The sequence below is a fragment of the Prionailurus bengalensis genome, chromosome D4 (genome assembly GCF_016509475.1).
Source record: "Prionailurus bengalensis isolate Pbe53 chromosome D4, Fcat_Pben_1.1_paternal_pri, whole genome shotgun sequence".
Lineage (NCBI taxonomy): Eukaryota > Metazoa > Chordata > Mammalia > Carnivora > Felidae > Prionailurus > Prionailurus bengalensis.
The window spans coordinates 90,083,664-90,223,677 of record NC_057359.1 but is presented as its reverse complement, the minus strand read 5'-3'; the positions used below and the strand labels follow the sequence as shown (position 1 = coordinate 90,223,677).

At 54.6% G+C, this 140,014-nt stretch overlaps 2 protein-coding genes across 19 annotated transcripts in view; one reads left to right on the top strand and one right to left on the bottom strand.

Annotated features, from left to right (window-relative positions):
* The window catches only part of SETX (senataxin), a 65,402-nt gene extending 20,599 nt beyond the window's left edge, over window positions 1–44,803 (top strand). For 7 of the 9 annotated variants that reach the window (XM_043566220.1, XM_043566217.1, XM_043566218.1 and 4 more), the window contains 17 exons: window positions 1–3,239; window positions 4,948–5,047; window positions 11,945–12,118; window positions 14,227–14,459; window positions 15,492–15,659; window positions 16,142–16,298; window positions 20,365–20,466; window positions 20,669–20,784; window positions 22,277–22,348; window positions 24,513–24,662; window positions 25,722–25,829; window positions 28,629–28,816; window positions 31,026–31,118; window positions 32,772–32,936; window positions 36,442–36,540; window positions 37,822–37,909; window positions 41,657–44,803. The exon at window positions 1–3,239 is cut by the window's left edge and continues 913 nt beyond it. In XM_043566220.1, the coding sequence (XP_043422155.1) occupies window positions 1–3,239; window positions 4,948–5,047; window positions 11,945–12,118; window positions 14,227–14,459; window positions 15,492–15,659; window positions 16,142–16,298; window positions 20,365–20,466; window positions 20,669–20,784; window positions 22,277–22,348; window positions 24,513–24,662; window positions 25,722–25,829; window positions 28,629–28,816; window positions 31,026–31,118; window positions 32,772–32,936; window positions 36,442–36,540; window positions 37,822–37,909; window positions 41,657–42,403 (5,999 nt within the window). In that variant the 3' untranslated portion in view covers window positions 42,404–44,803. Of the gene's footprint in view, window positions 3,240–4,947; window positions 5,048–11,944; window positions 12,119–14,226; window positions 14,460–15,491; window positions 15,660–16,141; window positions 16,299–20,364; window positions 20,467–20,668; window positions 20,785–22,276; window positions 22,349–24,512; window positions 24,663–25,721; window positions 25,830–28,628; window positions 28,817–31,025; window positions 31,119–32,771; window positions 32,937–33,314; window positions 33,782–36,441; window positions 36,541–37,821; window positions 37,911–41,656 lie in introns of those variants that run through there. The other 2 variants (XR_006295038.1, XM_043566224.1) reach the window with 2 other exon arrangements.
* Window positions 44,804–55,364: 10,561 nt separating this feature from the next.
* On the bottom strand, window positions 55,365–122,515 carry NTNG2 (netrin G2). Of its 10 annotated transcripts, XM_043567222.1 has the most exons (13): window positions 122,392–122,504; window positions 119,558–119,642; window positions 118,534–118,664; window positions 117,596–118,295; window positions 93,393–94,036; window positions 69,341–69,513; window positions 66,325–66,351; window positions 65,311–65,448; window positions 62,011–62,085; window positions 60,482–60,583; window positions 58,830–58,997; window positions 56,941–57,075; window positions 55,365–56,326 (listed from the first exon to the last, which is right to left on the bottom strand). In XM_043567222.1, the coding sequence occupies exons 4-13, from the start codon at window positions 117,806–117,808 to the stop codon at window positions 56,091–56,093; spliced, it is 1,911 nt and encodes a 636-aa protein (XP_043423157.1). In that variant the 5' UTR covers window positions 117,809–118,295; window positions 118,534–118,664; window positions 119,558–119,642; window positions 122,392–122,504; the 3' UTR covers window positions 55,365–56,090. The 10 variants fall into 10 exon arrangements, with proteins under 10 accessions (XP_043423157.1, XP_043423156.1, XP_043423158.1 ...); XM_043567221.1 differs by lacking the exon at window positions 119,558–119,642 and having other exon boundaries at window positions 122,392–122,515; XM_043567223.1 differs by lacking the exons at window positions 119,558–119,642; window positions 122,392–122,504 and adding an exon at window positions 121,637–121,746.
* Window positions 122,516–140,014: the final 17,499 nt, after the last annotated feature.

The window sequence follows — 140,014 nt, the reverse complement described above, 5'->3', positions numbered from 1 at the left end:
AGGATAGTGAGCACAATTACATAAAAGATTTGAAACTAGAAGGCCGTCTCTCAGCAGAGTCATGCATAAAGCAGGGTAGCAAAAGGCTTGTCCCGGAAGGAGCTCAAGATGCAGTCAAAACAAGTAAAGGGAAGCAGAAGTCTGTGAAGGAGGATCCTACGGATTCCAGAAATGGTCCGGAAAGGGGATGTGACAGAGGGGTGATAATAGCCGCACGTTCGTTGACTGATTCTGGCACCGACTCCCTGGAGAAGGCGTCCACGTCAACTGAGGATTTCTCTTTGAAGGGTGATGTTCTTGGCAAAACCTCAAAAGGAAAACCTAAGGGACAGAAAGCTGAAATCTGTGCTAAGTTATCACATGTAATAAAGAAGCAACACAGGAAAAGTACTTTGATCGATGATGGCAATTTAGAGGAAAAGCTGACTGTGTCTACCATTGACAGTTTCTTTTCAAGGAAAGATTCAGGAGGTCAGAAAGGGGATGGCTTCATAAACCATCTCTCTTTAGACCCTGATGACGTTCCCGATGATAAAAACGGGGAGCGAAAATCTCAAAACAGTTTATTGCTGAAGAAGAAACAATTCAAGAGCAAAGAGTTAGATATTTTCTCTTCCCGTGAAAATAGCTGTCAAATACAGGAATGCCAAGCAGAAGGTAAAGATTTGGTCTCGTTTACGGAAGTGACCGATACTTGTGTGAAGAAAACGTCTCCCTTCAAAGACCCCGTGACTCTTCTTGAATCGAGAGATAAGGAAGTTGGCAAGAGTACCACCAGTCAGGTGTCTTCTCACTTGAGGGAACAGGTTCCTAGCCTCAGTCCACAGTCCAGCACCTTGACAGATTCCCAGATAGACCGAGACCTCCACAACTTATCTTTGATAGCCCAAGCCAGTGTTATTAAGTTTCCATCAGAGTCAACTCAAAAAAGCTCATCCCAGCTACAAAGAAAAGTAAAAGATAAAAGATGTTTCACGGCTAACCTGAGTAATGCTGGAGAAGCCTGCCGGGGCCAGGTGATTGTTATTTCAGATTCTGATGATGATGATGGTGATGAAGGGATTCTGGGTTTTGAGAAACACATTAAACGAGATAAAATAGGCATCAAGAAAGAATATCCTGAGGAGCATACTTCAGTAGCTAGTACAAGTGTGGAACAGAAGCTAATAAAGGAAGAAGAGGCAAAGTCCCTATTGGAGTTTGAGGAATCGGATTCTCAGTTTTTTGAGTTTGAAAGTCCACATGAGGTGTTTTCAGTTTGGCAAGATCAGGAACCAGACAACAAGAATTCAGTTCAAGAGGATGAAAACAATTCACGTCTGACTCACGTAAACGATGTCATGAGTGATTGGGGTTACGATACGGATTATGTATCTGAAGAGGTTATTAAGAAAGTAGCAGAGGGCATTGAAAAACACACAGAACCACAGAGTGGTAGTTCTGTCGGGGAATTTTGTGAAACTGAAGTGAAAAAACGTAAGAGAAAACGACATGAAAAACCTGCAGCTGAAGATCCTCTGAGGCCTTCACCTTCTGAGAGAAACGAGGACCAGTCTGATAATGAGAGAGGTCTGACTGAAAATGATCTTAAAAGTATAGAGCTGAGGTCAAGGTCCAGGTCGAATCTTCAAAGAGGCACTACAGATTCACTAAAGAAGTCTTCTCCAAAGCTTCGTACTTACTCCAAACCCGTTAGGAGAGTCCCGCATTCTAAAACTAAGAAAACACATTCAGATACCAAAAAAGGGCAGAATAAAAGTTCGAATTACATAAGTTGTAGGACGACTCCTGCTATAGTCCCACCAAAGATACTTCGCCAGTGCCCTGAACCAACTTCAACCGTTGAAAAACTTGGTCTGAAAAAGGCTCCTCGTAGGGCATTCGATTTATCTCAGCGATCTCTAGGGTATTTAGTTCAGTTACGGGACCATGGCAAAACCGTGGGAGTGGTTGATACCAGAAAAAAGACTAAATTAATTTCTCCTCAGACTCTCTCTGTCAGAAATAATAAGAAACTGTTGACAAGTCAAGATCTTCAGTCGCGAAGGCAGGCGAAACACAAATCAAAGCAGAAGAGGCAAGGCTCTCTGGGTTCTGAAAGCAGAGCTCCTACAAGAGCAGGGCTGCGTTCAGCACAGAATCCTGACACTCTCGTCCCAGAATCCGATAGCTCAGATTGTCGTGCTAAAGGAGGCGCCGAGGTGGGTGCTAACAATACTGGAAAGCCATCAATAAAACGCGCGTCTTCTGAACCAGAACCCGTGAAAACGAAACGTGTTTCTCAGGTGGCTGATGATCCTTGCCTTTCGAGCCAGTGCGCTTCTGTTGTGTTAAATGGAAGAAAAGCAACACATGAAGCCATTGTCTCTACGTCAGCTGACCCTTTAGGTGGAGGCGACCTAACAGAACATCGTTTAGAGTTGACCGCTCTGAAAGAGGGAGAGCCCAGATCCAACAGTGACTCGGAAGATGAGAATATATTTCTAACCCAGCACGATCCCGCAGATATGGATTTATGTTCACAAATGGAAAATGGGAACCAGAAACTCATTGAAATAGTTCATGGAAAAGATACAGCTCTGATGGAAGAAGAATCTTGGAGCAGCACAAAATGTAAGTACAAGGATTGTGTCGAAGCCGCGCAAAACCAGGGTGAATACTGCTCCAAACACTGCGAAGCTAAAGCAGTGGATGAAGATGTGTTTCGTAAACCGGGCTTGCCCCCCTCTGCGTCCAAGAGACCCTCCACTGCCAAGGTCTTTAGCTCAAGTAGTACTTCACGAATTGCTAATCTTTCGAAGTCTTTGGAAAGTACCTCCGCACCGCCACCGGCCCTCAAACAGAAGTCAAACGGGGTACCAGCTGTTTTGAAAGTCCCACAGCCAGCCTCTGTGTTGTCTCCAAAGCCAGTGGGTGAGGTGAAGAGTTTGTCTGATGTTCTCCGTCCTCAGACTCTGAATAATTCCAACAGGCAAGGTTACAAGCTTACCTTTGGCGAAAGCAGATCTTTTTCGGCTTCCTCTGCGGTAAACGTTCTCTTGTCCTCACAGTCTATCTCGGACACCTTTGTTAAAGAGGTCTTAAAGTGGAAGTATGAAATGTTTGTGAACTTTGATCAGTGTGGGCCCCCCACCAGCCTTTGTCAGTCCATCTCAAGACCGGTGCCTGTCAGATTTCAAGATTGTGGAGATTATTTCAATGTTTTTTTCCCTTTGATGATACTGAATACTTTTGAAACGGTAAGTATGTTTTAATTGTATACCTGCCCGGACTTTGAAGTTGCCGCTTTTTTTTTTTTTTTTTTTTAATGTCGGTAGTAATTAGAGTACAGTTAAAATAACTGATCTCATTTTGATTTAGATGTAGCTCTTAGATTGTAATGTTGAACGGCTGTTTGTGCCGGACGCTGTTCTAGATGCTGATGAGACAGAGGAAGCACTTTCTTAATCACTGCCCTTCTGGAGCTTACAGACACCCTTCGGAGTGCTAATGAACCAACTCCAGAGGTAGCACAGGAGTAAGTGTTTTTTGATACAGAGATAAGGGAATCCTTCTCAGAGGAGATAGTCTCCCTTCTGCATTTATTTTTAAATTAACATAGACCATTAATGAAGTTTTCTTGAGTCGGCACAGGGTGTATTACATTGAACAGCATGAAGCAGTAAATTCTGTTTTTCTCTCTATATATCTGTCTTCCGGTTTCTCGCTCGTCCTGGTAGTTGCTCTGTCCCTTTAGCTGCCTCCCTTACCTCCCTCAACGCAGCCCATTCGGTTCTTCTGCCTTCCTTGCTCCCCCCCTGACCGGGATCGCCCGATAAAATACAAGGTTCCTGTTAGAGAATCCGCCCTTCAGCTTTGGCAGGTTCTAGCACCAGATCCTGAAACTCAGCGATTCTTTTTTCCAGCCGTGTCCAGTCTACCACTGAGCCCACCAGAGGCATCCTTCATCCCGTCAGTGTTTCTGATCTCTAGCGTTTCTTTTTGATTCTTGGAATTTGCAGGCTCTGCTTTTCCCATTAAACTCTTAGCGTAGTAATTATGGGGTTTTCGTTTTGTTTTGTTTTGTTTTAATTCCTTGTCTGGTCATTCCCGCTTTCCGGCCACATCTGCCTCTGGTTCTGGTGCTTATTCAGTCTCTTCAGACTGTGGCCTGTGAGTATACCTTATAATTTTTGTTGTAGGGTGGACATGATGTGCTAGGTGAAGGGAACGGCCAGCAGTAAGTGGGCCCTTGAGTAATGTGGCGGTAAGTTGAGGAGGGGGGATCGTCCCGTAAGCCTGCTTCTGCCTGTGGACTGTGAAGCACACACATGCTTCTCCGTTCCCTGCACGTCCTCAGGTGGGACAGGAGGGCCAGAAGGGGCTGCAGTTGGTTATTGCTCTTCCCTTCAGTAGTTCAACCCTGGTAATGAAAGAGTTTCTGCAGGATCGAGCCTTTGCAAGGTCAGAACGTTCTAGTATATTTCAAAGTGGTGTCTTTCTTCCTCCCTATGCTGGGAGCATGAGGGATGTTCTCCAGTGCTCACTGCGAGGGCCTGGAAGGCCTCCTAGAGGTAAAACTCCGCGAAGCGCGGGGTGCCCCTTATGGCCGGGTGCCCCTAGAGTCCTCGTCACTGAGCTGTCCACCCTGAGCCCCTGAGCGGCTTGTCGGTTCCAGTTCAGGGTTTCCTCTCCTGGCGTTAAGGTTTGTGCTCCCGTCATTTGTGATGATGTGAAGGGTTGTCGATTTCCCAGCTTGCTTTTTGTTGATAGGATGAAGTGGTGACTTCCGAGTTCCTCGCGTGCCGAACTGGAAACCAGAAGCCACACGTTGATTTTTCATGTTTCTGTCGCTTGGGATTTTAGGTTCCACATTTCACTGTTGCTGGTTTGGGGGAAATTTTGCTGTTTAGCATTGGCTTTCCGGAATGTTTTTGCTTTCTTCATGCGCTTTTTTGTTGTGTATAGGTGGCACAGGAGTGGATCAGCTCTCCAAACAAAGAGAAGTTCTATCAGTTGCATGTACGGAAATTTCCTGCTGATTATAAAAAGTACTGGGAGTTTGTGGGTAAGTTCTTTCTTCTGTAACTTGGAATATATAATAATTGGAGCTTTCTATTTGGGGAAACCTCATTGTCATTTGAAAAATTTGAGACCTAGGTTTCCTAAGCTGAATTCGTAACTTCTTCCAAGCATGTTTAAAGGCTTCGTTAACGAGGTTAGTTACTGGGACAGTTATGAATATAAAGTTCGCGGTTCTAACCATTCTGTAACTAAGCACAGGCCAAGGTGGAAGCCGGACATGGAAGAGAGGGTGAGTGAAGGGGGCTTGACAACGTTGGGGCGGGGAGGGGAGGGTGTTGTAAACAACGGGAGTGTTGTTTATAGTTGCTCAGCATTACGAGCACTCAGAGTAAATCTCTATGCCAGGTCAAAACAGTTGCACGTGTTAAGACTTTTGGTCCGTATTTGCCTTTGCCTACTGAAAGGAGCATCATTTTGACTCCTGCCATGAAGCGTAAAGATAGACCTCTCCCTCATGTTGCGAGTTGAAACTTCTTTTCCCCAGTTTTATGTATGAAAAATGTATCTCATTTGAGTTTATAGGGTTTGTCCCAAATCTTTTCTGATCATCTGTATTCTTCGAGGGGGTGTGGGGATAAGTGTCTTTTCATGCCCCTTGTCCTTCTTTCTGTTAGGGATGTTGTTTTCTTCTTAATCTGCAAGCATTCTTGTGAATTGCTTTTTTCAGTTTCTTCATTTGTGGTTCAATTTCAGATGCAGTTTTTGAGGCATAGATAATTGCTACATATATTCAAAACTACCATATTTATGTCTTCATGGTTTTGACTTTGGTCTTAGAAAGTGGGTAAATACTTCCATATTTTCTTGTAGTAGTTTTATATTTTTAATATTTAAATGGCAAATTTATCCGGCATTTATTTTGGTCACATGATAGAGTCACATAGTATTTACTCAATCTGGCTTCTGTAACACGTCTGTAAAATTCATCAATTTTATGTGTGTCTTCACTGGTTTTTCATCATTATGGTAGTATTTCATTATGTGACTATGTCATGATTTTACTGTGGGGTGTTTGGGGTTTTTGGGTTTTTTTTAATTATGATTCTACTGTTAGACATTTTTTTCAGTAGTTTTAGCCTGTGTGTCGGGTCCCCAAGACCGTCCCCAGGTTCAGTGTTTCGCTAGCATGACCCACAGGAATTAACATACACCCACGCTCGTGGCTGTGACTCTGATGGTGAGAGCGTACAGAGCAGACTCAGCAAAGGGGAGCACGTGGGGTGAAGTGTGGACGACGCCAGGATCAAGCCTCTGAGAGTCCTCTCCCGGTAGAGTCACACAGGGTCTATTTAACTCTCCCAGCAATGAATCGTAACAACACGTGGCATGTGAAATGTTACGTACTGGGGAAGCTGTTTTGTTTTGTTTTTTAGTGAAAAGAAATTTTTAATGTTTATTTTTGAGGGAGAGGGAGAGTGCACAGTGGGGGAGGGGCAGAGAGAGAGGGAGACACAGAATCTGAAGCAGGCTCCCGGCTCTGAACTGCCGGCACAGAGCCTGATGCAGGGCTTGAACTCACCGACCGCAAGATCATGACCTGAGCCAAAGTCAGGCACTTAACGGACCAAGCCACCCAGGCACCCCTCAAACTCTTAAACTGTGAGATCGTGACCTGAGCCAAAGTTAGTTGCTGAACCGACTGAGCCACCCAGGCGCCCCCCCTACTAGGGAAGCTTGTTAGAGACTCAGCGCCCCAAACACCCTCTGCCTAGCCTAAATTCGTGACTTCCAGAAGGAAAGCAGGTGTTTGGCATAAACCGTATTCTTTTTGCAAACAGTTTAGGCGCAGTTTAGGCTGACAGTGTAGGCTGACATTTCGTCAGCAAATGACAGTCCCAGAACCTGGGGTCACAGGTGCCAAGGGCCACCCTGGTAAGCAGACCTAAGGATAGCAGCCTCGGGCATGCCACGTTAACTCTTAGACCGCATCTTATGAGCTGTGTCACTCTGATGTTTCCTCTGTGTTTCTGTGAGGTCATTTTTGTTGAGTCCCATATCCAGAAGTGGGTTGCGGCGTCTCGGTATGTGTGTGTTCAGGTTGCATAGGTAGTACCCAGCCTGTTGTATGGCACTGGCCCCCCCCCCCCCCCCCCCCACCGCCAAGAGTGTGGGAGAGTAGGTCTTTGCCAGTACGTTTGTACTGATTGTCGTTTACTTTTAGCCATCGTGCCCCGTTTCGATTGACGGCCTTGTGTGGTTTTATTTTGCCCTCTCCTTGTTACCAGTGAGAGGTTGAGCACCTTTTTAATATATTTAGCAGCTGCTTCAATCATCTGTTTTGGGAAGTGCCTATTCAAGTTTCCTGTTAATTTTCTGTTCTCTTTTTCTTATTGATTTGTAGGAGTTCATTACGTAATTTGGATCCATGCCATTCTCTCAGTTTGGCTTGTGTTTGGACTCCACAGATGTCTTTGAAAGTCATAGTTTATTCTTCTCGAGAGTTTCTTTTATGTACGTCTGGACGTATGTAATCTTTACACCCACCGTGGGGCTTGAACTCACGACTCCAAGATCAAGAGCCACATGCTCTTCTAAACAAGCCACCCTGGCGCCCCTAGAATTTATTTTTAACGTAGCAAATGCATCTTTTTTTTTTTTAAGTTAGCGTTCTGTGCCTCATTTAAGAAACCTTTCCCTGCTATAGGGCATAAACATGTTATCTTAACATCTAGAACAGGTGTCACCAGATTGCAGCTTGCAGATCTACCCCATATCCTGTTTTTGTACTGCTCTGGAGTAACTTTTGCATTTTAAAAGTCTTTGAATCGAAGATGGTGAATATGCAACAGACACTTAGGTGTGGCTTGGAAAGAAAAAGTTTGCAACCCCTTTTCTAGATGGCTCATTGTTTTATCAACCTGGAATTTATTTTCATGCATGAATGAGAACATAAGGGCCATATATTGTTTGTTTGTTTTTCCAAATGGAGATGTGGTTATCCCAGTGTTACTTATTTGAAAGGACCACCCTCTTCATGCCCTGCAGCGCCGTATTAGCCATAAATCTAGTGTCCGTTTAACTCATGGGTTTTTTTCTGGATTCATTTCTTCTTCATCGGATCATCTTCCTACCCTGTTGCCTATATCACATTGTCTGATTACTCAGTCCAGCTTTATAATAAATTTTTTTTAACTTTATTTATTTTGAGAGAACCTGTGCAAGCAGGGGAGGGGCAGAGAGATGGGGAGACAGAGATCCCAGGCAGGCTCTGTGCTGTGAGCGCCGAGCCTGACACGGGGCTCGATATCGGCAACTGTGAAATCGTGACCTGAGCGGAAATCAAGAGTCAGAGGCTTAACTGACTGAGCCCCCCAGGTGCCCCTGTAATGATCCCATAATGCCCGGTGAACAGGTCCTTCTACCTTGTTTTGCCTTAGGAGTGCTTTAGCTGTTCTCGTCCTTTTGTGTTCCCGTATAAATTATTTGGCTTATTTTCAGTAATGTTTTTATAGTTTATGGAGAGATTTTGTAGATTTGTCTTTGCTTTGATTTTTTTGCAGGGAGGGGTCATTTGTAATTAAATTCAGGGAATACCTCTAAAAGATACAGACCTAAAAATTTATAATAAAGTAACATTTTATTGCTTAAAATAGTAACAGTAATTCTTTAATATCGGGTAGCTAGTCAGTGTTCAAATTTCCAGTTTCTTCACATAACAATTTTTTTCAGCCAGCTTGAAATAAGATCCAAACTGGGGCCACACTTGGACACCAGTTGAAATGTATTAACTATAATTTTCTCGTTTTTTTTTCCACTTTGTAATTTATTTGTTGAAGAAGTTGAGTTGTTGATCCTTTAGAATTACTGTTACTGTCTTGTTGATTATGTCTCCCTGGTGTTGGTTAAGCGTGTTTGCCATTTGTGTTTCCTGTAAGTCAATAGTTGTATCTACAGGCACAATCAGATTCGAGTTTGATTTATTATTTTTGGCAAAACTGTTTCATAGGTGGTGGCGTGTTCCTTTTTCAGGAGGTGCATGAATCTCTGATTTCTTTCCGTAATACTTACAGCTGTTGATGCGTATTGCCTAGATGAATTTATTAAAGGTACAGAATGCTGTTGTTTTTATTTGATCATTTCTTCATTTATTAGCTGGAATAGTTCTTTTTTAATTTTTTTTTTTTAATGTTTATTTTTTGAGAGAGGGAGAGAGACAGAGCGCAAGCAGGGGAGGGGCAGAGAGAGAGGGAGACACAGAATCCGAAGCAGGCTCCGGGCTCTGAGCCGTCAGCACAGCTGAGCCACCCAGGCTCCCCTGGAATAGTTATGTAAAGACAAATTTCTCTCTATTATTCAGTTACTCTGTGGTATACTTCATAAAGAAAGGTAGAAAAGTTCTTGACTCTTGATCAGTTTTCAAAATAATGAGTTAATTCACTACAAGCACTGGTGTTGACCATTGTGCTTTTTAAAAAATTTCATAAATACATGAATTTAAGTATACTTGTGTTTCTAACCATTGTAATTCAAGCCCTTTAGATAGGACCCTACAAGTCTTTCAGAGTTGGCCTGCTATCTGATAGGACCAGTATCATCTCTGTTCTTTTATCCCGTCTCTGAACTTGCAGTTGCCTGAGTTAGCCTTAGCATCTTGTACAAGAAAATAGTATTTCGGCGCTAATATAACATGAGGAGCATTTGGCTGGCTCAGTCGGTTGAGCGTCTGTCTGACTCTTGGTTTCAGCTCAGGTCATGATCCCATGGTCGTTGAGATCAAGCTCTGCATCATCGGGCTCTGCGCTGGGTGTGGAGAGCCTGCTGAAGATTCCCTCACTCCCTCTCCCTCTGCTCCTCCCCTGCTGGTGCGTGCGCACACACGTGCTCTCTCTCTCAAAGAAAAGAATAATATAATACGACATGATAACGCACTGTATGTATGAACAAGTAACACAGGTAAACAGAACAAAAGGTTGAAAAAAAGATTGGAGAAGGATACTCCTGCAAATTCAACTAAAAGAAGACTTGTTTAGCTCTGTTAATATCAGACTAAATACACTGTAAGACAAAAAAGCATTATACGAAAAGGGAATCTTTCATGATGAGTTTTGTTCAACCGAAGATACAACAGCTCACAACACATATATATTTGAAAATATATTTAAAGAAAAAACTGATGGAAGGAGATTATACTTTTGACACACATTGGAGACTTTGAACCATTAAATCAGAGGTGAATTAAAAAACACACACCATGAAATGAAATAGAAGTAAATGGACCTAATTATATATTAAGTTTATTAGCTTTTGTTTTGGTTAAATACTTTTACTTTTTTCCCATTTTAACATTTCTTTTCATTTTTTCTTCCTGTTACTTTGGAAAGTATACCTCAATTTATACTTCTTATGCTGTTTTAGAATAGTTAGGTAAAACTTACAACATGTACCTTTGATTTATCAGAGTCTACAGTTTTAATAGATATTTTAAGCGTCTCCATTGATAAGGCAAAACCTTTACAAGACTCTAATGTATCCCCATGCCACTTTGTATGCTCTTGTTGTCGTGTATTTTTAATTGTGTTTTTTTTTTTTTTAACTTTATTTATTTACTTTGAGAGAGAGTGCAAGCGGGGAAGGTGCAGAGAGAGAGGGAGACAGAAACCCAAGCAGGCTCTGTGCCGTCAGCACAGAGCCCTGCGCGGTGCTCAGACTCAAGGGACCGTGAGAGCATGACCTGAGCCGAAATCTAGAGTGGATGCTTAACCACCTGCGACACCCAGGCACCCCTTGCTTGTGTTCTAAACTGCGTGAAATTTAATCTGTAGCCCCCAGGACAGTCCTTTTTTGCTTATTGATTCTACCAGTTTTTATATTTCTTCTTTCCTTGTGCTTTGCTTATCTCTGGTGTGTGTCATTATGTCGGGAAAGTTATTTATAAAAATAATTGGAGGCCTGGGATGATACTGCCTTCTTCCAGAGAGGGTTTCCTTTTGCCTCTACCAGGCTTCTGGGGGCACCTACGTTACGGGATCATCTTAATCCAGTTTTAAGGGATTGTGCTTTTCTGAAGCATCCAGGTGTTTGGAAGCCGCAGCCCAGGTCAAGACGGGTTTGGTTCTGCTTCATCCTTGGGTGTGGTCCTTAGTCTCTCAGGGTCCCTATTCTGTGCAGGCTCTGGATGCCAGTTCTTGTCTTTTAAGTCCACCAAGGCCGTCCCAGGTACGGCCTGGCCCGTTGGCTGCCACTCCAAGAATAGTTCAGATGTTTCTAGGGGAAATACAGGGCTGACTCCAGTGGGTTTCCAGATTCTTCTGGATCTCTCAGCACAGTAACTCTTCACTGTCGTATTTGGTCGCTGATGCTTTCAAACAGGTGTTTCTTATCTCACACATATTAAAATCTTGTTTTGCTTCAGTGGTTCAGCCTACCGGATCCCAGTGCCTCGTATTTTAGTTCAGTATATTATTGCTGGATCTGGCGGTTGCTACTGAACTTCTTTATTCTAGTGCTTGCTCTGTTTTCCCAGCCCCAGATAGTTTACAGCTGTCCTTTCCCCCTTGTTTGAAATGCCAGCAGTAGGCTCAAAACTCTTACATATCCTTGGATCTGTTTTTTAGAGTTTCTCCTAGGATTTTGAAAACGAGGAACAAAAGAGAAAATTTCTTGGTTAAAAACGAAAACTACAAGGAAAGGAAAGCTATTAACTGCTTTGGAATATTACAATTTTATTTATTTTGGCTTTTTAGCCATTGTTAAGAAACATAACCCTGTATAATCACTATTTGAACATGTTGACTGGCTTAGACCTATTATTTTAAAGTATGTTACAGTTTACTGGTGCTGTAACTTGCTAGAACTTAGTACAAGGGTTTAACACCCTTTTAGTTAATCTTATGTAAAATAATTCTGTTAGAGTAAGTGCCGACTTCTTCTTCTTTGATAGTTCTTCTTGAGGAATGTGAACTAACTAAACAGCTGCATCCAAAGGAAAATGATTTGGTGTTTTTGGTTCTTGAAAAACAAAATGGAGAGAAGAAGAACACAGAGAGAAATCGCATGCCGGATCTCCACGAATATCACTGCGGTTATGTTCATAAATTTCGCCGCACTTCAGTCAGTAAGTAAATAATGAGACAGTAAAGAGAAATCTGTCAGAAGTTCATGTTTTAATTTCCCTCTGAGACGTACTCTCCTGGCCACGTTTGTTACGCATATACCAGACATGCATTTGCTAGCTTGATTATTTGTCATTCGGAGGTTTTTTTTAGTTTTTCTAGATTCATCTGGGAAAGGCCCGGCACTTAACTGCTCTAGACTTATGATTTAAAAGCTTTCTTTTGTAACGTCCTCTCTTTCTGGTACATTCCTTCATCTGTCATTGCGATTATTATTAAACAATGTGCAGACCATCTGTCTTCTATATCTTAAATCACATTCCAGCCTTGGTTTTGTGGCTAATTGTCAATGAGAAGACCAAACATGTAAGTCGTTGCAAGGCGACTTGAAGAGTTTGCTGTTTCCGTCGCTCGCATCCCTTGTGTCATAGGGACTTTTCTCGCGGGAGGAGCAGAACAGGAGTAATGTCAGGTTGATCTAGCAAGGACCTACTGCGTGCTGGACCCCGTGCCTTGTCCTTCCTGCACACGTTCAGCGTCTTCCCCAAGGCCTTGCAAAGCAGAACTCTGTCTTCCCACCTGTCAGGACATCAGGGCTCAGGGATGTCCTGTAACTTCTCTAAGGTCATTCTCAGTATTAAATGGTAGGCCCAGAACAGAAACCTGCGTTTGTTTGACTGCAGGGTCGTCCACGTTCTAGATCGCCTGGCAAGCGGCCTTTTTAACATTGCCGCTTTGTTAGTCTCAGTTATGTGAAGAGAACACGATTTCATTATTCCTTCATTCACCTTCTTCCATCAAATCTTAAGAACTCCTCAGAGTTCAGCGTTCTGCTGCACCTGTGCTGGGCATGCCGCATTTATGTCCTCACTGTGGTCCGGCTCAGTCCTTCCTGTAGATGCATTTAGGGGAGCGGCGGGAGGGGGACGTGGCTTAATCTGTGCTTTTGACTCTCACAGTAGTGACATTAGCCAAATTTATATTTCTAAGATCGTCTCCCTCCAGACTCCTCGAGCGTCCCAACTATGTGACCTCTCTGTGTGCAGAGCTGTTAGACAAAAAGATCCAAAGAAACGCTCCATTTTCTGCCTGACCTCTACTCCTCTGTTTTTCCATCTCAGTAAGTGGGATGCCTTTTTTTTTTTTTTAGTTGCTCAGGCCCGAAACCTCAGTCATCCTGGATCCTTTCTTTCTCTCACACCCTCCATGCACACTCCGTCAGCAAATCCTGTTGACTCTCCCTTTACAAGTATTTAAAATCCACGCCCCACCTCTGGCTGCTGCATCCTGGTCCACACGACCGCTAGCTTTAACCTAGATGACCGCAGCGGCCACCGGAGCGGCCTTTTTGCTTCTGTGCTTTTCCCGTGGCAGTGTATTCGTCATCCTGCAGTAAGAGCGATGCTTCTAAGGTGTAAGTTTGAGCACCTCGCTTGCCAGCACAGAACTGCCCTGTGGCTTTGCGCCTGACTCGGAACAGGGTTCAGAGCCAGTGCTGTGATCTGCGGAGCCGTGTAAAACGGAGCCCCGTTTTACTCTGTGACTCTGGCGGCACGCGTCTCCCTGCTTCTCCTCCCAGCGGCGCTAGGCTTCTCCCCGTGCCTGAGATACTCCAGGCGTAGCTCTGCTTCTTGGGCCTCACAGCTGCTGATTCTTTGCCACTGGCTCCCTCTCCCCAGATAGGGGGAACTGGCGGAACCGTCTGAGTGCGCCCAGCTGCGCGGCGTGCTCCTTTCTTTCAAGTTGCTGCTCAGATACCGTCTTATCAGGAAGACCCTCCCGACTCTCCTGTCTACAGTGTCCCCTCCCTGACATCCCCCGTCAGTCACTTGTTCATCCGCTTTCTCTGCTTCCTTCATAGTGCTTGTCACTGCCTGACAGGTTTGTTTGGTTATCTGTGTCCCTCTTCTAGAAAATAAGCCTCTTGAGGACAGGAACACTGCCTGAGTCTCAGGAGGCTGTCGGTACACTTGTGAGTGAATAACTTGAATATTCTATCGTACAAAAAACATAGGTTATAAAATACATCACTCTGAATACACCATTCTTTGTAGCTGCCCGGCATTATTCACTGACAACTGAAACTGCTTTTTCTCCTTCTTGATAATAGTGCGTAATGGGAAATCTGAGTGTTCCCTTTCCATCCAGACTCAAGATAATTTGCCACTCAGTTTAAATGAACTCGTGAAATGCACTGTAATCAGTTCTCTGGTAACTACACAAAGGAAGTTGAAAGCCATGTCTTTGTTGAGTGGACGGAACCAACTAGCCAGAGCTGTTCTGAACCCAAACCCCATGGACTTCTGTACGAAAGATTTACTGACTACGACGTCTGAGAGAATCGTGAGTGATGGTTTAATAAGAACAGAGAGTCAGAGAATTGCATGTCAGTGTCAGAGCTTCGCGTTTTTATCTGCTGTATATTCCTGTTGTTGTGACAAAGACGTCCCGCTGTGCATGCACAGTGACATTGTTTCGTGCTTAATTGTCTTTAATACGGCAAAGTATGTGCTGTGTTACTCAGCTCACCTCGAGGAAAAAGGCGTAGTACAATAAAGAAACGAAGTTGTGTCCAAAGACCAGCATTCAAACGTTACAGGAGCATCCTACTTAAATGCTCGTCAGCTGATTGCAGTTGAGAAGTAGGAGCAGATTAATAGAGCTGATTTGGCACGTGAATGATGGGGAGTTGGCGGGTGTTGTTGCAGGTACACGGATGGAGTTGCCACTTGGCATCAACGCGGATTTTCTCCCCGTGAGAGCTGTATGTTGGTTCCAGGAAATCAACGCGGACAAAGGCCAGGGAAAGGTGGCGGTGTTAGGGCCGCTGCTTTGTGCTGGGGCCTTCCTGTGCAGTGTGCATTCCCTGATCGCCCTCCAGGGGACCCCGGATGTCACGGATGGCCCAGGTGGAGGCTCAGGGAGCTTAGAGCTTTGGAGACCTAGCCTGTGAGCGAAACTGGCTTTGAGACTTAGATCTGACCCAAAATCCATGCTCTTTCACTGTACCGCTTGGGTTAGGAAAGTCTGGGAATGTTTTTTTACTAAGGAAAGAATGAACTAAAATGGGAAAGACCAAAGAATAAATAGAAGGAAAGTGTAGAACAGTTTATTGCGATCATCTTTGTAAGAATCACGAATAAAAATACTGTTGCAGTATTTGTAGATGGGCTGAAGCCTGTAGACACTGCTGAGTAACTTCCTTTACGGTAGTGAAAGTGGTTCTTTAGATTAAAGGTGACTTTGGGGTCTTGGCCGATCATAACCGAAGCTTCTGTCTGATAAAGGTTGGAAGACATTCCAGTGGAGGTTTGTCTTCCTCTCCCGTGCCACTCCAGGAAGAGCAACTCATTCCCACTCCTGTCTTTTGCATAGATCGCCTACTTGAAAGATTTCAACGAAGACCAAAAGAAAGCGATAGAAACTGCATACGCCATGGTCAAACACTCCCCATCAGTTGCCAAGATCTGTTTGATTCATGGACCACCTGGAACAGGAAAATCAAAAACTATCGTTGGCCTCCTGTACCGCCTGCTGACAGAGGTAGAGTACGTGAGGGCCGCCAGTGCTGTTAGCCGAGCGCGTCATTGCCCTTGAATTAACTGACACGTGCAAATAACTGCCAGGGGTCTTTTCCCTGCACTTTTGTGGGTCTTTTCAGCGACCTGTCCTGTGTGACACTAATCTGAAGGGCTGGGACGGTGGCCTTCTGGCTTTATTGTGGGTCACGTCTAATGCAGAGAAACTGTGTGGAATGCATTCCTGGGCTACGCTTGGGTTGGATTGAATACACAGTAACATAAGCGGATAGTGAGGAGAGGCTCAGAGAAGCTATGATAAAATGTTACGTTTAGAGGCAATACTAACGTCAGTGTAAGATGTAGGTGCTGTTATGTATTTTTAACTGCTTATGAGGAGAACTTTGGAATATGCGTGGAAGTAGAGAAAAACTGGAGAATTCTGTGCCCCAGCTCATTAGTATTTCTTGTTGTCTGTCTTTTCGGCGTGTGTGTGTCCAATTGTAGAACCAGAGGAAGGGGCGTTCAGATGAAAACTCCAATGCCAAAATCAAACAAAACCGTGTCCTTGTGTGTGCGCCTTCCAACGCGGCTGTTGATGAACTTATGAAAAAAATCATCCTCGAATTTAAAGAGAAGTGTAAAGACAAGAAGAATCCTTTGGGTATGATCCTTCTGTGGGCGTTTCATTTGTTTTCGGTTTTGTTTTCATTGTTTAGTGTGGGCCGTTTTGAATGCGAGCCACTTCTGGTAATAACTTCTGCTTGGGGCTGTGGCCCGTACATGCTCATTGATTCAGTGAGCACATTTTGTTGAGCACTTACTTACTGTGTGCCAAGGCACTGTGCTCAGTGCTGAGGTTTCAACAGGGAGGCCTTCCAAGAGACAGTAACGAGGAAGTGGATCAGTGGACAGTTAGAAACAAAGCCGTATGTTCTGTAAGCGGTAAAATGTGGATACTTGGCAAACATCTTAGAGCGGCCCTTGGTTTAGTCTCGGGGTGGGGGGCCGGTTAGGGAAGACTTCTGGGGGACGTGCCGTCTGAGATGAAACCTGCAGAGCAATCACGAGTTAGCCGTGGGAAAGGGTTGGGGGCCTGTGGGGAGCTCCTGAAGTTACTATCCATAAAAATGACCAGAGGCGAGAGAACATTGCCATGCAGTAGAGCTAGACCGAAGTTAGCTCCGCCAAGGTGCGGTTTGGGGATTTGTTTACTGTCCTATTTCCAGTGTGATCTAGCAGCGAGGGGAAGTACTGGTTCGTGAAACCTGTTTCGTTGGGCAGGTGCGTGGGTTGTACTGGGTCTCGAGATCAAGCATACTTCATAGGATCGGTCAAGGTCAAGGGTTTATAAAAGCGCTGCTCTAAGCGTAGGAACACCGTGCAGTGAATACGTTGGGTCGAAGGACTTGTGCATCTTCAGTTTTGTAGATAGTACCAGATTCTTCCCGAAAGTGGTTGTAGCAGTTGACACGCCCAGGAGCAGCTCCCACGCACATGCAGTGGTGTGGTTTTAACTCGCCTGTCCCTTCCCTGACCAGCCACGTGAGGGCGGCACTCGGGCCTGTGTGGACAGGGCAGCAGGGCCGGGGCCCGGCGAGGCCAGCCAGCAGCCAGGGTGCAGTTTGAGCTTCCTTCCACAGGAGAGAACCGTGTTCTTACCCATTGCCTTCATGTTCCGCTCCTGTTACTCCTGCCAGCCGCCCCGAGCCTCCTGAAAGAAAGGCCTGGGACACCTTTGCCGTTCAGTATGGTGTCGGTTTCTGGGTTTTAGTCTTCACCCTTTATCGGGTTAAAGCAGTTTCCTTTTTCGTTAGTTTTTCTTGTGAAGGGCTTTTGGGGTTCATTGCATGCATTTTTCTAGTTGCATCTGTTGAAATGATGATGAAACTTTTCTTCAGTGTGTTGTTGTGGCAAATTACAGTGTTTATCTAACGTTAAAATGTCTTGGGTTCCTAGAGTAAGGCCAACTTGGTCACGTATTATTATTTTTTAACATGTTGCTAGATTGCTAATGTTTTATTTAGGATTTTAAAATTAGTACTCCTAAATGAGGCTGGCCTGCGATTTTTCTTTGTCATATCTTTGGTTTTAGTTACACTGACCTTAAAAATGGAATTGGGGAGAATTTTTGTGTTTATTCTTTGGAATGTTTTATATACGAAAGAGATTATTCCTTGAAGATTGATTTGTTTATAGTGTTTGTTTATTTATTTATTTATTTATTTATTTTTTGACAGAAGGGTAAGTTTCAATATGTTGTCTAAACGTCCTTAACTGTTACATGTCTATTTAGGGTTTCTATATATATGTATATTTTTAATGTTTGTTTATTTTTGGGAGAGAAACCAGAGTGTGAGTGAGGAGGGGCAGAGAGAGAGGGAGACACAGAATTCAAAACAGGCTCCAGGCTCTGAGCTGTCAGCGCGGAGCCCGATGTGGGGCTCGAACTCACGATCCCTGAGACTATGCATGACCTGAGCCAAAGTCGGACGCTTAACCGACTGAGCCACCCAGGCACCCCAGGGTTTCTGTAATTTTACTGAATTTGGCTAATTCATGTTAGCCACTTCCTCAGAAAGTGGCTAATATCCATGAAAAATTTACACTTCCTCTTAGGTATTTTAAAATATATTGGCAAAAAGTTGCTCATTGTAGTCAAATTTAAAAAATCGCCACTGTATTTTGATTGGGTCACCTTTGTCATTCCCTGTTTTATGTATTTAGTCTCTGAGTCCACACGTGACATGGGCGGGCCTATGGTTGGAAAGTCCTGGGAAAGAATTTAGTTTTTCCCAGCTAAGCCCATTCACTTCTTCCTCCCATCTCTTCCAGGCCCTTTTCCTTTCTAGCGGGCTTTAAAATTCAGGCCTCCGTGATAAAATTTCTGTACCTTCACTGGAATGGTAGTTTTGCCAACGTAGACATTTGGCAAACTCTCGGTAGAACTAAAGATTTTTAGGGGCACCTGGGTGGCTCAGTTGGTTGGGCGTCCGACTTCAGCTCAGGTCATGATCTCACAGTCCGTGAGTTCGAGCCCCACGTCGGTCAGCTCAGGTCATGATCTCACAGTCCGTGAGTTCGAGCCCCACGTCGGACTCTGTGCTGACAGCCCAGAGCCTGGAGCCCGCTTCAGATTCTGTGTCTCCCTCTCTCTCTGCCCCTCCTCTGCTCATGCTCTCTCTCTGTCTCAAAAAAAAAAAAAAAAAAAAAACAAACCTAAAACATTTAAAGATTTTGAAATCTCTATTTATTTTTAGTGTTTATTTTTGAGACCGAGAGACAGAGCATGAGCAGGGGAGGGGCAGAGAAGGGAGGGAGGGGCAGGGAGGGGAAGACACAGAATCGGAAGCAGGCTTCAGGCTCTGAGCCGTCAGCACAGAGCCCAACGCGGGGCTTGAACCCACGGACTGTGAGACAATGACCTGAGCTGAAGTCGGATGCCTAAACCGACTGAGCCACCCAGGCGCCCCATAAATCTCTGTATTTTATTGAACGTAAAGTAAAAAATTCTGAGCACCCAGACGGTGCCAGCCCCAACGTATCCTGTCCCTCAGGGAAGCCACAGCAGCTTGGGGTCTTGTAGCTCTGGTTTTGAGCTTTCTCTTTGTGTCTGGCCTCTAGGAATTTTTCTCCCATCTCTAGGAGCTCACCCTGCAGTTTAAAGGACGTCTGTTAGAGTTTTAGTTTATGGAGCATTTCTAGATGTTTATCATGGGTGAGTTTCCAGGTAATTCCATCCACCTTTCTCATGGAAACAAGAAAATTGGCAGTTTTGAAACCTTCAAGCAAATGTTAGCCAGAGAAGAGGGCTTCACGTTTAGAAGAATGAGCTGAACTGGGAACAAAAATATGTCGTAGATAACTGTTTAATAAGTCCTTCATTCATTCAACCTATACTTCCTGTACTTAACCTGCTGGCCACTGTTGGAGCCAGTGACCAAAACAAAACCTCGTTCACAGGCAGGAGATTAACAATAAACAAATGTGTCACATTCAGATAAGTGCTAATAAACTCTGCGTGATCGCTATAATTTAGCCCAATGATGGAGCGGGTGATGTTTAGATGAAATAATAATATATAAACTGCGGTAACCTAAAATGAAAGTGTGGTTAATAACAAGCCGTTTAAATGATGCTTACAGCTTTTGGAATTACCTACTCCACAGAATTTCCAGCATCTTTGTATCCCTTAGATTCTGGAGTTAGCAGTGTGATGTTGTGATGTGGAGGAGAGCTTCAGAAACATCGTTCTGAGTATTCTGCCGACCGAGAAGGATCTGATAGTAAAATATGGTTCTGTCTTGGAAGTTCAAATATGTGTTAACATCTGAAAGTCTTTGTCCATCTGAAATATCCTGAGGTTAAGAAATCTTATTTTAACTCACCTTTCCCCAAATGTATTTTACTGTGGAATGGACGGAACACAGCTTGAGAAATGCTGGTATAATTGAATCTCAGTTTGTAACGTACTGCTTATGCAGCCTCTGAAGCTTTTATTGGGTAGAAATGTAGCGATGGCAAGTACTCGCTTTGAGAGTGGTTGTGAAGCGTATCTAATGTGTATGAATCCTGTAGTGTACTTTCAGGCGTCTAGTTGATTGATGATTAATCTTAGCTCCCTTCTCTGATTGTTGGTATGCTTGCCTAGAAATAGATATTATGAGATAGTATGAACAGAGACTGGCAGTGTTGTTATTATTCTCTAAGTACGATTTTTTTATCAACAGGAAACTGTGGAGATATAAATTTAGTACGTCTGGGTCCAGAAAAGTCTATTAATAATGAGGTCCTAAGATTTAGTTTGGACAGCCAAGTTAACCACAGAATGAGTAAGTACTAATTGAGGCACATACTAATGTTACTTCTATTTCCTTTTATATGATAGGTAATATCTTGGGCATTAAACGTAATTTGGAGACATTTGAAATAGAGTAGCTTTGAGAACTAGTTTTTTTCCTCCTTGTGTACACATATGTGTATATATTTGTCAGAATTAGCTTATTCTTTTTTTTTTTTTTTTTTTTTTTTTAGAAAAAGACTTACCTTCTCATGTTCAGGAGATGCATAGAAGAAAGGAATTTCTGGATCATCAGCTAGATGAACTTTCCCGCCAGCGTGCTTTATGCCGAGGTGGAAAGGAAACACAGGTATCTCAACATTTCTTGATTGATGTTTTCTAATAGCTGATAGGTACGTAAGTTAGCATGGAGTATGTGATATCATTTGTTTATCGCGGAATAGTTGAATCCGTGTATGAAGATGTATACAAAAGCGGTATGCCTTATATCAGGGATTAATGAACTTCTTCTGGAAAGTAAAGGTCGTACATAATTTAGACTTTGCAGGCCATATGGTCTCTGTGTCAGCTACTCAACTCTGCTGTTGTAGCCCAAAAGCAGTGATAGAGAATTCACAAACAAATGGATGTGACTCTATTCCAATAAAACTTTATTTACAAAAACAGATGGTGAGTTGAATTTGGCCCACAGGCTGTAGTTTGCCGTCGCCTGCCGTATATTAAAGCTGTAGTGAATGGATTAGGTATCTTTCAGTTGCAAGTTAAAGAAATCCAAATTAGACAAAAAGGGGAATTCATTGACTCAACATGCCCAGGAACTCTGGGAGTAAGTTCAGCAAGGCTGGGTCCAGGGGCTCAGGTGATGGCATTTCTCCACCTTCCCCTTGATTTGGTTTTCTGTGTGTCAGACTTTTCTTCTCTCGGGGAAGGTAAGTGCCAGCATCTCTGGGCACCACCGCCCCGGCTTAGAAAACCCATAGGAAGAGAGGGGGCAGTTCTCCCGCTATCCATGCATCAATGCCACGGAAGGCGTCTGGTTGGTCCCTGGATGTGCAAGCAGATCTCCTCCCTGTTTTTAAGGGAATGGGGGCCGTGGTTCACCAGGCCTGTGTTCTGTGCCCATCACTGTAGCCAGAGGGATGACTGGGATGCAAACCACCCAGAGATGAGGGGAGGAAAGAGCCCCAGGAGTTCCACTGCCCAGCAGACAGAGACAGCACACGGGACACACCAGACAGAACAGAATCTTGTGCATCGTTAAGGGTTTGTCAGATTAACACTGCGTGGAGCTCCGGGGGCCATACCACAGAGAAATTGAAGCAGCGACATTGACTACGCACAGGTCCCGGAGGAAGTACACGTCGTGGCCTTGAGGGGCCACACAAGAGGTCAAGGCGGAGTGCAGACAGGCAGGACCTGGGCACGTGCCTCTGTTAGGGTCCGTGGGTGGGGTGCTTCGGGGGTCCTGGGCTAGGGCCGGATCGTTCCGCTCAGACCAGAAGAGCGGGGAGAAGCCGCGCGGGCGCTGGTCACGAGGGCGGCCGGACGTCCTGTCAGAGCCGCCGCCTGCCGTCGCTCTGGCTGCTCCTCTCCTCCCCGGGGCCTGCGTGTGAGGACTCGTATCAGGGGAAGGTCTCTGCAGGCTGTTGGGTGGGACGGAGCGGCCGTGAGGCCCCGGTCCCGAGGGCCGGCTCAGCGCAGCACGGGGGTCAGGACTCTGCTGGTAAAGGGAGAGCAGGTGGGGTGAATGGGCAGTGTCGTCTGCAAGGTAAGGCAGCCAACCGGAAAGTATTTTAGAATGCTCAGGTTAATCTTAAAGATTGCATTCTCATTTTTTCCAGAGGCAAGAATTAGATGAAAAAATTGCAAAAGTTTCAAAAGAGAGGCAGGAACTAGCTTCTAAAATTAAAGAGGTAAGTGGTTCACCTATAGGATTTTCCAGGTTTTTCCTTCTTTCTTTCTCTGTTTTTATGATGAATTATTTCACACAACTGATGGACTTCTCTCAGTTACATTTAAAACTTTGCTTATTATGAAAACTTTTTTTGAATATGAAAGTAGAGAAAATGGTGCAATTACGTACATTTGCTTTTTTTTTTCCTTTTTTTTTTTTGCCTGAATTTCTTATTGTCACCTGAGATCTAAGAAAGGTGATGATATATTGTCTTCTCCTTTTCTAGGTCTGGGTAGGTATTAAAAAAAACTCATTAGGTGCTCTTCTCCTTCCCCCCACTGCAAAGTCGCTTATGATAATTATCATCAGATGAATAGTCAAAGTAGACGCGAGGGTGTTTTCCTTACTAAAGAAAATTTGTGCCCACCCAGGGATGCTAAAAAAAAGAAGAGGAAGAGACACCTTCTGTCCGGCTTCAAGTAGAGTGATGGCGGCTGGGGGTTTAGCTAAGAAAGTACAAGCACGTGTTTGGCAGCTCTTGGCTGAAAGCTACACTCGCCGTATTTGTTTTTGATCATAAGAATCCTCTGTAGCGTGTAACTTTTTCCCCAGTATTCTTTTGGATATAAAGATATCAGGGGGCGCCTGGCTGTCTCCGCCAGTGGAGCGTGTGACTCTTGATCTCGAGGTCATGAGTTTGAGCCCCACACTGGGTGTAGAGATGACTTAAAAATAAAATCTTTTTTTTTTTTTTAATTTTTTTTTTCAACGTTTTTTATTTATTTTTGGGACAGAGCGAGACAGAGCATGAACGGGGAAGGGGCAGAGAGAGAGGGAGACACAGAATCGGAAACAGGCTCCAGGCTCTGAGCCATCAGCCCAGAGCCTGACGCGGGGCTCGAACTCCCGGACCACGAGATCGTGACCTGGCTGAAGTCGGACGCTTAACCGACTGCGCCACCCAGGCACCCCAAAAATAAAATCTTTTTAAAATCAACAATATTTAGATTTCTCAGAGCAAGGGATGAGCCAGATCTGTATCCTCGTCCTCAGATTTCAGCCCTAATAAACCGGTGGGGGTCGGGGAGAGCAGGTCATGGCAACTGGTAACGTTACTCATGTTTTTAAGCTGAGATTTTTCCCTTGAATGTATTGTTACCCTTCCCTCCATTGCTAAACAAATACAGTTGCACTTAGTGCATATTTCCATTAGCTGTTTGTTCACTTCGGCACAAAATGCCGTGGAAAGCTTTTTATTAAAATTGTAAACCGAGCCCCAAGTTAGTCCTCCTGAATCTACGGATGAAGTCTGTATTTGCACGTATTGTGGGGTTTGCTGCTCCCCACTTGGTTCTGTGGGCCATGGAATTAATTTCACTTGGCTGTGTTCCTCCATGGGAGGCTGAGAGGAGAGGTGTGTGAAGGTGACAGTGCCTTCACGTGTGCCCCGCGGGCCACAGCTGCCACCCCCTGAAGCTCACACACACACACACACACACACACACACACACACACACGCCTTGGGAGTCCAAGTCCGTGGCTGAGCAAGTCATGTGTCCAGAGATGAGCCACTTTATAGGAGCAGCACCAGGCTCAGCGAATCAATGATAAGAACCCTGGCTTATTAGCTTGAACGCTAAATGGTACGTGTGAGGTGTCACTCACAGTCCGGCTCCGCCCCGGTCTCTGTGCGACCGTGGAAGCAGAGTGCTCCTCATTTTCATGGGCATCACTGTGGCTACAAGCCTTTGTGAAAGGCAGAACGGACACTATATGTGCTTAACGACCAGCAGAAAAATGTATCTTCTAGCTGAGTTGTGACCCCAGTTTAACTCAGATAATTGCTTCACAACTATCTCTGTGCATTCTGATACCTGCCCACATACATCTGCTGTAAGAATTGTAGTTTGCTTTGACCAAATCAAGCCTGAATAAATTTTTCCTAATGTGCTTATATCATGTTCTGAGCTTAGACTCACTGCACAGCACAGCGTTCTCTCTCTGGTGGTTTCCGATGATCTGGAACGTTCTTGCTGTTTTCTAGATCTGTAGTTCCCCCTCAGGACTCGCCGAATGTCGTTGTCACGTGATAAATGGTGGATGTTTTACAGTGAAAGTAGGCCTACTGTCATCAAGGGTTTATAGACGGCTGAATACTGATTCACCTGTGTCTGTTGTCTTAGGTTCAAGGACGCCCACAAAAAACACAGAGCATCATCATCTTAGAGTCCCACGTCATCTGCTGCACACTGAGCACGAGTGGCGGTTTACTGCTCGAGTCTGCTTTTCGTGGGCAAGGGGGTGTCCCCTTCAGTTGTGTCATCGTCGATGAGGTCAGTGGGCAGTCGGCCGAACGGCCGTATGGCTTATGCTGGCGCTGTGCGGGCCGAGCCGGGGCGGGCGGGGAGCCGCGCTGCTTCGAGGACCCGGAGGAGACGGTCTCGGAGCATCTGGTTTTTACCTGCCGTCGCGTGTGTGCGCGGTCTCTTATGTTGAAATGTGCTGCTGACGGCCCCCCACAGCCGAACTGGCTTTTCCGGAATTGGGATGATAGTCTTAAGGATGCCTGACTGGTCCCTGCCCGAGGAGTGTCTCCTCTCTGCTCGGAATAGCTCTGGTTCCCTTTCGAGGCAGTTGGCATATAACTTTGGACAGCTCTGAGCCACAGTGTTTCCAGCTCATACCCGTGACTTGTCGTTCATTCACGGAGCAGACATTTGTCGGGCACCTGCTGTTTGCCAGAAAGTAGAGCCAGAAGACCGAAGACGTGGAAAACGAGCTACGAGAGGGTTGGTCCAAGATCTGGCTTCACCAAAACGAGAGGATGGAAACGGGGGAAGTGATGACACGCTTGAAGAAGGTGTCCTCGAAGAGAAGCTTGAGTCTTGCAGATGACAAGGCCAGCTAGGAGCAAGGGAGAAGGGGGGTGGCAGGGAGAGGGGGACGCACCGCCACGCACTTCCCTCAGGCACGTGCCCGGCGAGAACAAAGAGCACAGAACTGGGGCATCACACGGCTCTGGCTCGCGCTGGCTCCCCGGTGGTCGTGGCACCTGAGCCGTGCCGGCCTCACGACGCGTGTGCGGCGGTTCTTTCACTCGATGGTTTAGAGCGTTTGTGTCCATTGTTACGGTTTTACTTTGTAACTATAGAAAAATCCTTGTCTGTTTTTCTCCGTTTATAGTATTCTTTTATTTTAATCAAAAAAAAAAAAAAAGTCGGTGCTCATCACAAGCGTCCACTCAAAAATCCTGGCTGGTATTCAGTGCAGAAGGAGAAAGTGTGATACTTTTCTGAATGTTAGAACTTTTGTGAATTTGAGAAACCGCACGGGGGTAAAGAAACAGCAGAGATGATGAAGAATACCTTTTCATTCTGTACTTTCTTACCCAGGCTGGGCAGTCTTGTGAAGTGGAGACTCTTACCCCGCTCATCCATCGTTGTAACAAGCTGATCCTCGTCGGAGACCCAAAACAGCTCCCTCCCACGGTCATTTCCATGGTGCGTTTGTTTCACGTTCGTAATACTTTAAAGGGCGGGGGGGGGGCTTTTTGTTTTTGTGTTTGGAGGGGGGCTTTCTTGGATCATCATCTCCTGTTTGGAGGGAAAAGTAGGGAATGGCTAAGAAGAGAGAAGCACCGTTTGGATTTTAATAGGTAAAAGTCTGTGAAAATGTCCCTCTGTTCCTAATTGTGCTTACGTACATACGTGACCCATGCAGTGGGAGCGTCAAAGACCAGAAGACGAGAAAGACCCGTGTTCCGTGTGCATTGGGCTTTTTCTTTGGGAAACAGCGCGCAGCTATCTTAAGGGCTGTATCTGATCCAGTTTAGTACATAAACACCAAAACTATAATACAAGGAAAATTTTAAAAGGAGAAGTTTCCCAACCTCCTGATTTATATTTAAATGTATGCAGATTTGAGGAAAACATTACACAGAGTACTTTAAATGTACTTTTAGAGTACACTTCCAGTTTTAGAATTCTGTGTCCTATCGGGGGGATAAAAAATGTGCTTCTCACGTCCTCTGAAAGTGCAGCGTCAGGAAGAGAGGAAGGGGGCTCTGAACCCCGCCTGCGGGAAGGACCAGCGCTTTGGCAGTGGCCTGTCTCTCCTGTTCCCTCACCAGAGAGGGCTCCTAGAAATAAATGGCCACCAGAGTTGGGATTTAATAAATGTTTTGGGTAATCTGAATAGGTGTAGCCCATGGCGTTGAATTTAATAAGGTTTGTGTATTTCACTAATACATAGCTGATTTGTACAAATCTAGAGTACTGGCTGCATAAACAACCCCAGGGAACAGATCCTTCCCAAGCGTGCGTGTGCACTTGTGGAATGAAAGCGTGTGGTTTTTGTTGTCCTCATGGTGTTTTGACTTTGGAATCATTCAGAACGACAGTGCGGCTCTTTCACACCTGAGCACACTGCGCGATCACACCTGCTCTGAGTGAAGACCTGTGTCCATAGGGAAAAGCTGCTGGTGATCTTGTTCAGGGGGAGTAAGGAAGAGCCAACTCTGTACCGTGTTTCTTTTCATTTAAAGTTTATTTATGTTGAAAGCGCGAGAGGGCACGGGACGGGGAGGGGAAGAGGGAGAGAGTGAGAGGATCCCAAGCAGGCTCTGCACCGTCAGCACAGAGCCCGATGCGCAGCTCCAACTCAAGAACTGTGAGATCGTGACCTGAGCTGGAGTCAAGAGTCGGTTCTGGGTGAGCCACCCAGGTGCCCCCGTTGTACTGCATTTGTCTTGAATGACACGTCATCTCACAAAGTTACTGATTAAATTCTTGATGGGCCCCAACTTTATTACCTCCTTTGGTGATTGATAAAAGCGACAGAAATGAGAAAAATCTGGCCTTTTTGTTATTGTTGCCGAAACAAGGCAGCCTTCTTGAAAACAATTTAGAAAACAATTACAAAGTTAGTTTTCTCAACTTGCCTTTCTGTCCACCTCTATTTAAGGAGAATCGTTGTGAGTATTTTAACAGATTTTGTGGCCTATTCTCATTTGTGTCTTTCCATCAGCGTTTACTGAGTGCCAGCCTGATTCGGGCACTGTTCTAGGTGCTGGCCTTAAGACAGTGAAGAAAAGACACAGAAATCCCTGCTTGCGGTACGGAGCTGGCATCCGGGGGGTCAGTAACTCAGTCCCTAAAAGATGGCTTGTGTGTGGTTGTATACATGTAGGGTTTGCCTTAAAGGGCCAGAAGCATTCTGTGCCGGATTGTCTTTTTTCCAGTCCAGAAAGAGATCAGGATTATCCTTCCACGTCAGAGCGTAGAAATCCACGTCATTCTGTAGGATGGACTGGGTTTTTTTTCGCAGGTATGGAAGTGGTACCTTTTTCTTTTTCCCCAGAAAGAAGATTCAAAATGAGGTTTTGGCCAGCTTGTGAAGAGAGCAACTTCTGGGGATGTGGATAAGATTGTTGAATGTCTACTAATACTAAGTTACATAAACCTATTTAAAATCACATACAGAAGTAACCTATGATTTAGGAAGTAACGCCTTTTTTCCGCCACTCTCCTGATTCGTGAACTTTGCACGCACGTCTTCAGTGCCGTGTCTGAGGCATCGCGTGCGAAGCTCCCATCTCCGTTGTGCTCGTGCATCCCGCGGAGTACATTTGCACCTAGGTTACTTAAGACACGGTACTTATCTGTGTGATGTTGACATTAAAAAGTGGATCCCACTGGATCCCGTTGAAAAATCCCACTGATTTTCCAGGTTGTAACCCACTAACGGGTTTATGAAATCATCTTAGTAATTACTGTCAGTTGTCGGTCTTCTCCATGGGAACATCTGTTCTGTGATGCTTGAGCTAAGTCACCTTAGCAGTCTCAGCACCCCAAACTATAGTGGCTCCGTGTATGTTGGATGGACGGACGGACAGATGGATGGAGAAATTGGTCTTTAAAAGGCTTGTACGATGACAGTGTTTCCATTTGTGGGAGGGTCCCCTAGAAATAATTGTTAAAATCTGTGTTACAGTTCTTTGTTTCTTTTCTTACTGATTCTTTCCGGCGACCTCTGTTTACATCAAAATAGTTTCAGTTTGTGGCCACTTACAAGACCACATCTTTTTCATAAGCCGTATGTAGATTTTCTAAATGAACTTTTTTATAGTCAAGCTACATGGCTTTTCAAGGGCCGGAGTCAGAAACCTCTTCCTCTGAATTTTTGCTTGTTGGTCATCTCAACGCCACCTAAACCTTGCCATTTCCATGTTACCACTCAGTGTTTTGATGATAGTGGGAAAAGTATAAATGAATTCTTGGAAATTGGTTCCTCCCTTTCAGAAAGCACAGGAGTATGGCTATGACCAGTCAATGATGGCTCGCTTCTGCAAGCTGCTGGAAGACAGCGTAGAGCACAATGTGATCGGCAGGCTGCCTGTTTTACAGCTTACTGTTCAGTACAGGATGCACCCAGACATATGTCTCTTCCCCTCTAATTACGTTTATAACAGAAGCTTGAAAACAAATAGGTGAGTTCATTCCTTTTTTTTTTTTTTAAGTTTATTTGGGGGGGGGTAGGGGGAGAGGAGAGAGGGAGGGAGGGAGGAAGGGAGGGAGGGAGAGAGAGAGAGAGAGAGAGAAAGAGAGAGAGAGAGAGAATATCCCCCACAGGCTCCACACTCAGCACAGAGCCCTACAGGGGGCTTGAACTCACAAACCGTGAGATCATGACTTGAGCTGAAATCAAGAGTCAGACACTTAACTGACTGAGCCACCCCAGGTGCCCTCCGTTTATTCCTTATTGGCTTATTTTATTTGTAGGGTTAGCTGCTTAAGAAGAATAGGTATTTTGGTATGTTCTTAAGTCCTGTCATAAAAAGTGTAAAACAAAGGTTTAGTAATTTTTTTTCTAATTACAAGAGCCATGTTGATTTTAGCAAATGTATATAAACAAAAAAGAAGGGGGGAAAGATTGCCCTTATTTATGCTACCCAGAAATAATCACTCATAGCATCTTGCTGTATCTATTTCCAATCTTTGTATTATGCCTATCTTTTTAAAAAATTTTTTCACTTTAAAATTATTTTATAGGGGCGCCTGGGTGGCACAGTCGGTTAAGCGTCCGACTTCAGCCAGGTCACGATCTCGCGGTCCGGGAGTTCGAGCCCCGCGTCGGGCTCTGGGCTGATGGCTCGGAGCCTGGAGCCTGTTTCCGATCCTGTGTCTCCCTCTCTCTCTGCCCCTCCCCCGTTCATGCTCTGTCTCTCTCTGTCCCAAAAATAAATAAACGTTGAAAAAAAATTTTTTTTTTTTTTTAAATAAAATTATTTTATAATATTTATTTTAAGAGCGAGCGCAGATGAGGGGCACAGAGAGAGGGAGAGAGGGAATCCCAAGCAGGCTCAGCGCCGTGAGCATCGAGCGCAGCATGGGGCTCAATCCCATGAACCGTGAGATCACGACTGAGCCAAAACCAAGAGCCAGACGTGCAACTGACAGAGCCACCTGGGCACCCCACTTTTTGAATTCTTTTTTTTTTTTTTTTAAATTTTTTTTTCAACGTTTTTTATTTATTTTTGGGACAGAGCGAGACAGAGCATGAACGGGGGAGGGGCAGAGAGACAGAGAGAGAGGGAGACACAGAATCGGAAACAGGCTCCAGGCTCCGAGCCATCAGCCCAGAGCCCGACGCGGGCCTCGAACTCACGGACCGTGAGATCGTGACCTGGCTGAAGTCGGCCGCCTAACCGACTGCGCCACCCAGGCGCCCCTTGAATTCTTTTTTAAAAACTTTTTTTTTTTTTTAAGTTTATTTATTTCACGAGAGCATCGGCGGGCAGGGGCAGAGGGAGAGAGAGCATCCCAAGCAGGCTCCATGTTCAGCACAGAGCCCCACGTGGGCTTGATCTCGTAAACTGAGACCATGACCTGAGCTGAAATCAGGAGTTGGACACTTAACCGACTGAGCCACCCAGGCCCCCCCCCCGCCTTTTTTAATCTTGGGGGGGAAAAAATCATACCATACTGTACATAGTACAGATTTTCCTTGACTTATGACGGAGTTATGTTCCTATAAACATAAGTCAAAAACGCATGTAATATACCTAACCTACCCTCCCAAGCATCCTAGCTTAGCCCAGCCTGCTGACATGTGCTCAGAACCCCTACGTTAGTCTACAGCTGGGCGAAGTCGTTTAAGGCGAAGCCTATTCTGTGATAAAGTGCTGGATGTCCCGTGTGATGCACTGAATACGGTACCGAAAGTGACAAGTGGAGTAGTTGTCAGTGTAGGGGAGGTCACCCTCGTGATCGCGGAGCTGCCTGGGAGCTGCGGCTCGCTGCTCTCGTGAGAGGAGCATACAGCGCGTGGCTAGCCCGGGACAGGATTCCAGTTTACAATTCCCAGTGCGATTTCCACTGAAACGTATTGCTTTTGCACCACCGCAAAGTCGAAAAATTGTAAGTGGGACCATCGTAAGTCGGAGACCGTCTGTGTTCTGCGGCTTACAATGTTTTCGCTCGTTGCCTCGTGAGTGCTGTTTAGTCGTGGTTATCTGTAAGTGCATAGACCACTCGCCCTCGCCGAGAACAGAAATAAAATCTGTGTTTTACCTGTTGCTAAAACACATTCTGAGAAGATATCTTATCCCCAGCTTCTTCCCTGACAAAAAAATACTAATTATAATGAGAATTTTTTTCTTATAACTTGTATTCTGAATGGTGGCTGCTTTTTTGTAGACTGACTGAAACCAATCGGTGTTCATCAGACTGGCCATTTCAACCTTACCTCGTGTTTGATGTCGGAGACGGTTCAGAAAGACGGGATAATGAGTATGTTTTCCTCCCTTGAATCCCCAGTGATGGTCCCAGAGTTGTTCTATTATTTTTGTTCATATTTATATTGAAAACATTTTCTGTGCCTCTCTCTGCCTAGGATCAGGGCACAGTCATTCTTAGGGAGCTAGGCTACTAGCTTCTCCTTTTTATCATAGATTATTAATATCTCTGTCTATATGTTTCGGCCTTGTAGTTCTTCTTAAGTCTGTAATGGGGATCGTAATCCCTACCATGATAAGCTCTTGAGCAAATACATGCTAAGGTCACAGCTGTGAGTAGGACAGACATGGCCCCAGTGCATGGCTGTTGTGATCGAAGACAAGAGGCAGTATAGATCCCTTGGATGAAGGTGGGAGACAGAGGGTGAACGACCCCTCACGTGTGGGATTGTGAGTAAGGGAGCACGTTCCAGGCAGTCTGTGAGTGACAGAAAGGATTGGTGGCTGGTAAGCAGTAAAAACTTCAAAGGAGTCAGGGCTTACGAGAAAATAAGAGAGTAATAGTCTAAAGGCTGCGTTTGTCAGCACAGGGCCTATCTAGAAGTAAGGAGAAATAGAAATGCCACCTCTGTGTCACCGAGAGCGCCGTAGAGAAGGTGACATCCTCAGTAAGAACGAGGCAGTAAGCCACCGAGGAGGGTGGAGGGGACATTCAGCGAAGAAGTTAAGAGAGACAGAGAAGCAGTTGGCCACAACTAATGTGGAGGTGAAAGTCACAGAGGAACGTTGGCCTGAGAGGTGAATGACGAAAATAAGGACTTCAGAGATGGAAGAGAAGGCTGGCTGACTGGGTTTTCTGTCAAGTGAGCCTAGAAGTTAAGAACATGGGGATTAAAGGCCCTTAAACTGAGACCTTCAGGCAGCTTCAGGTGCAGTGCGGTTGTCCTGGAATGGGAGTGAAGGGGTGCATGTCTTTTGGGAAGTGAGCTGGGAGTGCGGGGGGAGGCCAGTGCGGACGCGCCCCCAGGCTGCGTCCTGTTCAGTCCGCGTGGACGGCGGCCCCTGGCCGTGGGTGCGAGCTCCGCACAGCCAGTGCTGGGGAGTGAAGGAAGGCGATCCCGTCTAGAGCGCTGGTCTCAGTGTGTGCAAATTCTTTTTTTTTTCTTTCTTTTAAGTTTATTTATCTTGAGGGAGACGGGGAGAGGGGCAGAGAGAGGGGGAGAATCGCAAGCAGGCTCCGTGCTGTCAGGGCAGAGCTCAGCTCGGGACAGAACCCACGACCCTGGGATCATGACCGGAGCCAAAACCAAGAGTCAGACGCCCAACCGACCTAGCGACCCAGGCGCCCCCAGACAGTAGATGCTTAGTGCTAGCTCTTTCCTGTTCCTGTCTTGGTTACTGTCAATACTTCTTACTGTTGCTATCCCTGTTTTGACAGATGAAGAGATCGGTGAGTAAGCTTCAGGTGACATCACACTCTTCGTCCTCATAACTTCCTGTTTCACTGGGTGGTTGTATGTCTTTAAGGGTACCATATTGATGGTCATTGTAACAGCCTCTTTGAGCCACTGATGACTGAGCAAAGGCCAAAGCTACCTTCCTGCCCTTCACTCTAGCAGAAAACAAAGTGGGACTGAAGCTAGCAGTTGGACTGCTATTAGTTTTGATGTGTTTTGTTTTGTTTTGTTTTGTTTTTCATCTTATTTAGCTCATATATAAATGTTCAAGAAATAAAACTGGTAATGGAAATAATTAAACTTATTAAAGACAAAAGAAGGGATGTTACTTTCCGGAACATTGGCATAATAACCCATTACAAGGCTCAGAAGACGATGATTCAGAAGGATTTGGACAAAGAGTTTGATAGAAAAGGGTGAGGCATCTATATTTTTACAGATATTTCCAGGTTTTCGGTTGAATTAAAAAGAAGAAAGAGGGGATAAAAGGAAACCTAACTCTAGGGAATGGTCTCAGGCTGTGGTAAGATAGCAGGAGGAGACTCACGGGCTGGCTTGGGTCACGCTGGGTCGGGAACGCTCACCCTCCCAGCCCCGCAGACCAGTCAGTACCTCCTGCTGCTGGCAGTGACCTCCCCACCACAACTGGCAGTGGAACCGACTGAGAAACCCTCCAGGCCTTTTCCTTTAGTTCCCGGGACTTGTTGACCTGAATTGTAATTCTAGTAGGATTCATGAAGTAACACTTGCACTTGGGATAAAGTATTTAACCCTTTTCATGCCTTTATGTACAGGGTGAAGATCGTGTTTTTTGTCTCATTGGAAAGCCATTAACTCAAACATTTCTTAACCTAGAAACACACAAGCTTACCAAAATTGGCTCTAGAAAAAATAGAAAATTTGAACAGACCTGTAAAAAGAGATGGAATTAGTGGTCAGACTCTTTCCAACAAAGAAAAACCCAGGACCAGGCTTCACTGGTGAATTCTGCCAGACATTAAGATAAGAATTAACACCAATCCTTCTCAGACTCTTCCAAAAAATAGAAGAGGAGGGAAGACTTTCTAACTCATTTTATGAGGCCAATATTACCATAATACCAGAGCCACGGAAAACATCACAAGAAGAGAGAAACTACAGGCCAGTATCCCTTATGAATATGGATGTAAAAATCCTCAACAAAATAATGGGAACTGAATTCAGCCGCATATTAAAAGGAGCATACACCAAGACCATAGTGGGATTATCTCAGGAATGCAAGGTTGGTTCAACATACAAAAGTCAATCTGTGTGATCAACCATACTAATAGAATAAAGGGAGAAAACCTACACGATCATCAGAATAGATGTAGAAGGAGCATTTGACTTTTCGTGATAAAAGCACTCAGCAAACTAGGAATAGAAAGGAACTTCTGCGACCTAATAGAAGGTATCTATGACATGCTTGATGGTCAGACTGAGTGCTGTGCCGCTAGGATCAGGAAGGGTGCCTGCTCTTGCTACGTTTGTGCAGCATGGTTTTAGAGGTCCTAAGCAGGGTAATTGAGCAAGAAAAAGAAATTAAAGGTGTTTGTATTATACGAGAACTAAAACTATCCCTTTTCATAGTTGGCCGGACCTACTGTGTAGAAAACCCTAAAAATCCACATAAGCTCTCCATTCTAACAGGTGAGTTCAGCCAAGTTGTAGATGCAGGATCAGCATACAAAAATCCATTGCGTGTGTGCGCAGTAGCAACTAGCCATCTGAAAAGGAAATTTAAAAAACAATTCAGTTTATAATGGAGTCAAAAAGGACAAAATATTTAGGAATAAAAGAAAAGTACAAAATGGTGAAAGCAGTTAACACCTAGGTAAGTGGAGAGACATTCTCTGTCTGTGGATCAGAAGACTTCGTGTTGTGAAGGGGGCAGCGCTCCCCAGAGTGATCTACAAACTCACCCTCAATTCTGCCGTCTCTGCCAGAATTCCAGCTGCCCATTGTGTAGAAATGGACAAGCTGAACCTAAAATTCACGTGGAAATGCAAGACGCCGCAATTATATTGAAAAAGAATACTGTTAGGGGCTCATGCTTTCCTATTTCAAGACTTACTACAAAGTTAGTTATCAGAACTGGTACGGTCCTAAGGATAGACCTGTAAACCGGTAGACTAGAATTGGGAGTTCAGAAATAAACCCGTGCATTTATGGCCAGTGGGTTTTCAGCAAGGGGGCCCAGGCCATTCATTGGGGAAACAAAATGGTGCTGGACCAACTGGATCTCCACCTGCAAGAGAATGAGTTTCGAACCTTGTCTCCCACCCCATAATGAACTCAAAGTGGAGTAGAGCAGGAAACCTAAGAGATAAAATTTTAAAACTTGGAACAAAGGTATAAATCTGTATGACCTCAGATTAGACAATTTTCTGGTATGATACCCAAGCACAAGTTACCAAAGAAAGAATAGATAAATTAGACTTGATAAAAATTAGAAACTTCTGTGTGTCAAAGTACACTACCAAAAAAGGGAAAAGACAGCCCACAGAGTGGGAGAAGATACGGATGGTTCTGACTTACCATGGTTTGACTTAGAATTTTTCAGCTTTCTGATGGTGTGATAGCAGCACACATTCAGTAGAAGCTGTACTTCAGGTTTTGAATTTGGCTTTTTCTCCCCCGGGGACTGGTGTGCGGTATGATCCTGCCTCGTGATGCTGGGGAGCGGCGAGCCGCAGCACCCGCTCAGCCCCACGGTCCCGGGGGTAAACCATGACACAACCGTTCTGTACCTATCGCAGTGCAGTGGTCAATAAATTACGTAAGATAACCTAGCACTTCATCAGGAAGTGGGCTTTGCCCAACTGTAGGCAAACGTGAGTGTCCTGAGCCTGTTTGAGGCTGTCCAGGCTAAGCTCCGGTGTTCAGTAGGTTAGGTGTAACAAATGCATTCTCAGCCTAAGGTATTTTTAACCTCTGATGGGTGTATTGGGATGTGACCCCATCCTAAGTCAAGGAAAGTCTACGTGCACATCCTGTATCCGATGGGTCTCCTAACCGGAGTATAGAAAGAACTCCCACAACTCGGTAACAAACGGTTGAGTCATCGGATTTTTTTTTTAACGAGCGAAGGCTTTGAATAGCGTTTCTCAGAAGAAGATTGTGACCGAATGGTCAACCGGCACAGGAAAGATGTCGCACCTCGTTTGTCACTAAGGGAAATGCACATCGAAACCACAGTGAGATACCCTTTCACCCACCTAAGCGATGACGATGATGATAATAGATAATAACAGAGTTTGAATAAGGACGTTGAGAAATTGGAGCCCTTATGCTTTGCTGGGAAGAGTGTAAAATGGTAGATCACTGTGGAAAAACAGTTTGGCGAGTCCTCAAAAAGTTAAGCATAGAATTACCAAGCGACCGAGCAGCTCCCCTGCTAGGTATGTGCCCAAAAGAACGGAGAAGACGTTAGCACGAAAGCTGGTACGTGAATGTTCACAGCAACGTTACTCGTAACGGTCAAAAAGAGCAAACAAGCCAAACGTCCCTCAGTTGTAAATGGATCGATGGCGGTGAAAGAAGCCAAGCGGGAAGGGCCACGCGTGTTATGATTCCCTTTGTGTGAAATTACCAGACAGAAAGTAGGTTGGTGGTTGCCAGGCCTGGAGAGCGGGAGAGATCGCGAGGGACTGACTGCCGACGGGCACGAGGGGTGGAAGTGTCGTCGCGGAGGCAGACGGAGGTGGCGGTTGTACAGCATGGCGGGTGCTGAGCGCCACGGGATGCCGTACTTTAGAACGGGGAATTTTACGCTCCGTGAATCCTGTTTCGGTAAAAAAAGAGAACCGTGAGAAAAGCTTTTGCAGAACGCTGCCGTGTAAACGGGTGCGTTTCGCGATGAGCTTCCTTTTTCCAACGAGCCTGTTTCTCTTTTGCAAATAGGCCAGCAGAAGTAGATACCGTGGACGCGTTCCAGGGCCGCCAGAAAGATTGTGTTATCGTCACGTGTGTCAGAGCAAATGCCCTGCAAGGCTCCATTGGGTGAGTAACTCTCGTCACTGCCTTTTCACTGGTCTGTAGTCTCGAGCCAGATCTGTTTCCGACCACCGTCGGAGAATACCGTCATTTGCTCGCTCGGCCTTTATAAAGCCGTGCGTAACGTCGTGAAGGTTTCCCTCCTTCGGTTGCGTGAAGTCGATCTGCTGTCTGGTGTGCTGCTCTTCGTACCTCGTGTGTTAACCTGTGTCCCGCTGGCAGTCTGTCCTTTCCCTCCGAAGGGTGCCCTCCATCTTGGACCGGGGGCAGTTTGCAGGGGGCTTGCTCCTCTCCAGGATGGGTCATGGAGTGGTTTTTCGTCTTCGCTGTGTTTTCGTGCTTTGGCCAAGTTTGTCAGCCTTAACTCCTGTGGGTTTACTCACTAAAGAGGCCCAGGACACTGTGACGGTTGACAGAAAACTCCCCCGAGTCTTGGAGCCCTGAGACTCCTGTGTGGTTACTTTTTTCCTTCTTTTGAGGAGGTGAAAGTTCCAGATTGTACAGATATGTTGACTTGGTCTGAAAGAAAACAGTAACGTAAGGAATGGTGACGTACGCTCTCCCTGCCCCGTTTGGAGAGGGTCTGCACGCACACACGGAGGCCTGGTGTCTCCAGACCATCCTGTTAGCGGTCCGCTCTCTCCCAGCTCACTGGAAAGTTCACCTTGTTCGCATGGCAGTTCTGTTCCTTCTGAGCTCCCCTAGATCTGTTGCTACATTTGTCTGAGACTTGTGTGTTTGTGTACTGGCTCCACGACATTTGAGTGATTTCAGATACATTTAAATGAAGAGTCACTGGTCACGGCTCCCCCGGGTGGCTGTCTGTTAAGCGTCCGACTCTTCAGCTCAGCTCACATCTTGATCTCAGGGTCATGAGTTCAAGCCCCGTGTTGGGCTCCACACGGGGCACGAAGCCTACTAAAAAATGGTTTTTTTTTTAATTTTTAAAAATAATAACTGATCTAGTATTGTATTTTTAGGATGTTTCTAAGGCTTAAGAATGACGCTGTTAACACTGCCAGTGTCTCCTCCAAGTGAGACTAGGAGATTGACCGATGCACCACTTGGGAGGGAAAGCTCCAGATATTTTGTTTATTGTTTTTGATGGAAGTTTCTTATTTGCCGGGGACCCTATGTTGGGAAAAGGGAGAAAACCACGTCACGTTAAAGGAGGAGAAGGAGCCCGGGAAAAGCTGTCTGATGTGTGTGTCTGTGACTCACCTACACTCACATGCTAAGTCATTCTGCAGAAAGAAGTAACTTTTTTTTTTTTTTTTTACCACTTAGATTTCTGGCAAGTTTGCAAAGATTGAATGTCACCATTACACGAGCCAAGTACAGCCTCTTCATCCTCGGACATTTAAGGACCTTGATGGTAGGTGCATTCCTGGGACCAGAGGACTCCAGAGTCCGCCCATGGTTAACTGAGGCTGGCTCGAGGTTTCGTTTTTATTTTCCATCAAAAATGCAAGTGATCGCAGGGTTACAGAATAATGAGCCTCTTCCCCCTGGTGGTTCTGCGCTCCGGCAGCTTCTGCCTGGGTGCTGACCGCTCACCCTGCCCCGGTCCAAGGCCCAGGTACCCATGGTCTGTTTTCAAGATGACCTTTTTCAAAAAGAAGAAAGAAGTCTCCCATCCGGGGACTGTTGAGATAGTAAATCCATACTATGAAGTGAAGTGCTTGGACAGCTGTGGGCACTTAGCAGACACTCAGCTCACCTGGTTGTTACTGGCCCAGCTTAAGGCCAGCGGGAGGGAGCTGGCGAGCGCGCGCGGGTCCTGCCTCCTGTGTGCCGCGCGCTCCGTGTCCCCCGGGTGGGGGCCGTGGCAGAGCCCCTCTAGGAGAGGCGGCAGGTTTGCGTCCGTCCGTGGTGGACGGAGCGCGGCCTCATTCGGTGATGTCACGGCCCGGGAAAGCAGATGCTTGCTGCCTGTCTCCTTAGGGGTAATAGCTTCGGACTTGTCCAATTTCAGCGTCTAACACGGTCGTTGGTTATCGTAGGAGTGGAGCCAACTCATTCGGGTTTTTTTTCCCCGGTTTTCCCCCTACTTTCCGGCTTAGTGCCACCAGAGGGCATTCCGACCCTGTCTTGCCCGTGTACTTCTTCCCTGCGTCTGTGCTTTTCAGGTTTTCTTGTTTGGGTGCCCCGTTGGAAGAATTTTTGAAAGCTGCCGGTACCACCTGTTTTTAAGTCGCTGTGAAAAACTTGTTAGAAGTTTAACTAAAGATTTTGTTTCTAGCATGTTCTAAATCCCGACATGGTGAAATAACTATTAAAAATAAATCTTTACGTTGCTCTTAAAAGCGTCCAGCAGAACAGATAGCCGTAGGACTCTCTTTGCTTTTGAAATTGAATTTCCACTTGTACTTGTTTAGGATAAGATTCAGTGGGGCATATATTTTTGTAATTGTCTCACTATTATATCTCTCTGCCACGAACGTTTATACATCAGCTGGAAGTTTGAAAAACATTTTCATAACTGAGGAGACTGTGTGAAGCGTGAACTTCTCTGTACTTTGTTCGCAACTTCCTGTGAATCTACAGTCACCTCAAAATAAAAGGTTTTTTGTAGAATTATTTTTCCTGGGACCGTAAGGATCTAAGTGTGAAAACGGGATTTCTTATCAGTTGGTTGACCTATTACTATTTTTAGTAATAAAATTTTTGAATGTTGGCGGTGTTTAAACCTGGAAGGTAACACGGCACTTGTGTTGTGTCTGCCCTGATTAAAGGAGCCTCTGTGGGCTCCCCCGTTCCCACCGCCCCCTTCTGTTTGGCACCCAGGAGTTTGTGCCCTGGCAGTGCGGCCTGCGGTCGGATGACCGGGCAGGACAGAGTGCGGGCGGGAGGGCCCCGAGAGCGCGTGGGGGAGGTCTTCACTCTGGGAAGCCAGCGCCGTAAAAAGATGGAGAAAGAATACAGTAAAAAAAGTCCCAGTTTATCACTTGGGTTTTTCCAACTTAACTTCCGCGGTCCTTGGAGCCTTTTTCCTATGTTTTTGTTTCTGTTTTTGTTTTTTATGCTTACCCCAGTTTTCCTTCCGGAAACAGAACCAATGACGAAGGCACTTGGTTTTCTCTGAGAAACCAAGAGTGATAGCCCTTACTCAGAACCGTTTTTGTGCTCTCAGAATCCGATTAAACACCACCGTTAGGTGCCGTAGACGTGGCAGAGACAGCAAGACCATCTGCTTCGTGTCACACCTGTGTTTCGGCCACAGGGTGAGCATCTCTGGGAGCTCTCCGGAGCGAGAAAGAGATCCGAGCCGCGGAGCCTGGCTCGCGGGCCTGCGTGGTGCGCGCCGGCCCTGGCCTTCCGTGTTACTGACGCGGCCCTTCGAGCGTAACGAGATGCTGTGAGGTCAGCATCGATACTGCGGTTCGTGAAGTCCAAGAAGCCATTATGACATAAGTCACTAGCTCATGTGCTACTCTTAGGCTGTGACGCTTTATTTCCACTTAGAACTTTTATTTTATATTTATTAAAAGAATTCTTCTAGTCTTGTTTAGACAGACGTAGGTCACTCTTGTTTGTGCACAAAAGAGAAAAAATACAGACAAGATGAACAGGTTGAGAGATCCCTAAAAGTATTTCACTTTCCGAGTCTGGCGCTACGTCACCATTTCCCGGGTCACAGTCACGTGGCCTCGTTGACGCACAGGCCGTGCCCCTGTGCCCTGTGCCATCAGAAGGCGTTCCCTAAGAGTACCCCCCACGGTCTCCGGGGTTCTCCTCCAGCCCCTGGTCTCCGTTCTCCAGGAGTTCATGCTGGTACTTTTTTGTCTCATCAGAACATTTCTGTGGGCAGGTTTTCAGGCAAGAGCTGGGAGTCCTTCTTCCTTCAGGTGGTTTATTGACTGAAAGTCGAGGGGTCGTGGTTGCCTAGCCAGGAATTCCTCTAGGATTAGTTACTCGGAGACTGCGCCCTGGCTGGTAGGCACCCCAGATTCAGAAATGGTAAAATGTGAACACGGTGTGCGTTTCAGAATCAGTTAAATAAAACATCGTTCCTATTTTACAGATGAGGAAACAGGCCCAGAGAGGCCCGCTTGACCCAGGTCATGCAGCCAGTTAAAATTGCTGCCCTCCCCCACCTTTATGAATAGGACGGGAGCCCCCGCGAGGACAGCGGACAGTGGACAGCTGTGCTCTTTGCCCTCCTCCTCTCGCTCCTTCTCTTCTCCCTCCCCCCTCCCCCTCCTTCCTCATCGTCCTCCTCTTCCTCCTTTTCCTCCTCTCCTTCCCCTCCCCCTCTTCCCCCCCTCCTCCCCCTCCTCTTCCCTCCAGGCTTTGTGTTTTTTTCCTCTCATGCACGCTCCTCTTTCTAAGGATGCCCACATTCTAATAACTGTAAAGCAGCAATTTATTGCCAAGCCAGGTCTAACAGGAAGTGAGGAGAATGCATGCTAGTGGGTTTTCTTCTCCTTAGGTGTGCCTCTCCTAACGTGAGCTCCTCCAGGAAGGTGGGAAAAATCTGTGGAATAGTTGTCTCAGTGTATGAAGATGGTTTAGCCCCTTTGGAGTCTAGGAGGCCTTTGACAGTTCAGTGGCAGCTATGGGCCTCTTTCTAGAATAGTCACATGCACCCAGAAGTTAGGGCTTTCTGGCACCAAGCTTTCCTGCTCCAGCGTATGAGCCTTTCGAGAAGCAGGCAAGACTCTAGATCAACAGTGTCCGAGGAACTTTCCGGGATGACAGAGCCGTTCGGTGCCCGCACCATCCAGTCACTCACCACGAGGCACATGTAGCCGCTGAGCACTTGAAATGCGGCTGCTGCAACTGAGGAAGTGCATTTCTTATTTAATTTAATTTAATTAATTGAAATTTAAATAGCTCCTTGTGGCTGCTGGCAGCTGGTACGGTCTGTGTAACAGCCAGTGACCCCACGGCACCAGTAACGTGGTAAAATGGGGGAGGTCCTTTCTTATAGGCAGCGACCAGGGCTCTTTCCTGATAACATGGCCTCTTTCTGTGTCTGGACTTCTCTTTCCTTTAGTGGATTCTTGAGAGCCTAGTCATGAAGTGAATTTATTGTTCAGAAATGAAAGAAATCTCATGCTTCCCAAGCATATGAGAGTTTTGGGGGGGGTGTAATTGTCTCTCCCTTGTCTGTTTCTAGGAAAATCAGCACTGGAATCACCTGATTCAGGACGCACAGAAGCGGGGTGCCATCGTCAAGACGTGCGACAAAAACTACAGGCACGACGCAGCCAAGATTCTGAAACTCAAGCCCGTCCTGCAGAGAAGTCTGACTCACCCGCCCACCGTGGCCCCGGAGGTGGCCAGACCCCAGGGTGGCTTGCCCGGCAGCAAGCCAGACGGTGAATTTGCCAAGACGTCTTTCCCTTCCTCCCTGTATCACGTGCCTTCTGGCTGTAAGGAATCCACTGGTGCTGTTACCACCAAGGACCCTGAAAGACCTCCTATTCAGGACCGGCTTCGGGACCCACGACTGCTTAGGAGGCTGGGCATAGACCCCGAAGCCAAAGGGACGTGCCCGAGGGATCCGCAGCCCCTGAGCCCCCAGCATCCTGGGGCCACGCCTCCCTCGGGGGAGCCAGGCTTCCCTCTGAGTCACCAGGACCTGGGTGGTGCCCAGCTGTCCACCGCCAGAGGGACCACGCTGAGCACCCAGAACCCTCCCGTGCAGTGGGAGCCTCCAGCTGCCGGTACAGATGTCTCCGCGAGTAAAAGAGCATGTGACTGGGAAGGAGGGCTCAGCCGCAGGAGAGAGACCAGGGCTTTCAGCGAAGGGGACCGGGAGACGCAGAGCCCTGAGAGCCGTCACCCGAAGAGGCGCTCCGGCTGGGACAACAGGAGACTGGAAGAGGAAGACAGTGGTTCCAAGAGAAGAAAGTTTTTATAGTAAAGCCAAGTGACAGAGATGGTCAGCCCCAGCATCACCGCAGACTTAAGATGACCACTAATGGGACTGTCCAGATCCGATTATTTTTGTCCTTAAAGGAGTTTGTGTGCTGTTGGAAAACACGGAAAACGTATCCTAACACCTGAACCTCTCGGTGTCTTCGATATCTTTTGTCAGCCGCAAAAGCTGTCGAGGGCGTTTGTGTGTCCGTTATATTGTCCTTGAAGACTTCAAATGTTGATCTCTTGTTGTTGTATAGTGAGGGAGACTGGAGTGGATGGTGTAAAAGTTGAAGTGTACATTTGTATAGCAAATAACAAAATCCTTTTAAAATGTAATCTAGTAGACCGTTTTTCTTTCCCCTGCTTAAAATGTTGCTCATTTCCAACAGAACAAACTTTATATCTAAAAAAAATAAAAAGGGGCAGGAGGAGGAGGAGGACAGGCCCTTTCAAACATTGTTATGGCAAGACAGACCTCTTCAGCCCGGGTAGTCTGCAGTAAGCTCAGTTAATGCTGGTGGGTCAGATGTCTCTAGTTCTATTTAAAAAAAAAACAAGTGGAGTCTCCTGGGGGAACCTTCAGGAAGCAGAGCTACGTTAGGTGAAGTTCTGCTGATGTTGGGTGTTTTTAGATGAGGCTCCTTGGCACAGAATATTACGTTTCTCTGATGAGTTCATCTACCTATTTCAGGGAGCACATGGGTTTCGAGCTGAAATTCTGATTTCCCCTTGAGATAGAAAAATACCAAGTGAAAGAATCATTCTTGAGATACCATTCAGATGCCCCCCCAGCGTATTGTGAGCATCCCGGAACCGGTGGGTTACAAGTCCAGTGGTCGTCAGCTGCCGGATCAGTGCAGGGGGGACCCTGGAAGAGCCACCGAGGCTTGGGTGTGAAAGCTTGCCGGTTGCCGGGAGAATCCGACCAGTTTGTTTTGGGGAGAGCGTGGGGAACTGCCTGTTACTCCCCCCCCCCCCAGGGGATTCTGGTCACTAACCGGGCAGCCTGGGACCCGAGAGGGCAGGCCAGATAGAATATTGTGGGCAGGAAATCCCTCTCTTTGAAAAGAGAAGGAGAAGAGTGCAGACGTGTGAGGTTGAGACCCAGGAAGAGAGCGGACAGGTTTCCTGTGAGCTCTGGGGCCCGCGTTACCTGCTGCCGGTACATGAGTGCGGCAGGATCATCTGATCGGAGGGGATGGTGCTGTTGTGGAGGGGGGTGCCATGGCGAGCGGACGTTTGTCTGGACAAGGGAGGCCTGTCTGACCGCAGGGCCAGACGTGAGGGTGCACGGTAGCCAGTGACACTCGTCAGAACCAGTGGTTTGTAGCGACTGCTAGGCAGCCCGTTAGCTACTTTGGGGAGGAGACCAGACCCTTGGAGATCCACATGCACCGTTTAAAATGCTGTCCTCTGCTTTTTAAGCTAAGGGGGCTTTGTGTCAGAACTTCTACCGAAACTGGTTGTTTAAGAGCTTTAAAACATTTGCCAGAAGTTTTAAACCTACCTTCTGTGACCCACGTCCCGCCCAGCGGGGTCCAGACGGCTGCTGGTGTTGGGCCAACACTCCTGGCCCTGGGCATGTGCTCCGTCCCCCGTTGGTGGGCAGGACACTTGTCCTTGGCCACGCGGTGTCAGAAAGCGCAGGGTGTGGGGTGCAGGGCGAGCCCCACCCCGTCTGAGTCAGGGGCTCTGTAAGCTTCCCGCGTGTGCCTTTGGCACGAAACCTCATTGTTAGTTTGAGTTCACTTTGCTGCTATCTTGTAAGATGCCTCGTTGAGCGGATACTTGGTGGCGACGATTTAAAGGGTCGAAGAACTCCATCGGCTCCTAAAAGGCGTGACAGTGACAGGCAGAGCTGGGGTCAGGAAGTGCTCCCAGGCCAAACCCGGACGGTGCTCTCTCCGGGGGCCCAGTGTTAACACCCGTCCTGGCGCTGTGCTCTTCTGTTGGTTCGCCACCCACCCGGCCTGTGTCCTGACAGCCCCTCCCTGGGAACACAGTCCCGCCTGATCCCGCATTTGAAACTGTTTGTTGTTCTGGTTGGTGAAAATGTTGGCACAAATCATTTCATACGGGCGCCTCTCTGGTGGTGGCGGTCAGAACGGTGTCGTTCTCGCAGAGTGAAAAATACGGCTGTTTTCTTCGCCCTTGCCGTGGCGTTGGAAGGAAGTGCCCCGTTTTCTTTCCGTGTTCGTTCTCTCACCACGAATACATCCTACTCAAACGCTTGTTTTGCCTCTTTGTATACAATCTTCCTTGGCTTTACTGTGCATGGTTTATTTGGTGAATATATTTTCATGTATTATTACCAGGAGCAGATTTGATAAGTACATGTGAATAACCTCCTGTAAATGAATTTTATAACAAAAATGCACTAAACTATTTTCTAAAATTAGCCGTGTAGACGATAATTTTTGGCTGCAGCTTTGATAATTCTTTCTAACGCTCTGAATTCATAGCTGGGGTTCGGTGAACAGTAACCCTCTGGTCTTTGTGAAAACACACCTTTGAAGAGAAAAGGGTGAAATTAAACGTGGAAATAAAACTGGCCTGAGTTAGGAGCTACATATGACGGGGTCAGGTGCAGTGTCCTAACCAGCGTGCTTTGGGTCACTTGATTTGTCTTAGGCGGAAATTACTGCCGGGGGGGGGGGGGGGCGGGATTTGCTTTACGCAGCCCTGTTCTCCAGCCCCCTTCCCCCACCCCCACCCCGGCTCTCTGTGAAATCCCAGCCGTGAGGTCACAAAGTGTTCATGACCATCCATGGTGGCCGGTCCTATTTTGAGGCTTGGTTCGACAAAAGAGCACACTCACCTTTAGGCTGAGACCGGGGAGAGCGGAGCTCCCAGAGTCACGATGGGGGACAGGGTGCAGACGTCCGAGGCGGGCTGACTGCCGATGGCAGCAGCCGTGGGGCGCCTTCATAAAAGCGGTAGCTTCGGGGAGTGTCATCAGGCTTGGCCACACCGCCTGTTCGAGGGCACGGGCTCATTCCGGATGCGCGCACCCGGGGAGGGTGAAATGGCGAATGGGGACTTAGGGGGCATCCTGAATCTGCCGGGTGACCCGGTGAGTGCTCTGACGGCCCTCTGGCTTGTGGGGCTCATTACTGCAACATCTGTAGCGGTCGTTTTTAAAGTCACTTCTGACCGAGTCACCCACGCAGTCCCTGCCACCTCCTGGGTGTCCCCATTCATTCTTCGAGGAATAAATAATTCAGGGAGGAACCTAAAATGTAGCCTCAGCTCCTGTGGAATTTATGTGTCGTGCAGGACCACAGCAGCAGTTTCTGTTCACCAGGGATCGCTCCATAACCTTTAAAGGACCTGAGTTGCCGTCCCCCTGTCCTGGACAGAGGCGTGTGCCACATCAAGTGGCATAAACGGTGTCCGTAGACGGATGGGGTGTTCGGAGCCCCAGGAGGCTGTCCGGTGTGCCCTGTGCCCCGCGGCGCAAGCCCGGCCGTGCTGGCAGACGGATGCACTTGCCTTTGTTTCTCAGCAGCCCCGCTGCACACAGGATCCTTAACGTGTGGATTTCAACCTGGGGCCCGCGCCTTGGAGTCACCTGGGGAGCTCTTGAAAATACCACTCCCGGGCTCCACCCTAGAATTTTCTTTTAATTAAAAAAAAATTATTTTTTGTGATGTTTATTTTTGAGAGCGAGAGGGAGGAAGCGAGCAGGAGCGGGGGAGGAGCAGAGAGAGAGGGAGACACAGAATCCGAAGCAGGCTCCAGGCTCCGAGCTGTCGGCACAGAGCCCCACGCGGGGCTCGAACCCACGAGCCGTGAGATCGTGACCTGAGCCGAAGGAGGACGCTCAACCGACGGAGCCACCCAGGTGCTCCTTTTTTATTTTTTTATTTTTTTTTAATTTTTTAAATGTTTGTTTGAGAGAGAGCGCTCGCACATGGGGGAGGGGCAGAGAGAGGGAGACTGAGCCAGCCAGGTGCCCCCTCTGGGGACTCTTTTATGAGGGCACTAAGGCCACTCTTGAGCTTCCATCGTCATGACCTAGTCGACTGCCAAAGGCCCCACCTTTGCGGGGGGGAGGATGTCAACATACGAAGGCAGGGGAGGGGGACGCGAGCATCCAGGCAGTTGTAGTTTATCAGTTGTCACCTTGGGTAGGCAGAGCTCCCTGGACGTTCTCTTTAGGATGGGCCACGAGACACTGCGTGTGACTTGAGGCCAGAAAAGATACACGGGCTCTGAAGGTCGGGGTAGAAGCTTCGGGCGCTGTCGTAACCCACGCCTCTTGTCACTTACCGCTGGCTGGCTGGCGTGGAGCCTGCACCTGCTGGGTCCTCCTTCCCGGGTCCTCGTGGCGCTTCTCCAGTCCCTGAGCCAGGCTGGCTGTTGGCTCCGTGACCGAGGGCCCCAGCTTCTCCTGAGGGACGCCCCCATCTCCGGAACCGCGGGCCGACCGACACGGGCTCCCGTCCACCTTGCGGATTCCAGCCTGCCCTCGGCCCCCGACTTCACGTCCACCCTCTTTCCTGACCGCCCGCCCGTAGACTTCCAGCTCCTGCGTGAGGCATGAAGGCTGTGTGAGCTGAATGTGGCCCAAGTCCCCCCAAGTCAGTGCTTTCCTGCCAGGAAGAATGAGATAGAAAGAGGATGCCCAGTGCACATATGTTACAAGTCCCCAGCATGGCGTTGCAACCAACAGCAGGAGAGTGGCGAACGCTGGCACCCCTCTAGGGCAATGACAGACCCCCCCCCCATATGGTTTTCCATTGTTTTTATCAACACGGAAAAGGTTCACAATATGGCGGTAAGCGGTGGTTCTGTTTTTGTTCTCTATGTGCGTATACGCAGTAGATTGATTTTTTAATAGGAAAAAAAAATACCTAAAAGGACCAACATGTTTAACAAGGGGTAGGTAGGTAGGTAGGTAAACTTTTTTTCCCAAAGTTTATTTTGAGAGAGAAGGCGCATGAGCAGAGAGGGGGCAGAGAGAGCGGAGAGAGAGAATCCCAAGCAGACTCCACGTGGTCAGCGCAGAGCCCGACCAGGGTCTCCGACCAGGTCATGAACGGTGAGATCACGACCTGAGCCGAAAGCAAGAGTCGGGTGCTCAACCCACTGAGGCCCCCCCCCCCGGGCGCCCCAGTTGTTGGTTCCTTTTTAATGGATTTTATTTCTGGGGCGCCCGGGGGGCTCAGTCGTTGGGCATCCGACTTCGGCTCAGGTCACGATCTCACCGTTTGTGAGTTCGAGCCCCGCATCGCGCTGTCCGCACAGAGCCTGCTTTGGATCCTCTGTTCCCGTCTCTCTGTGCCCCTCTCCCCCCTTCTCAAAAGTGAATAAACATTAAAAAAATTTTTTTTAAGGAAAAGAAAAAAGGTTTTATTTCTGAGAGCACTTTTAGGTTCACATCAAGAGGAGAGGAAGGTGCAGAGAATTCTCCAGAGAGCCCCCTCCCCACACACATCCACAGCCAACCCGACAGCAGCCCTCCTCTCCAGAGTGCTCGTGGGTCTCAGCCACTGAATCCACACCAAGTCATTATCACCCGAAGTCCAGGGTTTACATTGGGGTTCGCTCGCCTACATCCCATGGGTTCGGGGGGACGTGCGATAACATACATAGGCCACTCCGGGACATGGACGTACAGGACAGTTTCACCACCCTAAAATCCTCTGTGCCCTGCCCATTCTAGGGAGTATTTGGAAGTTTGTTCTGTATTTTTCATTTTTCCATTGGTTGTATAGTGAGTGTGAATTATTTTTGTAATAAAAATGTTCTTTTTGTTAAAAAACTTTGTTTAGTTTTTGAAAGAGAGTGGGGGGGGAGGGGCAGAGAGAGTGGGCGACCCAGAATCCCAAGCGGGCTCCAGGCTCCGAGCTGTCAGCACAGAGCCCGACGTGGGGCTCGAACTCACGCTCTGTGAGATCATGACCTGAGCCGAAGTCCAACGCTTAACCAACGGAGCTCCCCACCCCCCCCGGGGCGTCCCCCAAACGATATTTTATTTTATTTTATTTTTTTTTAATTTTTTTTTTCAACGTTTATTTATTTTTGGGACAGAGACAGAGCATGAATGGGGGAGGGGCAGAGAGAGAGGGAGACACAGAATCAGAAACAGGCTCCAGGCTCTGAGCCACCCAGAGCCTGACGCGGGGCTCGAACTCCCGGACCGTGAGATCGTGACCTGGCTGAAGTCGGACGCTTAACCGACTGCGCCACCCAGGCGCCCCCCAAACGATATTTTAAAGGAAACCCCAGTTCTTCTGGTCATTCTCTCTTACAAACGGCGCTGCCCTGGAGCCTGCGGGGAAATGCTGTGTTAGCAATTCCTCCCGCGTGGGGGGCTCTGGGGCTGGGGCCGCCCTGTGCAGGTGTTCACTGGCCCCTGGGCTCGGCGGACCGCTGTTCCTCCCGGGCACCCCGACCCCAGCAGCCACCAGGCCTCCTGGCCTTCCCATGCCAGACCCCCCGCCCCGGAGAGGGAGTGGGGAGGTGTGCGGCACACAGCGGGGGCTCGAGGAACTAAAGGCCAGAGGGGCGGCTGCACGGCAGGGGGCACCCAGCCGCCCTCCCCCGCCCAGGGTCTAACCCACCTGGGCGCTGCGCAGGGGGCTCCCGCGGCGCCCGCAGTGCCGGGTGCCCGCCAGCCGCCCAGGTGCGCTGCAAGTCGCCACCGGCAGGGCGGCGCTCTCGGGCTGCTCCCTGCTCCCCCAGCCCGCGGAGGGGGCCTGCCCGGACCTGCCTCCCTGCTCGGCTCCGGCTCCGGGTGGGCGGCGGGGACGGCGCTCAAAGAGCAGACCAGGGCAGAGCCAGCCGACAGGGGCTCGCAGACAGGGGGCAGGGTTCCTTTCGGGTACAGGCCCTGCGCAACGGGGCGCAATGGCACCTGTGTACCTCGGACTCCGGGGGAAGGGCGGAAAGGCGCCCGTCTACATCGGTTACTCTCAAAGCTGGTTTGACCTGGGGCCGAGTCCCCACAAGTCCCCGGGGAGGGGCCGAGGGGGAGACAAAATTAAAAGGCGTCCAGCGCCCTTTGTGCTAGCAGTGGATGCATTGAATCAGAGAAGATGCGCCAGCGTGCGCGGAAGAAAAAATATATATATATAAACTTAGGGACTAACTTATTTGAATGGCCCAAACGTTCCAGGAAGAGCACTTCCGGCCCCATTCTGACCCTAGCAAGTCGCCCCACCTCTCTGAGCCTCCTCTGGAAAATGGAGACGCATTTATTTTGTATGCTTTAGCCTTTTTATGAAGGATAGCCTGCTTCCTGCACCTCTCCTTCTGTGATTTGAATTTGCCACTCTGTGTTTTAAGATTTATCCACGGTGATGCACATAGCTCTAATTTAGTGGTTCTCGGGTGGAGGGGGTACCGTCGTTACAACTGGGGTGTCTATCACAAGCCAAGGGTGCTGCCTAACGTTCCAGTGTCCGAGGACAGTCCCCCCCCACAGGAACGATGCCCCCCCAAAACGTCAGTAGCGCCGAGGCTGAGAGACGCTCTCCAGTTCACCCGCTGTAACTGCTCTGGGCCACACGGCAGTTCCCCCATCCGGCCTCTGGTTGAGGGGTTTGGTTTATTTTCATCATCACTCCCCATTCAATACTTCCCCGATCACTCTTGTATACATGTTCCCGCTCCTCATGCTGGATTTTCTCCAGGAGGCTTACCTAGGAGTGGAACTGCCGGGACTCGGGGGGGGGAAAGCACATTATACGAAATCATATACTGATTTATATCCGCATGTTTTTCTTTTGTAAAGAAATTCTTACCGGGCGCCTGGGTGGCTCAGTCGGTTCCACGTCTGAAGTCGGCTCAGGTCATGATCTCATGGCTGGTGGGTTTGAACCCCGCATGGGGCTCACGGCCTGGAGCCTGCTTCAGATTCTGTGTCTCCCGCTCTGCCCTTCCCCCTGCTCACGGTCTGTCTCTCTCTCTCAAAAATAAATTTTTAAGAAATTCCTAATATATTGTCCATGTTATTTTTTTATCTGTTACATGCATTTCCCGTATCCTGTCTCAGTCATGGCTTGTGCTGTTTCCCTGGTGTCTTTTGTGGTATACAAGATTTTTATTTTAATGTAGTTGACTGTATCAGCCTCCCAAAGGTTTCAACGCGTTCCTTTTGCCTTTTTAACCTCCTGAATTTTTTTGTTTTAATTTTTTAATGTTTATTTTTGAGAGAGTGAGACAGAGCATGAGCGGGGGAGGAGCAGAGAGAGAGGGAGACACAGAATCCGAAGCAGGCTCCGGGCTCCGAGCTGTCAGCACAGAGCGGGGCTTGAACCCCATGATCATGAGATCATGACCTGAGCCGAAGTTGGACGCTCAACCAACTAAGCCACCCAGGTGCCGCACTCTTGAATTTATTTTTATGCACAGCATGAGGAAGGGATAATAATTGTATTATCTACTTCTCATAAATACAACCACATTATGTTAGCGCTATTAATATTTTCAAATTTTTATTTTTGTCCAGCATTTTGTTTTGAAAATTTTAAATGTAAAGAAACGTTAAAATAGGGCGATGAATACCTCAATGCCTTCTGCCTGGATTCACCAGTTCTCAGCATCTTACCATGTTACACTTTTTCTACGCATCTATCTAAGTTTTGGTTTTCACTGAACAATTTCAATATTATGATACCCCACTCCTAAATACTGGAGTACTTATTTCCAAGGAATAAGGACTTTTCAAAACAGAACAACAATCCTGTCACCTACATTTGCTATGATTATCTAATTTGTCAAATTTCTGCAATCATCCTAAAATTCCTGTCGTTTTTAAACAGATTTTAACTCTGGGACCAATCTAGGATCACACCTTACATTTGGTTGTCCTGTCTCTTCAGCTTCCTGTATGTAAAATATTACACTATTTATTTGAGAGAGAGAGCGAGAGCAGGGAAAGGGTAGAGAGGGAGAGAGAGAATCCTAAGCAGGCTCTGGGCCATAGCGCAGAGCCTGACGCGGGGCTCGATCTCAGGAACAGTGAGATCATGACCTGAGCCAAATCGAGAGTCGGACACTTCCCCGACTGAGCCACCCAGGCTTGGCGTAGGGTAGGCCTTGGCGTATCCCTCCCGCAGCACGGGATCAGGAAGCACGAAGTATTCATTCGCCTCGTCGTTGGTGATGCTGAGTTTGGTCACTTGGTTAAGGTGGTGCTGGCCAGCTGCCTTCGTTGTCGTTAGCCCGTAATTTAGGGGACTCAAGTACACGCTGAGGGTGGGGGGGAGAGCTGAGTTCCACCAGGAACACAGTCACAGGGACTCTGGGGGCCTGGTCGGCCCGTCGTGTAGGAGGAGCACTTGGGCCAGGCAGTGGGGACTCCCTGCGAGGAGCTGGGTTCTCGCCCTGGAGCCCTGGTTCTGTGCCCCGGGAAGAGGGCTCCAGGAGGAAGCAGGAATGAAAGAACGGGGTTTTGCGTTTCTTTTTCAACTGCAAAAGACCCCCCTTCGGTATTCAGGACACATCGCTCAATTTTCATAAAGCAGGTTGTAAGGGAGGGTGTATACGAGATGAGGCCTTTATTATTTTAAGAAATAAAACAGAGGGAAAAGGCAGCAGCCAGCAGTTCAGTGGTGGAAGCTTGGTTCTGCACTGGAGAGACTGGATTTGCACCCTGGACTCTGCCTCTTCCTGGCTGTGTGACTCTGGGCAGCTCGCCCACCCTCTCTGTGCTGGATAGCCATTGTTTCTTTGTGCCTTTCCTCTGGCTGGGGAAGAGAGACCATCTCCCTTGGTAGGGGGGGACATGCTGGACACAAGGCAGGGCCCGCCTGGTGAGGACCCAGCAGGAGGCAGGCCTGGGACAAGGGCAGTGCCCCTGGCAGCATCTGGGCCCTCAGGGACAGCGGCGAGGGCCTCTGGCCACCGAGGGCGGGATACTGCCTTGCCTTCGAACATCTCGCTCCCCTGACACGTGCCTTCGAATAATCTTTTCTGCTCAGGTCACCCGGAGTTGGGTTTTGTGCTGTGCCTGAGCTCTCTGACCAGGACACCTTTGGAGCCTCAGTGTTCTCGGCTGTAAAATGGCTTTGTTAATAAGGCCCACTTCCCGGCTGCATTGCCAGGATCCTCGAAATAAGGATGGTCAAGCCTGACCACGGTGCTTATGACTGGGTTTAACAAATGCTGGCAAAAACTGCGTGGGTTTGCTCTATGGAAAAGTACTAGAAATGTATATCAGAAAATATTAACTGTTATTAGCTCCGAATGGAGGATTGTGGGTGGTTTTAATTTTAAAATTATTATTATTTCGCTCTTCTGTATTTTCTAACTTGCCTGCAGTCTGATTTGTGTTTTAAAAAGGAAAAATAAACAAGCTTCCCCTCCCTGGGCCTTTGCCCTTAACTCTTCTGGCCTGAGATGTGCCGGGGTCCTTCTGGGACTGGGGGAGGCTGGCCTAGCCAGGAGTGCAGCGCCCAGGCCAGGGGTGCAGGCAGGGGGTGAGCCCCCTCCGAGCCCTGCCCACCCCGGTCTGCCGGGAGATGCTGAGGGCTGATCCCGAGGCGCCCATAAATGTCTCATAACTGTGACGCATGGCAGGGGAGGCAGAAACCGCTAACACGGCAGTCCTGTTTATTTAGAGGGGGCAGGTGGGGGCAGGGGGCAAGGCGAGGCTGCCTGCCGAGGGGCGGGTGGGAGGCATTTCCCAGACAGCAGAGCTATTCGGATGAAGCCAGGCTCCCCAGGGCTCCTTGCTCTGCCCGCCTTAGAGCTCACTGCAGGGGCTCAGGGAGGAGGGAGAGGCAGGCAGGAACAGAAGTGACTGCAGGCCCCACCCTGGGCCCCCCGGGCAGATGCCCCCTGCCTGGGGTTTCCAAGGCTGCCGTGGCCCTGGGTTAGACACTGGGCTCTGAAGTCAGGCTGACTGGACTCAACTCCTACCCCTGGGCTTAGCTAGTGTGCTTTCAGGACAGTTACTTCTCTCCTAGCCTCCCTTGGTGGACCTCCACTTCCCCTTCCCAGAAATGGGTATGACAGCCCCTTCTGCAGAGGACAGTGGTCCCCTCACCCTGGGGCAATTTTGCCCCCGATCTGCAATGCCTACATCCACTGTGGGTTATCACACCAGAGAAGGGGGTGCTAGGATGCCGCTAAACATCATAGGGTGCAGAGGACCACCTCCCGCCACCCTCCTCCCAGAAGCATCCAGCCCTGAGGTCAAAGGCACTGAGGTGGAGAAGCCTGTCCTGGGTGAAGATGAGCATTTAGTGCCACAAAGCGTGCACGGCGCCCGCAGATGGCGGCTCACATCCAAGCCGGGGCACGGGGACCTTGGCCTCTTGACCTCTCGGAAGCAGGTGTCGAACCTGAGCTGGTGGACGGGGCGCACTGTTTCAGAGAGGCTGGGCTACGACTCTGGGCCCCGCTAACCTTGTTTCCTCCTTCCTCCCAGCTGCCTGGAAAATGTCAGAGGTTTCCAAATGGCCGCTGGCAACTTTCCCTGCACTCTCCTGCTGAGGTCGGGGCCCGAGTGGCCTCCGCAGGGACCCAGGCTGCCGCTCTGATTTACGATGAACTTCACCTTCCGGCCCTCGCTCAGACCAGTCCCAGGGAAGCTGACACAGCGCTGGTCCAGCTGAGAGAGGTCGGAGAGGACAGAGAGCTGCCCACAGAGGCCCCTTTCCTTCTGGACCCCTCAGGAGCTTTCCAGGGACACACCCAGGGCAACACAATAGAGAGTGTGTGTGGGGCCAGATGGCCCCTCCCTCACTTCTGCTGACTGAGCACCAGGGGGAGGGGTAAGAGAGCAGGGCCAGAGCCCTAAACTGGGCCACTAAAGCTGGGGGGGGGGGGGGGGGGAAGGGGAGGGGCCTTTAAGGAACTTTCTAGAAGCCCTACCCATTGCTCCTGCTTCCATTTCATTGGCCAGAACTGTGTCACGTGCCCATTCCTATACACACGGAGCCCCAGAGATGTCTTATTTTCACTGGGAGAAGCTCTGTCAGTAAGGAAGAAGGTGAAACCACGGGGGGCCTACAGAAGACACTTCCTTTGGGAGCTGCCCCTGCAACCTGGTGTTGGGGATGGGAGCTGAGAGACGCCAGCAGAGTAGGCCTTTGGCCTTGAATCCTATTTCATAACCAGTTGTATCTCCCCCTTCCTGTGCTGCATTACAGTCTGGTTGCCCTCGAGGCCAAGTTTTCTTGAACTGGGTTTTAGCCTTGCTTTGGGGGCGAGAGCGGGGGAGGCAGGTCTAAACTTCCCAGCCTGGAAAAGAGTGGCTGCAGGTGCAGGCCGTAGAAGCAACTGGGAACCAGAACCGATCCGTGAGGTTGGGAATCTTCTGGAAGGGAGCCGGACCTTCTTGAGAGCAAGCAGTGGGAAGTACAACCACCCAAGGGCAGGACAGACCCAGGGGACCCTCCCATGGCAAAGGGCCTCAGTTGATGGGCCCCATTCTTCAGAGTGTCCTGTCACAACTCCCAGGCTGCCGCTGGGTCCCCTTGGCCACCCCATGTGTGATCCTTGGGAGGGAAAGGGGAAGCAGAGGGGGGTCCGCTGTGGATTTCGTCTACGGATTCCAGCTCGGGGCACTGGAAGGAGGCTGACACTGGGCCTGAGACACGGGTCTGAGAGACAGACCCATCCTGATACATAAATCGGAGCATGGGAGTCAAGCTCGTAGAATGTACCACGTCACTTCACTTTGACTTCTCAGGACATCAATGTCCACCACGTGCTTTTGAATTCAAGGACAGCTGGGGAAAAGTGCCAATAAACTTTGGCCTTTTTCTTTTTTTAAGGGAAAGGAGGAAGACAACCATCTGGGGGAGCCCCTAACACGTGGGTCGCTCCTGGCCAATGGAGCTCCGCTATCCACACCCACAGGGAGCAGGGCTGACCGTTGTCATTCACGGAAGGGCCCGGAAGCTGGGGGAAGAGTTTCGCCACGGCTATTTTGGGCTCCTCTTTAAACTCGGAACCCTGCTGAGCGGACACGAACACAGAAAGAAAACAGCTCCCGGAGGCAGCAGTGAGCAGACTCTTTACTCTGGCGGATTATACACCATCAACCACCTGTTCCGGCTCGTGTCCTCCTGAGAGGGGCCGGTGAATACAAACAAAAATAGTTCTCTACAAAACCAAGTTTCCAGCCTTCCCAACCCTCCTTCCTAACTCCCTCCCCCAGACGGTGAGTTCCTTGGTCACCAGGCCTCACGGAGTCTGGTGGGTTGCAAAGGAAAACAAAGAAAGAAGAGTTGTAGGCAACAGGAGTTCGGGGTCCGCTGGCCTATGGTAAGCCAGGGACAGGCGCAGGGGGTGTCTGCAACAGTCGCATATGTGTGTGTGTGTGTGTGTGTGTGCGCGCGTGTGTGTGTGTTGGGAGGCAGACCTGGAGGTGTTGAGGTGAGAATTTCTCCCCACCCGCTGTCTCACCACCAGCCAAAAAAAAAAAAAAAAAAAAAAAAAAAGGGTGGGGGGCGGCGGGTGATACAAAAGAAAACCTAAGACCCAAATCGCAGGCGGCTGGGGCCAGAGCCCCCACAGCGCCCCCTGCGGCGGCGGAGGGCAGTGCCGGGCCGGGGGCAGGTGCCACTGACCGCGGCGGGAGCAGGCGGGAGGGCTCTGCTGTGTAGCACCTGGGAGCAGCTCGGGCCGCACCCTTCTCGCCGCCCGGCCTCGGGCGCCGGCCCCCGGGGCCCTCGAGCCCCCCAGGGCCGCCCCCCGGGCGCAGGGTCCCCTCCGGGCCGGGCTCAGCAGCCCAGGCGGGCGGCCAGCCCCAGCAGCAGCAGGCAGCCGAGCAGGGTGGCGGGGCGCGGGGCGGTCCCGGGCGCGCGGTCGCAGTCCAGGCCGCCGTCCTCCGCGGCGGGGTCGCAGCGGGGCTGCTCGCAGCGCACGCCGGTGTAGCCGCGCGGGCAGGCGCAGCGCTGGTTCTGCAGGCAGGTGCCGCCGTTCTGGCAGAGCAGCTGGTCATCGTCACACACGTTGGCTGCAGGGCGGAGGGGCGGTTAACGCGGGCGGTGGCCCGGTCCACCCCCGCCCCCCTCGGTGGAGCTTCTGCGACTGGGACGGGCCGGGGGGGTGTTGGAGGCCCAGGGCGCCCTTGGTGAGAAACGCCCCAGCGTGGATGGTGACGGGGGCCAGGCGAGAGCTGGCCCCCGTCTCCTTCCCGCCACTGCCCTCGGCTCTCCCCGCCTACTGGCCTTGCGACGCACCTGCTCTCTCTCCTCCAGAGCTTTGCCCCTGCCTTTCCCTGTGCCAGGAGCGCCCTTGCATCATCCTTCCCAGGCTAGCGCCCACTGTCCTTTCGGTCTCGCCAGGCCACCGCTTGCTCGGACAGCTTCCCGCCCTCCCGCTCCGCAAACCCGTCCTCGTCAGCCAAGTCCCACCAACCGCCAACTCCGCCTCTGCCTCCGACTCCCCGCTCAACCGGCCCCCAGATCGGCCGCCTCCCGGTTCCCACCTGGCACCGGCTCCATTCCCCGGTCGCCTCAGGCCTCGGCCTCCGCCCCGGGCCCCGCCCCGCCCCCAGCCCAAGCCCCGCCCCGACGCCCGTGGCCCCGCCCCCCGACCGCAAGCCCCGCCCGCCGGGCGCACACTCACGGTAGCAGCCCTGGCGCCAATAGTGCGTCGGGAGGCAGTCGTCGCACTTGGGTCCCGCTGCGCCCTCGCGGCACTCGCAGAAGCCGGTCTCGTTGCACCGGTCGTGCACGGAGCCGATCTGGTTGCAGTTACACTCTGGACGGACACGGGCACGGCGTGCGGTCAGGGCGAGCTGTGGGCGTCCTCCGCACCGACCCCCACCCCGCCCGGCCCCGCATCCCTCCAGCCTGCCCCCGGCCCTTCCCCGGTGATGCACCCCACACCGTGTCCACGTGCGCCCACGGCTGCCCGACGGGCCAGATCTCGAGGGAAGGCGGTAGCATCCATTAGCCACTCCCTCCCCCTGGCCCCGGGGGCAGCCCCAACCCCTCTCTGGGCCTCTGTGTAATTGGAGGGAGCGCCGAACCTTCCCAGATCCAAAGGGCTTTAAGATCCATGACAGGTGGGAGGAGCCTCATCAGGACAGGGCATCCGGGTCGAGGGGCTACTGGGGGAGCAGGGAGCACACAGGGTGGGCGGAGGCCTCCAGCCTCCCTCAGCCCCTTCCCTGTTGGTTGCTTGGCGGGCCTCTGCTCTGTGGGAGGGGGCAAAGGTCCCCACTCTGGGAATCCTTGAAGCAGAGGAGGCAGAGAGAGGCAAGGAGAGAGGAATGTATCTGGGAGGCAGGGAATGCCTCGACTAGGATCGGGAAGCCCCACCCTGTCCCTACAGCTGGCCAGTGTGCCATCAGCAGCACGATTCCATTTGGGTCACTTTAGAGTCGATGGAATTATCTGAAGGCCAATGCCGTAATTCAGACTGACCGCTCCAGCCCTGCGGGCAGCCCCTCCTCTGTGAAGCCAGAGCTGACCCGGTGGGCGGAGGATGGGCAGCGGGATGCCAAGGGGGCTGGGCCCCCGAGGACCGAGCACCGGCCTCCAGTGGAGACAGAGGCAGGGGTGGTGGGCAGCCCTTCCAGGCTGCTGGGCGCTGGCTGGGGCCTTGGGTCTGGCCTTTTGGGATGGCCTGCCTGTGCCCGGGCCCAGGGCCCCCACAGATTGCTTCTCTACCGCCAAACCAGTCCTGGAGCAGAGTGTGAAGAGAGCAGATGGAGTGCCCCCTGGGTCTTAAAAGCTGGGCCTCTGCTTATGAAGCACTGGGGGGCGCCTGGGTGGCGCAGTCGGTTAAGCGTCCGACTTCAGCTCAGGTCATGATCTCACGGCCTGTGAGTCCGAGCCCCGCGTCAGACTCTGTGCTGACAGCCTCAGAGCCTGGAGACACAGATTCTGTGTCTCCCCCTCTCCTGCTCATGCTCTGTCTCTCTCTGTCTCAAAAATAAATAAAAACATTAAAAAAATTACAAAAAATAAATAAATAAAAGCACCAGAAGGACTTCGTTGGAAGAAAAGCTTCAGCCACGAAAAATGGGTTGAAAACCTTTGATCTGGAGGCTCCTGGGTGGCTCAGTGGGTTAAGCGTCTGACTCTTGATTTTGGGCTCAGGTCATGATCTCACAGGTTTGTGAGTTTGAGCCCTGCATCGGGCTCTGCCCTGATGGTGCAGAGCCTGCTTGGGACTCTCTCTCTCTCTCCAAATAAATGGACTTAATAATAAAAAAAAAACCCTTTGACCTAATCCACTTCTCCGTTTTACAAGCAGGGAAACTGAGGCCCATAGCAAGCTCTAGAACCAGTCTTTGTAACTAGTGGTTCTGCAACTCCAGTGCCTGTGGGAGGTTCCTCATAGAGCGGATTCTGGAGCCTTCTGTCTTTGGAGACGCCCAGCTGACGTGGGCCCCCCCCCCCCTTCCCGGGGGATTTGGACACAGGGGTCTCGGGACCCCGCCCGGCCTGCCCCTCCCCACCAGCAGCACCCACGCCGCGCCCCGCGGCCCGGCCCGAGCGGCTCACCGATGCACACGTTCTCGTCGTCCAGCTCGGCAGAGCCGTTGCGATAGTAGCCCAGACGGCAGTGCTGGCAGTGCTGGCCTCGCGTGTTGTGTTTGCAGCTGACACACGTCACCACGTTCAGGAAGTCGATGTAGCTGCAGCGGTTGGAGTGGCCGTAACACTCACAGTCTGGGCCGGCCGAGCGTGAGAAACACCACGGGTCAGTGGGCCAAGGGAGACCGGGCCTTCCTGCCACCCCCTGCACCGTGTATTGGGGGAAACTGAGGCACGGGGCGAGGACAGACCAGCCCGGGGCATGCAGGGAGCAGGAAGGTGCCGCGGGCCGCCAACGCTTCCCTGTCCCAACGCGGGAGGAGACAGGAGGTGTGTTCGCCCAGCCCACGGGTTCCCACCTGGCCCCGGGGGGCAGGGATTCAGGGAGGGCCAGCGGCTCGGAAGGATGCCCGTGTGATGCCTGGGCGACTGGGAATGATTCATGCAGGGAGGGTGGGTCGCGCAGCCAGCGTGAGCGCAGGAAGGACAGTGCCTGGGGGCGCGGCGCTCAGCGCGGCAACCCCCCGGGTGACTCGGCAAAGGGAAGATGCGTGCATGGGTTCCGGGGCGAGATGGAATGGGCCAGGAGCTTCCTCCACATGCTGCTTTGGAAGATCACTGGACGGAAAACGCCCACCTGCCGGACCTTTTATTATTAGCCTGAGCTGTTCTGCAAACGTGATTGGCATCAGAGGGCCTCCTCTCGCACAGCCCCCTGAGAATGGGTACATCTTAGGGTATGTTCCCCGGGCGTCTCTTTCCGCCCCCCTGATAGTCTTGGCCTGGCTTTGGACTCTTACTGCAGGTACACGGTCCCACCCACACCGAGGACAGCCACCTCTGTGCCATCCTGCTGTTTCTCCCAGTCCTCCCCCTGCTCCAGGGACTGGGCGAGTCCCAAGACTGCCGGGCAAGGCATCCCGAAGGCATGGGAATCGGAGATGGCTCCCCGTCCCAAGAAGGCAGCTATCCCTTGGTGTCCCTCCTAAGGGGCTCAGCACCCCCTCGAACAGGAAAGCCAGTGTGACTGCCCTTGAACGGGCAAGACGCTGGCCGCCCTCCTGAAACACCATCTGTGCATCTCTGGAGGACCGAACCTCCCTTTCGTGATGGGAGAGGAAGGAACTGACGAGGTCTTGGTGGTCAAGGGCATGGGAGACCTTGGGGAAGCGAGCCTCAGAGCTGTGCCCAGGAGGAGGCGGTGGGCCTGCCACACCTTTGGCCTCCTGGACCTGCCCCCTCCGCCTGTCCCCCCGGGAGTAATGAGAAGGTGAGCCATCTCCCAAGCGTCTCAAGGAGTGGCACCGGTGACCCCTGTGTTCCAGCTCTTGCTTCGACCAAGACGGGCCCCTGGGCTACACCTCCCAGGGGAGCCAGGACAGGCTATTTCTGGAAGCTCCGGTGCCTGCCCTGTGCCTGCCCACTGTGCTTCTGACTCATACCTGCTCCCAGCTCCCTTGGGGAGGGAGGACTGAGGGAAGAGAGGCTCGGTTTCACCTTGACCCAGCTACTCCGGGAGGGGTTTCGGAGCCAGCCATGGGTCCTCCGTCTTGTATCACCGTTTTCCAGTGCAGGTTGGGGGAGAGGTGGCTGAATCCAGCCCGGGGCCATCCTCTTACCTTGGAATTCTTCAATGGGCACCACTTCAGCAGATTTGGGCTTGAGCTGGAAAGGTCTGGAGGCCGGGGCAGGGGCGGGGGCAGCAGCAAAGGTGCCCACAACTTGGAGAGACGAGAAACACGCTCTTTCGTCGCCACGGTCCAGCTGCCGAGGGCAGGCTGTCCGAGCCCAGGGAAAGCGCAACGGAGGGTCCCACGGGGCCCTGGGCACGTTCACCTGCTCAGATCTGAGGGGGCACAGCACATCCGGGAGCCACGCAGAAGCAGCCCTCTGCCTCCGGTGCCCCTTCGGAGACCACTTACACACTCGGCTGGATTAATTCTCCCAAATTACTTCTCTAGCCCCGGCATCCCCCGACAGCATGCTAAGTGCTTTGCTGACGCTGAATGATTTTCTGACTGCGAATATCGCTTAGCTCTCTCCTCTCCTCTCCAAACTCCCGTGGGCATCAAACCCAGAGTGTGCACCTGGCATACGAGGCTCTGGCATCTCCCTTTCTGAAGCAATCCCCACCCCCCGCTCCAGCCACAGCGAGTCCTTTCCTATCCACGGACCCCCCCTGCCTGCAGGTGTATCGAGCCATGAACCCAGACAGCACCTGCCTTCCGCATCACAACTCCCTGGGGCCCAGCCCCATCTTTGTGAGTGAGCACGACACTATCCCGGCAGCAAAGTCGGCTCCGCTTCCCTCTGGGAGTCTGCGGTGCCCTCGTCGGTCCCGTCCGGGGCAGGGTAGCGAGGGCTCCAGAGGCCCCATCACCAGGGAGGGACCCTCACTGGTTGCGGCTCTAGCTCCAGAACTGCCTGCCAGCAGAGGGCGCTCAGAGCCCCGCTCACGGCTCCTGGAGGGGCCCGGGTTGCTGTCCAGACAGGCTTTCAGACCTAACGTCCAGGGAGCAGGTGAGCTGGGCTGGGAACGGCCTCCCGACTTGGAGGGTCGGGCAGGGCCCCCGTGTGCTTCAAGTGAACGTCCATCGAGGCTACAAACGAGCCTGTGCGTGTCTCCTCCCCCTGCTGTGGGACACTGAGGCTCTGGGCTTGGTATCCACACCATCGACGGCGCCCCCTGCCCCGTTGGCGGGATCCCACCGCCAAGCCTTTGCCCCGGCTGGTCCCGCCGCCACCTGGGATGCGCTCTCTTCCTTCATCCACCGGTAGTCAGCCCCTGGGTCTGAGGCCGCCACCCCATTCCTGCAGGAGGGCCTGACCCTCTCCGAACTCCCCTCCCTGCCCTGGGGGGTCCTGTAGCTGACAGTGGCAGGGCAGGATTCCCGTGGTCAGGGCAGAGTCCCCACTTAGCCCCGAAGCCCATGGGGGGAGTGTAGGATTAACAGGGGTTGCATCACACTGGATCCCTCTAAGAAGGTGAACGCCGGGGTGTGAGCAGATGGCTCTCCGAGGCCCCTCCCCTCAGCTCCCGAGGGCCGCCCCCGCCTCCCCCCCCCCACCTGCCTCCCGGCACCTACACCTGCTAACTCCGCTACATAGGGAGGGGCCTGCGGTCTAAGGAACTTTCCCGCCCCCATACCTTCTGCACTGGAGGGCATCTGGGGCCCGGGGGAGCTCTCCCCGAGGGGGGCAGCTGTAGATGGCCTGATCCACTCTTGGGGGGAAGAAAAGGAGAAGCCCAGTTATGCGACAGGGTGGGGCTGGGGGATTTGGGGGGCACCCGGAGTCATCACACACCCATAGGACCCTTAGCAGAAGCAGCACGGTCTACACTGGCCAAGTGGAACTGGGTCCAGGTCTACGGGAGAGGCAGCGTCTACACCTACTACAGCCTGTGACCTGAAGCCAGAGAAGAGGGGGGCGGGGCTGAGCCCGAGAACCTGCACACTTTGGGCCGTCCTTTCTTCGGCGGGACACCTGATTATACGACCCTTCTGCCCTCCCTGTGTTCTCTACCCGAACCTACTGAGGGTAGAGAGGGATCCAGTCCCGTATTTGGGCGCAGACCTTTCTGTGCCAAAGTCCCTGGCTGATGGCTGTAAAGGGGAGCAGGGGTCATCAAACGCGTCCAGAACGGTCTTTGAAGGCTGCCTGTCCGACACCAACGCGGGGACCGGAGCCCCTCCACCATCTGACCCGCCCTCCCCAGCCCACAGCGTGGGCCCATTTTCGCCAGGGACCGCGATGCGAGTCAACCCCCAGGGTCGCCGTGCCTGTCCCCAAGACTAAGCGGCCCCAAAGCGGGGGGAAGCGGGCAGGGCTGGCGAAGGCAAGGCATGGCTCTGCACTGAATTTCAAAAGACAAACCCAGAGGGACAGGGGAGAAATCGGATTCTTTCCACTTCTTAAAGGGATTACGCACGATGCCGGCTGGTGGGGAGAGACAGAAAATCTACCAGCTAAAAAGTGCAGGAGACTTTCCAGCTGGGCGCTGGGAGCCTTTGGGCATCGAATTGACATTAATACGGGGCTCAGTGAGGAGAGAAGGCTGCAGGACCCAAATTGGCAAGGGCTTAATTAGAGCCGAAACAAAAGCAGCCCCGGAGCCTTTTTGCTTTAGAGCCTTTCTCCCACCACCCTCTGCGGCCGAGGATTAGTGGTCCTGAGCAGCTCTTCCTGCCCCACAGCCTCTGCCCTCCAGACAGCTAGACATCGGCAAGACGGAGCCACATCTGGGCCAGAAGGTCACGGGCCCAGCCGGACTCCGGTCAAAGAGTCTGAAGCACCTGTCGGGAGGCACGTGGGGGGACTCAGGACCTTTCTGGGGGCTGGGAGCCGGGGGCAAGAAAGACCCCTGGCTGGGCTCCCCGGGACACGCTCAGGTGCGCGGGAAGAACAGTCTCACCACGGCCTGTGTCGTGTGCCAAGGCCAGATGGAGGTCCCTTCTGTTCCTTGGGAATCAGGCAGTGGCTCCAGCTGGGGGGGGTTTGGGGTGGTGCTGGGTGGCCGTGGAGGCAGCTATCTCTCCTCTGGAGTCGGTGAGCCCCGAGTTCGAATCCTCCCTGCGCGTCTCTGTAATCCTATTTATTACCTTGAGCGGCTGCCTCTTTCTTTCTTCTCAAACAGCTTTATTGAAGTATAGTTTACGTGCCATGAACTCCACCTGCTTCTTCCCAAGCCTTAACATCCTCACCTGTGGGACCAGGAACTAACGGTCCTATCCCCTCGGAACTGTGGGCCCAGAAGTCCACACTCCGCCGACTGGAGGGACCATCATTATTAGTGGGGGTCCACGTACATGGGGCCCAGGGAGGGCACAGGCTTCAGCTGCTAGGAGGAGCGATGACCTCCGAGACACGGGCTGCTGGGGTCACTGACTGTCACGCTGGAGCCACCTCCTGCCCCAAAGCGCCCTGCCGCCCTCACTGGGGTCACCACGCAAAGCTGACCACGACCCACTGAATGTTTGAGGAGTGCGCCTTCTCACTACCTGGGTCCCGGGGACCCTCGTGATTCACACCCACCTCGCCTGGCTCGCCGCCCTGATCTGAGCCTCTCTTTACCTCCCAGCCGTGCAGCTTGCCCTGAACCGCGTGCACCAAATCCGAAGCAGCTCAGAAAATGGGTTCAAGGTTACTCCGTGTGTGTGTGTGTGTGTGTGTGTGTCCGGTCCCCACCCAGACAGACCACTGTTTGCAGGCAGACACAGCACCCACTATAGCGAATTTTGCTCCGTATCCCCATCACAGACGTTGCAAAATCAAGCACAAGCCTCAGGCGGCCAGCTTATGTCCTGGCATTCCCAGCATGGACCCGGCCTTCACCCCAAAGAGGACCCCTGGGCCAGGAGGCTCCCCTGTAACTCCTGAATCTCCTGACCAGCCCCTGCCTCCTGCAAATACCGCCCTCCCCGTGGAGAAGGGCAGAAATCAAGAGTGGGGGGGTGTCACCCTCTGGGTCCCACGGAGGAGCTAAGCCAGATGGCCCAAGAACAAGGGGGACTTTTCCTCTGCAGGTCCGTGCGCAGAGGAAGGAAGGGTCACGGCACCGTCCAAGGAGCGAGGCGCCCCTGCCATCTCCTCTCTGCTGGGGCTCACTGCCGAGCTCCCCTTCCCAGCCGGGACCAGGGAGAATTCCCTCGGCTACGTCCTCCTGGCACCCTCCGGGAAGGATGGATCGTTTCGGACTCCTGGCATTTGCAGTGGGCGGGGACAGGACATTTCCAGCACCCCAGGCCTCGAATACACACCAATCCCGACTTCGGAGGGGAATTCGAACCAGAGAGCGGGTGTCTCCGAGCCTGTCCGTCGCTGCGGACCCCTAAGAGTGGCTGCTCCGGTTGACGCGGTGTGGGATGCTCGCCCTGGCCTAGCCCTGCCCCCCGCCCCTCCCCCCGCCGCCCAGAAAAGCCCAGCAGTCCCTACACTAAAAACCCGGGCCCAGAGGTGCCCTCCTGCCTCGCTGATCAGAGAAGCTCGTCCTCTTGGCTCAGTCTGTGCTGTGCACTCCCAGGGGTCGGCTGCCGAGGTGCCGGGGGCACAACAGGGTGCGGGATGGCGGCGCCTGGGGCAGAGCACTGAGGCAGGAGCCCCCCTGGGAGACAGGCTTTGGGCGCACTTCGTGTGGCCTGGATGTCACTAGGCCCCTCCCCCGGTTCCTCGGTCACCCCGTTCTCTCGGCCATGCTGGTCTCGGGGATCCTCCTCAGCTGTGCTTTGGGGGGCAGGAGGTAGAAGGGTCCAGGCTAAAGTGAGCCCCAGATCCCCTGGCTGGGGCCCAGTAACAGATGGGCCCGGACGGCCTGGAGGCCCCTCAGCCCCACACTCTCGTGGCTCTAGGGTCTAGTGTTCTCTAGTCTAAGAGCCAAGCCCCTATAGCAGGTGCACATCACAGAGGTGGGGGAAAGGCCGGGACAGCTGGGCCGTAGCTGGGCACCCACCTGTGGGCTGTGGGGTGCTGGGGGCCCCGGGGCCCCGCGCAGCAGATGTGGAGAGGGCAAGAGTGCTGGGGGCCCCTCTCATGGCCACGGTGGCCACAGGGGCTTTGGGGATGGGGTCCTTCCGGGGCCTACCGATGCCTGGCAAGAGATGAGAAGGGGAAGAGAGGGTGGAGGTTGGCGGGGATGGGGGGTTGGCGGGCGTGGGGGGTTGGCGGGGATGGGGGGTTGGCGGGGGTGGGGGCAACGCAGCAACTTCCGGCTTCACTGAGCCGGCCAGCATCCCCTCCAGAACCCAGCTTCCTCTGGCACCTTCTCTGTGACAGGGAACGGCCCAGGGTGGGCTGTGGCCCCGCTCAAGCATGTCTGAGACGGGAGGTGTGCCAGTGGCTGACTCGACACCGGCCAGTCCTCTCCTGCTAACTCTAAAAGCAGACACGCCACCCACCTGGGGGGAGGGTGCCAGGATTCAATGAGGTCCTGGAAGGACCCTGCGTAGCTGGTGCCTGGTGCTGTGAGGGCTTGAGAGCCGGTGGCCTGATGATGGACGTGAGGACGACACTCACGCCCACCCCTCCCTTCCCCCCCTCCCCCTCGGGCCCGAGCTGGATCCCAGCTTACCTGTCCCAGCCTCACGGGGCTCGGGGGACTTCTGCCACTGGCCAAGATCAAGGGACCCCCCCCCCCACACCTGACTCTTGCCCGGCAGGAGAGGGAGACATGGGAGGGGGCGGTTCACCCAGGGGCTGCGGGGACCCTTTCCAAAGCAGCACTAACCAGGAAGCTCGAGGGAAGAAATGGGAGATGCGCTGGCTGCAGGCCACAGCACAGGGGACGGGAGAGAGCAGGTGGAGGTGAGAAGTGAACGGGGGGCGGGGGGGCAGTTAGAAGTGGGGAGAGGCCGGCAGCCACGGGCCGGGGAAGCCCCTTCTTTTCTCTCCCGTTCTTGCCAGGAGTCGCAAAGAGGCTCGGGCCCCAGGGGCCGTCCCCAGGGCAGCGGGCTCGGAGCGTACTTACTGCCAACAGCAGAGCCTGCGGCGGCACCTGCGGGGAGAGAAGGAGGGTCACCGGGCCTCTGGCCACCTCCTCCCTGCACAGGAGGGGATGGCGGGGCTGGGGGAAGGAAACCTGGAGGCCATGATCCCACTTCATCCTGAGCCCTGAGAGGGAGGGGCCGCCTTAGCCCATTTTGCAGATGCAGAAATGAAGTCTCAGAGCCGTGACTTAACCCCGGGGCGCCTGCTGGTAAGTGTCAAACGCTCCACTGGGGGCTTCACCCGCACCCTCTTCTTTGATTTTGGACTCTCAGGTCCTGCCGTGCAGGTGGGGGCCTTTCTTCGGGGGTGCCACCAGGCACAGGCCACCAGGGAGAAAGCACCGCGTGGGTTCCCGTCTGGGGACATGTGGACGTGGCCGAATGACTCATTGAAAAATAATCGTAGCAGCTGCTATGTGCTGAATGCTTGCTATGCGCCAGGCACGTGCCCAGCACGGCCCCCGTGGGGGCCTTTTAGTCCCCACACAACCCCACAGGGCTTTGGGATGGGCCTGATTCCACGGATCAGGAAACGGGGCTCCGGGTGAAACAGCCTGTCTGAGGCCACAGGGCTGTGAGTGGCAGAGGCCCTTCTGTCCGTGCGTGTCCACGCCCCGGGGGGGCGGGGTGATGGAGGTGTAGGTCATGGTCTGACCGGGGAGTCTGGAGATACCATGGTAAGAATCATCAGCACCGGAGGGAAGGAGCTGATGTCAGGCTTCCCCCCGCCCACCCCCGACCAGGTGTTCCGGAAGAAAGAACAGGGGCAAGGGTGCCCCTTGGAACCCTGGGAGGCCCTCCAGGGGGGAGGCTGTGGTGTGGGGAGTGGGGTATGACCCCCCCCCCCCAGTGAGCCCTGCAGGACAGCCAGGGACAGATCAGGGGACCCCTGATCTCAGAGGGCCTTGTAGGGGGGCGTGCGGGCTGGGCTAGGATTCTATTCTGAGGGCCTGGGGGTGAGGTGTGATGAGGGGAGGGGGGCACCCTGGTGAGGAGCGCCCTTTGCTTGCAGAGGGGAGGGGACTGGAGGGCCCCTGAGGGGAGGGCCACTATTGCAGCAGCAAGGGAGGAGATGGGGAGCCAGAGCTGGTGGTGGTGGAGGGGAAGGTCCAGAGTCAGGGGTGACCCCCCAGACTTTCAGCTTGGCTCCCTGGGTGCTGGTGCCATTTACTGAGATGCAGACGTTGGGGGGGGGGGTGGTGAGGGCAAAATTAGCCTGGGAGTGACTTGTTTCTGTCTGTGTCTTGGGGGCTGTTTTCTTCTCGTTGTCCTAGAGAAGGTGGGGGTCCCAGGGGCGGGGACAGCGTTAGGCTGAGGATACTAGAATCTCCAGCCTCATCTCTGCTCCTGGGTATTCCAGAAGAAACCCCTCTTTCCCCAGGGGTGGGGTGGGACTCTGGGGAAGCGGGGACCAGCTCCAGGAGCTCCCCAAAATCAAGGGGCTTCACCTGCCCCTGCAGGATGGAGGGGAGAGGGTCCAGAGGCAAAGCCTGGCGTGTGTGTGTGTGTGTGTGTGTGTGTGTGTGTGTGTGCGTGCCCGTTGCTGGCTGGACAGAGCAGGTGGCCTGCAGGTCTGAGCAGGTCTGTGAGACTGTCAGTGCCTCGTCAGGAGACTCCGGCAGATCCTTCCAGGTGGAGGATGGAGAGGAGGTGGGGCAGAGAGCAGGGATGGGGAGGCCAGCAGGACAGATATAGGGAGGCAGACTGCCAGTCAGAGAGGGAGGTGACAGCCACTAAAGAAAGGCCTCAAGAACCGGTTCCAACAAAGAGATGGGTCGGGCACCTGGTGGGGAGGGAGCCGGGCGGGGCGGCTGTCAGCGCCCAGAGCTCTGGGCGCCTTTGAAGGCCCAGAGTGCTGTGAGTGCCTGGCAAGTCAGACCTTCAAAGGCCTGTCGCCCAGCACAGGCACGACATGCCTGTCATGGCCTCGCTGTGAGGCCTCCAGCTTTGATCAGCCTAAAGTCACATAAATCTTTCACGTTGGCGGAGGGAGGGCACCAATGGAGGGGCTCCTGCGGGGGCGCCCGGGCGGGCAGGTGGGCGGGTGGCCCCGGGGCAGGACGCCCAGTGGCTGGCACACAGCTTGCTGCTGGACTAAGGCTGCTGGGCCTCAAGTCTGCTCATCTAGAGAACGGGGGTAATAATAATCCCGCCCTCGGGGCAGCCGTGAGAGCTGAGCGAGAAGCTGTGCGTTTGTGCCTGGTGCAGCGTCTCTACCGCAGCTCGGGGGCTCCCTGGGATTCGTCGTGTCATGAAAACAGCCATGGACTATGCTGGGGGTCCCTGGTGAGTGGGGTGCCCCGACGGGTGCTCACGATATAGGCACGGATGGGCACGCCCCAAGGAACACGTTCCCGGCCCGGGAGGCTGAGCCCGGAGGAGAGGACTGTGCAGAGAGTGAAGGCCGGGAAGGCTGCAGGGATCTCAGGCCAGGGCCTCAGAGGACCGCCCTGGAGAATGGGCTAATAGGAGACCCGCTTCCAGGAGCGAATCTGAGGGTCGTGGTGACCACGCAGCGTGTGGTGCCCGTGTGGCCGGTTGTACACGCCCCACGACGCCGGGTATGAGGGGCGGTGCTGAAAATCACGGCCAGGAGGGAGGGAGGGGCCTCCACCACCCTCCTCCTGACACCCTGTGGTGCCTTCTCCCCAGCCCGCAGGGCCCAGAAGGGGAAGGACGAGCCGCTCAGCTGGGGTTTCCCTCTGGCCGGGCCCAGAAGGCGGGGGTGGGGGGGTGGGGGGGTGGGGGGGTGTTCGGTTCCTGCAGGAGGCAGGCGGGTCTTACTTACAAGGCCTGACGCTGGCAAACGCGGAAGACGCGGGGGCGCGAGTGTACGTGCAGGCACGCTCGCGTGTCTGTGCGCACGTGTGCTCACGTGTGCGTGCGCGACCCACGGCCCCCCCCAGGTTGAAGGGCGGGAGGGGCCACAGCCTCGCCGGCTGGGGGCGGGTGGGGGGCACCGCTGGGGGGCGCTGTGGCCGCTCGGCCCTTACGTACACGCGTTGGGAGAGCCGTGGGGCAGCGGCAGGTAGGAGCCGGCGCGCCAGGACCGCGTGCGGAAGTTCCTCTTGCACTTGCCGCAGTCGGGGCCCGTGGTGTTGTGTTCACACTCACACTGCAGGCTGCCCTCGCGCACGGAGCACAGGCTGGCGTGCAGGTTGCACTTGCACCTGGGGGGACACGGAGGGCCAGAGAGGTCAGTGCACGTCGGGGGCAGGCGGGCAGGGCCCCGGGGAAAGGAGAGCGCGGCCAGGAGGCTAGCACCCTCCTTCAGGACCGCAAAATCCGCCCCCCCCCCCCCCCACCGCCCTGCTCGGCAGGGAGCACAGCCTTTCAGTCCCTTCCCGGGATGGACAGAGCTGCCCCCCCCCCCAACCCGGTCCGCTCCCCTCGCTGATGGTGTTTGCAGGGCCTTCCTGCATCTCAGGGCAGGCTCACGTGGCGACCTTGACCCAGACGCTGTATCCTCATCATCTTTGCTCGTGACAGAGGCAGGTTGGCGGGTGGCAAGAGCCGCTCACCAGCCCTCCCCACGCAGGCCAGGTTCCCCCCCCCACCCCGGCCCCGGGCTGCACCCCTGCTCCCCGCCTCTGCCCACGCCCTTGAGGGCAGATGGAGAGAACCCCCGCTCCCCAACCCCCCGGTCGGTTCATCCACACATGTATTATTCATTCGTTCATTCAAATATTTATAGGCAACTCATTATTCTGAAATCCGGTAAATAAAGGGAGGGAGTCAGGCATGTCCTGTCTGTCCTGTGTAAACTGTACCTCCGGGTAACCAAATGTGGGATGAGGGGATGTTTCTTTTTATAGAAGCATCCCAGCTAGCAACGGGAGAAGAAAGTAGGAGTAGAAGGCCACCGTGGAGCAGCCCTCACTCCATGCACGGCTCTGGGCTCTGGGCTCTGAGCGTCCGCAGCCCGCAACCTCACAAGAGACGGCCAGCGGGACGAGGCTTCCCAAGGGAAGGACACACGGGACCCCGAAAGCGATCTCAGCCAAACAAACGGAGCTCGAATCTGATCAAGCCAGCTGATCAAGCCGGCTATGAATTTGCAGCAACTACCAAGGACAGAGAAACACACTAAGGAACACCAGCGGGACGCAGTCAGCCAAATCCGGACAGAGGGGACTCCGGAAGTGACGAGCCAGGTTCATTACCGGATGAACTACAAGGGGCAAAACTTGATGGGGGGGGGGGAGGGACCTAGACCAAGAGAGGCCTCAAAGTCATCAACCGAAGGCAGGGCGAGGACCTCATCTGAATCTTGGTTCAAACAACCTCTAAACTCAAACAAGCAAATACTATGTCTGTTCACGAGACAGCTGGAAATTTGAAGACTGTATCTGACGATCTGAAATTAACGTTGATTAGGCGCGGCCATGGTGTTGGGGTTCTAGTTCTGTAAAGTCCTTATCTTTTCGAGACACAAGCCGAAGTCTTTACAGATGAAATTATCTGGTGTCTGGGATTTGCTTCGGAATAGCACGGAAAGCAGGCACGTGGCCGGAGACACCGATGAAACCAGAGAGGCCACGAGTTGCTAACTGCCAACGCTGGGTGACAGGTATATGGCGGTGTTAGTTTCGCATGCATGCTGCAAATCCTGCGTGACACAAAGGAAGCAAGAGTGCTCTAGATTCTGATACGGGAAGATTTCCAAGGAGTATTGTCAATGCGTGTAAAAAGCAAATTGCAGAATGCTGCGTGTAGCAGAATCCTGTTTTTATTAAAATGTGCAAAATAACATATGTATATATAGGGTCCCTGTTACGTGCCAGGCTCTGGGCTGGGAACAGAGAACGGAATGGTCAACAAAGCGGGTGGGGTCCCTGCCCCGGTGGAGTATAGAGTCTAGGAGGGCAATGATTGACACATCAGTGATGGGGGAGGGGGGAATTTCAGGGCAGTGAAGCCGTTCTGTGTGGCACTGTCATGGTGGATGCAGGACACTGGGCATTTGTCCAAACCCACAGTGCTGATAATGACACTGAGACTGAGCCCTGATGTAAACCTGCGGCTCTGGTTAATAATAATAACAAGGCACCACTGCTCATCCGCTGTAACAAATGCAACACATGTAACAAAAAAAAGCTGTTGCACATGGTGTATGGGGGGGGGTGCTGTGTACAGGGAGACAGGGGGTATTTGGAACTCTTTCCACCACAGGCTCAATTTTCCGTAAGCCTAAAACTGCTCTAAAACCCCAAGTCGATGAATTTAACAACGGTAATCGTGCAAATCTTTAATGGCAATGGTTATCGGGGCCCAAGCATCATACCCAGGAGGGGGTATCATGGCGGGAGGGGGTCCTAACTTCACTTGGGGGAGGAGGATGGGCTTCCAGGAAGAAGGGTTTTAAGCTGAGGCCTGAAGGCGGATCAAGAGTTTGTGAGACAAAGAGGAGATGCTATTAATACAATGTTATATTACATGTGTCATTAAAGGCTATTTCAAACCGTGGGGAATGTTCCTAACACAAATGAAAAGACCACGCTCACAGAGCACGTACCGTGGGCCAGACCGCATCTCATCCAAGGCTTTAATGACCACAGGAGTTGGCCCCACTGTCACCTTCATTTTACGGACCAGGAAAAGGAGGCCCGGAGAGGTTAAGTATCTCGCCCAGAGTCACAGGCTGCCCAAAGATATGCCTGCGACTGGAACTCAGAGATACTCAACTCCAGAGTCCCACAGGCGAATATGGGGTAGGACGTGGGTCGGAAACAAGCAGGTTACTGAGCTGTACGTGAGAAGAGTTATAAGCTGACTGTGTCCCCTAAATCCACATGTTGAAGGCCTAGCCATTCGTGCGACCATGTGTGGACACGGGGCCTTGAGGGAGTAATTAAGGTTAAATGAAGTCATAAGGGTGGGGCCCTGGGGGCCTCCAGGGAGGAAGGACACCAGAGCTCTCTCCCCACCGAGTGAGGACACCTGAGCAGTCGGTCGTCTGAGCCAGGAAGTGGGGCCTCACCAGAAATCAACCCTGCCTGCGCCCGAATCATGGGCCTCGAGCCTCCAAAACTGTCCGGAAAGCGAGTGTCCGTTGTGTAACCCAGCCAGTCTGTGGGGTTCGGTTACGGCGGCCCAGGAGGACTGACACACGCAGCCTCCGGTTACACTCAAAGTACATCTATCCACACCCAAACCACCGACAGAAAGGGCACCTGGGCATCACTGTGGTTGTCCCAGGTCGGGAGGGGATGGGATGATGAATGGTTTCTATTTTCTTCTCTGTCACTTGGCACGTTTCTACACTATCGTGAGCAGGTATTACATCTATAAGCAGATGACAAACGTTAGTTTAAACCGGGCAGTCAGGGGTGGGGAGGGGCTGGTTGCTGAGCTCACACAGGCCCTTCCTCTGGGGGAGAAGTGGGTCCTTCAGGTCTCAGGGGGGCTGTTTGGGAAACCCTGTTCCCAGTCCCCTACCTCCCGTTGTTTGTGACTCAAGTCTCGGGTCCAAGGACAGGGGCGCCTGAGTGGGTCTGTCGGCTCAGCTCACGATCTCACAGTTCGTGAGTTCGAGCCCCGCGTCGGGCTCTGTGCTGACAGCTCAGAGCCTGGAGCCTGTTTCGGATTCTGTGTCTCCCTCCCTCTCTGCCTCTCCCCTCCTTGGGTTCTGTCTCTCTTTCTCTCTCAAAAATAAATAAACATTAAAAAAAAAAAAGAATTCTGATGCAGACAAAGGCGCTGTCCCTGGTGTTAGCAGGTCTGAAGGCTGTATTCTTTTATTTTATTTTATTTATTTATTTATTTATTTATTTATTTATTTATTTATTTATAATGTTTATTCTTGAGAGAGACAGAGTGTGAGCAGGGGAGGGGCAGAGAGAGAGGGAGACGCAGAATCGGAAGCAGGCTCCAGGCTCTTAGCCGTCAGCACAGAGCCCGACGCGGGGTTCGAGCTCGAGACCCTGGGATCATGACCTGAGCTGAAGTCAGGAGTTGGACACAACCGGCTGAGCCACCCGGGTGCCCCAAGCTTATATTCTTTCAACTCCTGCTCCCCCGCACAGCCTGGGCCCTGACCCTGTCGAGATTCTACTGCAGCTCAGAGCTGAACACACGCAGCCTGAAGAAGCCTGTTCGCTCTTTCTCCGGAGCTCCAAACCACAGTCCAGTACACACCGTGGGCCCACCATGGGCTCTGCTCCCAGAAAGGCACAGGGACATGGGCAGGCACCTGTTGGCATTGGTGACTCTTCCTCCTGGGGACACTAGACCCCAGAGACAGTCCCTGGCAAAGAGAGGTCCTGTGCTTAAGCCTACTGGTCAGCACATACGCTTCCCTAATGCCAACACCCTTCTCCCACCCCCCCCCACCCCCCACACAGCGCGCATTAGCGTATCACCGGCTCTGACAAGTTCTGCAGGAAAGAAAACCTGTCTTTGTCTAGCAAAAGTTTGTTTGCAGAGTGTATTTGACCTCAGAAGATTTTTTTTTCCCCTTCTGAATTCCTATTGAACATCCCACTGTACTAGCTGGAGAGGAACACCCCAGCTGTGTGGAACCAGGAATGTGTTCCATGCCTCTGGTCTGAGGACGGGATATTTTTAGGTATCAGCTCCATAAAGAAACGATGACCACCTCAACTTTGGGTGATAACACTGGCCTTGGCTTGTTCAGAATGCATAAAGACCAGCTGAAGCTGAAAAGCATATGGTAACGAGGGTAGCAGGGGGTCTGGGGTGTCAGGGCTGGACATTCCTGTGGGGTCCAGGCTGGGGAGAAGCCAAGGCCACGTAGCCCGCTCCTCTGGACCGCATCCTGACCCCAGCTCCGCCCCAGTCCCGTGCTGGCCCCTCCCACGCGCCTCCTCTCCCACAGCTGTCTTGGCTTCTCCACCCTCCCTGGCTGAGCCCTGGAATGAGCTCGAGCCTCCTCCGGCAAGGAGAGTAGTTCCCTGCTGGGCATGGCTGCCAGGAGAAGCCCACAGAGCGGGGGGAAGCCTCACCAGGGCTGGCACAGAAACGGAGCCCAGTCAGTGGAGGTGCTTCTTCGTCTGCCTGATTTTGCGGGAAGCTCTGGGTGTCGCTGGCTCTGTGCGTGTGCCTGCGCGCGTGGGGCTCTCTCCCTCTCTCTACGTCTCTCCGTGTCTCTGTGTCTCCCCGTCCCCGTCTCTGTCCAGCAGGTGTCCTGATCCTGCTTTCCTCTGGACCTCGGCGCAGGCCGTTCCCTCCCCCTGGCGCCCGCTGCCAGGCCCCGCCCCCTTCTCCTAAAGCCAAGGGCTGGCAGACGGGTCAGTTTCAAGGCCAAGCGTCACTTCTGCCGGGGGGTAGGGGGGATGGGGTCACAACCCCTGCTCCGTCAGCCCCTGTTGCACGGCCCTTCGCCCCCGTGTGCGTCAGCGTCAGCACCGTCTCCGTGGTGGCGCGCACGACCACGTGACCGAGCTGCACGGGTCAGCGAGGAAACAGGTTCATGGTTGCTGTTTACTTTGAACACACGGTGGGTTTTTGTTTTTTTTTTTTTTGAAGTGGCCAACTCGTCAAACCTGGGGATCTGAGGCATGTTACTGCCTAGGTGAGGCGATAAAGTGTATTCACTTAAAGCAATCATCAAGCAAGTAAATAAATAATACGGGATATTATTTATCCACGTGCACGAGAATAAAGTCAGACCATACACAGGGGTTAACTCAACACGGATCGAAGACCCACATGGAAGGGCTAAAACCAGGAAAACGGAAACAGACGGGTAAATCTTCCGGACTTCGGGTAGAGCAGTGGTTTCTTACCCACGATGCCCAAAGCACAGGTAACAGAAGAAAAAAAAAAAATAGATACATTGGATTTCATCAAAATTAAAAAACTTGTGTCAGAGGCCACCGTCCAGAAAGTGAAAAGACAATTCATGGGATGGGAGAAAAATTTTGCAAATTATTATTAATATAATAATAAGTATTATCAATATACTCATTCGCAATATTTAATTAAATCAATCATTTAACATTTATGTCAATAATTTAATCAGTAATTGAAATTAATTATATTAATTATAGTATATATTATATACTATTAATATAGCAAATAATATATAATTAAATAATATATACTATTTAATATATCTTTTATGTATAATTTTTTAATATTTTTTTTTACATTTATTTATTTTTTAGAGACAGAGACAGAGCGTGATCAGGGGAGGGGCAGAGAGAGAGGGAGACACAGAATCCGAAGCAGGCTCCAGGCTCCGAGCTGTCAGCACAGAGTCCGACATGGGGCTCGAACCCAAGAACCGTGAGATCATGACCTGAGCCAAAGTCAGACGCTTAACCGACTGAGCCACCCAGGCATCCCTAGGTATAATAATGAAATAATATATATTAATTACTAGTATACCATAAATGCTACCAATATAATAATATATTAATATAATAATGATTATTTCATTTATTATTTTTATTATTTCTCCTATAAGAGACTTCTATCTAGGGTACATAACGAACCCCTCCACCTCAGTAATAAAAGACAAATAGCCCAATTTTTCAAATGGGGAAAGGATCTGCGTAAACATGTCCGCAGGAAAGATACACCAATGGCCAACAAGCGCATGACAAGAGGCTCGGCGTCACTAACCAGCAGGCGAACACAAATCAAAATTACTACTGTGAGTTACCCCTCTCTGTGCATCTTAGGGTGGCTAACACCAAAATCACAGAACCTAACAAGTGAGGGCAAGGCTGTGGGGAAACTGAAACCCTCACCCGCTGCTGGTGGGCATGGAAAATGGTAGGCGTGCCTTGGGAAGCGGTCTGGCGGGTCTCCCCAAGACCACAGACTCCTCCAGCAACTCCCCGTGACCCAGCGATGCCACCCCAAAGTATACGAGAACGTGTCCACACAAAAATGCGCTCAGGAACGGTCATAGCTGCATTTAGTCCCAGCAGCCGCAGGTAGAAACAACCGGAGTGCCGATCAACAGGAAAACAGAACACAGACAACGGAGTATCATTGGGCCATAAAAGGGAATGCATCCTGACAACCTGCCCCAAGAGGGATGGACCTTGAAGACATTATGCTGAGCAAAATAAGCCAGACACGAAAGGACAAATGTTGTGTGATTCCATTTACACGGAGATGTTCCCATTAGGCAAATCCGTAGAGATAGAAAGGAGATTCATTGTTGCCAGTGGCTGGGGGGGAGGGGAGCAGGGATTCTTTTGAAGGTGATAAAGATTTTTTTTTAACTTTTCAACTTTATTAATTTTGAGAGAGAGAGAGAGAGAGAGAGAGAGAGCGAGCGGGGGAGGGACAGAGAGAGAATCCCAAGCAGACTCCATGCTGTCAGCATAGAGCTTGATGTGGGGCTAGAGCTCATGAACCGTAAGATCATGAGCCGAGCGGAAATCAAGAGTCGGTCGCTTAACCGAGGCGCCCCTGGTGACCCAAATGTTTTGGAGCTTGACCGTGGGGATGGTTGCATGTATCTGTGAGTAGATTAAAGCCATTGGATTACATCCTTTAAATGGGTGTTGTGGGTGGTATGGAAATTATATCTCAGGAAGCTGTTGAATGAATGAATGAATGAATGAATGAATGAATGAATGAATGAACCAATGAAGGAATGAACCAATGAATGAACGAATGAATGATAGTTGGGATATGGGAAAATAGTGAAGGGGTTGCCTAAGTGGCTGAAGCCTGGGAACTTGAGAGCTTCCCATGAATGAATTGCCGTCTTCACAACAGCGTTACGAAGCGTATATTACTCTCACCTTTTTACAGGTAAGGAAATGAGGCACAGAGAAGGTAAGCAAGTTGCCCAAGGTCACACAGCTGGCGAGCCCCACTTTAGGAAGGGCCTCAAGCAGGCGGGTGGCAGTGGCCTGGAGGGTCTCCCAGTGCCGGCTGTCAGACACACCTGGGCCCAGAGAAGTTAGTTCATCCCACCCACGGTCCCCCAAACACAGGCACGTCCCTTCCTGCCCTCCCTCAGGCTGCTGTCCTTCTGGGATTTCTCTTCGCTATTTCAGAAAGCCCTTGGGAGATGAAATAAAAAAAAAAACAAGCAAGCATATATCAATAATTTATTGAGCACTCATACGTGGACAGGTGCTGGGCGACATGCATTGTTAACTGAATCCTTGGGAAAACCCAGAAGGCACGCTCTCCCCACGCCCCAGGCAAGGAGGCAAGATTCTGGTAGGTCAGGCGTAACGCACCCCAGGCATCTTGGGGGGATAGGCGGGATTTGAACTCAGGGCTGTCAGGTGCCCGAGGTAGAACCTCATGGCCTCTCTCCCACCTCGAGGCTCTCGGAGCTTGCCTCCTGCTGATAGCACGGGGATGGTGAGGGCCGGGGGAGGGGGCGCGAGGCAGATCCTCCCTGCACCCCCCTGCCCCCCACAGCCTTGGCAATTCTGGGGCCTGGCCTTGGCCCAGGAAACAGCCACGGAAGAAAGCAGCCCCTTTCCCACCTGCCCTCCCAGCGTGTGCCCGTGTCCAGACCTGGGTGGGTGGTCCAGACGCCCGGCGGCACCTCCAGCCCCAATGTTTCCCCTGCATCCCCGGGATCAATTTTCCCAAGAAATTGCTTTCTGAATGTGACCTTTGAGAACCATCAATCTTACCAGAAAACCATCACCTGAGCCACCTGACCCCGCTACGCAGCCCTTTCCAGCTCATCCATCAGGAAGCATTATTTAATAATGAACAGAGGGACAGTGTGAGGCCGGCCAGCCCCACGGGGCCCGCCACCGGCCAGCGATGGTCCCTGCCCCCCAGGACCCGCTACCCCTCCCCACCCCAGCCCCATCTCAGAATCCCAGGCTTGAATTCTCTAGCGCAGGAGTGGCTCCAAGAGAGAGTGGGAGATGGAGAGAGAGACACACACAGAGAGAGGTGGGGGGGGGGGGGAGGGAGGACAGGGAGGGAGAGAGAGGAACAGAGGGAGAGGGATAGAAGGAGAGGTGCTGAGTCAGCAGCCCAGACTCTCGCCCAGGCTCTGCTCCTAATTTGCTGGGTGACCTTGAGCAAGTCATTTCTCTGGGACTCAGCCCTCCCCTCTGCAAACTGGAAGGGTTGAATTACATCTTAGATTTTCAACCCGGCTCTCTGGCTGTTCGCAAGTGCCTAACACAGTGCCTGGCACGCAGGGGCCTCTCGGTATCTGTTGAATGAATGAATGAGACCCCGCGCGGCATCGGCACGGAGCAGCTACTCAGTTGACCGCCGTCGCGGCTGGAGCAGCGAATGGTGGCAGGTGACCGGCCTCGGGGTGTCAGTCTCCCCTCCGGGCGTCAGTTTGCTGTTACATGGTGAGCACCAGCACGGGGTCGGGCACAGAGCCAGCCCTGCGCAGACGTCAACTGCTGCCTTTTGCTGACGGCCGGCAGGTCACAGAGGTGGGAGTGTGGGCCACCGAGGATGGGCCGGACTGGCCTTACCTGGCAGCCCCCAGTGCCCAGCCTGAGACAGGCCCCCTCATCTGTGCTGTCGACATCCTCCCCCAGAACCTGTCCACGGCCAGCAACTCCCAAATCAGCCTGCCTGTCGTCCAGGCCTGGGGGTCCCCACCGGGGGACGTACACAGGGTCATCTCGGAGCCACTTCCCTGAAGAGCCAGAACTGGCAAATAAAAATACAGGGTGCTTGGTTAAATTTGAATTTCAGGTGAACAATGAACAGTGTGGGTTTGTTTGGTTTTTTTTAGTATAAGTATATCCCATGACATATTTGGGATATATTTATATTAAAAAAATTGTCATTTATCTGAAATTCAAATGTAACCGGGCATCTTATCTGGCAGCCGCACCTGCTGGCCCTGCTGAAGCACACGGCTGGGTCAGGACCCTCCAGTCCAATCCCTGACCCCTCTTGCTGCCCACCCTCCAGACAGAGGGTCTCAGCCACCTTCTCCAATCAATGAGTCCCTAACAAGCCAGAAGGGACAACAAGTGTTGGCAGGCGGGGCCAGGCCTCACCTCTAGGGGAAGGCCACTCCAGACAACCCTAGCTGTCCGGGCCCGTGCTCTGCTCCCGCAAAGGAGGAGGCTGGCAGGCTGACTTCACCCCTTCCTGTCCACCTTCGGGCCCGGCTGGGTCTCTGCAGCCACAAGGAGCGGTTGTCAGGAGGGCAGGGCCACCGGCCTGGGGCCAGGCCAGAGCGTGCCCTGCCCCGCGGGGAGGGCGGGTGGCACCTGGGAGCTGCCGGCAGGAGCACCATCTGGCCGCGGGCCTGGCACCAGTGCCCCGCAAAAATCGTGAGCGGGCCCTTCCCTCCTCGGGGCGAGAGGAGCGGGCGTTTGGAGCGCCTCCCAGACAGGAGGGCGGGAGGAATGTAGGTCAACGCCTTGCAGCCGGAAAAGAGTGATGTCATCTGCTCCTGGGCAGGGGGGTGTGTGGGGGGGGACCGAGAGAGGCGGGTGTCGGAGCCCTGCAGGGAGGAGGGGCCCCGGGGCTGGCTCCCCTCCAAGGTCAAAAGCGCCAGGACTTCAGGACATTCTCAGAGACCCCCTTGGGACGTGGGGGACACAGGTGGGGCTCAGGGGAGAGCCCAGGGCCCCGGCGGTCTTGGTAACTGGTCACCTCTGCCTGGTGTCCCCTCACCCCCACCTTGGCCACCCGTCTGTGTGTTATTACACGCAGGGCAAACAGAGAGCAGACTTGCACACGCCCGACACCCCGAAGGCCAGAGCTGTTACAAACCAGCGACTATTTTCAAGCAGCAGCGTCTGCCCATTTCCCTGCCAGACAGAGCGTCTCTACCTTTGGGTAAAAACTGTTCTTTTGTGAGTGGGGGGGAGAGACATCCCCAAGGGCACTTCCTCGTGGGGGCGGGGCTCAGGCTTGGGGGGGGGGGTGTGCTGCCCTCTAAGGAGGAAGGATGTGGCCCTGGGAGGGGAAGAGGTGGCCCTGGGGACTTCCCCTCCCAGCCAGCAGGTGGCCATGGAAATGGCTGGATCTCAGGGTGCTTGCTGGCCGAAGGTCAGGTTTTAAAGTGTTCTTTCTCTGCACCGTGGCCTGGGGGCCTTACACCTTCTCTGGGGGCTGAAGGGAGAGGTTGCGTCCTTGGCTGGGGCACAGCAGTGGAGGGAAGGGGCGGCCGTTGAAGAAGCGAGCAACGGTCAGGAGAAAAGCTTAGAGATCCAGCTGGATGGAGAGGTGACAAGGGACCAGAGGGACACAGGAGGCAAGGAGGACCTAGTAAAATGCCGGGCTTTTCTAGTGAATTAGCGGAAGGGGGCAGGGCTGGGTATTAGAGGGAGGGAAGAGGGCTCCTGGGTGCCAGAGACCTTGAACCAGACCGGAGACCCCAGCAAGTAGGACCCTGAGGGCAGAGCCACAGGGAGGGGTCTGGCTTTCTCGGGGGGGATAATGTGGATAAATGCTGGTGGCTGCTCCTCCTGGAACACAGGCAGGCCGGCAATTGAGTTCATTGGCCAAATCAAATTTGGGCTTCTGCGCGAAGTCCTTTTATATTAAGTGCTTTAACGTACATTACCTCCGCCAGACTATTGATAAATCCTATTACCCATTATAAAGCCAGAGGCAGCCTCCCAGCCACCAGGGGAGGCTGGTGGAGGGGAGCTGGCGGGCCCAGTGTGAGGCTTGGGGTGGCACAGTGGCTGTGACCAGGGACGGCCTGGAAAGGCTCCCCACCCCCCACCCCCACCCCCGGAGCCTGGCCAGGCCGTTGACTAAAGATCGTGTCCTGCCCGTGAGCGGTCCCAGCACGCTGGAGGGAGGGCCGGGCCTGGTGACAGGTGTTAGCAAGCTGGCTCTGAGCTGCTACTCCCTTTCTGCTCTGGAAGGAGCTACTGATGGTCAGCTCGCTTGTTCACAGATGAACGAGTGAAAGAATTCGACACAGGGCATACCCACTTGGTTCCCGGGACCAGCCTCACCCAGCGAACAAGCCAGACCCAGACTCTCAGCTCAGTGCCTGGGGTGGGGCTGGGGGTGGGGTGCTGGCCAGTGGGGGTGCGTTCGTGGCCGCTGTACCTGTGGCAAAGCCGTGGGACTACCAGAGAGGGTGCTGTCCAGGCTTCCAGCCTTGGGGAGCCCCAGAAGGGGGCTGTCTGAGCCAAGCCAGAGGGATGAGGAGTTGGCCGGACGGGAAGGCGGCGGGCGGGGGGAGCAGAGAAGGGAAGGGGGGTGCCGGGTTGTGTTTCGGACAGAAGGAACATCCCAGAAGCCAGTCAGAGGGACCCACCATCCGGGCCCCTAATCTGCGAGGCCTCTGCACGGAAGGGGCAAGACCGAAGGGAGAGGCCAGGCATGTCCCCAGATGACACAGTGATGCTGGCCATGCTCTCTCTGGGGCGGGGCAGGGGTGGTGATACGCGTCCATGTTAGGGCCCTGCTCAGGACGATGGGGCGGGAGGGGTGGGAGGAATCTGTGGAGGGGACATTTCCCCGAAGACTGCAAGGGGGCCTCCAGGATCCCAAACTCAGAAAGGGCAACTCTGAACGGGGGAGAGGTCCCGAGACCCCCCAAGTCCCGGACAGCCGAGCGAAGGGTCCTCGTGGCCCCTGGGCTCCTGCTGAGGCCTCAGCTCACCGTATGGCCAGCCTCTGGGAACAGGTGCCCTCAAGGTTTCAGCGAGCGATGTGCTGCGTGACAGGTGCTTGTGGAAGCGGGTTTCTGCCCGTGGGTGGGTGGGGCAGGTACACGCGCGTGTGCGTGGGGAGGGTGCGTGTAAGGGACCAGCTGTGAATCTGACCACGCTTGATCTGGGACGGCATGCCAGGGAACCTTCAGAATGATCCCCACCCCCCGCCTCCTGCCCCGGCTCCCTCTGCTGAGAATAGTCTCGAATCCATTTGCCTCCTGGCCCTCCCCCCACTGTCACTGCCCCTCCGCAGCCCTGTCTGTCCTGCCCGAGCCTGCAGGTCACAAAGCTGGGGGCCGGGGGCTCAGAGCCTGCTGGGGGCTGGGGTTCGTCCCCGTGGCACCACCAGGCTGTGGGGGCTGTGCTCTCTGCTCCGCGGCCGGTGGTAACACTGTCCTCCCAAGTCCCTTGGGCCGCGTGGAGCGTCCTTTCCTGCCCGCCAGACGGGGAGAGGAGACCCAGAGGCTCCCCCTGGCTGAAGAGGGTCGTCCTCGTGAGGGACGCCCCTGTGAATGAGGTTTGTGCCCAGGTGAATACAAGCCGGATCCTTCCAAGTAACAAGGGCCCCCGTTTCTTGTTCACCTGCTGCAGGTGGGGCCTCGAGCTAACCTGCAGGTTCTCAGACAACCCTTCCAACAGTGGGATCCCATTTTCCAGGCAGGGAAACTGAGGCTTGGGGAAACTGAAGAGACTTGCCTTGGGCCACAGACTAGCAAAGAAGGAGTCAGATGCAAATGCAGGGCTTCCCTTGGACACCAAGAGGGCTGAGTCACCACAGAGACCCCTCGGGGCCTCGGCGATGGCCATCCGTGGTTGCCAGAACTGACAGGGGCTCGTCAGAAGTGCCGGAAGCCGGGGTCCTGACCCAAATATTCCATCCCTCAGTGTGTTTGTGCTCTCTTCCCTCACGGGGGGTGCAAGGTCACCCTCTGTCCCCTCATGCCCTCCTTCCACCTGGCGGCTCCCTCCAGCCTCCTCTCCAGCGGAAGGCCCATGCGCCATGGCGCCTCTCCATTTCCAGGAGGAGCCCTCTCCTTCCCGCTTCTCCCCACCTGCTCATGCCCCCGTCCCTGCTCCCTTTCAGGGTCACGGTTCCGAAATGCCTTAACAACACCCCATTTTTACCCCTCACTCATTTTGGTTTGTTTTGTTTCGTTGAGAGAGAGACAGAGACAGAGAATCCCAAGCAGATTCCACACTAAGGGTGGAGCCCAACACAGGGCTTGATCCCCCAATCCCCGGGCTCACAACCCGGGCCGGAAATCAAGAGTCACGTGCTCAAGCTAACTGGGCCACCCAGGCGCCCCACCCCTCACTCATTCTGTTTCATTTTTTTTGCCTCCACCCTGGAACCCTCCCCCAGACAGATCGCGTGCCCCTTCTCTACCACGTCTGCTCTCCAGGAGGTCACCTTTGACCTCCTCCGTCTGGACCCCTCTCCCCGCCATGGCATCAGACACAGTGACCGCTCTACCTGGACACACTCCTTCCGCTTGGCTCCGGGCCCCGTCCTCCTGGGTTTTCTCCCCTCCTGGCTGCTCGTTCTCCGTGCCCGGCCTTCACTATCCAAGCTCTCAGGCGCCCGTCCCAGGCCTGATGCTCTCCGCATCCCCCCACTCCCTCTTGGCGGTTTCTTTTAAGTTAAACATACACCTATCAGAGGGCACTGTGATCCCACGGCCGGGCGTTCACTCAAGAGAAATGAAAACTACGTTCGCCCGAAAGCCTTTACCAGCACGATCACGGCAGCTTAGCTCGGAATTACCCCAAACCGAAAGCAGCTGAAATATCTCAACGGTGACCGAATGGCTACAGGAAGCACAGACACCCATCCCACGGTGCCACACCACCCGGCCACAAAAAAGGCCACGCTCGGCGGGCCACGGCGTGATGTTCCTCAAAGGCACCCACGTGCCACATGCCGGCACGTAGGGGACATTTTCAGAAAGACAACTGTGGTGACGGTAAGCAGATCAGTGGATGCTGAGGGGAGGGGGCGGGGGGGGGCCACAAAGGGGCGGCCGGAGGGAGATTTATGGGAAGATGGTCGTGTTCTGGGTCTTGGCTGTTGTGGCGGCCACGTGAATCTATACATGCGTTGAAATTCACGGAACGGTGCCCCGGAAGGTATGATTTTCACTGTACGATACAATAAAAAATAAAATAGAAAAATGTGAAAACGACTTCCTCCTTCCCCTTCCTTCTTCCCTCGCAGCCGTCCACACGTGACCGGGTAAGATCTCCATCCACCCAGTGTCTTGAGACAGAACCCGGGAAGTCCCCTGGGTGCCTCCTGTTCCCTGCCCCCACCAGCCACCCGGTGAACCCCTGCCAAGGGCCCCCCCATCCCCAGACGGCCTGCCTCTCTCAGGTCCCCTCCCAACTCAAACGTCTCAGCACCAGAAGTCGGATCACGTCCCTTCCCTCACATCCGGCAACAGCTTTCACCGAACTTAGAATAAGACCGACCCCCTCCCAGAGCTGTAGGGATGGCAAGACCCGGCCAGGTCCCCTCTGCTCTTGCCTTACGGCACACGCACACCGTAGCCACGTCACGTGAAATTCTTACACCGTGTGTTTGACTGCAGGCCCTTTGCACCTGCTGTCCTCCTGCTGGAAATGCCCCACTCGCCCTTGAGGCTTCGCCTTCAAAGCTGCCTCCTGGGAAGGCCTTCCCCGACCACCTGGGTCCTGGTGACAGGCCGGTCTTGCCCGCCGCCCACCGTCATACTCCCCTCCTAGCACCTCTAGTCCTCTGGGGTGGTGTGTTTCGTTCACTCCCATCTCCCTTTTGGACCGTAAGCCCAGGAGGCTCCTGGGCGTGTAGCAGCTGGCTGAGCCGGGCACACGCATTGAATTGTGTTGTCCAACAAGAGATACCGAGGTTCTAACTCCTGGTGCGTGTGAATGTGAAATTATACGGAAGTAGGGTCTCTGCAGATGCGATTCGGACACAAGAGGAGGTGATGCGGAGTAGGGCGGCCCTAATCCAACGTGACTGCCGTCCTCCCAAGAGCGACACTGAGCACACCAGATCGACACAGACAGCGGGGAGGAGACGGAGGCCAGGGCCCGGCGACGTGTCTACAGGCCATGGTGCCGGAGACTTCTGGGGGGCGGGGGTGCAGGAGGGAGGCAGCATGGATTCTCTACACATTTCGGAGAGCCTGGCCCTGCCCTCCCCCGGATCTCAGGCTCCAGAGCTGTTAAGACGATACATTTCGGGTTGGTTTTTTTTTTTAACGAATTAATTTATTTTTTTAATGTTTATTTTTGAGAGACAGAGAGAGACAGAGCACAAGCAGGGGAGGGGCAGAGAGAGAGGGAGACACAGAATCCGAAGCAGGCTCCAGGCTCCGAGCTGTCAGCACAGAGCCTGATGCGGGGCTCGAACCCACAAACTCCAAGATCATGACCTGATTCGAAGGCAGACGCTCAACCAACTGAGCCACCCAGGTGCCCCACATTTCGGGTTTTTTTAAGCCCACCTAGTTTGTGGCACTTGGTTATGGTGGCCCTGGGACACGAATAAAAGTGCCCATTAAAAATATGTGTTGAGGGGCGCCTGCGGGGCTCAGTCGGCTGGGCGTCCAACTTCGGCTCAGGTCATGATTTCAAGGTTTGTGGGTTCGAGCCCTGCATCGGGCTCTGTGCCGACAGCTCGGAGCCTGGACCCTGCTTCGGATTCTGGGTCTCCCTCGCTCTGGCCCTCCCCCTCTTGTGCTCCGTCTCACTCTCTCTCTGTCAAAAATAAACATTAAAAAAAATATATTTGTTGAATGAATTAACATGATGGTGAGAAAACTCTCAGGAAATCCTTCTCCGTCGGCAAGAGAAAGGGGCCACTGTTCTCCCCGCGCCACTGGGAAGACATCGATGTCTGCGGTCCCATCCCCAACCCACCTGCGGGGCTCCCCACATCTCCTGTGACCCGGCCAAGCCAGGGGCCCCTCCTGCCGCCTGGCACTGAGATGGGGCCACACCGGTCAGGTGAGCAGAGCAGAGGCAGCCAGAGGAGCCACAGCGGGCGGGGGACCCCCACGCACCCCTCAGCACAGCTCTGCTCCCTCCAGGTCTCCACGGACGGGAGATACTGCGTTAATCGCGCACATCCACTCTCGGGTGGGAGGCAACGGTTCAGGAAGCTCGGCAGATTCGGCTAAAGGGGTGTGAACCACACCTAACGAAATCTCCATCCCCAGGGAGCGGAGTTCACGTGAGTTAGTTAAAACCCCCCACAAAACCGACTCGACGAACACTAGGGATCCCTGACCCCCTTTAAGAATGGCATAGGGGCGCCTGGGTGGCGCAGTCGGTTAAGTGTCTGACTTCAGCCAGGTCACGATCTCGCGGTCCGTGAGTTTGAGCCCCGCGTCGGGCTCTGGGCTGATGGCTCAGAGCCTGGAGCCTGTTTCCGATTCTGTGTCTCCCTCTCTCTCTGCCCCTCCCCCGTTCATGCTCTGTTTCTCTCTGTCCCAAAAATAAATAAATGTTGAAAAAAAAATTAAAAAAAAAAAAAAAAGAATGGCATAAAACCCGGGGCCCCTCTTTCAGGCTGACCATGCACAGCACACACGACACTCAGCACGTGGCTCAGGGAGTCCTGGCTCCTTAAAGCCCGCCGTGGCCCTCCTCCAAGTCCCCAGCCCGGGTAGAAGGACCTTCGGGACGCACGTACCCTGTGATCTGGTATTTTATTGGCATAACGGTGGTGCTGGTACTTACACGGGCTCACTAGGGCCCAGCCACGGCTCTACACGGCCATCGTGGCTCATCTCACCCAGACCCCAGGGTGACCGTCCCCATTTCATGGAGGTGGGAAAGGAGGGGCACAGTCACTTAAGTATCCTGCCCAGGGTGACACCCGAGGCAGCATTTGCACCCAGACGGTCCGATATGGAAGCCATCCACCCATCTGTTTCTTCTTCCCTTTTTTTTTTTTTTTTAAGTTTTTAGTAATCTCTACACCCAACGTGGGGCTCGAACTCAGGACCCCGAGATCAAGAGTCACACGCTCTGGGGAGCCTGGGTGGCTCGGTCGGTTGAGCGTCCGACTTAGGCCGCTGTGAGGTCATGATCTCACAGCTCATGGGTTTGAGCCCCGCGTTGGGGCTCTGTGCTGACGGCTCGGAGCCTGGAGCCTGCTTCCGATTCTGCGTCTCCCTCTCTCTCTGCCCCTCCCCTGCTCACGCTCTGTCTCTCTCTCTCAAAAACAAACAAACAAACAAACAAACAGAAAAGAGTCACATGCTCTTCCGACTGAGCCAGCCGGGCGGCCCGGTTTTTAAAACTGGGCTCTACACCCAACGTAGGGCTCGAACTCATGACCCTCGGATCAAGAGTCTTATGTTTTTTTAAACCGAGGTAACATATGCCTAAAATCTACTATTGTGCCGTTTTTAGGCACATAGCTCAGTAGCATTTGGACGTCACCACCATCCGCCTCTAGAAGGTTTACATCATCCCCAACAGAAACTGTCTCCCCACTAAACAAGAACTCTGCACACGCCCCCCCTTCCCTAAGCCTTTATCTTTTTTTCTGTTGCTCCGATCTTGACTTCTCCAGGTGCCCCACGTCAGTGGAGTCCCACAACACTCGTCCCCCTGTGTCTGGCTTATCTCGCTTCGCACAGTGTCCCCAGGGCTCACCCCTGTTGCAGCAGGTGTGAGGATGTCCCCCCGCCTGGAGGCTGAGTGACGAACAGTCCACGGTACGTGCACAGACTGCATTTTGTTAACCCATCATCGGTCAATGGACACTGGCGTTGTGTCCGCCCTCGGCTGCCGTGAACACGGGCGCACACGCATCTCTGCAGGCCCCCGCCTTCAGGGCTTGTACGTGGATACCAAGGAGTGGAATGGCGGGACCACGTGGCTTCTATTTAGGGTTCTGAGGACCCCCCCCCCCAAAGTGTTTCTGACAGCGGCCGCAGGTTTTACGTCCCGCCACAACGCGTGTTCCGTTCCTCTACGTGCTGACGCTTCATCTCTTTTTTTTCTGCGGGGCACGTCCATCTATCCCAGGACGACGGCCCTCAGGGGGCAGGACTCAAAGAGGAAGCACAGAAGTGACTTAGAAGGGTGCTCGGGCCCCGGGAGAAGGGCTCAGTTAACATCACCGAAGGGGGGGCCCGCCCCCTCTGCCCCGAGTGGGGTCCCAGCATGAGAAGGAATCAGCCCAGGAAGAACAATTCACACACTCCTTCTCACCCCGGTTCCCTGCAGAAAGGCCCGGGAAGAGACTAGAAGGAGGGTCAGAAGGGAGAAGGCGCCTCTCCCCCTGATGCACGCGCCCCTGCCCACTGCCCTCCACGCTCACACCCAGAGCAGAAATCTTCCCTCCGAGGTTCCTATTCTCGTGCTAAGTTCCGTCCGTCTCCAGTTACCGGGTGATCAATAGGGACAAGACGTTTGTGGAACAAGGACAAGAAGACAAGAAGCGGGGAAGGGGGGAGGGAAGAACACCCGGGGCGGGGGGCGGGGGCGACTGGCCGCTTGGGGGTCGGATGGGGCCAGATGGGGCTCGGCTCTGTCTCTCCCTCTCCAACCTCCTCCTGGGTAGGACGAAATGCCTACGACCTGACACCCACCAAATCTTTAAGCGGTTTCTACAAGCTCCCGTTGGCTTAATCAACAGTTACTATTGTACGGAACAGGTGCACGGGACCTTAATCTGACACACACGACTGTCTCCTTCATCTCCCACAAACACCACCCTGCTTGGCTTGAATGCCTCCAGGAACAGGGAACTCACTCCTCCTTTCCGGTCGCCAGCTGCCAAAGGGCCAACTGGACCGGGTCCCTGGAGCCTCTAAGAATTTTCTGAGCAGACAAACTTGCCCCTGGTCAGGGCTTGGGGGTGAGAAGAGGATGACCCCCGCCCACTCTCTGTCCTAGACCCAGAGTGCTCAGGCCTGGCCATGTTTCCCGTGCCCCAGCTCCTGGATGCCCACCCTGGCCAGGGGCCTGCTGAATTCTCTTAGTGTAGCAGCTACGCTATCACACCTGAGACAAGACACGAACATCTCACAGCGTGAGGGGCCCGCCATCCGCTCATGAGCCGCCCTGGGCCACAAGTGTGTTTTGTTTTACCTGGACAGGGGGGTTAAAAGAATGTCGACGTAGGTGCCCACGTTTTAAAAATCACGAATTTTTACGCACGTATCTGCTACGTGCCTTCTCTCGTTATCGCAGAAGGCCTGGCGACATTGGGTCTCTTGTTCGGTCTCCCCCCACTTCTCCGCAGACCACACCCTTCCCCGTTGTCTCTCCTGGACCACGCTGTCCAGGGATGCTGTCTCCCCCGCTTAAGGGAAACCAAAGCTCTTTGTGGTGGGGCTCGGGAACGTGGCGTCTTAAAAACCTCTCCTGTATGATCCTGGCCGGGTTTGGGCTTCGCTGAGCTTGAAACACTTGGGGGTGGAGGTGGGGGCTCTGTTTCTACTCCAAGGACAGCAACGGGATGGTCACATTTCTTCTCAACTCCAGATGTCGCCCCAGATCTGCCACACAGTTAGAGTCGGCGGCGCCCCTGCTCCACACCTGAGTTTCCCCAACTGTGGAAGGAGACAACAGCTCCCGTCCCCTTCCTGCCTGCCAGGAACGTGAGTAGATAAGGAAGCGGGACCCCCGCCACCCCCACCCCCGCCTTCTCTCTATCCCAGACCCAGGGTGGGCAGGACCGGCAAGGGTTATTTTGCCAGGGTCCGCGGGGAGGCAGGGCCAGTGGGGGCAGAGGCTTCAAGGTGCTGGATCCTGTTTTGGGTGGGGGTGTAGTGACATCTGCTCCTTCTCCCACCCCTGATCTGTACCCCTTCCTCGTTCCCCAGGGGCTTCCTCCAGCTGCTTTGTCCCCCTCCCCCCACTCCCAGCAGCCAGGTGCCTCTGCACTCCCCCCAACCCCCAATCTGGGTCCCCCTTGAAGGTGCAAATAGCTGACAATCGTGGCAGGGCGGGAGCAACCACAGTACCAGAGACCTTTGGATTTGGGAGAGGGGGGCCAGTGAGATGACCCTGTATAGAGAAGGACTTGAGCTTGGACACGCTTGCCTTGGCTCTTGGGTGTCTGGTGTTTAGTTTTAACTGTGTGATCTCCTTATATCCCCTGACCTCAGCCTCCTCAGGTGAAAACACGAGGTAGAGGGGAGCACGGTCTCTGTAGGGAAAGCTCCACGAGGTGGAGATCAGGTCCGGCTTGCTCAATGCCGGATTCTCGGCTTGGGGAATCTTAGCGATGCAATAACCATTGGGGAATCAGACGACTATTAATTAAATAAGAAAATGCGCACGAAGCTCTTAGCTCCGCGAGCCCCCGCCAATGAGACTGCAGCAAATGCTCAATAAATACCAGCTACTATTGTTGGCAGGCCACGGGGGCGGGGGAGGCCCTCTGGGCCACGAAACTCTCAGGGAATCCCAGAACGGGTTCAGTGTGAGATCCCGGAGCCTGAGAGCCCTCGGGCAGTCCCCAGGTGCCCACTCAGGAACGTCAAGGCCATCATCTGGGCGTCTCCCCGGGCCTGTCTGGCTTCCCGGCCACAGCGGGGGTTTCCCACCAGGAATTCAAAAAGAGCAGAGGAAGTCGCAGCCCTTTGCCGAACCATCTGACCAGACCTAATTAATCGATGAGCCAAGCTGTCGCTTTCCTGCCAAACAGCCGCCTGAAGAGTACTTACTTTATCTGTGAATTGATCGCCGTCCTGTCGCCACCACTATGCCTGATCCCCGCCGCCCGCGGAGGCTGAGTGCCAAGGGGAGACTGCCGAGCAGGGGCCGGCCTGCCACCTGGCCAGGGAGACGTGGTCTCCAGGCGTCCCAGTCCTCAGGCTGCAGATGGGAAACTGAGGCCCAGAGAGGGGTGCGGAGGGACAGGGCCAGAACCCAGCCCGTCCGGCCCTGGATCCCCCAGTGAGGTGGAAGGAGGGCCACTGACCAGACTCCTGAAGATGGGGGTCCCCTGCAGCAGCCCGAGGCAGATGAGACAAGGGGCCACACCCCCCCCCAAAAGGTGTGGAGATCTGGTTTCCACCACGATGCTGCTAAGCCAGCTGGGGCTGCTGGGTGGAGGGAGGGTCTCATACCAACCACTGCCTCCCGGGGGCGGCCTGAGGCCACCAGAGGCCCAGGACACGGATCAGACAGCTGGATCCTCGACCCCCGGCCTCCACCACGGTGGCCCTAGATCAGGTGGCTTCGAGAACATTCCTGAGTGAACGGAACCTGCCCCAAGCGGGGGAGGGTTAGAAGTCACGGGTGTCAGAACCACGGGCCCCCTGTATGCGCACCTGCCGGCCTTGAACTGAACCGCCTAAACAACTGCTTGCCTTTGTCTTGGCCCCCCAGGAACACACACGCGTGGGCCAAGTAAGATGACGCGCACTCGCGGGCTGAAAACGAAAGCCCGCCCCTCCCTGGCCAGCCCCGCTCTGCAGGCAGGACCACAGTGACGTTTCCAGCCCTGACCTGTACCCGTGAGGCTCTTCCCGGGCCCCGGGCAGACTTCCGTCCGACGCCCACACCCAAGATGTAGAAATTCTGCACGCGGGTATAGTATACATTTTGCAAAAACGGGCTTATCCTGGACACAGCAGGCAACGAATTGCTTTTTCCTCTCATCAGTAACTCCGGGCTTGGGTGGTCTTGCCGGCCGTGGAGAGACGCCCCCAGTGTATGTCGCCAGGCCCATGCGGCCTAACCCGTGCTCCTGACCCCTGATTACACCTCACCGTTTAACTGTCTACCGTCACCACCCAGTGAGAGGGGCGTGATTGTTATCATTCCCGTTCTACAGACGGGAAAACAGGGGCACGGAGAGGCCCTTGTCCAGAGTCTCCCGGCCAGTAGACAGAAGTGCTGGCAAAGCCAACCAGCCTGTCGGGCTCCGCAGTCATCCTCCCAACTGTCACACCAGGGACTCGCACGCCCGAGCGCACCTCAGAATCCCCGGAGGGCTCCTGGAAACACAGAGTGCTGGGTCCACCCCCGGAGTTTCTGATGCAGGAGGTCAGGTGTGGGGCCCGAGAATTTGCATTTCTAGCAGGCTTCCGAGGGAATGCGGACGCTGCCAGGCCCCGGAGTCACGGCTGGAGAGCGCCACATGCTCCTGTCCCTTGTGACTGACCCCTTGCTTGAGCAGGGCCCCGGCTTCCCCGAGCCTCTCCCCCGAGTGCACACCAGGGAGTTACAGAGCTGGCTCAGGGTCAGAGGACTTGCCCCTGCAGACCAGCGCATTATCTGTCGGTGGACGAATGGCCTGGACAGCAGGGGGACGTGTCAGCCTCTGCCATCTTTTTTGGGGGATCAGAGGCTGTTTTTACCTATAATGGTCTTTTGCCTCCGCCCAAAAGTGGCCTCAAAACATCTCCTGCCCCAAAGCTCCGAGTCAAGGATTAACGCGGCCGGTGTGGGCTCTCCACACCCCGCATATCCCCAAGAAAAGTCTGGCTCTTGACTTCTTGATTGGCTTCTGGGAGGCAGCCTCCGAGCCCTTGCGACATCTTGCCTGGTAAGAGCGTCTTTGTGCACCCGGGGTTTCGGGACACATCAGATCGTGGATGGCGATGGTGTGATTTACGGCAGGGGGCTCTGGGTCAAGGGATGGGGGGACCAAGGTCAAACATACAGGCAGTCAGCCATGCCTACGTGATCCGTTCCCAACACAAACCCCGGATGCCAAGGCTGGCGCAGGCCTCCCCGACTGCCACGCCTCCACACGTTATCGCGCATCATTGCCGTGAGCATCGAGTGCTCTCTGCAGGACCGCACCGGCTCGCACCGGTGTCCCCCGGGGCCCGCCCAGGCCACCTCTTTCTGTTGCTGATCTCAATCTCTTTTCAGTGTGATAAACTGTAATTGAGAGCGTATAACAGTTTTGCCAGGTTCTGGGAGTCCTTCCAGCAAATCATTAGGCCTGAGGGTGGTCTCGGGGACCCCCAGACACAAGCACCAATTCACCGAGTTGCTGGACAATTACAGAGCACTCCCTGAGCGCATGGCTTTCACCCAAGCCCTGCCCACACTGCCCAGCTCCGCTGGTCTCCTCTAGGCCTTCCAGCCCTCCAGGCCCTACGGGGGGCCTTTATCATCCACCATTCACCTCCCTCCATGGAAAAACCCGTGTGGCCACCACAAGCAGCCTCGTGGATGAAACACTACGTAACATCCTGAGAATCAGGTGACATCTCAGGAAGAAGGTAACATCCTGGGAACCAGGTGATATCTCAGGAATCACGTGACATCTCAGAAACCGGTAACATCCTGGCACCAGGTAATATCCTGGGTACTATCTAACCTCCCAGGAATCAGGCAACATCCCAGGCACCAGGTAACATCCCGGGAACTAGGCACTGTCCTGAGTACCAGCTCACATCACGGGAACCAGGTACCATCCCGGGAACCAGGTAACGTCCTGAGCTCCAGCTCACATCCCGGCGCGCCCCTCCCCGCCCTCGCCCCCACCCCCCCCACCGCCCGCCCAGGCTTACCTGCCAATGACCTCGATGTTGGAGATAGCATAGAAGTACTTGTAGAGGTTCTCCCGCTGCACGTAGGTGCCCCCCAGCGCCGGGCGCAACAGCCTCATGCGCAGGTCCGTGAGGGTGAAGAAGTCCTTGAGGCCCTTGGCGCTCTCCAGGCGCGTGTAGAGGTTGCCCATGTTGCGCATGTCGGGGCCGGCGAAGATGGCCAGGCGGTCCCGCACCTCGAAGCGCACGTGCTTCTCCTTCTTGGAGCCCGCCCAGCGCGAGTACTCCTCGGTGCACAGCACGCGGTGGGCGCCCGACGCCGGCAGGTCGCGGGCCCGGCGGGGGGCCATGCCGAAGGCCTCCGTGCAGTCCTCGGCGTAGAACTGGTAGGGGTGCCACGTGCGCCCGTTGTCCAGGGACTTCTCGAGGACCATGGCCGTGGGCCGGCCGTACTCGAAGGTCACCACCACGTCGTCGGTCAGCTCCACGCTCTTGTTCCACGAGAGGGTGATGTTGGCTTCCAGGGGGCTTGGGTAGCGGCTCCAGGGGACGCTCTGCCAGTACGTGGCCAGGCCCTCGTCCTCCCTGTCGAACATGAGCCGGGGCGGGTGGGCCAGGTCGGGGTTGGACGCGTCACACTCGTTGCTACACAGGTAGGGGTTCTCCTGTAGGGGGAGGAGACGGCAGGGGTGGGCGCCGGCCGCTCGGAGGCCCCGGGGAGCCGCGGCCCGCCCCCCCCCCCCCCCCCCCACCGCGTGCCCGGGTGTCGCCGGGGAGGTCGGGGGGCCCGTGGTCTGGTGTCCGGGCGCCGGGCGCCTCTCCTGGGCCGGCAAGCCGTACCCGCTTCCCCAAGGCACAGAAAGGCACGCAGGCCCACGGCTCCCCAAGGAAACACACACTCGCTCCTTCTCCAAATACAGACCATCGAGAAGGGAGCGTGTGTGCGATCGGGCTCCTCGGGGCCGGCGGGATGAAGTCCTACGTCTCCAACACAACTCTTCAGCACTCTCCTTCCACCGTGGACCTGGAGCCCAGTCTCCCCGTCCCGGGCTCCCGTCCTCCACTCCCGCCCGAGTCGGTGCCCCTGAGCCTTTGCAGACGATATTCCCTCTCCCGCTCTCTGCCGGCCTTGAAAATTCCTACTCACGTTCTTAACCCTTTAAACATCTCCCACCCCAAGACGCCCTCCTGACCTACTTTAAACGGTACCGTCAGTAGCAACCCGAGGGGCTGCGGTAGAGAAAGTCAAAGTCACGGCAAATATTGGTTGAACCGCCGCCCGGCGTCAGGCACGATGTCTCCGTTACAGACCTCATGCGGAGTCTGGGCGCGCCAGGAGGTTGCTGGGTGAGTCTCAAGAGGGTGCATCTTTGTGGCGGGTCACTTCTGGGGCCTTGGCACAGGCCTGGCGGGCTCAGTGGGGGGGGGGATGCTGGCTCGGCCCCCCATTTTCTCTGCCTCCTCCCTGCCTGCCCCCCAGGAGGCGGGCAGCCCGCTCCCAGCCATCGATGTGGCCCCTCAGCTGTCACAGATGCACCGGGCCAGTGCATACCCTAACAGTAGGGAAAATCGCTCATGGGGAGACAGAGGGTCCTGGAGACTCTCTCCACCGTGGGGCTCAGTTTTCTGTAGGCCCAAAACTGTTCTAAAACATAGGCTATTAATTAAAAAAGAAAAAAAAAAAAAGCCGTCACAAAGAACCACAGTGCCCAGACCGCTCACGGCCCCTTTTGATGAATATTTCAGGTCTCTGGTTTGCTCAGAGACAAAAAAGCGTGGATGTGAGTTAAAGTCTCTCTCTCCAAAATGAGCCACCCGGCTCCCACGGGGGAGTGGGCGCATTGCCTCCCGAGAGGCCGGGCTGGTGCCCCGGCCAGCATCACCGCTGATGCCCTTTAGTGGGGGACGAGTTCCCAGGCCGCCCCGGGGTCCTGGGTGGGCAGGCTGGCCCCGGAGATTACTGCGGCAGGCTCCACGAAGCCTTGACCAAAATAGCTCTGTCCTTGGTCCCCCGTGGTGCCGCTGTCCATCTCACCTGGCCCGGGCCCGCTGATCCTCAGGATGCGCAAACCTTGGGATGGAAGGGGTAAGCCGCTGAGTCCAACTCCTCGCTCAGCAGACGGGAGAACAGGAGAACAGGAGGGACTGGCCCAGGTCCCCTTGACAGGGGGTCGCGTTTGAGGATGAGGCCTGCTCCTGTCCTAGACAACCTCCGGGGTGTCCTGAAACGCGGGTGACTTCGCAACATGGCAGGGACAGGCATCTGGCTCTGCTCGTGGGGGGTCCCAGCTCCCTTGAGCTCCAGCTCAGTGACCTTGGGCCGTTGCCCTGAATGGGAAGGGGGCTGAGAGGCTCCCTGGGGATGGCCCAGCGGCCTGCAGAGGCCAGGCCTGGTGGCAGGAGGGCAGCAGGCTGCGAGGGCTAGAGGAAACAAGCCCCCCTGGGGGGACAGCCCCTGCCCCAGTCCCTCTGCCGGCCCCCAGCAGAATCCAGAGGCAGATCTGGCTCTGGTCATGCCATTTGGGATGGAGACGCCCCAGAGCTCACACATGGACACTGGGGGCAAGAGGACCCTAGGTTGGCATCCCCACCCCCCCCCCCAGCAATCTCGCGCTTCCCACCCCCTGTTCCCCTCTACTGCTGCTGGCGCCCTGTTAACGGCTAACTTGTGTCTCCCTCCAAATCCCTCCTAAACGTCAGGATCTCGGAATGTGACTGGTCGGAGATAGGGGCCTTTAAAGGGTGATTAGGTGAAAATGAGACCATTAAGGGGCGTCCGGGTGGCTCAGTCAGTTAAGCGTCCGACTCCTGCTCAGGTCATGATCTCGTGGTTCGTGGGTTCGAGCCCCGTGTCAGGCCCGGCGCTGACCGCCCAGAGCCTGGAACCTGCTTCCGATTCTGTGTTCTCCTCTCTCTCTGCCCCTCCCCTGTTCACACTCTGTCTCTTAATAATAAATAAATGTTAAAAAAAAAATCTTATAGGGGCGCCTGGGTGGCTCAGTCTGTTGGGCGCCTGACCGGCTCAGGTCATGATCTCACGGTTCGTGGGGTTGAGCCCCGTGTCGGACCCTGTGCTGACCGCCCAGAGCCTGGAACCTGCTTCCGATTCTGTGTTCTCCTCTCTCTCTGCCCCTCCCCGACTCATGCACGCTCTTTTTCTCTCTCAACAATAAATAAACATTAAAAAAAAAATGAGACCATGAGGATGGGTCCTGATCCAACACGACTGGTGTCCTTGTAACGAGAGGAAGTTTGGGTCCACAGAGAGACACCGGAGCCGAGTGTCATCCGCAGGCCAAGGAGAGAGGCCGCAGAAGAAACGAGGCCTGCCTGGGGCTTCAAGGGTCACACGAACTTTGATCTTACACTTCGGGCCTCCAGAGGCATGAACAAATACATTTTTGTTGTTTAAGCCACCCGGGACCTAGCTCATCCCCAAGGTGGGGACAAAGGGAAGGTTAGGGTGGGAGCAACAGTTCAGAGGGGCAGGACTGAATTGTGAGTTTTTTATGATTTCCCCAGAAGCTCCCTCTGGGGCTCCCTCTCTGCAAGCCTGGTCTCCAGCACGCCGTCACCAGGTGACATCATACTTCGCGCGCATCCGGATAACTCCCATCGATCCAGCACCGAAGGCTGTGCCTTTTCCCTGGTTGCCTCATCTCCTCTCCCCTCTGAGTCTGTGCTCCTGTGGCCCCTCTCCCTCCTCGGGGTTTTCAGAGCCCTACCCCCAGGCACCTCCTCCAGGAAGCCCTCCTTGCCTGACTCCATATTTAAACCCAGTTCCTTTGTCATCCATCCTGGGTTATCAGGGTGTTCATCTGGGACAGCGTGGGAAAGCCTCTGTATAGGGCCTGGACCTCAGTAGCCGGTCACTAAATTGGAGTTATTACGGTCATCATAGTAATCAGTTATTCACATAACGACGCTTCGGTTAACATTCCTCTATCTCCGGTCGGATGTCGATATTATGCCTGTCAACCCTCCTAACTGCTGTGACTCACCCACACTTCACCTTTGCCCGGTTTTTCTCCACCCCCCCTGCCTTACCTCCCCTGCCCAGCCTCTTGGGGGACCCCACGGGGGGACATCGGATCCAGCACGACCCCCGGCTGCGTCAGCCTGTCTGTTACCAGGAAGACTGACACGGCCCGCTCTGCCAGGGGACGGGGGGGGGGGGGGGGGGGGGGGCTCCAGCTCGGCTGCCGACACCATGCGGTCTTCACCTGCAGTGCCCTCTGGCCCCCCGCCCCCCCGGCCCGGGAAGCAGATGGTCAGAAACTAATGAATCAGCCTGTGCATTTACCAGCCCCGCGCCTGCTGCTGAACGGGCTTAATCAACAGCGAGCACGATAAATAAATCCCAAGCCATCGCCGGCACAAGTCTCTCCGCCTCTCTCCCATTTCACTTCTTCCTTCCGCCGCCCTGCCCTCGCGCCCCAAGATCTTTGAATTCCATTTAACCACTTAGGGGTGCGGGGCGTGTCCCCTGCTGAAGGCGATGTCCACGCAGGACCAGCCGTCCGTCCCAAAGGGCGAGGCTCTCGCCCTCGCGTTCCTTCTGTTCTCCCCTAGCAAGGGTCCCGAGGAGGAGCCTGGGGTGAGGGGCCCAGTTTACCCCAAGCCCCCCACCCCCACCCCGTCCCAAGGGCTGTGCTTCAGCTCATTACAGCAGGTGCGAGGGAGGGGCTGGGCTGGAGGGTCGGCGTCTCCTTCCTCAGTCTGCACATTTCCACCCGTCTCTGTGAGATCAGGCTGATAATGAAACAAACAGTCCAAATAATGCCTAGTGTCTAATACCCGGCCTCACACCAGAGGGAAAGTTAGGGGGTGTTTGAGGCACGCCTTTAACCTTTTAGGATGATACCAAAGCCAACATCTGATATTATCAAAAACAGTAATTAGTTGTTTAGACCTTTTACGAATAGCACCAAAAAAAAAAAAAAAAAAAGTGAAGAAATAAGAATCATGTCCCTAATTAAAAGCTTTGAAACTTTCTCCCCCCCCCCCCAAAAAAAAAGCCACACACCACATTTTGCATCAAATCCTGGGGATTCATGGGGTCCCATCTCCCCATTTAGGAGCCCCGGTTCTGGAGTCTGGAGCAGTTAAGGAAACTGGCTTGGAGCTCCACAAGTCCTGGGTTTAATCTCAGCTCTATCCCTCGAGGCTGTGTGCCCTCGAGAAACTTGCTTTACCTCTCTGAATGTTTCGTTTCTCATCCGACCTGTGAGATAACGCGCGTGAAATACCTAGAAAACGTCTCCAAGCGGCAGCAACGATTATTCAACAGCAGCTCCAGACACACTCGCTCAGGGGCTTTCCTTGCAACCTTCCTGGGGAAGAAGTAAGGCTGAGGGCAACCGGCTCATTAACAGTAAAATCAGAGCCTCACATGAGCCGCCGGCTGCCTTGGGGACCGCGGGCTCGGGAGAGCCTAACGATCCCGCCGTTCACCGAGTGCTAACTGTGTGCCAGGGCTGGGCGCCCATTCCATGTGGCAGACTCCCAGCATCCCCCCGGGCGGTCAGTGCTCCCGAGGACGTGCCACCCCCCACGTCACCTCCTCTGAGCACAGCGGGATCCTGCCAAGGAAATCTTGGGGAAGCCCAGCCCGCCCTACCTGCCTGGCTGCAGGCTCTCCCATCTCTGCAGACACACCCAGGAGGGATGGGGGTGGCGGGGAGGGGCAGGGGCGCGGGGCAAGGGGAAGGCAGCCAGCTAGGACGACAGCACCAGAGAATGGGGTGGGAACAAAGTGACAGACACACCGAGCAGGAGTCGCTTGGGAAGAAGTATCCTACGGAGAAACCATCTCGTACCACGATTTTCAAACCTTTCCGCGGGCTCTCGGATGCTTTCGCTCTTATGTCATTTTCTGTGCAAAGGGGCGACAGGGGCGGGGGAGGGGGGGCGGTGGTTGCTGTTGGGAGTCAGAAGCCAGCCTGGAAGCAGTGTAGACGACAGCTTCGGGCGAAAAACATAATCGAGCAGGAAAGCCAACTGTGAGCAGGGATGGGGGTAACCGTGTCCAGGGGAGGTCTGGCTGTCTGGACCAAGGAGCCTTTGCGGGGTCAGCGACTGAAACCGTAACCAAGCCTCGGGGAGAGGAACCAACAGCTCTGTGAGGACGGGCCCACATCCTAGCCCGGGTTGAGATGAACAATCCCCGACGGGGCGGGCCGTGGTGACGTGTGCAGCAGCGTCAGAGAACTCCCCCAGGCGCCCACCGGCCACACACAAACCCCCGCACCTCCCCGCTGGAGGGGAAGCCCCGCGAGGGCAGCGGCCCCACCCGCCTCCTTCCTCCCTGCAGCCGGGACCCCGGCGCTCCTCGGGGCTGCTTGGGAAAACGTGGCGGAGTGGACGGAGTCCAGCGAGGGCGAGAGGGCTGACTTCTCAGGGCCCCCGTGAGAATCACACTAGGCTCCGCGTGGCGAGCACCTTGCGTGACCCCGGCTCGCCAGCGATGGGTGTAGGGACAGCACCACGGCCGCCGCCAGCTGGGCAAACAGCACGGTCCACACCCCACGCGTGGGCCGTCCTGGAAGATGGGGTCCTTTCATTTACGGTCTACAAAGGAGGAAAGGCTGAACAATGCCTCAAGGTCACACTGCTTTTTTGTTTGTTTCTTTGGTGAACATTTATTTGTTTTTGGGGAGGCAGAGAGAGACAGAGCGCAAATGGGGGAGGGGCAGAGAGAGAGGGAGACGCAGAACCCGAAGAGGGCTCCGGGCTCCGAGCCGTCGGCACAGAGCCCCACGCGGGGCTCGAACCCACGAACCGCGAGATCGTGACCTGAGCCGAAGTCGGACGCTGAACCCACCGAGCCCCCGGGCGCCACAAGGCCACACTGCTTCGAAGGGGCCAAGTGGGACAAGAAGCCAGGGAGTCGGGCTCGGTGATGTGGCAGGAAACTATGCCCTTTGCCCAAAAGGGAAGGACGCCACCGCCCCCAGACCCGTGCCGCTCCCTTGAGAGTCGGGTTCCACGGGGAGGCAGACAGCCCATGGCTCTGCCACCCAGGCGTGTGGGCAGGCCCAGGGAACAGTTTAGCAGCTGACAGATTTTTCTGAACCTGTCTGCCGAGTTGCCAACTGAACTGTCTCATGCTCAGCCCGTCAACCTCGGCGCGGCTGGAGGCATCTGCCGGTGGGAGGCGGGAGGCTGCCAAGGAGAGCCCTGGGGAGGGGTGGGGGGGTGAGGGGTGCCAAGGCGGAGGGACGCGGGGCAGGGCCATCACCAGGCATCCCGAGGGCTCTGAGGGTCAGGCGAGGCAGCACCAGCTCCCTCTTGCAGAACTGGACTTGGGCGAGCAAAGGTAGGGGAAAGGCAACAGGCAGCTGAACCAGCCCCTCCCTCCACCTTGCAGGATGCTTCTAGAACTCCGGGGAAAACTCTTCCAGCCTGGCCAGGTGTGTAAATCAGTCCCAAGTCCCCTGACCCATAGGGTCACGGATCTGGGATTCAGGTGATTGTCCCTAACCCCACGTATGACCCTGGGCGGGGACTTGCCCTGTCGGTGCCTCGGTGTCCCCATTCGGGAAATGATCGAGCTCTGACACTGACCTCGCCGAGTCCACGTTCCTCGGCCCCCCACCCCACCTGGGAGGAAGGGCACAGAGGGAGGGCAACCCCTCCTCCCTCCACTCCAGGGAGAAAGCCAGGGTGCCCAGGGAATTCTCCCTAACAAATTATTTCCTATTTATTGGTAAGAGAAGTTGCAGCGGGGATAAATTATTAACAAAGCGGAAACGAGATTCCGTCGCGAGCAGATTCTAATTCCAGCTGCCCTGGGTCTCTGGCTCCCCACCCCCTCCCTCCCTGACCTCTCCTCCTGGGGTTCCGCTGACCCCTGTCTCTGTGGCTCCCCCCTCCCCAACACCCTCGGCCCCGCAGGCGTCTCTCCCTCACCCTTTTGGGTTTCCGTTTGAGCTGGAGCCCGGACCGAAGCAAGGTCACCCCTCCCTGCTCGTGAATCAGCGGAAAGCGACCCGAATGGCATTTCAGGGCAGAGCTGCCGCTGGCCAGGGCAGCTCCCCTTGGTTTTTTTTTCTTTTTTGGTTTGGTTTCTTGTTGGAGCCATTTCTTCCCAGCCCAGCCACTGCTCATAGGAAAGGCCAGGAGCCTGGACAAAGGGCCTTCCCTGGCCTCATCCATCCCGGCAATGAGCATCCAGAGGCCACGGCGAGAGCCCCCCCACTCGCCCCAGCCCCCGACTCCCCACCAGCCACAGTGGGCATCTCCTGGTCAAAGGTCCACCTCAGACCCCCCGGACCCGCCCTGACCCCAGTTATTCAGCTGCCCAGATCAGCTCTCCACTGTTCCAGTTGTCCAAGTTGTGTGGGAGGAAAGGGAGGCCTTTCACTTCAACCCTGCCTACAAGTTACCTCCTTCCAGAACCTTCCGTGACTGGGACTGCACTCTAGGACAGCAGGGACCAGGTCTGGCCTCCCCGTTCCCCACACTCCCCAGTGACGATTTGCATGAGGACCCCCAGCCATTGGCTGCCACGAGAGTGTTTGTCGAGCCCTTACTCATGAGGGCACCTTCTCGCCCGTGCCAGTCAATCTCCTTGCTCCGGCGCAGCTCAGAGAGGGTGAGCAACCTGCCCGGCACCACCCAGGGAGGACTGTGTGGCTAGCCGGCTTCCGACAGCCGTGGGAGCAGCCGGCTGAGGTTGGTTCTAGAAGCCAGCAGGGACCCCCACCCGCCAGTCCCGTGCCCCACCTCTGGCTTCCCCGACAGACACAGCCAGCAAGACCTTCTGGTGACCAGAGGGCATCAGGTTGCCCCGGAGGACTGTCCAGGAGGGGGTCAGCTGGGAAGCCAAGGTCAGAAGGACAAGGGTGCAAATGTCTAACCCCACTCACCAGGAGGGCAGGTCCAGTAGGACTGATTTCCTCCCTCAACTGAAGAGCCAGAGGGGATGGGTGGGGCCTTGTCAAGGCTCTGGCCAGACAAGAGTTAATCTTTCTAGGAGCTTAAAATTGTATAGCAGTCTCCCCCCAACCTCATCCACACGGGATACTTTCTAGTACCCCCAGTGGATGCTTGAAAACCCAGATAGTACCAAACCCCACATATACTGTTTTTTTCTTTTTTAATGTTTATTTTTACATACATTTATTTATTAATGGGGGGGGGGGCGATGGAGAGAGAGAGAGAGCTCGTGAGCAAAGGAGGGGCAGAGAAAGAGGGAGAGAGAGAGAATCCCAATGCGGGACTCGATCCCACGACCGCGAGATCTCGATCTGAGCTGATATCAAGAGTCGAACGCTCAACTGGCTGAGCCACCCGGGTGCCCCTACCTTTCTGTTTTTATTTAAGAAATCTCTACACCCAGGGGGCGCTTGGGTGGCTCCGTCGGTGAAGCGTCCGACTTCGGCTCAGGTCATGATCTCGCGGTCCGCGAGTTCGAGCCCCGCGTCGGGCTCTGTGCTGCCGGCTCGGAGCCTGGAGCCTGCTTCGGATTCTCTGTCTCCCTCTCTCTCTGCCCCTCCCCTGCTCATGCTCTGTTTCTCCCTCTCTCTCAAAAAGTAAATAAACATTAAAAAGGAAAAGAAAAGAAATCTCTACACCCAACGTGGGGCCCCAACTCACGACCCCGAGATCAAGAGCTGTGTGCTCTTCTGACGGGGTCAGGCAGGCAGCCCTTTACCAATTAGGCACAGCAAGAGAGCAACAGTGGTGACTAACAAACAATAAAATACAACAGTCATAACCAAACACGGTCACAACAGTTATCTGAGTGTGGTCCCTCTCACTCTTCCTGTGCTGTCCTCACCCCTCTCGTGACACGAGGCGACGAAAGGCCTACGTGACGGGGCGCGGTGAGGCGAGGCATGTGGGCACGGGGACACGGCGTGGGGCCACCGTCTGACCCAACGCCAGGAGGGAGATCATCCGCTTCCAGACCACGGGTGACTGTGGGTAACTGAAACCACAGACAAGGGATGGCTGCTGTACTCTTAAAAAAAAAAAAAAAGGATGCATTCTGTTTTGCCCTGGGCATATGTGGATTCTTCCCACAGCCAGATTTCTAGGAATGTTCGGGGTGGGGAATTCTATCCCAGCTGAAGGGAGCCTGTACCGATCCCTATGGTCCCCCCCCACGGGCGGCTTCGGCACCCCAGCCCCTCACCTGCTACATCATCACTGACCAGGCGCGTGCAGGCATCGGTCCCAGACCAGGAACGGCTCCCCCTCCATTTGCACACCCCCAGCGACGGGGAACTCATTACCATAAGAAGCAGATAGGCCAAACTAGACTGCTAACTCCCTAGAAAGTCTGGCGGTATATTTTGGCTCCCACTCCATGCACTTTCTTTGCCCCAGGCCCCCTTGCTTTTTGCGTTTTGGTCCTGTTTTCTCTGCTTATGCAGTAAACAGTTTCTAATTGATTTGAAGAAGCATCTAGAGAAGCTGGATTCGCCCAAGCCCTCCTCCTCCCCCATGTCAGGAGCTCAAATCCTTCCCCACCAGCGCCAGCGGGAAGGCTCGGTGCCTCCTCCTGCACAGACACAACCCATTCGGCCCTGGAGCCGCCTGCCCTGCTCTCCGTCCCCCCTCCCAGCACACCCCACTCCCCACCAGAGGCCCCCCCACCCAAACAGCCCGATGCTTTTGCTTAATACCTTTTTGCAAAGTAAAGAAGGAGAGATGGGGGGACGAAAGAAAGGAGAGAGAGAAAGGGAGGGAGGGAGGGAGGGACCGGGCAGGGTGGGGGCAGGGTGCAGGGAGGAGAAAAGCCACATCCAGAGAAGCCGGGTAAAGTGCATTATTGATTCAGGACTCAGAAAATGCTTAGAGAGTAGGAAACGCGCCTGCTCTTTAAAAGCTTGTGCAAAGCTGAAGCTACACACATGCAGCCTTCCCAAAGAGGGCCTGCTCTGCTGACATGAATATTTTATCAGGGAGGAAAGAAAAAGTGGTGGGGAGGACTTAAATGCTGGGGTGGGGGTGGAGGGCAGAGCGCGGAGCGGCCCCCACCCCCACCCCGAGAGCAGACCTTGGCCTCCTTGCCAAAGAGCAGAGCAATGGGGCCTCGTGGTCCCGAAAGGGGCACCCACTGAAAGGGGAGGGTCCGGGAGGGGTGAGGTCCGAAGCTTGATCCGAAGCCCCTCCCTTAACCTTTGCCCTGCCACTACCAGCCCTCCCCCACACTCCCCTGCTGAGCCCCGGAGGCCACCCCCTCGGATAAAGTCCAAACCCCAAGGGGTCCTGGCTCTGCCCAGCCCCCACCATTCACGCCCCGCTCTGCCTTGTTTCTGTTTTGTTTTTTCTTACACTTCCACACTGAGTATTGTCCCTGGACAATTGGGATCATGATTTTTCACGTGAGACTTCCTCCTCGCTACGCATGACAATCCTACGAGCTAAGGCACAAGTCCTCATTTTGTTTTTCAGATGAGGAAACGGAGGCACGGGTAGGCACCGTGCCCCGATGGGACCTCGGTGAGCAAAAGGCAGAACCGGTGTTAGAAATTGCAAATTACGTGCTCTACGGAAAGCCTAGCAGGCTACCTGTCCCTCATACAGTCATTCCTTGGTTTAGGGGCAATTTAATGGCTTTATGGGCCACAGATGGAAGAGTGGACACAGCGCCCAGAGGGATGGGGACTGCCTGTACGAACAGCCACAAGCCGAGGCCTTGAAGGCTTTCTTCTTGCTGGTCTCTGAGGAGCTAAGAAGTGGTGGGGCAGCCCGGGCAACAGCTGGGCACACTTGGACAGGTGCACCACCCTGTGGATGAATCCTTTGGAGAGGGCAGGGGTGGCGAGGCTGAGCTGGTGAGGGTCCGTTCGTTGATTTATTCACCTAGCCTTACTGACTGTTCCCGCATGTCCTGTTTGCAAAGTAGTCCCGGCAAAGCAGCAGTCAGGCCAGGCTGGTCATCAAAATTCCTGGAAGGGAGGGCGTGCAAATATTCCTGGGCCCTCAGGCCGGAGATTCGGCTCCGGGTTAAAAGCAAAACCAACCTACCAAACCCCTCTGCCGTGACTCGGATGCCCGGTCGGGTTTGGCATTCTATGACGTCAGGCCTGCTATCACCATCACCCCTGATTCATAGGCGAGGGACGTGGAGCCCCCAGAGGCCAGGCACCCACTCAAGGTCACACTTCTAGTAACCCGGGCATTTTGACCCCTTACGGGGGCACTGAGCACTCTACGGTGACCGCCAGAGAAGCCACCCTTGGCTTGGTCCCCCAAAGTGGCCCAGGTGACAGGCCAGGAGGAGAACTGGGCTGGGCTGGTCAGGAAGGCTTCCTTGGGGAGGTGGGGTTTCGGAAGGGCGGGCCTGGAAGGAGGGGTGGGCTAGGGACGGGCAGGCGGAGGAAGACTCAACCAGGCTGTGAGGAGGGGTGCCCTGTGCAGCGAGGCCCCGTAAAGGCCAGTCTGGACGTGCAGAATTTGCGCAGGGAGAGACGAGTTAACGCACTTGGCAGGCCGGCGTCCTGGCGGGGAATGGAGGGGATGAGGGCAAAGGGGCGGCCTGGGGCCAGCGGTGGCCTTGACATTCAGCAGCTGCAAGAGGGCCCTGACTGTGGCTGGCCAGCCTTCCTCAGGGAAGAGGGGTTAAGAACCTGAGAACAAAGGGCGAGGGACCCCGAGGCGGGAGCCGGCCCCCCTCAGCCCCCAGAGGCCCGAGCAAGGCTGGGGCGTCCGCAGGTCAGGGGCAAGGACGGGTTCCGAGAACGAACTCTCTCCCTCTCTGGCCTTTGAATTTAAAGGAATGACAAGATGCTTAAGGCCGGAAGGGATCCGGCTGGTCCTGGGAAAGGCTGAAATGGTGGTTCTCACACTTGGTGGTGCCCCGGGACCGCCTGGGGAGTCCAATTAAACCCCGGTGCCCAGGCCCGCCCCAGGGACCGTGTGCAGGATGGGCAGGGAGCACACGGGATTCCCCGTGCAGCCGGCTGAGAGCCGGGCACGCGGGATGCGGGCCCCAGCAGAGCCTCGAATCTGCACAGCGACCCGGCCCCTGCCTTCTCCACTCCCCCAGTCCCATCGGCCCACCCGAGTTTGGAGCCTTCAAGAAGGCCGCCCCAATGGTTAGGAGACACGGGACCGACGGAGGAGACAGGCACAAAATCGGACCCCTTTCCTGATGCAGAGGCGCTGCTCACCGTGGTTCTCACCTTAGACGCACCCGGGCCCCCAGACCAGCCACGTCACGCCCTCTGGGGTAGGTCCTACCTATCGGGGCGGTTCAGCTGCCCAGGAGACTCAGCGTGCGGCCAAGCTCGAGGCCACTGCCCCGAGGACCCGGCCGCGGGACAATTCTCCATCTGGCGGTGGCCCCCGGCCCCCAGCCCCTCTTTCCTACTGCTACCCCCAGGCTGAGAGGCGGCCAGACTGTTGGGGATCCCTGGTGGGAAGGGGCGGGCTGCCCAAGCCAGGCAGACAGCCCCGGTGGAAGGCGGTGGAAGGCAGATGCTGCCACGCTCCCCCCTCCCCGTGGCTCTCTCCCCCCTCTATTTTTAGGTCCATTACTGTCCATTGTTGGGTGTATTTTTTTTTTTCCCACTCTTTCCCCAGAAAAACAGCTCAGGTTCCTCCAGGCAAAGCCGTCTCCCCAGAGCGTGGGAGCACACACACTGCCAAGTAGATATGATATAAGTGAATTATCAACTAAGTGGATCTGCAGACTCCGTCATGTCTCAAAGGGCAGTGGGGGGGGGGGGGGGTAACCGCCACCATTGCTCACTCCTCCCCAGCCCTCCCTCCTGGGGCTGACAGGGCGTGCTGGGGGAGGAGAGGCTGGCAGGGACAGTATGCTCACTCAGCACGAAGGGCCACACGAAGGGCCACACGCAGATGACAACCAACTCAATCCATCAGGCGCTAAGCTATTCGGAGCGCCTCACGTCAGCTAAATGGCCTGCTTAGCGGCTAAATGCTGGGTCCGGGCGGCCCAAGGTGGAGGTGCCGAGCTCGTCTGCTTCGATGCTGTGTGACTTTGGGAAAGTGGCCTCCCCTCTCTGAACCTTGGGTTCCTCATTATTCAAAATGGGTATAAGTATGGGATCTACCGTAAGTCTTCTGGGAGGGTTCAATAGGTTAGGTGAGGTTAAGTGCTTGGTATACAGTAGGCGCTCAATAAATGCAAGCTGTTGGTTCTTGAAGGGGGAGGAGGAGGAGGAGGAGGAGGAGGGGGAGGGGGAGGAGGAGGAGGAGGAGGATCAAGACAATCCTCAGACAATAGGACCAGTCAGTTATAAGAAGGAAAGCATTAATCTTCCTGAGCATGAGGGCCCCCCAGAAGGACCGTAGGGGTCCACGAGTGGACTGAGGGCGGTGTGCTTGTAACCGTGTGTGTGCGCGTGCCTGTGTGTGTGTGCGTGCCCTGTTCCTGCAGGAGTACCATGGACTCTCAGAGGGGTCTGAACCCCCGAGGCAGGAGCCCCTGCTGAGGGACGGGTTGGTCTCCTGCTTTGTTTGTCCCCTCTGGGTCCCTCCTGGGTGCCTGGGACCTTACTGGTTTGCTCCCCCGCCTCTCACGCTCCCTCTCCAAGTTTCAAGGTCCCGAAGGTTAGCAGCAGAATCAGGGAACGCAGTGGGGTTCTGAGGTTGACCAGCCGACAGGAAATCTCCACCTCAAGACTTGGCTTGAGGTCACCCAGCTTCTAGAAATCGGTCCAGTGGGGAGCCCGGACTCAGCACGGTGCCAGCCCCAGGGCTGTGGGATTTGGGAAGGTACCTGGGGTGGGGACAGGGACAGCAACAGGGTGCCCTGTGGCTGGCTGGCTTCTCCTTCCACCGTCACCTGCCTTGGGCTGTCTCTTGATTCCCAGAGGGAGGGGACGCCCCAAGAACCCCAACTGGCCGCCGCCATCTGCTTGGGCCAGAGCAGAGGAAGGTAGCTCGAGGGTAACGTGCAGGCTCCATCGCTCACTGGCCTCCTTTTCACCTTTGCCCAACAACAGACTCTGCTATGACCGAGGGGGAAATGCCCTGGTCGTGTTTCATTTCCTTTTATTTCCCCGGTCGACACTTGGAGTCAAGTGGACAAATGACATGGGCCGAAGGAAGGAACCGGGATGAGGGATGGAGGGATCCAAATGGTCCCGCGGCACCCAGGGCAGACAGCCGGGGGACAAGAGTGTCAGATCCTTGATGACGGGCCGAGTCCCTTTCACGGGGGGCGGGGGGGAGCTCTGGAGGGCCCCAGGTTTGGGCGTGGAAGGCAGATCAATGGGAGGGACGCAGCGAGAGCTAGGGTGCGTTCCCTAATGAAGGTGACCCTTCCACAGCTGGGCCCTGAGATCCCGGGTCCCCTTTCTGGCCACCTTCCGTGGTGCTGCTGCAGCTGGGAGAACCACAGCCTGGCGGCGGGGGGGGGGGCAGGCTGGGATGGGGGCCTCGGAGCCCTCTGGGCCCCGGGAAAGCCAGCTCTGAGCACAGCCGGGTCACCGGGGGCCGCACACACGTGTGAGAGCTCACCCGGGGGTGGGGTGGGGGGCAGAAGGCAAACGCGTTGACGTTATGTCACACGAACCCTGAAGGGGCAGCTCGGGCACCTGCTGGCTGCAGGCGGCCTCCAGGCAGGCATCCCGTGTCCCCCACCAAACGCCATCCAGTGAGGTCACGAGTGGACAGATGGAGATCTGGTATGGAACGCCTCATGTCCCCAGGGCTCTGGTGCATTCTTTCAGGAGAGCCGCGGGCCTACGGCGGAGCCTCCCGGGTCTGCTGTCCCTCCCCGGGGGCCCAAGGAAGCCGCTCCATCCTGCTGGGCCTCAGTTTACCCTCACACAGGAAATGAGGGGAACTAGACTTGCCCAGCAGCTCCACGTCGTGTTTATGGGGGGCCCTAGGACGGCCGCGGGGGGTGGGGGGCTCAGGGCCCCGGGGACCGGGGCGGAGGGACACCAGTCGCCTGGCCCAAGGAGCCCACTTTCCCCTGAGCTGCCAGATCCGCGGTAATTTGCTCACACGTCCTGATGTTCTAACCTTTAAGACCCCTTCCAAACTGCACTCCCTACTTGAGACAGAAGATAATTGTCGGCAGCATTTATTTCGTGGGGCAAAGGTGGGAGACAGGGACTCTTCTGCCCTGCTGAGTGGGTCAGGGAGGGGTGCCGTGGAAGCTGGAGAGGAGCTACCCCAAGACCATAGAGAAGTCACAGGTTGGGCGGTGCTCCCCAGTTATCCTCCTCTGGGCATCAAAGCTAACAGCCCAGCCTGAAAGCTAGGTCGGGGGTGGGGGGAAGGAGAAGCGGAAGAGGAAAGGAAGGAGGTGAGAAGGGGGAGAGGTGGGGAGCATGCCTCGGGCCTCACCATGGCATCGTTGTCAAATACCCGGGATCGGAGTTCAAGCCCGGACTCTCCCCTCAGTCTTGGAGTCTCAGTGTGCTCATCTGTGAAATGGCGACTACAGTTTCCCGTGCAGGGCATTTGGGAGTGCCTGAGGAGACACCCGGCCCGGAATGCTCAGTGTTTCCACAGAAAAGATGGAGATCCCAGACGTAAACCTTCACGCCTACGGTCAATGGATTTTCGAGAAGAGTGACAAGAATGTTTAATGGAGAAAGAACGGTCTCTCCAACAAAATGGTGCTGGGGGAACCGGCTGTCCTCATGCAAAAGAAGGAAGCTGGAACCTTCTTTTATAATATATACCAGAATTAACTCAAAATGGATCGAAGATCTGGACACGAGAGCCAAAACTGTACAAGTCTTAGAAGAACACATGGGGGTAAACATTCCTGACCTTGGATTTAGTAATGGTTTCTTTGATACAGCATCCAACGCATACACACAAAAAGGAAAAAGAATAGATCAATTAGACTTCAGTAAAATAAAAAAAAAATGTGCATTAAAGGACACAATCAAGAGGGTGAAAAGACTATCCACAGAGTGGGGAAAATATTTGCAAATCGGGTATCTGATAAGGATCTAGCACCTAACATATGTCAAGGACACACAGAAATCAACAATAAAAAGGCAACCCAATGAAAAACAGGGCAACAGACTTGAATAGATATTTCTCGAAAGAAGATATACAAAGGGTCAATAAGCACGTGACGCCTAGCACCGTTAGTCACTAGAGCAAAGTGAATCAAAACCATATGAAATGCCATTTCACACCCGCTAGGGTGTCCACCATAAAAAAAGACAAAAATGAGAAATACCCAGTGCTGGCGAGGATGGGGAGAAATTGGAACCAGGCACAGTGCTGGTGCAAATGGAAGGTAGGCGCGGTTGCCATGGAAAACATTTGGGCCTCCACCAAAACTTAAACATAGAATGACCATATGACCCAGCAGTTCTACTCCTAGGTATACACCCAAGAGCAGCGTCCACAAAAGAAAATTCTGCCCAGGTACAGAACAGCATTATTCATAACAGCCCCAAAGTCAAAGCGACCCCCATGTCCATCAACCGGTGAATGAATACAAAAAAATGTGGTCTACCCACACGCTGGACTGTTACTCAGCCTGAAAAATAGAACGGAGTTGACACCTGCCAGGACACGGTGAGCCTCGAAAACGTGACACTGAGCGGAAGAAGCCAGGCGCAAAAAGTCACCTGTCGTATGATTCCATTTACGCCAAGTGTCCTGAATAAGCAAATCCTCGGAGACAGAAAGCGGACGAGCGACTAGTTGCCAGGGGGCTGGGGGGAGGGGCGATGCGGCGCGACAGCGGCCGCCGGAAACATGATTTCCTCTTTCCGGGTTGAAGACGGCTCGAGACTACACGAAAAGTGGTGATCGCACAACGTTTTGAGTGTACTAAATGCTACTAAACTGTATCTCGAAAAACGGTTAAAAAGGCAATTTTTCTGCTCTGTTTTCCTGCAATAAAATGATTTCAGTGGTTAATTTCAGGGCATGTGAATTCCACCTCAATTACAAATTGTTTTTTAAATATTCTTCTAAAAATGCCCTTATCCCAAGAACAAAACTTTTAACTGCGTGGGGATGGGTGGTAACTAAACTTATCACGGTGATCATTCTGCAATATACACGTGTATCGAATTGTTACGTTGAACACCTACAACTAATACAGTGTTATCCGTTCATTATATCTCAATTAAAAAAAAAAAAAGGATGGAGAAAACCAGAGGGAAATTACGTGATGTGCCGTTGTATTTTTAGCGTTCATCGTTGTTTCTCTTTGCTTTGGTTTGCATCTAGGAGAACACTTGGGAAAAAAGTATCTAGTGCTGTGCGCGCCGCTCAGAGCCCCCCTATCTGCACCGGGGTCCCCCGTTTTGTCTGCGTGTGACCGAAGCCGAACCCCAGCCTGGATTTCCCCGGACTCCCAGAATCCATTTGGCGATCTTCCGGGAGCATTGGTGAATCTAGGCAAACCCCATCTTTGCACAGGTGGGGACGCTGAGGCTAAGGGGCTCGGCCTGGTGTCCCAGCAACAAGGAGACTTTGCCAGAACCCGGCACTGCCCGGCTCCCCTCCAGTGTTTTTTCTGCACTGACACGCTGTCCCCCGCCAGCCGTTGGTGTGCGCTCAGAGAATCAGAGACACATTGTCGTCTATTTAAGCAAATCTGCTGCTGATGGAAAACAAATCAGAACCTGTTTCTGCATCATCTGCCGTTCCCTAGTTTCCTCTGCATTTGGTCCCCGCCTCATGGGCCATATGGACCCTGGCCAGGTCTGAGACCGGGGAGCCTGGGCCACGGGGCCGGGGGATGGGAACAGAGCTCTGCAGCCTGGGCCCGGGTCCGGGGTGGCAAGGGGCTGTCCCGCTCCTTCAAGCCTGCCACGTTCCGTTCAGGCCCCACCCGTGGCCTCGCTCTGGCCTCTGCGTGCACACTGTTCCCCTGCTCCCCTCACTCCCACCACACTCTTGGCCCGGCCCTTCCCCCCCCACTAGGGGTCAGTTAGGATCCAGACACAGGAGGGCTGAATCTCCCCCACTAAGTAGACGTAGGGAAGCCTCGTTCTATCGATTCATCTGTCCAACAGCATAGCAACGCCGTGCCCTGCAGGTTTGCAGGGCGGGGGGAGCAGTTTACAGGGTCAGGGGAGTCGGGGGGCTTGGATGGGACAAGGAGGTGAAGCGGCTTGTCCCCTCCCAATCACCCACACCTCTCTCCTCCTATCTCCTGGACCCTCCCTCTGTGTCCCTGCAACATGTCAACTCCCCAGCACCGGCCGTCGCCCCTCGGAATCCCAGACCACACGGGTGCCGCCCCCCATCTCTGAAGTCCCACAGTGCGCGCAGACTGTACCCCGCATCACGTGCCCGGCCGATAGCCCTGTCTTCTTTGTACCGTCACTCCTTTGTCTCTCCAGCTACATTCCAGGACGGAAAAGAAAACGCCCGTTTTGGAACACTTATTCTGTGCCAGGTGCCCTGCCAAGGTCTCTCCGTGCTGCGTCTCATCTCATTTGTCAGCCTTCCTCTGAGCCCCGGGGCTGGTGTCATCCCAGTGTTCAGATGGGAAAACTGAGGCTCAGGGCACAAGGGACTTATCCAAAGTCCCACAGTCCAGAGGGGGGGGGGGATAACTGGAGCTCACCTTTGCCCCTTCCCAAATCCCAAGTTCTCATCCACGGCGGGTGTAGCCTGCCTGTCTGTCCACCTGCCCATCCCCTGCCTCCCTGCACATGGGATTTGAGGCAGCTGCTCCTCATACACGCAAGGCAGGAGAAAAATGAAACTATGTGGAAAATCAAGGGCAGAGAACGTAGAGTCGGAAAAGAAAGACGAGCCTGGGGAAGGCAGGGATGTGTAAACTGGAAAGTTCTAGAACTTCTGACACTCTTTGGAAAGGTGTCCCCTCCGGGCCCTTTCCCCTCCCCCCCGCGCTCCAGGTGCACTGCGCCCTATCCTCCATGGGGTGTCCGTTAAGGGGCAGGGAGCTTGCTCACGTGGGCACTGACCTCACAGCGCGCTGCCCCCGGCCTGTCACTTGTCTGCTCCCCAGGAAGGAGGCTTCACTGGGCAACAAGATGTCATGCATGGAACTATTCTTGTCCCAAGCTGGGCCCTGCCTCAGGCGTTTCGACAGAATGAGCCACTTTAACTAAGGGTTGGGTGAAGCTCAGGTTCCAAACTCGCTTTCTACCTAAGGACCGAGCCGTGCAGACCTCCTGGTGAGATCCGATCACAACTCCCACAGCCAGGGGCCCTGACGGAGAGAAGTGAGAGCTTTCGGGGCTTCCTGGCCCGATCAAAACCCTGGTCCTTCCTGTAAGACTCAGTTCTAATCTCCCCTCCTCTGAGAAGCCTTCCCGGATCGCACCGACCTCCCACTCCCCCGACCATTTTCCATTAAGCGCTTACCTAGCGCTGACTGAGCCAAGAGGGAGGGCAGCCGTCCTTCGGGGCTCCTACCACATCAGAGTGTCTCCCCCACGCCTTGTTGGCCGTGTCTGTTGTGAATATCTGCAAGGTCGGCCGTGACCTCGTGTTGAGGGGAGCAGGGGGCTGGGGCACGCTCTTCTCTGTGGGTTCGGGGGCCAGGAACACAGCAGGGAAAGGAGGCCTGAACCAGGGGGCCAGTCGGCTCAGTGCTGCTGGCTGGGAATATTTCTTGAATACCCACGTCTGGCAGGAGGCGGGGCACCTATGACCTCGATTCCGCAGACGGAGTTCAATGTCACGGTGAGGAGGTGGGGGCTAGAAGACTCAAGGGTCCACCTGCCATCTGCCTTAATCAGCCCAGCAGTCCCCTTGGGTGGGGGGATAGGGCCACTGGCTCGGCATCTGGGTAAACTGAGGCAAGGAGACGGCAAAGCAGGTTCTGAGGGAGAAGTGTGCTCAGAGATACACCTTCGTGGCCCCTCGACCAAGCCAGAGTCTCCTTGGATAAAAAGTTGACTGTTCATCTGCTTCAAAACCAAGGGGATCAATGTTGGACTCGAGATAACATCGAAGCCTGATACTAGAACAGAGCTCATACTCTTCAAGTGCGTCCGGATATTCTGAGGGAGGCATTTCCTTCTCCTAAGCAGTTGGGGGGGGGGGGCAAGGCAGCCAAGATCACCCCCCCAATTACAGATGAGGAAACGGAGGTCAGGAGAGACTTACCCCCGGTCACCCTGCCCGAGAAAACAGCAAGGCTGGGATGGGAGCTCGGGGCCTCAGACCCCAGGCCTGTGCCTCTAGACAGGAGACACGCAGCCTCTCTTTGGCAGCTTCCAGAGGGCCTCAGGGCTGTGAGCTCCCAGCTCCACCCCTCACTCCTGGGACCCCTGCATGCCAAGATCCCCCGGGGACATGAGCAGCGAGTCGAACCCACGACTGAGCAATTATGTCGAGCAGCCGTGTCTCAGAGCGTACCCCGCATGCATCTGAATTGCCTGCATTGCTGGTTAAAATGCAGGTTCTGGCTCAGTTGGTCTGGGGCAGGGCCTGGGATTCTGCATTTTTAACAAGGTGAGTCCAAGGACTGCACGTTAGGTAGCAAGCAGGTATCTACAGAATTGCTTTAAACACTACCGGCCTGGTCTGTGGCCAGCAAAGTCTCTCTCTCTCTCTCTTTTTCTCTTTTCCCCACTGTCGCCCCCTCCTCACCGTCTCTCTCCTGAGGCTCAAGGGTTGGCTTTTATCTCAGAGGCACAGGAAGAGAGTTTTGGAGCACTGAGGGGCCTGCTTCCCACACCCAACCTCTCCCGCCCCCCGGGCCCTGCAGCGTGGCCAGGCTGGCCCTCTCCAGCCGGGTCCCCCAGAATGGAGGGCAGAGGGCTGTCTGTCCTCTCCCGCGGCCCTCATTGAAATTTTGCCCTTGCCCTCAGATCCTCTGTTGAGAGCTCATCCCTATTAATTCTCATTGTGCATTTAGAGCCAATAGGTTTTTATTTATTCATTTATCTTGGTCTTCTCCCCCCTCCCCTTCCTCACCAGGCTGGAATTTACAATTCAGTTCTCAGGTGGCCTTGCGGAAGGACGGAAGGACAGGAAGCCTGGCGGGAGGGAGGGTCTGCACACTGAACCCTGGAAAGGGCGGCTGCCTCTTGGCCCATCTTGCACCCTGGGGGTGCTCCAGGGCTCACACTCCAGTTGGCTGGATGCTGGGACAGGACCTGGGACCCACTGGGCGCTCGCAAGGCTAAAGGGGCAGTGGGGGGCTGGCTACTGGTGGGGCGCCCCCTGGTGGTTCACATCACCTGCCGTGCCCAGAGCGGTTCAAGCTCCCCGGCCATGCCACAGAGCCCTGCTGCCCAGAGACTAGAAATACGGGGCGTGGCGTCCTCAAGGCTGAACAGAGGAAAGAAAAGCCAGGGACACGGCTGAGGGCCTCCTAACAACAATAATAAATGCATAACACCTACTGCACATTGAGCACCTACTGTGTGCCAGCACGGTGCCCAGGGCTTGGCACGGCCAGGGCGCATCCCCTTGCCAGCCCTGTGACACCCAGACAGTACCACCTCTACTTTACAGGGGAGGAAACCGCAGCTCAGAGGGGCAGGCCGAGCCACCTAGTGGGTGAGCACAGGCCCTGGTTTCAGACCAGTTGCCTGCCCGCCTTCTAAACTGAGTGACCTTGCCAGGATTTAGGCAAACCTTTCTAATCCCTACAACAGGATTAGAACAGTCCCCCCACCCCCACCCCCGCCAGAGCATCCCGGAGATGATTAAATGAGACACACACAGGACCTGCTCAGGGGAAGCTGCACGGGGGGTTGAGTCCATCTGGATGGGAGCCCCCGCTCCCCGCAGAAGCCAGCTCCCCCCCCCACCCCCCCGCCTGCCCAGGCAGAGTCCCCATTCTTGTCGGCCGCACATCTGTAATCAAAGGCGGAGCAGGACAGCAGCCTGTAATGAAATATTTAAGTCCACCAGACAGCTGTGGAGACACCGAGGACCCACCTATGCGGGAGATGTTGAAGACGTTGTTCTTCCTCGTCTGTCTCCCCGGGAGAGAAGGAGAAGGGACATCGCCTGGGCTCAGGTGGGGCAGCGCTAGGATTGTGGGTCGGGGGGGGTGACCACCCCACCATGGCAGCCACACCGGGTCCCCCGTGTGAGGGTGCAGGCAGGGCCGAGAGTATTCTGAGCCAGCTTTGGCCAGGAGAGGGCCTCAGACTTGCATTTGATGGTCACCTCCACCCCTCAAGCCCTTGACCGGAAGCTGGTCCAATGAATTATGATTTAGCTGCCCTGTCCCACACCCTTCCCCCCAGTACATTAGGGCAATGATTAATATTTAAGAGAAGAAATACACTCGAGACTCTAATAGTAGAGACAGAGGTTGACTCTGTTCAGGGAGTGAGTGGAGAAGTGTTCACAGGAGCTGGGGGGGCGGGGTGTCGGCCTAACACACAGGCTCAGAACTGGGCTCCGCTGCCCGTCGACCTGGCCTTGCCCCTGACCTTCAGGAGCCGACCGCCTTGCTCACCCCTGAGCCAGCGAAGCCCTGGGATCCCCAGTGCAGTGACCCCCATGGACTATCCAGTCTCTGCCCCCAGCCCTGTGCTGCCTTCTTCCCTCCCTTCCCCGCTGGCTCCCTTGGCCCAGCCACCGTCCACAGTGACAGACTCATGACGGACTGCTGACTGTCCAAGTGGAAACCTACCTTCCCAGGCTGACTGCCCTGTGATAGGAACAAAACTCCCCGCGGGACAAAGGCATCCCCAGGAGCCCGGGGCGGGGAGGGGATGCCTGCTCAGTCCAGCCATAGGCCCCAGAGGCTCCCTCAAGGACAGCCTAAAGATGACAACGAGCCCCTCCTGTCAGCTCCCACGGCCTGGATGCCCAGCGCGGGGCTGGGGAGGGGACTCTGCAGAGCTGCCCAGCGGGAAGGCCTCTCTCGGCAGGCAGTTTAGCTCAGTGGCTTTGGAGCCAAACACGCGAGTCCCAGCTCCAGGACTTCCTGGTGCATGACTCCGGGCCTCAGTTTCTCCATCCGTCAGAGGCCCAGACATGCCACCCCCCAGAACTCCTCCTTTATACGACGCGGGGTCCGCCTGGCGGAGCTGAGGGGAGGACTTGGGCGTGAAGCTGTCAGCCCACACACGAGGAGCTCCCACAGATGACCCCCCGCTATTACGGAAACGATCCAGTGGTCAGTGGGCCAAGAATGTGCCCGCCCCAGAGAACGAGGTCACGTGACCTCAGAGCCCCGGGGCGGGGGGGGGGGGGGAGCAGGGGGGGGTGCGGCCTTTGCTTTGGCACTTTTCCAACGTGGGACAGCCATCCGGTGCCCATCAGCCTTGCATCTGGGCCCCCCATCGTGCTCACCCATCACAAGAGTCTGTCCCGGACCCCCTCCCACTCGGCCTGAGCGAAGCAGTGGGCTGACTTACGTGGGAGCAGAATCTCTCAGGGGGGTCTCCACACGTGATGCCTGAGGGTTCCACCTTCACCTTGACGTAGTCCTTTAGCCGCATCACCTTGGGCTGGCAGGCATAGAACTCCCAGGTGGGGCCCTCATCCGTGGTCACCCAGGATTTGCAGATGTCGTAGTCCCCAGAGGCCAGTGGGAGGCAGTGCAGGAACAGAGCCAGCAGGGGCAGCATGGCTGAGCAGTCCGCAGGGGCGTGGCCCGGACGGGCGCTGGAGAGGCAGCGACTGGGTCAGGCGGGACTCTCGGCCTCAGCATGGAAGGGCCACATCTGCCAGGCAGTGGTGGCTGGATGACCCGGGGACTCGAGCACCGACTGCCGGGTCGCAAAGGGCGAGGAACCTGTTTCTTCCCGAAGGCCGATGCGGAAAACCCAGAGCCGGCGTTTCTCAGACTGCTGATGGGCAGATCAAAAAGTTGCCCATAACTTGGCGTCCTCCTAACCTTGGCATTACACCTCTCCCGGAGGTGAATCTGATCAAATCAGGCAGGCTCTCAAATTGTGACAGCGGATGGAAATGGGATAAGGAGCAAATCCGCGGGGATCCGGCATGAGGCGGGATCAGATTGCTTCTAATTTTTGTCCCTCCAATCAATCCAGGTTCTTTAAAGGACCCTTAATGTGTGATGGGCTCAGCACAACCGCAAAACAACCCTCCGGCCTGCGTTGTAAAGATAAAATAAAAATCAGGAGGTGTACGTGTTAGCTGGAAAGATGTTCCCTCTGTGGGACCGGACTGGCATCTCAGACCAATAAAAGAGATTTCTCTTCCCATGGGCTTAAAGTGACACCAATGGTGTGGCTGGACTACGGCATAAAAAAGGTGACCGAGGTTTTAACTGGGGAGCAGCTTATGTGGCTCTGCTTTGTGGGGACGGGCACTAATGGGGGCCGCTGACCTTGGCTGGTAGCCATCGGCAACATATTATGAAGTTTCTCACACTTCCGCTCTCAATGCATCCAGGTACCCGGGGCTGGCTTGTCTTTCATTGTTAAGAGGGGAGGAGAGAGAGCTCATTAGCAACAACACCTGCAACAAATTAAAAAGAGAGAGGGTGGGGGGAGAAAAGACGTGTAAGAACAAAAGCTCTCTGGCAAAATGTGCAAAAAATGAGGCTGCATTAGCGAGGTCTCCGGAGAAAAGTAGGTTATTTTTATTAACATCAGAGCCGCGCATTTGGAGATTGGGCGCGTTGTCAACGAGGTGATTTGGTTTTTTTCCCCTCCTTTCCGGGAGCTGTTAGGTCAGCAGAAGGGCCCCCCGCTTCGGGGTCTCCGACTTTCCAAAAGGTCTTCGGGAGTCAAGATTGAGTGACCGACAAGTCAAAGGTCAGAGTTGTCACCCTGCGTGCAGACGAGTCTGTACGTACAGGTACGGAGGAACACAGAGGTCCGTGTGTGGACCCACAGGTAAGAACCAGGAGCGGATAAATCTCTCTCCAAATTCTGAAACGGTGAATTTCATTTGCAACGCTAAGATACCAGGGACATTGAAGACTTCCACAGAAGTGACAGTGGTTTGTCATAATAGGTTTTCTGATCAAGGCCAAAATTCTGCAATAATCCTTAGAGGGTGTGCCCATAAATGAGTCACCATTATGATTATTGCTCTGCTATTTTAAGCTACTGATAATGATTTAAGAGCCCAAAGAGCTATAACTAAGACAAATGTTACCTTGTAGAAAACATGACTCCACTAATGTGGTGCGTTCCCAGACACTTGATACATTACCAGGAGAATTTGAGTCCAGCCAGTGTGGGATCCTGGCCAAAAATACTAGCCAATAGGGCAAAGGTTATGGAATGAGTCACAGCAGAAGCCCCGCATTATTAATTATTCTGGTTATTGTTCTACCTAGGATTATCGCGTCTAAATCCCCAAACTGCTCTGGGCATCCGTGCTAACCTCAGCCTGATTCTCACCTGACATCCTCACGGAAGGTCTCTGAATTCAGAGTTAATCACTTTTCCATGAAACCCCGTCCTCGGCCCAGACACAAACACACACCTGCCAGAAATGACAAACCGGGGAAGTGGACATTGTCCAGAGAGGGCTGGTGGCTCACCTGGGCTCCCCGCAGAAGCCCCCAGCTGGTGTCCCCACGCTCCTGGTTGGGGGGGGGGGACTCATAAATCTGCATTAAGGCGGCCCCTGCCCCTGTCTCTGGCTGAAGGGCTCTTGATGGAGAGGAATAAGGAGTCCAGGGGGACCACGTTCTCACCGCTCACCTCTGGCTGTTTAAAGAGAAACCTGTTATAGAGCCTGCCTGGCCTTGAATGCGCTCCTTGCTAGAAACTCTCAGAAAGAACCCGCCTGGCGACTATTTTTACAACCTGAGAAAATGTAGTAAAAATAAAATAGCGCGGCCGGCAAAGGTTTGGATGCCTCTACCCAAGCTTCGTGCTGCCCAGAAAACAGCACGTCCCTAATTAATTCTTCCAGCCGCGGACTCCCAACTGTTCACAAACAGGTAGGGAGCTCCCGGCGGCCGGCGACACCCCCTCGGGGGCGCTGGCTGCGGGCTTCCTTGATCTGCAGGGCCAGCGGCGGCGGCCGCGGCGGCGGCGCAGGGCTCGGGCTGCGCGGGGAGGCAGCGAGGCCCGGGAGGCCGGGAGGCCACGGAGAGGGAAGCTCGGAGCCCCTCGAAAATCTATTCACCGCTTGGCAGTTGGGCTGGTTTAAGCGCGGCGCGTTCCCTGCAAAGTGGGGTGCTGGTGGAGAGCCAAGGACAACCAAATCTGCTGGGGGTGGGGTAACAAATGTGTTTACAACCAGTCAATCAACTGAGCGTTGCTGGTATTATAGGGGGAACTGTGAGCTCAGCGGGCGCACATTACAGTCGGCTTTTGCCAAAAGTGGGGGGTGGGGGGGTGGAAGGAGGGGGGCTGGAGAGAAGCAAGAGTCTCCGGGAAAACGAGGCGGAAAGCAGGGAGTGCGAAGCCAGCAGGGAAATTTCAGAGTTAAGAGGTTGTATCCCGGTGGGTCGTTTTCTCCTTGGAAAATAAATCTTCACCTGATATTATTAAGAAACTGCAGCTCCCAGAAACAAATAGAATCAATGCGCTTTATTTTCTTTTAAGAGTCCTCAGGAACCGAGGTGGGGGTGGGGGGCTGATAGCCAGGGTATTAAAACCCGAAAATTAGATTTTGCCAGGATTTCTGAACTCCGATTTCTCTGTCTTATTGAATTAGCGCCTCTCGGAGCTGGCTGGGCTCGGAGCAGGCTCCTCCCCGAGTTACCGGCTGCGCCCTCGCCTCTTGGAAAACTTGGCGCTGTGGGCGCGGGGGTCCCCTGGGGGGCACTGGAGGAGGCGGTAGGGGGGGGCGTTGCCCACCTTGAAGCTTCCTCTCCCTTCCCAGCGGAGGGGGGGCGCAGCGGGGCGGACTGAAATCTGCTTTCCAGGGGGGTGGGGGGTGCCCGAGGGCTAGGAAGGAAGGGGGAGCCCGCTGCGGCCAGGTCACCTTCTCGCCCTCCACCCCCGGGGCCGGGGCCTGGAGGTGTTCCGAGCTCCAACAGCTGAGCCGCCCCGGGCGCCCCCCAGCCCCGGGACGGGGGCCGGCTCCGGCTCCCCGCGCCCCCCACAGCCTCCCGGCGGCCGGGAAGCCCCGAAAAGTTGAGGGCTGGGGAGTGGGGGCGCGAGAAGGGGGCCTCGGCTGCGCGGGGGCGGGGTCCGTCCCGGCGGACCGAGGGGTCGGCCGGGGCGCATTCCGAGCTCCGGGTGGGCTGCAGGAGGCGTGCTTCGCGTAGGGGCGTGCCTCGCAGTCCCGCAGCTGCGGTTCGTCTTTCCGAAGTTGAGTGCGGGCCCCGGGCGCGATTAACACGCACGCCTTGTAATGAAGGCCGGGCGGCCGCGGAGGGTGTGCCCCCCTCAGTGGGCACCGCCTCCCTCGATCAGGAGCTGCCGAGCAGAGCGCCCGGGGAGCGGTGGCCCCCTGACTCCCGGCGCCGCTTCCAGCAGCGCCCCTGCCTCCGCCGCCCCCCGCCCGCGCGGGCAACTTACTCGGAGCGGGCGGACCCCGCGAGCCCGCGGTCCTCGTCCCGCCTTCCCGCTGCCTCTTCTCCCCGGGTCTGCGGGCCGCCCGGCCCGAGGTTCCGCTCCGCACGTCCGCGAGCCGCTCCGCGCGCACCCCCCGCCCCCGTTAGCCCACCCCTCCACCGCACCGAGAGAAGTTTCCAGCCTGGCTGCCCGAGAGTTTGTCTGGGCAACTCGCACAGACCCCGTTTCCGGAGAGCTGGGAAGGGGGGCGCGAGGAAGGGAGGGGGAGGGGTGGGCCGAGGACCGTGGCGGGGAAGTCGGGGTGGAGGCGACGCGCGGGAGAAGGGTTAACCTCCTTTCCACAAACACATGCAGGCGTTCTTGCCACATCTAGCCCCGGCGCACACGCGCGCGCGCGCGCACACACACACACACACACACACTCACACTCACACTCGCACGCACGATGCCAAAGGACCCTGGTAGGAAAAAGCCAGCCGGAAAGACGAGCTTTTCCTTTAAGACGCTGCCACAAAGGCACACTCACACGCCCCTCTCGGGCGACGCCAGCCCTCCGCTCGTAGCAACAGCCACCGGATAACTTTTGCATCCGAGCCTTTGCTGGGCCGCTTTAAGTGGCTCCCGGGCCCCGGGAAAGGCTGCATGGTCACCCAAGCCCTTTAAAAATGAAACCAGGCTGGCGAGGCTGCAGCCGCTGGTCCCCCCACCCTCCCTCCCCCCCCACCGCGCGCCCGCCGGGCTCTCCCCGCCCGCCTTACCCCCGCTCCGAGCCGCTTCCCGGCGCGCAGACCCGGGAGGCCGAGGACCGCCGCCCGCGGGCGCTCCGCCTGCCCTGGCCGACGCTGGGTGGGGGCGCGCGGGCCGGAGGGCTGAGAGCCGCTGCTCCTCGCCGCGCGCCGCTCCCGCCGCCGCCGCCGCCGCCGCGGCCGTCAGATCGGGGCTGGGGAGCCCTCCGGCCGCCGGGGGGGCCGCCCGCAGCCGTCCCGGAGACGCGGGCCGGGGGAGGGGGCCGCCCGCGCCGCCCGCATCGCCCGCCCCGGCCGAGCGGGAGGTCGCCTCTAACAAGTGCAAACTTTTGGGGCCCCCTGGGCGGCTCGGAGAGGACCGGCGCGCGGGCACCGGGCGGCCCCCGGCCCGGGTGGGCTTCGCGGCTGCTCGTCGGGGCGCCGGGGCATATCCCCCCGGCGGCGGCGGCGGCGGCGCGGGCCAGATGGCGGGGCGCTTCACCGCCCCCCTGCGCTCCGCTCCAAGTTAATGCCGAGGCTAAATCCTCTTGCCATCCCTCACGATCACCATCGGGGCTTTTATCTCTGGGTCTGATCCGGGCTGCGTAACTTCCTCTGTGTGGCTTTAACACACCATCCCACCACGGAGCAACGGTCTTCTTAAAGGTGCAGGAAGGAAATACTGCGAGGCTCGGGGGACGCGCCACGGCCCGGGGAGGGGCGCCGCCAGCAGGGGCGGCCCGGCGGGCCCGCGGCCAGGGTGGCCCCAGCGGGCGGGCGGCCGCGGGAGCGAGCCTGCTCTGGGGGGTCGCTGCCTAAACATCTCCTCCGGGCTCGGGGGCCGGCGGGTCGCGGCGCGCAGAGCGCATCCTCGGGCCGGCCCGGGTCAGGCGCCGCGGGGCTGCAGCTTCCTGTTCCCAAACCCAGGGGCCTGACGGGGTGCCGGCGCCCAGGGGTGTGGGGGCTGCCCCATCGGCACCAGGGAGGGGGCCAAGTGAGTCAGTCCACCCGCCCCCAACAGCCAAGGGCTCAAGGCTGCTGCTCCGACTTCCTCTGTAAAGCGCCGCCACCCAGAAGGCCCCAAGCAGTGGGTAAAGGGGTGGGTGGGTGGATTGGGGGAACTGGGGAGGGGGAGCGATCCGAGCGCACAACCAGAGCCTGAATACCAGCTGACACATCGCCGCCTCCACCCTGATGGGCCCTGCTTTTGATGAAGCCAAGCCAGCTCCGGAGGGAGTGCGGAGTAGGGGGGCAGGAGGGGCCTCACTCCTGGCAAGCCCCGGGGAGGGAGGGGGGAAGAGGGTGGGGGGAGGACTCCGGCAGGGGCCTAGGGCAGAGGCCAAGGTGCTGGCAACACTGGGCAGCCCTGGGCCCTTCCACCCCCTGGAGGTTTCCGGCCAGGCCCTCTCCCAGGGCTGTGCGGAGAGGCGCCTCCACCTTCCAGGGGGGGTGGGTCGTGTGGTTTTCAGGTGCTCCTGGCCTCCTCCGGGGTGGGTCCTCACTGCAATGCTCAAGCAGCCAGCCCTGTCATTTGGACGCATCCAGAACAAAGAGCCTGAGGACGAGAGAGGGAGAGGGACTGGTCCAAGGTCACAGAGGGTGTCAGGACCAGGAGCAAGATGTAGCACCTCAGCGCCCCACCCCTCTGCCGCCTCTTAACCTCCACCTTAACCCTTCCCCGCTCACGGTTTCCCCCTTCGCTTGCAGAGGGGCTGTACTGCTGAATAACATTTCGGCTATTGTCACAAAGCAGGCAGATGATGCAGAATTAAAGACTGTCATCTGCTTTAATAATAATAACAGTAACAATAATTTAGCATTTATTGAACACCTGTTTTATGCCAGGCTTCGTGCAAACCGGTCCGTGCGTATCAGCCGCTGATCCTTCCCAACAGACCCGTGACTTAACTCCTATTAGCAAAGTCCCGAGTTACAGACGAAGCTTAGAGATGGGGAGTCGTTTGCCCAAGGTCACACAGCTAAGGAAGACTGTGGCCTGGGAGGCAGGGCTCTCCGGCCCCCGGGGGGTACTCTGCCACCGCCTGGCTTACTGGTGAACTTGGGGCGCAGCACAGGTTGCCCCTGGACCTCAGTTTCCCCGTTTGCGAGATGCGAATCCTTCCTTTTCCTGGGAGGGGTCAGAACAAGGCCGCCAAGTGCCTGCTCATATACTTGCTCCCGGATCCCCTTCGCTGGAGAGGGGCTCCCCCCCGCAGAGACGTCCAGGAGAGCAGATCCATGCCAGCCCCTGGTTAGCCTGCGCCCTGGCTTCAAAGCATCCAGCAGGAGAAAGCTCCTCAGAGGAGGAGAACAGATCTCAGCGATTTGATTTCTAAGCACCAGGCCTCCAGGCAGCAGCAAAGGGCACAGCGTGGGGCTTGTGTGCAGGCAGGGTGAGTGATGACCCCGGTCGGCCCTCAGCCTGCTGTCGCCCCCAGGCAGGGCCATCAATTACAGGGGAAACGCCCTACTCCTCCATCATCGCGACACTGTCGGGAACAGCCAACAAGATGTGGAGGAAGATGCTTCTCATTTGTGGCTCGTCTAAACACAGTGGGGGGACCCGGGGTGCATCCTCCCGATTATCCCCCCACCCCAGGGTTTCAGTGACCCCTATGCAAAGCTCTGCGCCCCTGGAAACAATGTTTAAAACCCCTCTCCAGCCCTCCTCTCCCCAGGGCTTCCTGCCTCTCCCACAAGCTGATGCGAGCAGACTTTTTCAGGGACCCATCTGGAAAAGTGTCTTCTGGTCTCCCCACTTCCAGACCCTGGAAATTATGGGATGGCAGAAAGAAGCAATGCCCGGAGTCAGGGTAGCGGGCTTTCCTCTGTTCAGCCCCTAACTGGGTGGGTGGCCCGGGGTCATCATTTTCCCTGCTTTGAGCCTCAGTTTCTCCATCTGCAGCACCCAGAGGATTTGCCCCGGAAGGTGGTCCCTTTGCGATGGTCCTGGCAGCCAGCCGGTGGGAGCATCCAGAAGACCCGGTTCCTTTCCAGTGAACAATAAAGACGGGAAAGAAACAGGACGCTGGCCGTGTAGGGACCAGGTGGTCAAGGGAGGTTCATTTTAAAACTTCATCAAGGAACCTTATGACAAATGACCTTTCCCGGGTAATGAAAAGGAGCTGAGCACCAGGGGCAGGAAAGTGTTAATGAATCTCTCCCCCAACCAAAATAACATGAAATGAGATAAAAATCCTTGCCGGCCCCCCTCTTGCCAGCAGCCCGACCATCCTCCTCAGTGGCGGGGTTTTGGCTTCACTACGCAGCCTTAATTTGAATTGTGTATGTGAAATCGACTACCAAAAGGCATCTGCAGAACAATGCATTTAATTTGACTCCATCCTTGGTTTTTTTTTAGGACGTCTATAAACTAAAGATTCCAAAGTATGAAGAGGAGAGATGGGGGTGGGGGGAAGACATATGACAGGCTTCACTACGTACATATTCTCTCTGTGTTGCCTCCTTTCAGGGAGGAAATATGCGTGGATGGCGGGGGCGAGTAATAAGAAATTATAAAGTCACACGCAAAAACCATCTACCGGCTTTGCAATGAGAGGTAGCAGCTGAGGTCCAGGCCCTCTGGGGTTTGGGGGAGAAGGCAAACCCCGCTGCAGACAGACAAAAGCACAGACGGATGAAATGAGCCCACACCACTGATTAAAGTCAAGTGTAAGCTCCAGGGCCACCCCCAGCGTGGTTTCACCCTCTGCCTCTCTCACTCCGTTCTCTGTTACGCCAGACCAAGGTTTTGATTTGTCCTCCTGACCTTGAGCAGTTGTGATGCAGCTATAAGTAGTAAGATCCTGGGAACTCGCCCAGGACCATCTAGGGGTTTCAAGGCAGCCCTGGGCCCCTTACTTCCACAGCCAAGGCAGGGGCAGGGGGAGAGAGACCAAGCCCCAAGCCCAGGGCCTTGCCCAAGGTGACACCCCCCAGGCAGCGGCAGAGGCTTCAAGAAGCACCCCGACTCCTCCCTGCCAGTTCCCTGCTCTAATCTCCAGACCATACTCCCATTAATTATTATTACTGTATTAATCATACATGTGATTAATTCAGTAATGGTGATTCATAATTGATTGCATTTTATATGGCGCCTTTCATCCACACATCTCCCAAGATGTGCGCTGCCTATAACAAGAGACACATAGAGCAGAACGTGTTCTTTGCTCGCTTGCATTTTGTTGGATAAACTTCTCGTCACAGAGGCAGGGGGCTAATGGTTTTCGGGGAGACCGGCTTTGCCAGCCCCAGCCCGGTGCCCGTCTCCCCGAGTGCAGCTCGGACAGCGCTCTCCCAGCGGGGGGCTCCTGCTGCACCTGCCTGGTGGTGGCCGCGCCCCGGGAGCCCTGCAGACCCCCTTCGCTTGGCTGGTGAGCCGGCCTGGGACCCAGGCTGCCGAGCAAGGCTGGCTTGGGCTCCAAGGTGGGCCGGGGCGGCACTGCACGAGGGCTCTGGAGTTTGACTCACTGGGTAGGAGCCCTACCTCCCCGGTGAATTAGCTGTGTGACCTTGAGTAAGCGACCGCCCCTCTCTGCCTCAGTTTACCCAAGCGAAAAACGGGACTGACAAAAGGATCTTTCCTCCTAGGGTTATTGCAAAATTTACGTGCGATGACGCTCGTCGGGGGCTCTACAGCTGGCACGTAATAAGTGCTGGGTAACTTTGAGCAGCAGCCCTGCGGGTCGGACGCCTGGTTCCAGCAGCGGCTCTGTGATCAGGCTGCTCTCTTCCCTCCTCTGGGCCTCAGTTTTAGCCGCTGCAGAGTGGGATGGCCAGGCAGCCCTGAGGGTTCCTTCTACGTCTTAAACGGGCACATACTCTAACAGTGGTGGGGCGTCGAGGCTTTGGAGACACGCAGCCCCGGGCTCGCCCTCTGGCTCACCATTTCCTAGCTGTGTGACCTTGGGTAAAGGACTCACCTTGCCAAGCCTCAGTTGCCGGCTCTGGAATATGGGTGTAATCGTGGCATCCGATGCCTAGGCTTGGTGTCAGGATTTAATGAGCTAATGCTTAAGACCTGTCTGGCTTCTAGAAAGTGCTTAACACAAGGTGGCTCTGGTATTCCACACCAGGCGTGGTGCACTGCACTTTACTGGTATCCTCTCATTTCTGCTTTCCTACCACCCCGTGAAAGATGCTGGTATCCTCTCCGTTGTCAGGGGAGAGTACCGAGGCTCAGAAGTCTGTCCCGGGTGATTCGGTTCGGGGCGTGTCGGGATTCGAACCCAGGCCTCGTGGCTGGGCTCCGTGATGTATGGTCCCTGTCCTACGCTTATTGTTCCAGAATAGTTTTCTTCCCAAAGATCCTGGGAGGGAGCTGGCAGCGCTGCCCCCCCCTCCCGCCCTTGTCAGCGGAAGACCCGGGGGCCCAGAGTGGTTTTGAGCCTTTTCCAGGGCGCCCAGCAAGCAAGCGCTCGGGCCAGCAGAACAGACTGCTGAACGGGTGGAAATGCGACTGGGCCACCTGCCTTTGCCTTCTGAGTCTCCCCTCTGCGCCTCCCGCGGCCCTGCTGGGATCCCGTGGTCCATGTGAGAATGTTCCATTCCTGAGCCCTGGGCAGCATGGCGGGACGGTGCTGGCGAACCCCGGCTCCTCCAGGCCCGGCTGCTTGGCCCCTTCGAGAGGGGTGTTTGCTGCAAGGAGGAAGCCCCCCCACCCCCGACCCCAGTGTCCGGGGGCCGGCAGGCAGCTGGGGTGTCAGCCCAGTCGGTGCCTGCAACACATAGCAGGTCTCCAGTCTGCAGAACTAATTGCTGCTCTCACCCCTGCAGACTCTAGAGTTTCTGGGCGGGGGGCGGGGGTTCAGGTCTGGGAGGTGGAGGGTACGAAGGGGCACTGGCCTCCCTCTCTCGGTGTGGGGCAGGTAACTACCCTGGCCCCGCCAGCTTGGACCTATGGAGATGTCTCCCTGCTGAGCACCTACTGTGTGCCGGCACCCCACCAGGCCCTGGGTGGGGGGTGCAAATGGTGACAAGTCCACCGGGTCCTGCTTTTAGATCATTCATGTCACAGGCCTCAAGCTGCCCGTGTGCCTCACAAAGGTTTCCTGAGCACCTACTATGTGTCAGGAACTGTCAGGTCAAGCTAGGGAGGCAGCTGAGTCTGTGTGTGTGTGTGTGTGTGTGTGTGTGTGTGTACCTGCACGTGTTTCTACAGGCCCAGTGCAAATGTGCCAGCCTGGCAGCCTTGTAAAAAAAACAAAACAAAAAAACACAACAACCCTAGATAAACCAGAGCGAACCTGACTCTCAGGATAGGAGAGAGGAAAGTTCAAACCAAGAGCTACGAGAACCATGACACCCAGACTCTGTGGGAGCCCGGACGTCGGTCCCACCTTTTCCAGCCTTAGTTTCCCCGCCTGCCAAGCGGGGATAATAACAGCACCTGCTCCTCCCGGCCGAGGCGTCTCCTCTAGCCAAACCAGAGTTGGGGATCCACTCTTGGGAGGCTGACCGGCCACCCCCAGCCCCACTCACTCCTCTCCCGACGTGGGGGACGTTTCTCCCAACTCTCAGTGCGGGGAGGGGAGGCAGGAGGGCTGGGGGCGCCGAGGAAGGAGCCACGCCCACTCTCGCAGGTGGGACCTTTCACCTGGGTCCTCCCCGGGCTCGCCGGGTGTGCAGGCTGGTCACGGGGCCGCCTGGCACAAGGGCTGTTTGGAGGTGGGGGGGGGGGATGCACACCAGCCAGGAGAGAGGAGCTGAATAAAAGCGGCAAGCTGAAGGGAAAAGGCTGTGTCAGCTGGAGGAAGCTGTCCCCTGCTCCCACCCCAGACTCCTCATCTGGAGGAAAACATTTTTCTTTCTTACAGCGCGGGCGACCCAAGCAAGCCTCCAGGACGGTCTTTCCCTGACATGCGCTGATGATGATATAATTCACCCAGTGATAGAAATACCTGCTCTACCGTCGCGGCTGGCTCCCTCCTGCTCCCCCATGAGCTGGAGTGGCCTGGGCACCGGAGCCCCCCTCAGGTCCCCGCCAGGCAGACATGCCAAGTCCTGGGCAGACCGACAACGTCTGCTGGAAGTTCTGACAGGCAGCCCCCGGTGCGAGAAAGAAAGAAACAGAAGGGCATCCCTCCGACTCTGTCTCTCCTGGTCACCCGCGCTCACCTGCGAGAATTGCTTCCAATTTCTTCATCGAGTTGTCGCCTGCGGGGCTGCCGAGCATACGACCTTCTCTGCCATCGAAACACTGAATTCTAGGAGCCCGGCTCCCTCGGCCCTCGGCCCTGCTCTGGGTCCTGCCCCAAGAGCCCACGTCTGTGCTCCCGGGGACTCCTGGCTCTCTCCCTCACTCCCCGTCAAGCTCTTCGGCCCAGAGCAGGGCCTCGGGACGAGGGCTCCAGAGAAGCTGCAGGTACCATCGCGCATGAAGCTTGACTCCTGCCCCTGGAAACCTGCATCGCTCTCTGGCTTCATGGCGGTCGGCCTAACGGATGGGGACAGCTCGCAGCTGACGGCGTTCCCTCGCTCGACTGACCGCTGGCTGTCAGCTGCGACCTCTAGGATGTCCACACTTAACCCACGCTGCCCCTGCTCCCGGGAGGGCTCCTCGCGCTCTGAGGGGTCCTAACGAGCCTTCGTCTTCACTGGGGTCCTCCCGGCCCTTCTGCCTTCTGGGGCCCCACCCCTGCTCCCCCTTTCGCTAGCGGCTGTGTGCAGGGCCGGGGAGGACAAGCCAGGTGGCCGCCCGACCGCATGCTTTGCTTTCTGTGTCATCTGACAGGCAGAAGGGCATGGCTTCTGACATCCCACCCAGTGGACGACTCCCAGGAGTGGGGTGTGTGTGTGTGTGTGTGTGTGTGTGTGTGTGTGTTTTAATCTGGAAAAACACAAGCTCTGGATCCAGTTTCTTATTTATTTTTTTAGACAGAGAGACAGAGAGAGAGAGAGAGAGAGCAAGCAGGGAGAGGCAGAGAGAGAATCCTAAGCAGGCTCTGAGCTGTCAGCACGGAGCCCGACGCGGGGCTCGAACTCACAAACCTCAAGATCGTGACCTGAGCCAGAGTCGGCACTGGACCCACTGAGCCCCCCAGGCGCCCCTGGATGCAGTTTCCTCTTATCTTGGCCCTGCTAATTCCCGAGTCCAAATTTGCTGGCCCAGTGCAGTTACAGGGCTTGTCAAGACTCAGCCCTTTCCATGCCCCGCCTGGGGCCACATGAGGGACCCCTCTGCATTGCTGTCACCGCCCAGTGACTCTCACTGCTTTGGCCTTTGCTGCGGGGCCTCCAGGGTCCTGAGCCACACCTCTAGGGGGGGCAGTTTCTGAGCAGGTGGCGATGCCTCCCCCTTCTCCGCCGCCCCGACCAGGTATAGCCTTCAGACTCTGCGTGAGGGTCTCTGGCCACACTCGCAGCCAGCCTGGCGAGTACGGGCGGGGCCCCCAAACCTGACAGCCCAGGCCGAGAGTCCCCGCACTGACACTCGTTTCCTCGGGCACCTTTCGACACCTCACTTTTCCATCTGTACCATGGGGACGAGAGTAGCGCCCACGTCTCGGGCTCCCTGTAAAGATTTAATCATGAAATAATTAAATAATGGCTTCAGGGTGCTCAGAGGGCCCCAGGAGCCCCCAGTGGGATCAGGCTGCCGGCACAGGTTGGCCCTGGATCCCAGACGGCCCCCAGACACAGGATGTGCTGGGCTCACTCACCTCAAGGGTGAAATGCCACCTCTGACCTTGAACCTCCCGAGACAGTCAAACCAGGGCGACGCCAGATGCCGAGGGGAATACAACTTCAGGGCCCGTAGAGACCTGTCCTCCCATGCAGATCAACGGTTCTATTTTTAAAATAAACTTTTACAATGTTTGTTTATTTTGAGAGAGAGAGACAGACAGAGACAGAGCATGAGCAGGGGAAGGGCAGAGAGAGAGGCAGACACAGAATCCGAAGCAGGCTCCAGGCTCCCAGCTGTCAGCACAGAGCCCGACGGGGGGCTCGAACCCACAAGCTGGGAGATCACGACTTGAGCCGAAGTCGGACGCTTGACCTACTGAGCCACTCGGGCGCCCCACAAATCAGCTGTTCTGTAAGGCCAACTCAAACCGCCATCCACCTTGAGGCCAGGAGCACAACCCTCTCTCTTCCGAACCCCGCCTCCCTGCCATCACCCCTGCTCACCTGCTGGGCCTTACTCTGCGGCCACAGCTACTCTGGACACAGAGCTCTGGAGACGCTGCTGGGGTTTCTCTAAAGAAATCCCTTATCGGCTGATACCAGACCGTGTGCCAGACCCCAGGGGAGGCGCTCTTGTTGCCTCCACCTTACAAATAGGGAAACTGAGGCTCAGAGAATAACACGCCTCGCTCCAAGTCCCGCACCAGGACCTTGACCACCCCACCCTCCCGGCCCCACCGCACTGCACTGGCTCAGAGGTTCTCGCCCCAAGTCTGTCCCCTGTGACCTCTGGGACGCTGGCTGAGTCCTGCCCTCTCTCGCTGGGCCTCAGGACCTTCATCGTTGTAAGCCAGGGGGTCCTTCTAGGCCTAGCATTTTCGGATGAACTGCCAGCCTGGCGTTCTGAGTCCACCCGGTACAAATGTCTCCCCGAGCGATCAACAGAATGGCAAGTCCCCAAGGAGAAGAGAGCAGGCTTGCCAGAAGCCTGACATTAACACGCCACATGGCAGCACAGGTGAAACAGGGCAGTGAGCTCCGTGGCCTCTGGGGTGGTGGGGAGGGGGGCACAGAGCTGCGGGCGGGGCACGCCGGCCTCCACGGCTCCAGAAACCCCTTTACCCCTCGGGCGGGGAGCCCTCCTCTCGTAGCTAAATGGTCAACACGCACTGAGCACCCACTCTGTGCCTGCAAGGTCTCAGGCCCCCGAGCGTAAGTCTCGAGCCCCGTGGCCAGGTGTGACAGGACCATTTCCAGAAAAAGCCTCCTTACCGGGGGTGTCCACACGCAGGCCACTGCCCTTCACCTGGTCTGCTCAAGAACTGCTTCTCCCGTTTGTTGAAATGCTTCCTGCATTTGGCTGGCCAAGAGGCACTGCTCAGAACCACGGCACGGCCCCCCACCCACCACCCGCTTCCGGGCAAGCCTCAGGGCCCAGCAGCTACCCAGGCCTCACTCCTGCACTCACCTGGCACCTGCTTTGACTGGTGGGCACCTGGGGCCCGAGGGTGATTAACTCCTCTAATTATCACTGCTGGTCACACACCACCCCCCTCCACCCCCACAGAGCCCAGAGGTCAGCTAGTGTGGTTCCCTGCTGTCGCCCAGAGTCCCCTATGGGCAGCTTCAGGAAGACCCCCCTTCCAGACACCCCTAAGGGCCCAGTTTGTTGGGCTGGCCACTTTGGAGTCTCCTCACAGCAGGGCAGGAAGGCAGCTTCTGTTCCCACAGGGCCTGGGAGCGTGGTGCCCATCCGCCAAGTCAAGGTGGCCTCCCAAAGCCATGCTTCCCGGTCACCACCAACGTCCCCCCCCCCCACTACTCTGCATTTCATAATCAAAGAGAGTTTCTGCTTATAGAGGGGGGAGCTCTCCTCTGACTGTCCTGTCTGCTCTCTCTCAAACAGGCTCTACAGGATGGAGAAGTGTAGGGGGGCAGAGAGAAGGCTCCAGTTCCAATAAACCATGGGCGACATCGATGACCCAGAGGGCTGTGTTGAGCGGGGTCCCAGCTTATCAGGATGCGGTGCTGCGATTAACTGGTCTGGCCGTCTGGTGATGGATTCATCGTGTCTGGGAGAGGGCCATGGTAGACCTCACCCTGTTCTCCCTGATCTAGAAGGTGGAGATGTTCTCTGTCCATTCCGTAGACAGTCCAGAACTGCACCAGACAGAAATAGGTGCTTGGGACATGCTGTTGACTGAGGACGATGACCTAACCAGTCTGCATTCATTGAGTACCTACTATGCGTGATTGCACAGATGATTAGTAGGGAGAGGAAATAGTAGTGATGTTTCTGGGAAATTTGAGGGTCAGTTTCTTTATCCATCCATCCATCCATCCAACCATTCATCTATCCATCCATCCATCCATCCATCCTTCCACCCATCCATCCATCTATCCATCCATCCATCCATCCATCCATCCATCCATCCAACCATTCATCTATCCATCCATCCATCCATCCATCCATCTATCCATCCATCTATCCATCCATCCATCCATCCATCCATCCATCCATCTGTCCGTCCATCCGTCCGTCCATCCATTCATCCATCTATCCATCCATCCATCCATCCATCCATCCATCCATCTGTCCATCCATCCACCCATCCATCCATCCATCCATCCATCCATCCATCCATCGATCCATCTATCCATCCATCCATCCACTTCAGAGTTGTTTAGTGTGTTCCTACTGTATGCAGAGCTCTGTGTTGGGGGCTGGAGGTCCAGACCAGCCTCTGCTCTAGGAAGCTCCCAGCCCAGTTACGGGGAGACAGGTGAGCAGGGGTGGTTGTGAGCTGCCACTGGCAGCAGGGAGTGGATACAGCCCTGCTGTTCACCTCCCTGGCAGAGCAGCCCTGCGAGGACCGGCCAGGGTTATTAATATCCTGCTGAGTCAGGGGGCTCTTGAGTTTCAGCATCACAAGATGTTAGATATTCGTGACTCCTGACTGCCCTCTCCTCCTTCCTCCCTCCCCCCTGCCCTTCCCTCTACCTGCGTCAGGCTGGCCAGGAGGCAGCAGGTGCTGATAGAAAGAGGTATAGAGGAGGGGCTATGACCGTGGGAGAGAACGCGCTCAGACCCCTGTTCTGCCACCCACCTGGGCCCCCCACCAACAACATCACTTCTCCGAGTCCCCTCTTCTGCAAAAAGGAGGTAAGAGTAGCAGCTCCACAGCATTAAACGGGCTGCTAACGCCACAGGCGGGCTCCTAGTCAACGTTCAAAAGTGACGGTGGTTCTTCCAAGTACCCGCTGATGCTGTTCCACACGCCTTGTCTTGGGGGAGCGACAGAGAACAAGGTCCATGTAGTTCTGTGGGCGTGAAACTCACACGGGTCAGGCGGCAGATGTGGGGCCTCTGATGGGGGACCCCAGGACCCGGCAGCTCCCAGAGTTTCGTTCACATGGAGGCTCCCACAATTCCAGTATGGTGATTACTGGTTGCGGATGCTCCTCCCCCACACCCTGCTGGATGATAAGCTCCACTGGGACGGCTGTGCCTGTCCGGTCAACACAGGCGTCTCGGGGTCTAAGCCGGAGGAGGTGCTCGATCAATATTTGCTACCCGAAACCGCCCCCACAGAGAAGACAGAACACGGCCACCCACAGCCCTGGTGTCTCCAGTCCTCATGACTTCACAGGGACAAGAAGAGGTATTGACACCCCCAGGCAGCGTCAAATCATTGGATATCTGTGACCCGTGACCCCGTGAACACCCAAGATATATGTCCCTGCACCCGACCTGAGCGAGCTTTTGAGCTGGGGAGGGAAAAAGGAACTTAGTTTAAAAGTGCCCCCCTCAAAATAAAGAAATAAAAAAAAAAGCGGGGGAGGGTGGCGCCTGGGTGGCTCCGTCAGTTAAGCATCCCGACTCTTGATTTCGGCTCAGGTGGTGATCTCCCGGTTGCTGAGTTTTCGAGCCCCACGTTGGGCTCTGTGCCGACAGCACGGAGCCTGCTTGGGATTCTCTCTCTCCTCTCTTTCTCTGCCCCTCCCTTGCTCATGCTCTCTCTCTCAAAATAAATATATAAACTTAAGGGAAAAAAAGTGCCTCCCAAAAATAAATGGATGATACATGCAGGGTCCTCCAGCAGACGGCTTACTTCTTATCACCTGTCTTCGATTCTGTCATCCCCAGATCCCTTCCTTCCCCCTTCTGTTCCATATCTGGCCACTCTCAGCTCTCAGCGTGGAAAACAAGGTTCAAAAGTAGAATTTCAATGCCAGCCCCGCTTACCTTCATAATCCCTTCGTGGCACCTTGCCTTCAGTCAGTGGGGGACAGGCTATTTCCCAAGCATGCCTGGGATGTCCCCTGCCTAGATCGGGAACAAAGAAGCAGGCACTCGGACGGATTTGAGCAGATTCGAGCCCCTGGCCGGAGCCCTCTGCCTCCATGGGTCTTAGGCGACCGTGCGTGGCTTTGGAGGCTGGCACCGGTGCCCTCTTCCCTGACCTCCGTCCTGGGAGAACTGACCCCAGCCCCTGACCTGAGGCCCCCTGGGCCACTCTTGGGGGGAGATGACACAGCATGGCGGCAGAGCTCGTGACTCTGCAGACGAGCAGCGTGGAGCCCCAGCCCCACCCTCAGCACGCGTGTGACTTTGGACACGTTGGCCGACCTCTCCGAACCGCAACGGCCTCATTTGCAGACCGGGGGAAAGAATGGCTCCCCCGGGGGTTGCTCAGGAGATCGGAAGAGATCGGGCACGTGCCTGATTGGGAAGGGTGCGTAATGCACTGGTAAGTGCTCAGCCGACACTGGCAGTGAGTCCGAGATCACCGTCTGCCTTACGCTGTGGCTGTTTGGACATCCGGCTCTCCTCTACAAGGCTGCGAAGAACTTGACGGCAGGGACCGCTTCTGCCTCACTTCCGTTTTTCATTCCCTCCCTTGCCTCCCCGCCCTCACGCCCCCCACCCCCTTGGAAGGAGGGAGGGAAGGAAGGAAGGAGGGAATGGCTCTAGAAGGAAAAGGTGACGGTGACATTACCGAAGTCATTGCCAAGCAGCTGCTTCGTGGGGGGGCCATGTGCTTCATAACCATCCCCTTTCTGCCCACTGCCCCGTCTGTGACCAGCCGTCCCCCTCGTTCACGAGCGAGGAGACTGAGGCTCAGGGGAGGTAAGTCACCGGCCCCAGATCCCCCGGCTGACTCCGTAGGGGTGCTCACACGCAGAGTGTGGCGGCCGAGGGGCCCTCCCGCGCGTACATCAGCCAAACGCTGCTAGGGGTTCCCCGCCCATCTTTCTTGTAAGAGACTTGCAGATCAAGTTCTAATAGGAGCGGAGAGTGGTGGAGAAGCGGTCTGGGGACTGCCATCCTATTGGGAACGAGGACTTGACGTTGGCCGGGTTGGACCAATCCTGTCCCACTCTCTACTCGGATGCTATTTTCGTGCGCGGTGGGGAAAATAACCATTTCGTCCCCCTCCCGTCCCAGCCCCAGAAGGGGTAGCTTTGTAAGCATATGGAGAGTGGGGAAGAGAAAAGTGCCGAGCGCCTTGACTCCGACGTCATTCGTGTGAGTGTTCCATGCAGGCTGAAATGAAAATCGGTGGTGAAACACACAGAGGGAAGTGAAACCTGCATAAAGGAGAAAACAGCCTCCCGGTAACTCCTGCTCCCTGGGTATAAGGCTGCATTCCATGGCAACAGCATTCACACTTTGCTGAAATAAAAGCTCCTACCAGCTGGACCCGTTATTGAAGAAGATTAGCATATTTCGTGTGAGTGCCTGAGTGGCACCAGCTGCCCCCACTGAACTGGCTTCGGGACACAGGAGCCCTGAGGCAGGGGAGTGAGAAGTCGCACTCAGCCAGACCCCAGAGACCCTCTGGCCACTCTCCAGCGTCTCCAGACTCCAGAGATCGCGACTGCCCCTGGACCGCGGCGCATGAGGACAGCGGGGGCCCTTTAGACCCGCGAGTGGGTCGTGGTCGAGCCCGAGGGTTAAAGACAGGGACGGGGAGAGACAAAACCTGAGTTCAAAGAGCTGAGCTGGCGAATGCCTGGCTAGTTGACCTGGGACAGGTCAATTCTCCTCTCTGTACTCAATTTTCCCCTCTCTAAAATGGGTATAACAACACATCCCATCAAGGGGTGGGTACCGATCCAGTAAAGAAACGTATGCAAAGCCCTTAGCACATAGCAAGCAGTCGGTACGTGCCCACTTTCTAGTAAATCCTTCTAGAGAACTGCAGTTAACTTTTCAGGAATGTACCTGTTGGATAAAACGAGCAATTATTTTAACATTTGATGCTTTGTGGAAACTTTTATACTAGCCAAGTGCTAAATGCGGTCACGAAGCTGTGTGTGTGAGTGCGTGGTACGTGTGTGTGCGTGCGAGAGAGAGAGAGAGAGAGAGAGAGAGGGAGAATATGTGGCATTCATGGTGTCGAAGGAGAGCAAGCTTTGGGGCCAGAGGGATGGGCTTTGAGTCCTGCCTCCTCATTTACTGAGTGGTCTTGGGCGGGTCACTTCACCCCTGACACCCGTTTCCGGGCTCTGGAACAGCAATAACGCGCCTCTATCTTAGACTTCTTGAGGACATTAAAACGACGCGTGCGTATAAGGAACCTAACATGGGTCAGCCTCGTAAAGGACAAAGTGGCTACAGGTAAATGCAGAGTCAGATCCCAGAACAGAAAAAAAGCCATCAGTGGAAAGGCAGGTGAAATCCAGGAAGAGAGCTGTGCCAACGCTAATATCTGGGTTTGGATAAATGTACCATGGTTATTCGAGACAGTAACGTTAGGGGAAACCAGGCGACGGGGGCGGAGAACTCTCCGCGCTACCTTTGCGATTTTTCTGAAAATCTAAAATTTTTCCAAAACTTAAACAAATAACCACACGTGCGTCTATTGTTTTTTAAAGGGTTAAGCGACGGGTCTAAAGGGCCCTTAAGGGTTATGTGGGACGAGTCGATGTACGGTGGGCTCTTGGACTGGATCCTGAGACGGGGGGAGAAGAAGAAAATCGCCGACAAGAACGGTGTCGGGGGGAATTAGCCACATGTGCACTGTGGACTCCCTGAACCTGGTCACCATCTTGAGGTCGTGAAAGGGAGTGACCCTCGGAATAAGGTACGTGTTGCCAGCACTGGGAACGATGCTGTGACGGTTACGGGTTTGATGTTGGGCCGGTGGAAATGTTGCGCACTGGACATTTCGTGGCGGTACGGCATCGCGGATTCGTGGATGGGCTAAACTCCCCCGGCTCGTTCACTTAGGAACGGCCAGTTTTATGTCACGCGAGTTTCACCTCGGTGCCTTAAAAAACGTATGGAGGAAGGAGAGAGAAGGCGTCCCTATTCTGAGGAGACACAAACTGCAAGTGATTGGTGGTGAAGGGCATCCTGTCCCCAGACTTACTCCGAAATGATTCAGCAAAACACCCCCAATAACACCAGTGATGCAGGGGCAGCGGGGGAGTTGATAAAGCACGTGTGTGGCAAAGAGTTAACAGCTGCTGAGTCTGGGGCCAAGGAGACGCGGGGCTTAACTGGACTCTTCTCGCGTAGGTTTGACATTGCTTTCGGATTAAACAGCAGAAAACAAAGACCAATGGATTTAGTTTAAAACAACCGGGTGCTTGCTACAAGAGAGGGAGCTCATCCAATAATGGAGTTATTATGGCTACATGTGCACACGGTATTAGAATGTTACCTTAATAGTTAGGATTCACTTTCGCAAATACGTCCCGGACCCTCGGCCGAGGGGAGATCCGGGCCGGCCCGGCAGAGGCGGGCTGAACCAGGCAGCGCCCACCCCCAGCGACTCAGGGGGAAGGCCTCGCCGGGACTGTGGTCAGGGGACAGCAGGGTTCAGCGGCCGCGCCCAGGTCCTGGCCGCATGCCCGCACCCAGATAGGTGCCCGCCAGAGAGGGACAGGATGAACACACAAAACGAACGAGCAGGTCCTGGAACCAGATATTGTAGGTGCTACGGAGCAGTCCAAGGGGCTCCGCCCAAGTGATGGGGGCACCGGTGGGGGGAGGGGGGGGCTGAGCCACCCCACTCATCCTTCACAGCCACCGGCAAGTGGAGAAGCCGCCACTCAGGAGGGTTCAGTGGTAGCCAAGGCCCCAGGGGCACACCAGACTGGTCACCATTTAGGACAACGTCCGCTCGGCTGAGCGCTGACCCTGAGGAAGCAGGGTGGGCTGGGGTGGGGGAGGGAAGTGGACTTGGGGGGGGTCACATCCGTCACTGCCGCTCGCCCGGCGATGGCTCCGGGCTCCCGTTGAGCCCCATCAACACCTGAGTCGCCAAGTCCCTGCATCAGCGATGGCAATCAGGCTAGGAGTGCGTAATTAGATCATTCAACTGCTTTCCAGGGAGAGCTGCTGTTTAATTAAAGAGGACTTTAACTGAAGGCGGATCCAGGGAGCTGGGAAAGACCAGCCTGCTCGGCTAGGGACGTTGCAGCAATCTGACAAGGTGCGGAGCCTGGGGGGCTGTGCCCACAAACACAGGCTGCCACAGGCTGCCGGCGGCGGTGGCTGCCGCGGACGAGGAGGGGTAGGGAAGCACCCGCTTGCTTCCAGGGAAGGGCGGTGAGCAGGTCACGTGACGGCAAGTCCGAAAGAGATCCGGTTAGCCTAGGTTTCCAATCAGCTGGCAAGTCCACAGACACGGTACCCTGTGGTCTGCCAGTCTAGCTCTGTGACCTCAGGAACTTACTTGACCTCTCTGAGCCTCAGTTTCCTGATCCAGGCCACAAGGTGAGAAGGGTGACTTTTGGGTACAGTGAGGGATTCTTCTGATAGCTGAGGCTTTGTAAGCCCGTTTTATATTAGTCAGTTACTAAATATGGCCTGAAGCTGTGTGTGTGTGTGTGTGTGTGTCTTTCACGCGCCCGCGTGCGCAGATGTGCGTGTGGAGGAACGGCGCACGTTGTCTGTTTTTTGGGACAAACGGACTAAGCGCTCCACTAGCCGTGGAGTGAGGCTGAGGTCACGCGGGTGTGAGGGTTGAGCGATCTCGTGAACGGAAGCCCTCAGAACAGGTCCGGGGGCCCAATG

Excerpts from the sequence above, each read along its gene's own strand:
- NTNG2 (XM_043567221.1), bottom strand. The coding sequence starts at position 117,808 with ATGCTGCCCCTGCTGGCTCTGTTCCTGCACTGCCTCCCACTGGCCTCT. Across the intron at positions 94,037-117,595 it reads CTGAGAGATTCTGCTCCCAC|GAGAACCCCTACCTGTGTAG; the intron begins GTAAGTCAGCCC and ends CTCCCCCTACAG. Across the intron at positions 60,584-62,010 it reads GATGCCCTCCAGTGCAGAAG|TTGTGGGCACCTTTGCTGCT; the intron begins GTATGGGGGCGG and ends CGTCTCTCCAAG.